Genomic DNA, 123,389 nt, shown 5'->3' with positions numbered 1-123,389 from the left:
TGAAAATCTTCAGATCCTCTTCTAACCAGAAAGAATTGTGTGTGACTGTAAAGTAACACAGTACTGCCATTTGTCACCGGTTTGGAAATCTTTCAGTACAGCAACGCAACTACAAACGGAAAACAGATAAACGAACCATGCACATTTTGCAGTTCCATGTGTATTTTTATGTAACTTCTGGCACTGAGCATCACACAAGCACTCCACTAAATCACATGTGCGTATCTAAACTCCAAACTGACCAGGCCTGGGAATTCAGAACCTGAGCACACTTGATAGCTTTCTGAAAACTTGAAATGCTGGTTGGTGAGATATGAACTTTTCCCAAAGAGCAGCTTTGATGACAACTCCTCCAAGGGCAAACATGGCGACGGATCACTCCCACTTGTTGAGGAAAGAAGATGCATTTCCCAGGAACAGCATGTGTTTATTCTGGAAGGACACACAATCTTATCAGCTTACCCTGAGACTGTTTTATAAGAGACAGGTCTGTTCGAGATGTAATTCATGTTGACATAATATTATTTAACTTCCAACACCTGTTATCGTTCAACAAACAAACCCAAATGACTGTCACCAAGGTGATTAAATAGTGTGCCAAAATGTAACACGGGCCTTTGTACAAAAGTCTTTTGAATTTCACCAATGGGGATCAATAAAGTACTATCTTATCTTATCTTATCTTATCTTATCTTATCTTATCTTATCTTATCTTATCTTATCTTATCTTATCTCATCCAGCCACATTTACAGACTAAATGGTTATATATACTGTGTATAATCTTATATGAATGTGTCCATAACACCTCAGTGAAACTAACTCAGCTATGTTAGGTGCCATATCTTGAAAACACAGGTCTTCACTCGGTGCTATTGTTACCGTCATTTTGCATTCAATGTTAAGCTATTCAAATAATACACAGGTTCAAATATTCCGTTTTATTTATTTATTTTTTATTTTATTTTTTTATTTCAGACGTGCAACAACTGTTGACGACCTATGCACTAAAAGTTGAAGTAGATCATTTGATTGCACAGACAACCACAGAAAATGTTAGCAGTCAAATACAAAGGTGTTAACACGGCATGGTGTTTGCTCGGGCAAAAGGTTTCTGTTTGCGTAGATGTTTCAAAAGACAACAGTAGATGTGCTGTTACATCCCACTAAATCTAGAGAATCAATTTTAACAAGCTTCTGGAAGCTGTCCACAAGCAAACCAAAGAAAAGGCAGATAAGCCAGATCTGCACATTTTGTAATCCTAAAATGTTTGAAAGGAAGTTTCACTCACAGGACAATGCCAGGGCGGAGTAAAAAGGTAGTAATTTTCACACTGCAGAGCTTTTAATTTAATTTGAGACATCAAAAATCAGACAGATTCTTGCACAAGGCCCAGTGACATCCGTGTCACATTATATCCAAAACGTCCTCCAGAAACGTTGTTGTAGCAAACAAGGACAGCAATGGCTACTGTACATGGAGTAATGTAAGAGGAGTTCATTTTGGATATAATGCTATAAGATAAGAAGAACTGTTGAGTCATGTCCTGTGTTCCCTCTGTAAAGCTCTTAGTGTTTGAGCTAATCCAAACAAGTGTGGTCTCAGTTTTCAAGAAACAGTGCTTTGTTTAACTGCCACCACTCCACTCTGATCCAGATCAGTGTTAAGTCACTATTAAATTCCAAGAAGGTGTAGGATAGAGCCCTGCTTGTAAACAGATTTAGGTCAGACATTTGTCTGAAGCCGACTGGAACATTTCTGGGCGGAGTTTGCATGTTCTCCCTGTGTCTGCGTGGGTTCTCTCCATGTCCAAAGACATATGCTCGTTAAGTCCATGATTCTAAAATGGTCATAGGTGGCCCTCCCTGCAACCCTCCAGGGGACCAGAGGACAAATGGTTACAGAAAATGAATGAAAGGATTTGGTCGAAGTCTGTACCTTCCTTTAAAATCTCTGTCCGATTAACTGAATCAATCATTAAGTGGATGTGGACGTCTTCATTCATCTCATCTCATATTCCTAAAAAAATGAAGAACACTGAAAACTTTACCCTAGAAATAATAAGGAACAACTAATAATTGAGCACACACTACTGGTCAAAAGTTTTAAAATAGTCAAATATTTCTTTCTTTTTTTTACTGATATGTGTACAGTTTAATGTCTCATTTTACTCTGAAGAAATTAAAGCATAAAAAATAAAAATAAAAAAATCATGGAGTGACCCAAAATATTTTCTAACTTTCAACTCATCGACGTAACAATCTTTGGCTGATTTAACATGTGAACACAGCGGCTTTCTTTCTTTCTAAAATGGAACTCAAATATTTTTCAGAGTTCTTCCCAAATGTGTGGCACTTGTAGGGTGCTTTGCTTTCAGTCTTCTGTCCTGTTCATCACAAACCAGCTCCATGGGGTTAAAGTCCATAGACTGGGCCGTCCACTTGTTTTTATCCTCAGGTTGTTCGGCTGTAGCTTGGACTAAAGTTTTGGGTCATTCCCTTGCTGTAGAATGAAGCCCTGACCAGCTATACCTGAGGACCAGAGGTGTATTAACAGGGCATTTTGCCTATTTATTTAGACGGTTAAACAGATTCACTATCAATAACATATTTGATGGTTTAATCCCTGGACCAGCACACTGTGTATGTGCTATCAGTGGGCGTATGAATGACAGGTATTGTGTGTTTTTTCTTGCTAGACTGATGTTTAAAAATTTCCTCTTAAGCACTGCGTCAACAGTAGTGTCACCGTCTTGACTAGGATGCGGGCTCGTGTGAAATTGCACACCGAGGACCAGTGGAGGGTGACGGTAATCAAGAACGCAGTATTACTTGCACATCCTGTTTCTCGCGTTTAAACCCACAGTAACTTGATACTAGATGGATAGATAGATACTTTATTTATCCCGAGGGATTGTTTATTTATCCCGTGGGATTTTGAGTTACTTTCCACCTCTACTGAGAGACACCGAGTTCAGCTCAATCAACTACTTTTGTTAATCTGAGCCACATATCAGGTACACATTAGAATTCATACGCCTTTTTTACTTTTTACCACATATGCATGTGGAATGTACTATACTATAACTACAGTATGATTTCTAATGTTCACAATCAGCTGTGTGCTACACTTTTATGAAGTGTGTAGGAGTTACGGAATAAGCGAGGAGGAGTTAATTCAATTCCATTGGTAATGTTTTTTCTTTTTCTTTTTTTTTTCCATTTTTGTTCCACACTTGACAACCATGTCAGGAGAAGATGTAGCACATGGGGTAGAGAGCATTTCCAGTCCTTTCACGGTTATAGAGGGTATGCATCAGGGCCGCCCGTGAAATGTATCAGTAAATACAGCGAGACCAGGAAAAATCTGGATTATCAAATCAAATTACGGACTACTGGACTCGACAATGATCCAAACGAACTAGTATGCATTTAGAAAAATGGACTAATCTCAGTTTCAGTTAGTTTAAGTAGCTGATTAAAAGATGCTAACGTTAAGAGCTTAACGTTAGCCATACAATATTGTAACCAGACGTTGAAAGGATGACGAGGAGTGATCGCAAATATTTCATTTATTGTTTTATTGTTACTTATTGTTGGAACTGTCGGCCATAACTACGCCAAAACAACATCCACAAACAGGCCTCCAGGACATAATATATTAAGAAGTAACTTAAGGTCTGACTTCATCAAAAAATACGGCACAAATGAATATTACCTGACACTAAATGTGAACGAAGGACAATGATCACACCTAACATTCAGCTGTGTGGTGGTCGCCATCCAGGGCCTCTCATTTCACCTCAACAGTCTGCTCACTTGGACAACCTTTGAAAACCCGTAGCCCGTGAAAGCAATTCTTACATTTGTGCGTTAACATTAAATGCTTTTTCTTTTCTTTTTGGCAGCGTCAGACCTACAGACAGGTCCCGGTACTAGTGGAAAAGAATGACCTTCACTCTTTACTCCATTACTGTCACATGGTGACAATGCAGTCATGTTAAAAACCAAACCACCAGGGCAGTATCATTTTGACTTATTTTCTAGGTTTGTTTTTTGTTTTTTTTGTTTGTTTGTTTTTTCTTGAATCAGATTCAAGAAAAGAACTCAAGAAATACAGTCATGGCTGTTACTCTTAGATTTGGTCACTATCATGGTCTGTTATGTGTTGTGCTAGCCCTTTATCTATTTCAATATGGGTATAAGCTGTGACTGTTTAAATAGTTTTTAAAGATAACCCTTTTCTGTGTGATTTAAGTGGAAACTGATCCTGAACATCGTGTTTGTGGACTTTGTTAAGACTTCACACTGGCAACAAACACAAAGTCCACCATCCAGACGATGACTGTGAGGGCCCCTAGGTAGAGAAAGAGGAAGAGACCGTAAATGTGCCAGAGCCGTGCAATGAGTTTGTTTCCAGCTAGCATTAGAAATGAATACAGCAATAACGTTGCCTCTCTTACCTACTCCTTTTATCAATTCAAGCAAACCATCTGTGATGAGACACTGGAGCTCCTGAACCAAAACTCAGTAACGCTTGGATGACTATGGATTTATTTAACATCAGTATATTTACCCAAGTCCTTAGAAGGAACGGAGACAAAGCTCAAAAAGATGTGGTTCAGTGAGAAAAGTACGCAATAGTTATTTGAGTAATGAACTCTTGTCTTGGCATTGTAAGCATTTCAGTTAATTTATTCTTTTTGGCTTCAGTGTTTGCTAAAGGTTAACATCAAAAGTAGAGCTATGTTGCCTGAGAGTGAGTGATGGGATGAGGTGTTTATCTAAGCAGCGTCTTCATGGGTGTGGACTTCATTGAAGTAAGAAACCACAAAGGTTCACTCCCAATGTAGATTTTGTCAATGTTAAATTAAAATGTTTTTCCTGATATAACATCATGTCCGCCTAGTACATTTGTTTTTGAACTTAATAACTTTACCATTCATATGTTGATGGTTTGAAAACATTATGTATGAAGTGTTTCTAACAATACTTATTGTTTATAGTGTTACTGAATCAATTACATCAGTTTAAATAATATAGCTTCAAAGACATCATTTCCTTTTATTCCCAACATTAAGATTAAAAGTTTTTTCATACGATGTTTCACGTTGTTGTTAAATTGTTTTTTAACCCATTCGATGTGGATGTGAACGTTTAAACAAGCCAGCTTAAATGTTTTTTCAAAGATTTGTCTTTGTCTGTTTCCGTCTTTCTCTGCTGGTCTGTATTCAACTCGGGAATAAGACCAGATACAAACGTGTGATCACTATCCAGACTTGTAATGTGGTCGGTGTCTGTGTTGCATGGAAAAATCCAAAGATCTGTTGTGGTTAAGCTATTTTAGTCTAGGTTAAAGTGGGGTTCAATGAAATGTCAAAGCCTAAAACTCAGACCAATAAAACTCCAAATAACTTAAATGAAAAAAATATATTTTATTATTGAGTACATTTACAGTATTTTCAGCATGCTGCCATCGCCTGTTGAAAATTAGCATACGACCAGGAAAACTCTGGGAGACTCTGACCATATCATTTGAATCCACAAGGAAATCGTATAATCTGTGTGCTCAAGCTAGGAGGTGGGAGGTTTGTTAATAGCATGGGCACGTACGGTCATCGACGATACCTTCGTAGATAGTATTTATATAGTATTTATCAGCTAAAAGATAAAAAGATTCAACTAATTTCATGTCCCACCTCTTACAGTGACTGGTATAAGCCACTTAAATATATATTAAATTGATTAGACACTGATTTATTGTTTTTTGTTGCTAATGTTAATTATGACTATCAATAATAGAAACATACGTTTTAAATAATGTGTAGCCTACACATTTTGGCGATCATTTAAAGAAAGCAAGCGGACAGTTCTTTTGTTGTTTCTCGACATGCAAAATTATTTGAGTGATCTCGAACCACATTTGGAAAGCTGGACCTGACATTTTTTGACCTTTGTTTGCATTGTTAATGTGTGCTCAGTTTGGTTTCCATTTGTCACCTGTGTACACATTTTGGGAAGTGTTACGCACGATACAAGGAAAAACTTTTATTTGCACTTGCCCACAGTAGCGCATCACGTAAAAACTGTGCCCTGGTGAACAAATAGAAACTGTAAGTTCATCTTAAACTTCCGCATCTTTCCTTCAAATGCGTTTTTTGTTTAACCAAATACATAAGGAAAACCAGACAAAAATATCATTAATTAATTAATGTAGTACAGAAAAGAGGGCAGAAGAGACACAGCTATGGTCTAGCTCTGGGAGGTTGTTCATGTTTATTAAAGTTTTGAGTTTACCTTAAGATTTACCATTCAACATTTTAGCTTAGTGTGACCGCATGCCATAATTTGATAGTGTACAGGGAACTAAGCGCAGAGGGTAATGTGAATGCCATTTTGCCAGATAATAATAAGACTCACTAAGGTCAGTAGGACGCATCCCATGGCGACTATGGAGGCCTGACCCAAATACTGCTTCTATCCATATATCTAGGGTATGGCTCAGTGATCACAAATTTTCCACTTTGGTGTAAGTTCATAAAGGCAGTAACAGTACATTAAAAAGAAAAACATAAAATGAGATCTGTATATTTTAAGAGATTGTGTGTATGAGTAGTGTTACCTGGCGAGTCAAATCAGACAAGCTAGACTGGGAAATGTTTAGACAATGTACAGATGGGTCCAGAGCATAAATGATATTTACTCAGGTCATTAATAGAGATGGAGCTAAAAATGCTGTGGTTCAATGACAAAACTGCGTGATAGTTGTTTGAGTAAGCGCACACACTTGTCTCCCTATCATAAAAACTAGGACCCAATACAATCACAGCTTAGTAAAAAATAACAGGATGCTTTATCACTCCACCACAGATGAAGATGAATTGTTGATCTAAGCAGCGTCTTCATGGGTGTGAACTTCACGGACACAGAAACCTCAAAGGTTCACACCCAACTTCTTCCGCCCCTCCTAATCTGCAAACACCTGACGATCTATATTAAATTACTGTGGCGCTAGTTAACATAACCAACCGTCCCAGGACACGGACTGCATCAGGACCATGAGAACAGCCAGGATGCTGCTAGAGTGGGTGATACCATGGCTCACCATTTGCCTCGGGTTATCTTCCGCCACTACTTGTACGTATTTTGTTTAGACTCAATGAGGCCTGGCCACATTACATTTGATCCAGTTACTTAAGTCTTGTTTTTGTCTTTTGCACATTGACATTACTGTGATGTTTTTAATCTTTCTCCTTTAAGTCATGTATCAGTCACCGACCAAAATGCCAGTAATTGCAGGTAATAATTTCTTTGATTTTTCATTGAAAAAAGCCACCAAACACAAAAGAAATCATCTACGTCATATGCCACAATGTATTATTTTTCTTTTCTCTCCACAAAGTAGGAAAACCTGACTCTCACAACAACCGGTTCTGCAGCACATGGGGAAACTACCATTTCAAGACCTTTGATGGAGATTTCTTTGATTTTCCATCCACTTGCAACTACCTCCTCGCATCCCACTGTAAGGCCAGTTACGAGACTTTCAACATTCACCTCCAGCGAGAAGAGATTGACGGGGTTGTCGCCATCAAGAAAGTCCTGATGAAACTGGATGGAGTCGTGGTGGAATTAAGCAACACTTCCATCAAAGTCAGCGACGAACAGTGAGTCTTTTATGATAATCATTTCCTGGCTGATGGACTGGTTATACTGGTTGCTAATGTTTTATTTGTCCACTCTAGTGTCAGTATACCATTCAAACGGCATGGTATATCAATTGAAAAGTCTGCGTCCTATGTTGAGATTAAAGCAATGCTGGGGGTGATCATCATGTGGAATCAAGAAGACTCCCTCTGGGTATGTGTATTCAGATTTGATTCGTCACATACGCTGTGTCTCCTGACTGAACTGACCCAGTTATTATTATTCAGATGAATCCATATTAAATCCATATTACATCCATATTAAAAAGGCAGTATTGACAGTATGAAAGATTTAATGGTGTATTCAAGAATGCTTCAAAAACCTTTTTTTTTTTTTACTGTTGATAATAGCACTGATTCTGATGCTAGATGGTCTACAAAGAAGATACTGCTAAAGTTAGCTGTATCTGTGTCCATTGTTTTAGAATTACATGTTACATTTAAATAATACATCTACAGTATTATTAAGTGTACACATTAACTCACAATCAGAGTGCCACACAAAACTACAAAAAGGCACAAACTAAACAAAAGACGATATTAATTATTGAAAGGAAAAAAAAGAAGGTAAAAACTTCATTTTAACATATATATATAATTTTTTTTTTTTGGTCTTAAGGTTGAGCTGGATGAAAAATTCAAGAACACAACATGTGGCCTGTGTGGTGACTTCAATGGAGTCCCGCTCTATGATGAGTTCATTGAGTTCGGTAAATGATAAATACTTTTTCTTTATGCAAACAGAAATTCTCAAATCAATGCTGTACATAATGAATTTTCCGCTATAAACAGGGCTTCAAATAAGTCCTAGAGAGTACGGGGAGATATGGAAACGCGATGGTCCCACAGATACTTGTGAAGCAATGCCATCTCCAGCCACAGAGAGCTGTGCCAACAAGGTATGTGAAAATAGATGTGAAATTTTTGTGTGTATGTGTGTCATCCAGGTACATTGTGAATACGTAATTTTCTTTGACCCACAGACAGACCTTTGCAAGGACATCCTGTCTGAGCCTGCATTCCATAGCTGTCGAAACCTGATTGACACTGATTCCTTTACTGAGGCTTGCGAGAGAGACTTGTGTTACTGCAACAGCAACAGCAGTACATGCTTGTGTCCAACCTTATCCGAGTACTCCCGTCAGTGTGCTCACGCAGGCGGCAATCCACAACGGTGGAAGACCAAGACACTATGCGGTAAGAAGAACGAGAAGAAGAATTGTGCATTTTTTTCAAGCTTTGATTTCGAGCCACCAAGTCTAAGTTTTAATTGTCGTTTTTGTGTGTTGAATAGCAAAAAAATGCCCATTCAACATGGAGTATAAGGAATGTGGGAGCCCCTGTATGGACACCTGCAGCAACAAACACAGAAGCCAAGTGTGTGATGAGCACTGCGTAGATGGGTGCTTCTGTCCATCCGGTAAGTTTCCAAGATTAGTAATTTGGGTTATTAAATATGGCATGCCGTTCACGAAATTAATCTTTAAGTATATTGAATGAACCCTGAATATATGGAATGAAACTTTGAATATATTGAAATTTACCCTGAATATATTAAATTAAACTTCGTATTTGTTTTTGACATGGTTGCGGCCAACAGTAACCGGTTCTGTTTCAACAAATAAAAGGGAATATTTCCGACCACTTGGCGTCATCCTTTAACGTGTGGTCGGACGTTGCAATATTAAATAAAACTTTGTCGTCTACCCCCGCTACCACAGCAACAGGTCCCAAGAAAAATTCAGATGTTCGCTTAGAGTATTTACTTGAGAAACACTATAAAGCTGGACAAACAAAATTTACAAAGTAGTTTTATATACCGAAACTTCGTTTTGCGTTAGCTTCCAGCTAACGTTAATGGCAAAATGAATATATATGCTAATGCTAACATTCGCCGCGATCAGCTAATCCACAACAATAGACTTAGACTTAGACAGACTTTAATGATCCACGAGGGAAATTACTTTGTCATCGCTGCTGCAGACAAATACAAGATGGCGGCAGTATCTTCATGGCGTCAGTCAAAGTTCATTCAATATATTCAAAGGTTCATTCCATATATCCAGGGTTCATTTAATACATTCAAAGATTAATTTCCAGAATGGCATACCATAATTAAATGACCTTCTGCTTCTGCTGCTGAAATTCTGCTTCATCAATATGAGTGTAAAATGAATATTGTTTTTACATTGGGTTACATGCTGGAATGTTTTTTTGTACTGGTACTGTTTATAGATTTACAAAGAGGTTTAAAAATTTCTTGCTGTGCCCTTGATTTGCTGCTCTGTTTTATAAAGCTATGACAGCACTTTGGCTGACTGTGTTTCTAAAGGGCTTTATTAATTGATTGATCCCTATGAGGTTGTTACTCTACATTCGATGATGTTTCTACTAGGCAGTCCGATCAAAGCACCTATAATCGGATTGGATTGGCCTGAGTGTGTAGCCATTTGTTTTTGTACACCTTAATGACTGTGTAGTTGGCTGAGTGTGTGAGAGTGAACACTGCAAAAAGCTAGCCACATGAAACCGACACTGCTTTCCGTAGACATGGTATGGTAAATTTGCACATTGTTTTATGTTGTTGTCGAGGAGCTTACCTATGGCTGTGTTGTGTTAATCTGCTGGCCTGTGAAGGAAAAGTTTATGAGGCATGGGGATTTTTTTTTTTTTTTTTTTTGAGGAAGCCAGGTGAGACAAAAACTTTAAGTTATATGCTTTTCAGGAGATGGGGGACAGAAAAGAGTATGTCGCAGCTTGTACGTTGCTATTTCATGTAACTTCAGCGGCCTCTGGCCAGCACAATAACCGCTGAAGTTTAGAGTTTAGCGCTACCAGCAGCCACTCAATGCGCGTGTAATTTTCCACCTGTCTTCCTCTCTGTACAAAGTTCTAGTTTAGGTGTTGGCCTGTCGTCAAATTTTATTTCAAGTTGTTGCTGTAGAGGTAGTTTTTTATTATGTATGTTTTTTACTAAATCCTCTGAATTTCCACCCTCTGTTATTGCACTTCCCAATTTTGCTAACTAAACTTGCTAACCTGGTGTTATTTCATTCAATGGCTTGATGATGGCTATACTAAGCCTAGCCTAAGCACAGGTGGGCAGTGTCATGACACCAGCCTCACCTGATTGGTTCATCATTCGTCATTTTTCGACTCCTCTTGGCCTCCTTGCAGACAACAGTGTTCAGTATCATATTTCACCACTGTTTTGCTACGTAACATTTAGAGAGGCGCTGTTTTACACAATGTAAAATGCTCAATAATTACAGAAGAGAAAGAAAGAGAGAAAGAAGAGATGACAGTGACACAACAGAGAAGAGTTGCTGACGCTGTTAAAATTAGTGTTTTTATTTAATAACAGCTATGGAGATGATAAGAGAGAGGAAGCATGACTTCTCATGACCTCGAGGCGAAAACACAACTGTTTCTGTGTGTCAGGCTGCATCCTGCTGGGGATGTCATTGCTATGGGGTGGGGGTGTTTGGTGTCTCGATGTCTGCCTATCGGTGGCTACATGAGATCATCAAATGGCTTCATACTAGTAGTCCCATGTGAGTATTTGCTGGATGATGGCTGTCCACTGCAGTTTGTTGGTAGATGATTTCTTTATGTCAGTTGCGTTATTTTTTGCCCAGAAACCATCAGCTGTATCTGGTAACACTGGTGTTTTGTGAGGTGGATACTCCTTTGGGTCTCACACAACTGTTTATAGCTGCAAGTAAAGCCACAAAGCTATTTATCAAGATATTTAAGTTTGTTATTCATTTTGTTAAAACCATGCAACAATACAAACATTAGCTATTTGTGGCGATAAACTTGCAGTTGTAAGTTTACCGTTGTAGACAAACTTGTTCTGTCTCTCACAATGTGCTTGGCAAAGCAGTGAGATGTACAGAATTTAAATAAGCCTCTGTTCGCGGTCACACCCCTGTCTGTTCTCCATTGACTGTAATGCAAAGATTTTGTGATAGAAGCAGAAGGGACCTCTGTGTCCAAAATATTTACTCTACGTAAACACGTCCTCCTCACCCACACACACGTACGCACACAAACATACACAAGCGCGCACTACTGTCTCACACACAGGCTAACTGTGCTACCTGTAAGCTAACTGTGCTAAATGTGGGTTGACTGTGCTAACTGTGCTACATGTGGGTTAACTGTGCTAGCTATGCTGGCTGTAGGCTAAGTGTGTTAAATGTAGGCTAACTGAGCTACATGTTGGTTAAGTGTGCTACATGTAGGCTAACTGTGCTAACCATAAGCTAACTGTGCTAAATGTGAGTTAAGTTTGCTAAGTGTGGGTTAACTTTGCTAACTATACGCTAACTGTGCTAACCGTAAGCTAACTGTGCTAAACGTGGGTTAAGTGTGCTAAATGTGGGTTAACTTTGCTAACTGTAAGCTAACTGTGCTAAATGTAGGCTAAGTCTGCTAGCTCTCATGTTGACCGAGACGGTACCTCCGGCAGTAGCTCCCCGTGGCCCTTGCAAAAAAAAGTGGATTTAATGCAGTTATATTTTTGGACAGTGGACATATTTAAGATGTTTCTGTTTGTCACTGCGGAAACTGTGGAATGACCTATCTTTGCATATCAGACAGGCCAGCTTCTCAAATTCCCTCTTAAAACGATATGTATATGTGTTCATATATATGTTCATATGTTGGCTTTTAACTCAGTTGGAGTTGTTGGTTCTAATTGTTTTTATTATTTAATTGTTTTGTGACTTTGATTTTGTTTCTTTATTTCTTTTATGCATTCTCATGTCTGTACAGCATTTTTGCTCACTGTGTTGTTTTTAAAGGACTTTATTAGATCGGCTTGAGCATGTAGCCATTTATTTTATGCCTGAGTGGCTGTGTAGTTGTGCAGCTGCGTGTGTGAGAGCAAAAAAGAAACTGTACATGAAAGTGACACTACTGTCTGTACACATGGTTACCGTTATGTGCCAGCATGTTGTGACATAGTTTTATGTTGTTGTCGAGGAGTTTACCAAAGACTTTTTGCTAATCTGCTGGTCTGTGAAGGAAAAGTTTAACAGTGTCTCTCTCCCTCCTTTTCTTTCATCACCGCAACGTTTTGTCCGAACCAAAAGCTAGTTACTTGTAACAAGCAAGATTACAGAAGCAAAGCTAGCTTGAGACTAGAGGTGCCCCTACCACGGTAGAGCCGTGAATCTGGGAGGGCCACAACTAGAAATGAAGCCATTTGTGAATCGTCTTTTAAAGCTATTTTCTTCTCTTTATTTTATTGTTTTTAATATTTAATTATTTTATGGTTTTAATTTTGTTTTGACTGAATCGACTGATTCTTTTTGACATCCCTCGCATTGGTTGTTGTTGTGTATTAAACACAATTAAAATGACCTGTTAAGTTTTGTGTTCCCTGCAGTACCCATAAATCTAATACAGGGTTATGTAGAGTAATTTGCTGGTGGGTTAGGACTAATTATGTCATTATGTTTCTCCCAAGGAACCATTTTTGATGATGTTTCAAAGAAGGGGTGTGTTCCAGCTGACCAGTGCCCCTGTTCCCACAATGGCAAACCATACCAATTCGGAGAGTCATATTCAAATTTGTGTAAAACTTGGTAATTTCTTGATTATCTTGTTACATTCACATCAAGTGTTTTTGGTAGGTAGGTCCATTTAAAGTGACTGACTTCTGCTGACAGCTACTGCACCAAGGGTGAATGGGACTGCGTGGAGAAGGGTTGTCCAGGTGTCTGTTCCATCCTGGGAGGCTCTCACATATCAACCTTTGATGACAAGATTTATAATTTCCACGGAGAATGCACTTACGTTCTCACCAAGGTGAGGCATTCAAACTGAAAATAATCAATTCATAATTATAAATGCAAATCAGAGTTTATAATTAATGCTTTTCTGGCTTTAGGACGCTAATGAGACTTTCAGTGTGATTGGCAAATTGGCCAAATGCGACAAATCCGAGAAATCAACTTGCCTGACTTCAGTCACTCTTGCTCTGCCAAAAGACACGGTAAAATATATATAACAATGCTTATTTATAGTAATCTTCATGTTATATTTACGGGAAAGGGTGCAGATATGTTTTCTGATTACTGAATTTGTTGTGCAGATAATTGAAATCACAGCCAACACGGAGCTTGTTGTCAACAAAATGACCTCTAAAATGCCTCTTTTCAGGGGTGAGTGTTTTTTTTATACTACTATGAAATTGCAACATATACAGTACGCTCATTTGTAAGTTCAAACTATTTCTGTCTCTTTGTCCAACATACCTTTTCCGTGCAGACGATATCTCAATCTTCCAACCATCTACATTCTATATTATGGTCGACACCGAATACGGCTTGAGTCTTGAGATTCAGCTCGTACCTATTATGCAGATCTACATCAAAGCCCATGTTTCCAATAAAGGAAAACTCAGAGGTGGTGTTTTAAGTCTCAAGTGTTTTGGTTGTTGTCATTTTTTCAAAGTGTAAAATGAGTGTTTTTACTGATTGTCTTTATGTAGGTCTTTGTGGAGATTTTAATGACGCTGAAGTTAATGACTTCCAAACCACAAACGGATTGATTGAGGGAATGGCCGTGTCATTCGCCAATACTTGGAAGACAGTGTTAGGTTGCGCTGATGTGAAAAACAGTCTTGACGACCCCTGCACTTTCAGCATCGAGAAGGGTAGGTCACTGACGTAACTGTCTATATTTAATATCACTCAATCACAATACTCCACCAGTAAATATGTTCGTTTCGTCTTGTAGAAAAATTTGCCAAACACTGGTGCACTCAGCTGTCCGACAAAGGAGGAGTTTTTGCAAAGTGCCATTCTGTAATAAACCCAGACATCTATCAATCAGTAAGCTCCAATAATTTCTTGTTGTGTGCAGTCTAGTCAGTGTAAACTATATATACTTGTGTGCTTGTTTTTTTGTGTGGTTGTATTTTAACTATTCATTTAGCCTCTTGCTTTCTCTCTCTACAGTCTTGTATTTATGACACCTGTGCCTGTGAAAACAGTGAGGATTGCATGTGCGCTGCCGTATCGTCCTATGTTCACGATTGCGCAGCTGAAGGTGTCTCACTGCATGGATGGAGGACAGACATGTGCAGTAAGTCTAATCCCAGTCGTCAAAAGTGGAATAAATGAATTCTCTATCAGTTTATGGTATTTAAATGGCTGTTTTTTTTCTCAACAGGTAAATACATGGAGACATGCCCTTCTACTTTTGTATATGACTACACAATGACAAGCTGCGGTCGCACATGCCGCTCTCTCAGTGAGTCAGACAGAACATGTGAGCATACGTCATCCCAGTTTGATGGCTGTGGCTGTCGTGAAGGACATTACCTAGATGACAATGGACAGTGTGTTCAGGCCTCACAGTGCCCCTGCCATGCAGAAGGCGCTGTGTTGCACAGCGGGGAGTTCATCACGGTCGAAGGACAAACTTGGTGAGCTCTTCAGTTGATTTATTTATCGTAGGACTTGTTGACTTCTTTTGTTTTATCCTAATTTTTAGGCCCGTTATGGCAGTAGATGAATCAGCAATGGATGACACCATGCGGAAAAAGTTCTCCATTGAGACATGGGTCAACTTTTTTTTGTGTATATCTGACACAGTGTTATTTTAAAGCACTGGCATTTAATGGCATGCAATATATTAAATTAGATAGAATAGACGGAATATTTTTCATGCAACACAGTAATCCTCATACTGGCCTTGCTTTAAGTCCAGTTTGTAAGTAGGCAATATTATTCGAGAGGGTGTGCTTTAACTTCATTTGAGCATGACGGTGATGCGGCCAGGACCAGGACCGCAAGCATCACCGAAGTCAAATTACGTTTAAGCACACCCTTGAGGGTAATATTGCAATTATACAACAATTACCAACAAAATAAAGCATATAATTAAATATATATTCATGTTGATGGACTTTGATGGACATTTTGCTCTCATAATTTTAAGTTTTTGGTGAGGGTGCTTCTCATTTCCAAGGAAATAAGTGGGGTCTGACTAATAACTGGAACACAATCAGTCACGTCAGTAGACTCCTGTGTGTGATGGAATCTAGTTCACCACTACAGCAAATAATCCAAACCTTAGTAACGACCTAGCAACATTAATGATTTTCTAGTCTCAGATGAGTGAACTCTGAGCTGACGTTCATGTTTTAACGCGGTCTTGTACTTTACCGAACTAAATCAATAATGCATAAATGAGCTAAAAATGCTTACTTTTATTGCGCAAGTTATAACAAAGATACAAACCAATCCATCTTGTAGCGTATTTTTCAGCCGTTTCCTGCTCCATTGATACAATGTTGCCACAGACTTGGCGGAGCAATATTTTTAGTGATGAGTCAGCCATGCTGCAATGCTGATTTGAGCATGTTCTAAATGTCTTATTGACCAATCAGATTGCTTGGTACTACTTAATGTAGTACCAAGTGTTATAATGCAGCAACATTGTAGCAATTGTTGTGAAACTGCATCCACCTGTCCTTGTGTCCCTAGGTTTGTGAATTTGTACAGGGATCTGTATAAATGCTTACAAATCTTTGAATGAAAATACGATCTGTACGTGTCAAAGTCTTTTAATATAGATTGAAATTTCGTTTAATGTAGGTTGGAATTTCACTGCGTGGCATTGTTACACGTCTTTTTATTGTTTCAGCTCCTGTCATGATGGAAAATTAAAGTGTACAGGAACACACATTAGTGAATGTAAGTAGCGAGTAATTACTTGGTCCATCATAGTATTGGCACCACTAAGCATACACAGTGTCCTTTGTAACACACTATCACTGTCATCAGCTTGCACCAGTCCAATGGTTTACTTCAACTGCTCAAGTGCCATGCCAGGTGAAAAAGGACATGAGTGTCAAAAGAGCTGCCAGACAGCAGACAAAAAATGCGTAAGACTGACACACTACTGTATGATCATTGTACACATGTACATCATAGAAACCAAATTCTGTGTTAAATAACTTGCTTTTACGCGGCATAGATGAGTACTCAATGTGTCTCGGGCTGTGTATGTCCTGATGGCCTGCTGGCAGACAATAATGGAGGATGTGTACCGGAGGAACGCTGTCCCTGCAGTTTTAATGGGGAATACTATAAACCTGGAAAAACCATCACTGTGGACTGCAACAAATGGTGAGCAGTCTACTGATGATATGACATAGTGCTGTGTCAGTTGTCATTTTGTTGTGACGTTTTGGAACGGATTTAAAAGAACTTCATTATTTCAAATCCTAGCGAATGCAAAGGCAGAACATGGAACTGCACTGACTATGATTGCGGTGCAACGTGTACCATATATGGAGAAGGGCATTACATCACTTTTGATGAAAAGAAATATGCCTTTAGTGGGCAATGTGGCTACATCTTCACTGAGGTATAGTCAGCACTTTTGTTTAGTTCTTGCAGCTCGTGGAAGTTGGTCTTGTGATACTGACATCAGAATCTTTCAGGATTACTGTGGCGATGAAACCCGTGGGACCTTCAGGGTCCTGACGGAGAGCATCCCCTGCGATACAACTGAAAGCATCTGCTCCACTGCTATCAAGCTCTATTTGGGGGTAAATGATTACGGAAGCACATTGCACTCTCAACACTTTTTTCTCTTTTTTGATGTAGAAATACAAAAAGGTTGATGCAAAGGAAGATGCAAAGCACAGAAAGAAACAGGATATAGTCAGTTGCCATGGTTACAGTCCGTTGCTCTGTGGGAAGCAGCTTCATTACTGTTTAGTATTTTTAAGTACACCAGATTGTCAGTCGACAGTTGTAATCACAAAACCCCTGTCTTGTGTCAATGACATAATCCTATTCATAACAACAAGATATGTTGTTTTTAGTATTTTGCAAGTGCACTTCCACACATAACACTATCATAAATATTCAAATAAAATCTCCTATAAAAGACTTTACAGGATCGCTAATGTGCACATTTTGTTGATTGTTTCAGAGTAATGAAATTGTTCTGTCAGAAGAAAATGTTAAAGTAAGAAACCAAAGCAAAGGAGCAGACATACCCTTTAAAATCCACACCGTGGGTATATATCTCGTCATCGAGGCAACGAATGGTCTAGTTCTCATTTGGAACAAGAAGACGACACTCCTAATCAAACTTGGCTCAACTTTCCAGGTGAGTGAGCAGATATTCGGGTTAAATAAAAGACTATGTGGTTGCCATTTTACAAATCATCACGTTCTCATTTGATCCCAGGGCAAAGTCTGTGGTCTCTGTGGGAATTATGACGGGAATATCAGGAACGAGTTCACCACCAGAAACAAAGAAGTTGTGGTTAATGAACTTGAATTTGGAAACAGCTGGAAAGTGTCACCTAACTGTCCAAATGTAAACACTCTCAAAAATCCCTGCAGTCTGTACTCTTACAGGCAGGCATGGGCATTAAAACACTGCAACATCATCAAGAGTGAAGTATTCAGTGCCTGCCATTCAAGGGTAAGAAAACTGCCTAGCATGACGGATTGCACCTAATCTCAAACTCATTGTAATGTGACTTTCTTTCTTTGCTTTCACAACCTCTTAATAGGTGGACCCTAAAAACTATCACGATAACTGTGTGACAGACACGTGTGCCTGCAATACAGGAGGAGATTGTGAGTGCTTCTGCTCAGCTGTAGCAGCCTACGCAGCAGCCTGTAATAAGGCCGGAGCCTGCATAAAATGGAGAACTCCTTCCATCTGCCGTGAGTGTTTTCTTTGATTAACGAAATAAATACGATGCATTATGATAATGAATATCTATCAGCATCATCACTGTATATAAAACCACCACCTGGCCAAAATAAAGTCGCAACCTGGATTTAACTAGGCAAAAAGGTACAGGCCTCCTATTAGATAATTACTGCATCTTAAACAACCATGTTGAAAGACACATCCCGTGTCCGTGGAAAATGTGTTACTCTGTTTGAGAAGGGTCAAATCATTGGCATGAATCAAGCAGAGACAACATCTAAGGAGACTGAGGCAGTAGCTACTTAAATTGTGTTAAGAAGGTGTTATTAAAAACTGGAAGAAAAGCGGGGAACCATCGTCTTAGAGGAAGAATTGTGGTTGGACAAAAATCCTGAATGTTTGGTGAAATCAAATCGAAGTAAAACACCTGGGCTATGCTTAATAAAGAAAGTGAGAGCCTTTCCACACATACAATGTGAGGGGAACTCAGTGGATTGGGACTGAACAGCTGTGGAGCGTTAAGAAAACCACTAATCAGTGAGGCTAACCGTGAAAAAAAAAAAGGGCTTCAATTTGCTAGGGAGCAAAAAGATTGGACTCTTGCGCAATGGAATAAGGTCATGTGGTCTGATGAGTCCAGATTTACCTTGTTCAGAGTGATGGGCATCAGGGTAAGAAGAGAGGCAGATGAAGTGATTCACCCATCATGCCTAGTGTCTACTGTACCAGCCAGTGGGAGCAGTACTATGATCTGGGGTTGCTGCATTTGGTCAGGTCTAGGTTCAACAAGCCACCCCAACTCTACCCTGATGGCAGGGGCATATTCCAAGATGACAATGCCAGGATTCATAGGGCTCAAATTGTGAAAGAATGGTTCAGGGAGCATGAGACAGTCTTTTATACACATGGATTGGTTTGCTTTGTGCAGTGGTCAGACGTTTATTGCGACAATGACACAACAAATGATGTCGTAATCAAAGCTAAAAGCGGTCGAACCAAAAATTAAGGTGTGTGAACTTATTTTTGGTGGCAATAAAAATGGACACAAATGTAACAGTGAAATATGTTTATATTGCATAAAGGGATTCTAACATGCATTCCTGATCGCTGTTGTACCAATCCACTAAGGATGAGTTAATGTGATTAACTGATGACTCACTCAGAGGTGATACCCGGTAGAAAGATTTTAAACATTTTCTGCCAACATATTGTGAAAATAATCATTTTAATTTATTTTGTTTAATCAGCTCTATTCTGTGACTATTACAACCCTGATGGCGAGTGTGAATGGCACTATGAGCCATGCGGAAGACCATGCATGAAGACGTGCAGGAATCCTTCGGGAATTTGCTACAATCACCTTCCAGCATTAGAAGGTACAAAAACCCCACTGAAGATATTATCCATGTGTATGCATTGCTAAGGTCCTGATTTGTTACCAAGAGCTCACTCTCCATTTATGCTCCTTTCATAGGCTTCATTTGTGCAGCAATTTTATTTGCCTAGTTTTACAATTTACAATGACCTTTAATTTTTCAAGGCTGTTATCCAACTTGTCCGCCTGAACGATCCTATTTGGAAGAAGCTACAATGAAGTGTGTGTCACCAGAGGAATGTGGCTGCTATCATGACGAGAAGTTTTATGAAGAAGGACAGATCATTAAAAAGGGAGGCTGTGAAATATGGTAGGCCATACTTATCTTTACCGACACACACACACACACACACACACACACACACACACACACACACACACACACACACACACACACACACACACACACACACACACACACACACACACACACACACACACACATATTCTTCATCACTGATCATAACGTTAAAACTTTCTCATTTACCTTTCAGTAAATGTAAATCAACAGAGATGAAGTGTGTCAATGATTCCAATTGTGAGTTCAACAGTTCTAATATGGATTTTACTCTTGGTGTGACAGCATTGTTGGAAGTCGAAACCCTTGTAACACAAATTTCTGAAATGCATTATTATTATTATTATTATTTTGCAGACTGCGAATGTTATTATGGTGGTAGGATATACAACCCTGGAGACATTATCTATGTAACAACCGATGGAGATGGAGCCTGTATCATAGCTACGTGTGGCATAAATGGAACGATTGTCAGAGAGATTGGGCCTTGTAGCACTACTACTCCATCAAGCACCACAACAGTGTTTAATTTTACCACAAGTGGTAGGAAATTTTTTTTTTTTTTTTTTTTTAACAAAACAGCGAATCATTTCTTTTTTGTGAATTTGACCCTTCTAAAACAAACTTCTTTTTACAGCAACAACCACTGGGTCTGTCACAACTACTCAAGTGACTCCTACCATCACAACGGAGGCAGTGACAACAATTTTGACCTTCTCTACAAGAGGGACTTCAACAAGGTCAAAAAGCACAACCTTCTCAACACACCCAACTACAGAAAAACCTACAACTACAACATACACACCCACCACAACAATCAGTACACCACCAACAACGACAACACCACCATCAACTACTACCCCCACAACACCTCACTGCATCGTTGTTTGTGAAACGACAGGCTGGATCAACAACCATTACCCAGACAGCGGTGTCACTGGTGGAGAATATGAAACCATTAAAAATATCACTCATCCAGTCGTGACTGATTGTGCACAAGAAAAAAATGATGAGCTACAAATAGAGTGTAGGTCTGTGGATTATCCAGAATTATCTTTGGAGGAACTTGGCCAAAAAGTCACATGTAACATAAGAGATGGACTGATCTGTAATCACGCAGACCAAAAACCTGTGCCCAGGTGTTTTAACTATGAAATAAGGCTCAACTGTTGTCGAAACTCATGTGACTTAAGCACTACACCAACACCATCAACTACTACTACCACCACAACAACAACGGCACCCACAACCACCACGGAATCCACAACAGTCACAGGTCAACCCACTACAACAACGGCACCCACAACCACCATCGAATCAACAACAGTTACAGTTGAATCCACTACAACAACAGCACCCACAACCACATCGGCATCAACAACAGTCACAGGTCAACCCACTACAACAACAGCACCCACAACCACCACTGAATCCACAACAGTCACAGGTCAACCCACTACAACAACAGCAGCAACACCGACCATATACATCACACAACACCCACAACCACCACGGAATCCACAACAGTTACAGTTGAATCCACTACAACAACAGCACCCACAACCACCACGGAATCCACAACAGTCACAGGTCAACCCACTACAACTACAGAAAAACCTACAACTACAACATACACACCCACCACAACAATCAGTACACCACCAACAACGACACCACCATCAACTACTACCCCCCACAACACCCACACAACACCTCAACATGCACGTGTTGTAAACGACAGGCTGGATCAACAACCATTACCCAGACAAGTGTCACTGGTGAGAATATGAAACCATTAAAAATCTCACTCATCCACAGTCGTGACTGATTGTGCATCAAAAAAAAATGATGACTACAACATAGAGTGCTAGGTCTGTGATACCAATTACTTAGAACTGGCCAAAAATCACATGTAACAAAGAGATGACTGATCTTAACACGCAGAACCAAAACAACCTGTACCCACGTTTCAACTATGAAAAAGGCTCACACTTGTCAAACATGTGCATCAACCACTACACAACAACACAACTACACTACCACCACACACAACAAACACGGCACCCACAACCACCACAGAATCCACAACAGTCACAGGTCAACCCACTACAACTACAGAAAAACCTACAACTACAACATACACACCCACCACAACAATCAGTACACCACCAACAACGACACCACCATCAACTACTACCCCCACAACACCCACTACAACACCTCACTGCATCGTTGTTTGTAAAACGACAGGCTGGATCAACAACCATTACCCAGACAATGGTGTCACTGGTGGAGAATATGAAACCATTAAAAATATCACTCATCCAGTCGTGACTGATTGTGCACAAGAAAAAAATGATGAGCTACAAATAGAGTGTAGGTCTGTGGATATCCAGAATTATCTTTGGAGGAACTTGGCCAAAAAGTCACATGTAACATAAGAGATGGACTGATCTGTAATCACGCAGACCAAAACCTGTACCCAGGTGTTTTAACTATGAAATAAGGCTCAACTGTTGTCAAATCTTTTGTGGCTCAACCACTACACCAACAACATCAACTACTACTACCACCACAACAACAACGGCACCCACAACCACCACAGAATCCACAACAGTCACAGGTCAACCCACTACAACTACAGAAAAACCTACAACTACAACATACACACCCACCACAACAATCAGTACACCACCAACAACGACAACACCACCATCAACTACTACCCCCACAACACCCACTACAACACCTCACTGCATCGTTGTTTGTAAAACGACAGGCTGGATCAACAACCATTACCCAGACAATGGTGTCACTGGTGGAGAATATGAAACCATTAAAAATATCACTCATCCAGTCGTGACTGATTGTGCACAAGAAAAAAATGATGAGCTACAAATAGAGTGTAGGTCTGTGGATTATCCAGAATTATCTTTGGAGGAACTTGGCCAAAAAGTCACATGTAACATAAGAGATGGACTGATCTGTAATCACGCAGACCAAAAACCTGTACCCAGGTGTTTTAACTATGAAATAAGGCTCAACTGTTGTCAAATCTTTTGTGGCTCAACCACTACACCAACAACATCAACTACTACTACCACCACAACAACAACGGCACCCACAACCACCACAGAATCCACAACAGTCACAGGTCAACCCACTACAACTACAGAAAAACCTACAACTACAACATACACACCCACCACAACAATCAGTACACCACCAACAACGACACCACCATCAACTACAACCCCACAACACCCACTACAAACACTCACTGACCACTGTTGTAAAACGACAGGCTGGATCAACAACCATTACCCAGACAATGGTGTCACTGGTGGAGAATATGAAACCATTAAAAAATCACTCATCCAGTCGTGACTGATTGTGCACAAGAAAAAAATGATGAGCTACAAATAGAGTGTAGGTCTATGGATATCACAGAATTATCTTTGAGAACTTGGCCAAAAAGTCACATGTAACATAAGAGATGGACTGATCTGTAATCACGCAGACCAAAAACCTGTACCCAGGTGTTTTAACTATGAAATAACGGCTCAACTGTGTCAAATCTTTTGTGGCTCAACCAACTACACCACAAACATCAAACTACTACAACCACCACACAACAACGGCACCCACAACCACCACAGAATCCACAACAGTCACAGGTCAACCCACTACAACAACGCACCCACAACCACCACAAATCAACAACAGTTACAGTTGAATCCACTACAACAACAGACCACCACAACACACCATCAATCAACACAGATCACACTACAACCCACTACAACAACACGCCACTACAACACCTCATGCATCGTTGTTGTAAACGACAGCTGGATCACAACCATACCCAGAAAATGGTGTCACTGTGGAGAATATGAAACCATTAAAAATATCACTCATCCAGTCTGACTGATTTGCACAAAACAAAATGATGAGCTACAATAGAGTGTAGGTCGGGATTCACAGAATACTTGAGGAACTTGGCCAAAATCACATGTACATAAGAGTGGACTATCTGTAATCACGAGACCAAAAACCTGTACCCAGTTTTTAACTACTGAATAAGGCTCAACTGTTGTCAATCTTTGTGGCTCAACCACTACACAACAACACAACTACTACACCACCAAACAACAACGCACCCACAACCACCACAGAATCCACACAGTACATACACACGAAACCCACTACAACAACACACCCACACATACCACCACCGACCAACAACTATCCCCACAACCCACTACAACAACACGCCAAACGACCATCAACAACCATCCGACAGGAAATCCAAAACATCACAGTCTACTTGACAAAAAATAGGCCAAAATCGCGATTATAATACAAGCCATCCACAACCAACGACGAATCCCCAACCAATTACAGTGTTAATGAATCCACTTTCAAACGTGCTAACAAACACCACTATCCACAAACCAGACACACCACCAATCCACAACAGTCACAGGTCAACCCACTCAACAAGACCCACACATCACCCCACACACGACACAAATCCACCAATCAATTACCGTGAAACCCCACTACAACAACACGCACGCAACAACCACCACGGAATCCACAACAGTTCACAGGTCAACCCACTACAACAACACAGGGCAAGCACAATACCAATACATCACCAACCACAACCGAATCCAAATCACAGTACCAGTTGCACAAACCCACTAACATAACAACAGCCCAACAACCACCACCGAATCCACAACAGTCACAGGTCAACCACTACAACAAAAAGCCCACACCACCACCATATACACACCACAAACCCACGAATCACAACAGCCACAACCACCACAATCAACAACAGACGCCAACAACAACGACCAACAACCACCACGAATCAACAACATCACGGAATCCACATACATACTACAGTTGAATCCACTTCAACAACAGCACCCACAACCACCACGGAATCCACAACAGTTACAGGTCAACCCACTACAACAACAGCACCCACAACCACCACGGAATCCACAACAGTTACCGTTGAACCCACTACAACAACAGCACCAACAACCACCACGGAATCCACAACAGTCACAGGTCAACCCCATACACACAAACACGCCACAACACACCAACCATAGTAACCACTACCCACAAACCACCACCGAATCCACAACAGTCACAGTTGAATCCACTTCAACAACAGCACCCACAACCACCACCGAATCCACAACAGTCACAGGTCAACCCACTACAACACAACCACACCACACGGAACCACACAACAGTTACGTGAACCACTACACACACACAACAACCACCACGGAATCCACAACAGTCACAGGTCAACCCACTACAACAACACGGCCAACACCAACCATATACACACCCACAACCACAACCGAATCCACAACAGTTACCGTTGAACCCACTACAACAACAGCCCCAACAACCACCACCGAATCCACAACAGTCACAGGTCAACCCACTACAACAACACCAAAAACGACAATACACACCACAACCACCACGAATCCACAACAGTCACAGGTCAACCCACTACAACAACAGCGCCAACACCGACCATATACACACCCACAACCACCACCGAATCCACAACAGTTACAGTTGAATCCCACTTCAACAACAGCACCCACAACACACCGAATCCACACAGTACGTAACCACTACAACAACGCCACAACCACGGATCCAACAGTCACGTACCCAACAACACCAACCCACCATATACACACCACAACCACCACCGAATCCACAACAGTCACAGGTCAACCCACTACAACAACAGCACCAACACCACCATATACACACACACCACAACCACACGAATCCACAACAGTTACCAGTTGAATCCACTTCACAACCAACACGAATCCACAACATCACAGGTAATCCCACAAACAACACAGCCCAACACCGACCTAACACACACCCACAACCACCACGGAATCCACAACAGTCACAGGTGAAACCATTACAACAACAGCGCCAACACCGACCATATACACACCCACAACCACCACGGAATCCACAACAGTTACAGTTGAATCCACTACAACAACAGCACCCACAACCACCACGGAATCCACAACAGTTACAGTTGAATCCACTACAACAACAGCACCAACAACCCACGGAATCACAACAGTACAGTAATCCACTACAACAACAGCACACACCACCAATCACACGACAACACACGAACCCACAACGTTACTGTTGAACCCACTACAACAACAGCACCCACAACCACCACCGAATCCACAACAGTCACAGTTCAACCTACTACAACAACAGCGCCAACACCGACCATATACACACCCACAACCACCACCAGATCCACAACTGTCACAGAAAACTCCACAACAACCACCACCAAATCAACAACAACTCCAGTAGTTGTTACAAATCCACCAGTTACAACTGTTAAACCAACAAATGAACAAAAACTTAACACAACAGTTACAACTGAAAACACAACAGTTACAGCACCCACAACCACCACCGAATCCACAACAGTTACAGTTGAATCCACTACAACAACAGCGCCAACACCGACTATATACACAGCCACAACCACCACGGAATCCACAACAGTTACAGTTGAACCCACTACAACAACAGCACCCACAACCACCACGGAATCCACAACAGTCACAGGTACCCACTACAACAACAGTACCCACAACCACCACCGAATCCACAACAGTCACAGGTGAACCCATTACAACAACAGCGCCAACACCGACCATATACACACCCACAACCACCACCGAATCCACAACAGTTACAGTTGAATCCACTACAACAACAGCACCCACAACCACCACCGAATCCACAACAGTTACCGTTGAACCCACTACAACAACATCACCAACAACCACCACCGAATCCACAACAGTCACAGGTCAACCCACTACAACAACAGCGCCAACACCAACCATATACACACCCACAACCACCACAGAATCCACAACCGTTACAGTTGAATCCACTACAACAACAGCACCCACAACAACCACAGAATCCACAACAGTTACAGTTGAACCCACTACAACAACAGCACCAACAACCACCACCGAATCCACAACAGTCACAGGTCAACCCACTACAACAACAGCGCCAACACCAACCATATACACACCCACAACCACCACGGAATCCACAACAGTTACAGTTGAATCCACTACAACAACATCACCCACAACCACCACGGAATCCACAACAGTTACAGTTGAACCCACTACAACAACAGCACCAACAACCACCACCGAATCCACAACAGTCACAGGTCAACCCACTACAACAACAGCGCCAACACCAACCATATACACACCCACAACCACCACGGAATCCACAACAGTTACAGTTGAACCCACTACAACAACAGCATCCACAACCACCACGGAATCCACAACAGTCACAGTTCAACCCACTACAACAACATCACCAACAACCACCACCGAATCCACAACAGTCACAGGTCAACCCACTACCACAACACCGCCAACACCAACCATATACACACCCACAACCACCACGGAATCCACAACAGTTACAGTTGAACCCACTACAACAACAGCACCCACAACCACCACCGAATCCACAACAGTTACAGTTGAACCCACTACAACAACAGCACCCACAACCACCACGGAATCCACAACAGTCACAGTTCAACCACCACTTACAACAAACAGCCCACACCACCGAACCATAATACATCACCCACAACCACACACGGAATCCACAACAGTTACAGTTGAACCCACTACAACAACAGCAACGCCATAACAACCACACACCACGGAATCCACAACAGTTACAGGTCAACCCACTACAACAACAGCACCAACAACCACCACCGAATCCACAACAGTCACAGGTCAACCCACTACAACAACACGGCCAACACCAACCATATACACACCCACAACCACCACGGAATCCACAACCGTTACAGTTGAATCCACTACAACAACAGCACCCACAACCCACCACGAATCCACAACAGTTACAGTTGAACCCACTACAACAACAGCACCAACAACCACCACCGAATCCACAACAGTCACAGGTCAACCCACTACAACAACAGCGCCAACACCGACCATATACACACCCACAACCACCACCGAATCCACAACAGTTACAGTTGATCCACTACAACAACACCCACAACCACCATCGAATCAACAACAGTTACAGTTGAATCCACTACAACAACAGCACCCACAACCACCACGGAATCCACAACAGTCACAGGTCAACCCACTACAACAACAGCGCCAACACCGACCATATACACACCCACAACCACCACGGAATCCACAACAGTTACAGTTGAACCCACTCCAACAACAGCACCCACAACCACCACGGAATCCACAACAGTCACAGTTCAACCCACTACAACAACATCACCAACAACCACCACCGAATCCACAACAGTCACAGGTCAACCCACTACCACAACACCGCCAACACCAACCATATACACACCCACAACCACCACGGAATCCACAACAGTTACAGTTGAACCCACTACAACAACAGCACCCACAACCACCACGGAATCCACAACAGTCACAGTTCAACCCACTACAACAACAGCGCCAACACCGACCATATACACACCCACAACCACCACGGAATCCACAACAGTTACAGTTGAACCCACTACAACAACAGCACCCACAACCACCACGGAATCCACAACAGTTACAGTTGAACCCACTACAACAACAGCACCCACAACCACCACGGAATCCACAACAGTCACAGTTCAACCCACTACAACAACAGCGCCAACACCGACCATATACACACCCACAACCACCACGGAATCCACAACAGTTACAGTTGAACCCACTACAACAACAGCACCAACAACCACCACCGAATCCACAACAGTCACAGGTCAACCCACTACAACAACAGCACCCACAACCACCACGGAATCCACAACAGTCACAGGTCAACCCACTACAACAACACGGCCAACACCAACCATATACACACCCACAACCACAACCGAATCCACAACAGTTACCGTTGAACCCACTACAACAACAGCCCCAACAACCACCACCGAATCCACAACAGTCACAGGTCAACCCACTACAACAACAGCGCCAACACCGACCATATACACACCCACAACCACCACAGAATCCACAACAGTTACAGTTGAACCCACTACAACAACAGCACCCACAACCACCACGGAATCCACAACAGTTACAGTTGAACCCACTACAACAACAGCACCCACAACCACCACGGAATCCACAACAGTCACAGTTCAACCCACTACAACAACAGCGCCAACACCGACCATAAACACCCACAACCACCACGGAATCCACAACAGTTACAGTTGAACCCACTACAACAACAGCACCCACAACCACCACGGAATCCACAACAGTTACAGTTGAACCCACTACAACAACAGCACCCACAACCACCACGGAATCCACAACAGTCACAGTTCAACCCACTACAACAACAGCGCCAACACCGACCATATACACACCCACACCACCACGGAATCCACAACAGTTACAGTTGAACCCACTACAACAACAGCACCAACAACCACCACCGAATCCACAACAGTCACAGGTCAACCCACTACAACAACAGCACCCACAACCACCACGGAATCCACAACAGTCACAGGTCAACCCACTACAACAACAGCGCCAACACCGACCATATACACACCCACAACCACCACGGAATCCACAACAGTTACCGTTGAACCCACTACAACAACAGCACCAACAACCACCACCGAATCCACAACAGTCACAGGTCAACCCACTACAACAACACGGCCAACACCAACCATATACACACCCACAACCACCACAGAATCCACAACAGTTACAGTTGAACCCACTACAACAACAGCACCCACAACCACCACGGAATCCACAACAGTTACAGTTGAACCCACTACAACAACAGCACCAATAACCACCACCGAATCCACAACAGTCACAGGTCAACCCACTACAACAACAGCGCCAACGACGACCATATACACACCCACAACCACCACCGAATCCACAACAGTCACAGGTCAACCCACTACAACAACAGCACCCACAACCACCACGGAATCCACAACAGTCACAGTTGAACCCACTACAACAACAGCACCAACACCGACCATATACACACCCACAACCACCACGGAATCCACAACAGTTACAGTTGAACCCACTACAACAACAGCACCAACAACCACCACCGAATCCACAACAGTCACAGGTCAACCCACTACAACAACAGCACCCACAACCACCACGGAATCCACAACAGTCACAGGTCAACCCACTACAACAACACGGCCAACACCGACCATATACACACCCACAACCACCACAGAATCCACAACAGTTACAGTTGAACCCACTACAACAACAGCACCCACAACCACCACGGAATCCACAACAGTTACAGTTGAACCCACTACAGACAACACACACACACGACGACCAATATACACACCCACACAACACACGTACCGAATTCCACAAACAGTCACAGGTCAACCCACTACAACAACAGCGCCAACACCGACCATATACACAGAAGAAACAACCACAGCTACAACTGTGACATCTACATCTACACAGTCTTCAACACCAGGCAGCACAACTATATGCTTCTGCAACTATGGGAATCAGATCTTCTCTCCTGGTAAGCAAATCATGAGTTATTGTTCTTATCATCATTACAACATTTTGCTCATTGATATGTTTTTCCTTACAGTGTAGACCAGGGCATCAGACAACAGATATGAGCACATTACCGTTAAAGAGTTGACTGGTTGTTGTTTGTAATGGGAAATCTAAAATTGCACTATAAATTTGCATGCACTTCTTTGTAGTTGAAAATGTAGTATGCTGACGCAAATGGATTTCAATTCACATATTTTCATATCCATGCAGTAGTGACAGGTTTTGTCAGTTGGATTGCACAATAGAGGAGTAAGATTAAATCAGATTGGATTAGATTCACCTTCACTGTCATTGCACATGACCAAGTACAAAGCAACAAAATGCAGTTATCATTTAACCAGAAGAGCAGAAGCAGTAAGTACACAGTATTTACAGATATATATCGATTTAAATTAAATTAAAATACACCGTGTTCTAGTGTACATAATGACTATTGGATCAGGATATTTGCAGTATGAAACTATGGTTAATCAAATCTATTGCAGTTACAGCAGAACTAAATAAGTGAAAAAGAGGAAGTGATTATCACATTCTACTGGCAATCCTAAATACAGGTGGTATATGTACTTATAAAATTGCAGTGGAGTAAATGACTGACAAATTTAACAAATGACTTGTGACAAATGTTACATTATGAAAACGTTAACATGCTTGTATTGTTTCTTTATGCTATTGCTCATTTTGATCTAATTGCTTTGGTTTTATTCTTATGTAGGCAGCCTTGTGTACAATCAGACTGATGGAGAAGGCTGGTGTTTCATTGCATATTGCAATGCGACATGCAAAGTTGAAAAGTATTCCATGCCTTGTATCACCACTACCACATCTCCTACATCAACCACTACAACATCTCCCCCATCAACTACTACAACAACATCTCCCCCATCAAGTACTACAACAACAATTGACTGCTCAAATCTCACCCCACCTAGAAAGGTAAATTAATTTAAATACAGCATAAAAGGAACAAATAAAAAGTGGTCTTGAGATATACTGTGTAAGATACTATGTATCATAGGATATACACTGTATCATAAGATTATATTACTATTTTGTCTTACATGGCATTGGATGCAGTGACAAAGCTTCTAAGGCATAATATCATGTCACTTGTGCAATTGTCAACTAATTTAAATCTATATTTTTCAACAGATTTGTGTTATTGCATTAGTTTGATCACTTCTTTGCAGTGTTGGCAACATTGCTTTCTCTCGCTTGCCTAACAGTCAAAATTACACATGGTTGATAACAGTACACAACTTCAAATATCTTGTGTCAAACAAGCTGTAACAAACAGTAAAGGTCTCATATTAATTATACAAAGTTTTATATTTATATACAGGGTGTGAATATAATATATTTTGGCTGATTTTATTTTAAAGAATGGTGAGTCCTGGACTACAAAAGACTGCTACACAGCAACGTGTGTCAATGGCAAAGTAAATCAAAAGTCTATAACATGTCCATCAGTATCTGTCCCTAAATGCGAAAATGGACGCGAACCACGCGAGGTTTATGATGAAGCTGGCTGCTGTTTCCACTACGAATGCAGATGTAAGTTCAAATAAGAGAAACTGCTCCGCCCTCTATATGGGCAAAACACAATACATTCATCTTTTTCTTTGATGCAGCAGTCTGTTTAATGTCGGTCTAATATTTGCAGGTGTGTGTAGCGGCTGGGGAGATCCTCATTATGTAACATTCGATGGAAAATACTACAGCTTCCAGGAAAACTGCACATATGTCCTGGTCAGAGAGATCCATACCCGATACAATTTTACGGTTCTTATTGACAACGTAAACTGTGATGCCTCTGGAACTGTGACCTGTGCCAAAGCCTTAAGAGTGTATTACAAACACTATGAGGTTATTCTGACACAGGAGAGAAATCCAAACACCGTGAACTTGGTAAATATTGTATTGTAAATATTTTTTCAGACAAAAAAAAAAAAGCTGAATATGTCTTCATTTGTTAATGTATTTGAACAATATGTAACGATGTTGTCAGATCCACTGACATAATTTTGCAATTCTTTAGATTTACATCAATGGCGATCGGATAATTCCAAACTACCAGAATAAAGACCTGACCATCACAACTACAAAAATTGAGATTGTTTTGAAAATCCCAGAAATTAATGCAGTCGTGACGTTCAAAGGACTTTTATTCAGTGTTGAGTTGCCATATTCACTTTTCCACGGTAACACAGAGGGACAATGCGGTAAGATGAAAATCTACAAGCTGTTAAAAAAAATCATGCTGAAAAGTATGTCGTGTTTATATATGTAAATGGCCAAACAGTGTGTAAATGATACATAACACACACGCATATACACATCTCTGTGTGTGTATTATATAGCTTCTCATCTACATGTTGTTTTGACCATTTAGAACCAGTATTCTCAGTATTATGTTGTAATATCTGTCTTGTAAATATTTTTTCTTTCGCAAGGCGTCTGTGACAATGACACGAGCAACGACTGCAGATTACGAAATGGCAAGATTACTCCGTCATGCCCTGAGATGGCACGTGACTGGCATGTATTCGATATAAACAAACCATACTGTGAGATCACACCCAAACCCCCGACCTCAACCATAGCTCCACCATCAACATTTTCACCAACAACATGCACTCCTAAAATTTGCGAAATTTTAATGAGCAAGTAAGAATTCAGGAAAAGAAAGCGAACACAATATGTCAATACAGTTTGCAGTATCATTGGAGTAACCTTCTTTCCTTTCATTCGTTTGTTCATTAAGGGTGTTTGAGGATTGCCGCAAAAAGATCCCAGCACAACCTATTTATGAGGCCTGCAAGTTTGATGTTTGCCACATGAAAAATGAGTCTATAGGTTGCTCCAGTCTGGAGGCGTACGCCATGATGTGTGCTGAATCATCTGTCTGTGTCTCCTGGAGGAACTCTACAAATGGACTGTGTGGTAGGACAACGACCTGCTGTTTTCACATAACATTTTCTAAGCATTTTGATGTTACCTCTGCTTTCTCTTTTTGTAGACTATAAATGTCCAGGAAATCAAATCTACAAGCCTTGTGGGCCGACTTTTGTGGCCACTTGTAATGCGAGGTAAACGCCCATAGACTAATTTAAAGTGTGTGTATTAAGTGAGAGTGTGTGTAGTAACTGAGAGGCTATACTTCAACATCCACCATTTTGAAACATTTCACTTAAAATTTTAAAGCTCATTGACACTAAGAAGTGAATGTGAACGACTGACGATCCATAAAGTAGTTCTTCAGATATTGCAGTGGAAGCAAAATGGTGGATGACGCTGGAATTAATTATACATTTTGTCTTCCCATTTAGATATAATGACAGGTTCTTGCAGCAGTGTGAGGGGAAAGGAAGAAATCGTGACGGGAATTGCACTGAACATGTGGAGGGGTGTTTCTGCCCAGAAGGAATGACTCTGTTCAGTTCATCCTCTAACACCTGTGTCTCCTCCTGTAAGAACGTTTTCTGTTGAAGAATAATCTCATGTGGATCCGCAAGTGTGTGAATAAACTGTATTTTTCTTATTATTTAAGGTTGCACTGGACCTGCGGGTGAACCCAAAGAAGTAAATGCTAAAACACATTGAGTAATATTACTCACAGTGTATCTGTTGCTTTTATGACATACCTTCTTTCCTACTTTCACTCATACAGTTTGGTGACAGATGGAAGAGTGGGTGTCAGGAGTGTGTTTGTGACAAGAACGTTATGGATGTTAGGTGTTATGATCTCACATGCCCCACTCCAGAACCAATTACCTGTAATGCTGATGGTGAAGTTTTGACAAACAGCACAGTGGACTGCTGCACGGAACTGAAATGTGGTGAGCGATTTTACGCATAATGTATATTGTGTATAATATTTCGCAGGTATGATAGGAAGGGGCAACGCTCATAAAATAATCATCCTCACCCTCAATCATTAAAGAGGCACAGAGATCAGTTTAGTCTTTATTTGTATTGACTGAGTGTGAGTGGAGCTAAGGCGGAGGAATGACACTTAACCAGACGGCTAGTGTCCGTAGACACCCGCCTGTCAGATTGGTAGAATTGCATCCTCAACTCTGTGTAGAGGAATCTACACAGAATAAAGCCAATTAAACTGTACCAAAGAAATATTTCAATTAAATGGTAATTTCCGGTAATCATGTTGTTAATGGTGGTCGTTTAAAACTGGTATGAGTTGAACATTTAGAAGTTTAGAGTGACTTCAGGTACTCCATCTAAGAAGTTTTAGTTGTTTTGATTTGATTTTATGTTCAACTCAGTGAAGCTAAAAAGTCTGATTTTACAACCAACAGAATGTCGTAAGGACACGTGTCCAATACTGGAGGATAAACCTGGATTTGATTGCAAGGTCAGGGCTTTAAACGAAAGTTGCTGCCCTTTTCAAGACTGTGGTAAGCTCAGCATGTGGGCATCATTCATTTACAGTATTCATATGTGACAGGCTTAAAAACTCAACTTTAATATGATCCCACTTGTTAACACTGTTTTATCTAGTGCCCAAGAATGTCTGTGTCTTCAACAAGACTGAGTACCAGGTAAGGAATAATATATACCGTTAATATACACCATGTTCTATTCAAAGTATACTTGCTTGGGAAATTCACACTTTTTATTTCATACAGCCCGGTACAACTTTCTTCAAAAGCCCGTGTGAACAGTGTAACTGTACTACGACTAAGGATCCAAAAACCAACCTGATCAACTATGAATGTCATAACATCAGCTGTCCCACTAATTGTAGTGAGGTAATGGTAACTGACCATACACATTCACACATGATGATATGAATAGCTGGAAAGACTATCAACTAAATACCAGTACACAAAATTTGTCTGTGTAGCGGCCACTTCAGAAATGGTCCGCTTTTCATGTGCTCCAACATTTGAAAAACAAATCCGCCAGCTCGATGTCACGTTTGACTGAATTTACTGATTATTTTCAAATAGGGCCATGTGTACAGAAACCCGGAACCCGGAAAATGCTGCGGAACATGTGAACAGACAAAATGTGTTGTGAAGGTCCCAGGATACTCGTCTCCCATAACTATTGAAGTAAGCGCAGTGTAACACCTTCAGAACCAGTGTCTGTTATGTAAACTGTGCTATTTATTTAGACCGTGTCTTCACTAATCAAACTCATCATCATTGCCTTTCTGACAGCCTTCTCACTCTTGGACACCACCAAATGACAGCTGTGTCAAGTATGACTGCCAAAAAAATAATGATAAATTTATGGTCTCTATAAATCACATTACATGTCCCGAATTTGATCCAGAAAACTGCGTTCCAGTGAGTATAATCCCTTCTTGAAAAGTTCTCTTTCATTTCTGACATCTACATATTTTACTCAACTCAACATTGCTTTTATTTAATACAAGTATATTTGGGGTGTTGGGAATGTTTTCTGCACATTTTACAGTTTATTATATCTGTTACAGGGAACGGAGCATACTGACGACGGGGGTTGCTGCAAAACTTGTAAGTTAACTTATTTATTAATTCAGTTAAATATGGACCTCTGTAATCCTTATTCACAATTTTAAAAGTATTCTTTTCTTTGTGTCTATAATGTGGAACTTGTATTGAAACAATGATAGACATTTCTTACATAAGGCTAATCCCGGTCAGGTTGTAACCATACTGATGGAGACAAAGGAGCCTACGGCACTTCATAGTACCAAATGACGAGAGTTACAAATGTAACTAAGGTTCTCTGCATTTTGGGTCAGGAAGACTGAGATATAACCAAGGAAGTGTTTGAGAAAAGTCTTGATTCTCCAGAATGAGACTCTGTGTTACGTAGTACAAGAAAGATTGGCCATACCGTTGGTGTGGCCTTTCCCCAGTCATCGTGGCCAGCTATATCATTAATTGTCATCACTTAAGTGTTGCTCCATCGCTCATTGGTGACATTAGCCATTTAAACTGGTGAAACAAATGGATATGACTGGTTGGCCATGGTTCACCATGTCACTGGAGAGACAAAAAAAGCTGACGCCAGCTCATCATCAATGTGTCGCAAATCTCACACATACCGAAGCAACAAGTGTCATGGGTCAGCACGTTGCTCCATGTCACCGGTTTCCAGTGGAAATGTATTGTACCTCATTGCCCTCTCACCACTTGTATGAACGTAGCATAACATGATTGTCAAGACTGTTTTTAATAAGAGATAAGATGGAGGCAAGCTTTACACAATGAAGCTTCAAGTGATGGATACTGTGTAGATTTCTTTGATGAAGACATCTTTTTCTATATTCTCTCCCTGGGAAAGTTCAAGAGTCTGAGACGATGACTTTTTTTTTTTTTTCCTTTTGTCAAACCACAGACAGTATCAACACCAAACCCATTCTGTGATAATAAACAATCTTAGACTTAATATGTGAGGGCTGATCTGGCAAACATCGAATGATGCTGTTTTGCATATGAATGTGAAAAACCGGTGGAAATTCAGCTGTGTAAAGATGTCGACATGTCATTCACAGGTACTCCTCGTTACACCTGTACAATGCACAAGAACACCACCCAACTGCAGACGGCGAATTGCATTTCAGTTGAGCCGGTGGTGCTCACATCCTGCGCCGGGTCCTGTGAAGCCTCTTCCACAATGTGAGATTAATGACAAAGCATATAAGAAATAAGTAGTGCAAACTAGTTACTCGGGACAAAATCCCTTGTGCAGTTTTAATGAGAAGAGTAATTTTCAAAAAAAAAAAAAAGGTTAGTTCACACATTAACAAAGGGTGTCTGACGTTGAGTCTTTCTGTACTTACAGGTACTCGGTAGAGAGCAACCGTCTGATCCATACATGTTCCTGCTGTCAAGAATTGGCCACCAGCGAGAAGAAGATAAAGATGACCTGTTTGGACGGCAGCACAATAACACACACTTACATATCAATTGACAAGTGTGGTTGCCATGTTGCCAAATGTAAAGAGTACTACTGAAGGGGAAGTTAAACCTTTTCCACAGCAGAAATAATCTGGACTTTTAGCATTGGTGGGTTTCTTTTCTTCCTTTTACTCTGAAACACAGAGAGATGTGACTTCATATATATTGTCCATCGCAGTAATACTCTCACTTTCTTCTGCTTTGAGAAAAATGTGACAAATTTAAAATATGGATTTGCATTTTCAGTTTTTGTTTCTGACAATATGATAATGCTGTAATTCATTGAACTGTCTTTGTCCATTATCTCATGTTTCAACCTTTTGCCTTTAGTGTCATTAAAATTCAGCTTTATTGATGAGCATCCATCCATGTTTCTCGGGTGAATTTATTTTGCACAACTCTGTGATCCAGTACTTTATGTATTATTTGATATAGATGTTAGATTATGTGATGAATAGATACAGTATATACAGTGCCAGTCTATCATATACTTTCTCCATTTCCAAAAAGGACATTAAACACTTATCCGTAGATGCAAAATCAAAACCTTCTTACTGACAAATTATTTGGAAGTCAACTTGTGCCTGCATTAAATAGCCTCTTACCTAACTGGTGACTGTATTTTGCAAAACATGTAGTTACAGAAACCAGCGACCATGGTTAGTTGTATTCCAGGGGCCAGAGCGGGCGAGAGCAGACTGTCTCACACCCAAAACCCTCCAAACTCCATAAATGTTCTGTCTGCTCCCAGATTCTTTAAATCAAAAAAACAATAAAAGAGGAGTTATTCATAGGAACCTTATACAAATCGATACAAATTCATTGGTACAACAGAAGAATGGGGAAATTAAATGTCAGATCTCTCTATTCAAAATCTCTTATATTGAATGACTTGATAACTGATCGTCAGATCGATCCATTTAGTTTGACTGTAACATGGCTGCAGGATGACGAATATGTCAGTTTAAATCTAGTCTGCGTCACCCAGTCATAGTAACTATCACAATCCTCGGAGCACAGGCTGAGGAGGAGGAGTGGCAGCAATCTTCCACTCTCATTTACAGTGGGGGAAATAAGTATTTGATCCCCTGCTGAATTTGTAAGTTTGCCCACTTCCATAGAAATGATCAGACTCTGGTTTTTATGGTTGTTTACTGGTTATGGGTATAGACAGAATATCAATCGAAAATGCATAAAAAACACACAATCTAAAAGTTATAAATTGTTATGTATTTTATTAAGGGAAATAAGTATTTGATCCCCAACAATTCACTTAGAATTCAGGCTCCTACAGATTGGCTGGTGCGCATGTGGCACACAGCTATGCTCAGTCAACTAATTACCAATACTCCTGATCTTAACTCGTCATGTATATAAAGCACACCTGCTCTAAGAATCAGTTTCTTACATTCCAACTTCTACAGCACCATGGGCAAGACCAAAGAGCTGTCAAAAGATGTCAGGGACAAGATTGTAGACCTGCACAAGGCTGGTATAGGTTACAAAACCATCAGCAAAAGGCTTGGTGAGAAGGTGACAACTATTGGTGCCATTATTCGCAAGTGGAAGACCCATAAAAGGACCATCAACTGTCCTCGGTCTGGAGCTCCCCGCAAAATCTCGCCTCATGGAGTGAGGATGATGATGAGAAAGGTGAGGGAGCAGCCTAAAACAACACGGCAGGAGCTTGTTAATGATCTGGAAGCAGTTGGGACCTCCGTCACCAAGAAAACAGTTGGCAACACACTGCGCCGTTATGGATTGAACTCTTGCAGTGCCCGCAAGGTCCCCCTGCTCAAGAAGGCACATGTACAGGCCCGCCTTAAGTTTGCCAGTGAACATCTAAATGACTCAGAGAAGGCTTGGGAGAAAGTGCTGTGGTCTGACGAAACCAAAGTTGAGCTATTTGGCATTAACTCGACCCGCCGTGTTTGGAGGATGAAAAAACGTGAGTATGACCCAAAGAACACCATACCCACGGTTAAGCATGGAGGTGGAAACATCATGTTTTGGGGCTGTTTTTCAGCAAAGGGTACAGGGCAACTTCACCGCATTATGGGGCCAATGAATGCAGCCATGTACTGTAACATCTTGGACAAAAACCTTCTTTCCTCAGCAAGAACACTGAAGATGCCTCGTGGGTGGGTTTTCCAACATGACAATGACCCAAAACATACTGCCAGGACAACAAAGGAGTGGCTCAAGAAGAAGCATATTAAGGTCATGGAGTGGCCTAGTCAGTCTCCCAGACCTTAACCCGATCGAAAACCTGTGGAGGGAGCTGAAGCTCCGAGTTTCCAAGAGGCAGCCAAGAAACTTGAAGGATTTAGAGACTGTCTGTAAAGATGAATGGGCCAAAATCCCCCCTGCGCTGTGTGCAAACCTGGTGACCAACTACAAGAAACGTCTCATCGTTGTGCTTGCCAACAAAGGTTTCTCTACAAAGTACTGTCTTGTGTTGTGCTTGGGGATCAAATACTTATTTCCCTTAATAAAATACATAACAATTTATAACTTTTAGATTGTGTGTTTTTTATGCATTTTCGACTGATATTCTGTCTATACCCATAACCAGTAAACAACCATAAAAACCAGAGTCTGATCATTTCTATGGAAGTGGGCAAACTTACAAATTCAGCAGGGGATCAAATACTTATTTCCCCCACTGTATCTGTTAATCCTAGATCTAAGCAAAGCTTTAATTCATTTGAAAGCCTTAGTCTTAGTCTTGATCGTCCAGGCTGGCAAACACAAAAAAAACTACTGTTGTGGCGTATCGCCCACCTGCCTCTTACTCTGAATTTTTAGATGAAGTCTCAGAGTTTTTATGTGATTTAGTGCTAAATAAATTTAGTGCAGATAAAGTCATTATAGTGGTATCTCAGGTCTCTAATTGTGCAAATTTCACTGACCAGGTCCAGATTGTTGACATCTAGTGTTTATTCTCCAGAATACTGTAACTCTCATGTGGCTGGGGAACCAAGGCTTTAACTACTAAATGGCCTGCCTGCTCTGTGAGGGCATGTGGGAGATTCAATTCTGTTTAATTCTATTTTTTAAAAAAAAGAAATTAAAATAAAATCACAGTGAACATTGGTGCAGCATAATCCTCACCTATCACAACTGCACTGAGAAGGATTTTTTTTCCAATGGCACCTTGCCATTCAGGCCACAGCATGAGATGGTCTCATTTTTGATGGTCTGCTTCAGAATGCCCTATACAGTGGCATTGACTGTTGCCCAACAAAATAAGGAAAGAGGAATTCAAAATAAGAGAGTCCCATTTTCCATTACCCATTCAGAAAAAAATAAATAAATAAAAAAATCCAAAGCAGCTCACCAGTTCCTTAGCAGGGCGTACAGGGCAGGCTTATCCTCCAAGTTGAAAGTAGGCCACATAGAGTAGGCCGTAGAGTAATATGAGTGGTGGGAATCCCTTCAACTCCATTGGTGGATCTTTGCATCGTTGGTTATCGAGAATATGTTGGTTAACAAACCTCTCTCAGAAGAGCTGAAAAGTACTGTTTAGTTTAAAAGGGAAGTTTTAAATGATCAAGTCATGGGTGTAAATATTGCTGCTCTGCTGCTGCCCTGACCCTGCCATGTCACCATAACTATGATCCGTTGACTGGCGGAGGGTTGACCCCAGGGTCATTACATGCTGATGGTGGATGTAAAAAAAAAAAAAAAAAGTATAGACAAATGCAAACTTATGAACTTGGTCATTAGTGAACAAAAATTTCTGTTGTCAATTAAGCCTAAAGCTGCCAGTGACTTCATGTCAAAAAGGTTGACGACCATCACTCATCTCTACTAAAAGCAGATTTTTATTTATAACTAAAGATTAAAATACACAATTCTACACCTGAAACTCCCCAGGCTTCCCAGTAGATGTAGGCGGCATCATAATGAAGCGCCCGGCGTTGGAGGGAGATCTAGGGAGAGCAGGGCCTTGGGAAGAGACAAAAGACAAAAGACATTAATATTGGCATCAGATACAAAGAGTGAACTGAAGTGCCAGGTGATAATACAGAAGGCATAAGAAAGGGACCACTGCTGGCATGGTGCATGAATTTTGTTTAACCCCGTTGGTAAACACAGAACATTAACATCAACTCTATCTTTCTGTGGACCAGTTTGTGTTATACACCATCATAATGAGGACGTTTGTGCAAAGTGCAGACGTTTTGGCTGGTCCTCACTTCTTTACGAGGCTGTTTTAGGTTTAAGATTACAATTACATTATGGTTAGGGTAAGGATGGAAATATTTATGTCAATGAATGTCTGCATACAGATCAATTTTAGGCTTATGTTTCGTGTTGACATTACTGATCTGTTCATTATGTAAGAGTACAAACCTGAAGAATAATATTCTGGCATCTTTGTGAACAGGCCATGTACTTTGGGCCTGCTCCAGCTGCTTAAAAGCCTGTTGAACTCCCTGGGTCTTGTGGGGAGGCCATCTACCAAGTCCCTCCACCTCCATGTCTTTATCACAAAACACACATTTCTTGCACATTTTAAAAGATAGCAATTGAGTGTTTTTCAAATCAAAGATCACTGTTGTACGGTTGGATACCAGGCTTTGAGGTGTGATATACTGACAAGCAGAAGGCAAGTTCTCCTCCACCTTGCCATTTATTGTTTTCATGGGACGCGGCATCTTGGTGGCTGCTTCTTCACTGGAGATTCACTTGACACTTGAAAACCTGTCCTACGAGGAGCTTTTATTTTTTTTTTTTCTGGCAACGTCATGCGATGGTTACTGTAAACATCTGACTGAGCACACTTATCACATCCTGTATATCCAGTGTGACTTTTGGCCACTTTAACGGAGGCTGGTGCAGGAGTATCACATACAGCTGAACTAACTTGCACAAAGAAAGTCTTTTGACCAACGAGAAAACAATCCTTCAACACCTTAAATTCATTCACAAGAGCCCCTAGGTAACCTGACAGACAGGTTGGCTTAGAATCACCAAAGAACATGGCAATGGACACAAATCTGTCAACTGATTTGCTGTCAGGGTTAGATCTTTTGCAAACATACAGCATAGAAACTGAAGGTTTGACAGCATTTACTCATAACCCTCCTTTGTCCGATCATTTCTTCCTAACATCTGAATTTACAATAATTTGAAAGACATTTCACATCAGTAGACACTTATTTGATGATATTGTAACTAGATAGAAGGAGTTATTTCCTTCATTGTTTACCTTAGTGCGAGTTGTCAATGGTGTGGACGACAGCAACCACAGTTCAACTGTAACACAAACAGATTATTTTGTTGGTAGCACTACAGTATTGCTTAGCGGGCGACAACTCTAAATTTAGTTCTGGAAAAGAGGGTCATAAATCAGAGGAGGCAAGCTGACCAGTCCGTGTATGTTTTGGTCATCGGATTTTCCTACTCTAAGGTATTTGATTTCATTTTAAAATTCACTAATTCAAATTGAAATTCGGGGTATTTTTCTTTATCAGGCATCAGAGAAATCGAGAAATCAGTATATTTTCATTTTTTAAATGAAAATAAAAATTAAAACCGTTAAAAAAAAAAACGCAAAACGTCGCTTTTTTGTTTCTGTCTTCATTTTTTGTTTTTAGAAACAGAAAATGAGTTTTGTTCATCCGCTCTCGACCCTAAAGAAAAATGCCTTGAATTTAAATTTAAATTTTTGAAAAATCAAAAACTGCTCATTTTTGTTTTTTTTAAATGTCCTTTTATGAACGGAAAATCCAATGACCTGCCTGGTACAACTCAGAGTTGCGCAGTTCGAAGCCTCAAAGACAGACAATACCAGCGACATCTAGTGGTCATATATAATTATAGCATCAAGTTAATGAAAAAAAAAGTCTTCATTCTGACGCCAAGTGGTAAACATTTTGAAATGTAAATTTACTAGTAAAACTGAATGTGTCGGCCCGTTACTACTTATTACTTGAAACATGGGTTAGAATGACAGATTTGTGCTGTGAAGTGAGATCAGTCACAGGTATTTCCACATCAGTGACTCCCATTGATGAATGAAGCATTCAAAGCAGCGTTTCGTTGTGATGTATGACACCTCACAGCTGTGTTGAGCCACCTAGTCCTTCAACCCTCAGTAGAAATGACTTCATGAGCTTCTTTACTGATTTGTTGGCATTAGAGAAAAAAAAATCAAAGCATTCTTCCATCAGCTGTCAAATATGTAAGTACATTGGATTCCTGCTCTTTCTGAGCCCACTTTAATAATTACAGAATCTAAACCATCAACTTGTTTTCTAGATCCCATCCCAAAACAAGGAGTTCAGTTTCAGGAAATGGATGAAATGGCTGTTCAGCGAGGCACAGTGACATGGGGAAATATTTGGACGCTTATGAGTGAGTTGAATAACATTTAAGCTTGAGAATACTGAGGACAGACTCTGAATAGAAACACCCCTAAACTACATTAGAGAATAAAATCATTAAAATTAATTAATTCAAAATTGTACCGACAGTTTTCATCTATAATAAATAAATAATAAATAAAATGCATAATTAACTAATATATAATTAAATAAATAATCAACAAATAGTAAAAAAAAAAAAAATATTTCATAACCACATATTAAAACCGATTAAAATGTTTTCATGTAATAAATTAAATTGCCCAATTTGCCACACAATTGTGTAAGATGTTCTATTGTGAAGAGGTTTTTTTTATTATCTTCATCACGTCACTACTGTTTGTGGATTTGCTTCTTTTGTCTCTCGGTGTTTGAAGAGCTCATCACGCCGAGTGGAACTCTTCCCCGTCCTGTTGTCTCACCCGGAACCTTTTCAGTGCGACACACCGCTAGACAGTCATGTCGGCGCCCAAGTCAGAGCGCTCAGTGTTGGAGTCCTCAAAATTCAGCTGAAAAATAACTAATTCCGCAGTTAATGTATTCACGGACACGTTGTCTAGAGATTATGCGTTGAGGGAAAGCGAAGTATTTGTCGCATTCCTGACTTATTTTGAGGTAAAGTAAGTTCACTGCCGACTTCTCCCTGAGGCTTTTTCTCCTCTTGACTGTAGCTAACGACGTCCTGGTTAGCTAAGTTGATTTGATAAAAGCGTCAATACACCAGGGTCTTCTACGTGTTCATTTTGTCAGCTATGTTATCCAGCAGGGGACGAGGGCGCTGTAGGAATGTGTGTGTTTGTTCGTGGCGCTGTGTAGTCACCTTAACTCATGTTGTTTGCTTGCACTTAACATCTCAGTGTGGTGTTTTATTCTTGCTGCCGTTGACGTTGCTGAGGGAGTTTATGAGCTAACACGGGTTTCCTGTTGATATTCAGTGGTTCATTGTATCTGCGGCGTTGTGGCGGGAGCATTATTGATGATGGAAGTGTCAAGGATAGTTAGTGAGTGTTTATGTGTTTTCTTAGTTTTCTAGTTGAGCCATGGCATCACTGTCAGAGGAGGTGCTGCTGGTGGTGAAAAAGGTCCGCCAGAGGAAGCAGGATGGGACACTATATCTGATGGCTGAACGAGTTGCCTGGGGTCCAGAGGGAAAAGACCGCTTCACCGTCAGCCACTTATACGCAGATATTCGCTGTGAGTATTCAGTTCCCTGAAATTACAACATCTGCAGGGTTATACACCGACCAGCCACGACATTGAGGCGTCCATGTGGATGTTACTTAGACATGTACCACCCACCTAGACCAGACATCCTCAGCAGGATTCAGCCTGACACGTACGCACAAAAAAAAGTTTCGAGGCAACTCAAAAAACATGAAAAAGCAGCACAAGGTGTTGACGTGGCCTCCGAATTCACTAGATCCCAAATTGATCAACAATCTGTGGGATGTACTGGAAAAAGCCTGACCCACAGAGGCCCCTCCTCTCAACCCATAGGATCCAAAGCCCCCCCCCCAACCATATCCTGTTACCAAACACCACAGGACACCCTCAGAAGACCCATGTCCATTCTCTGATCAGTCCCAATATTAGGACATGAGGTCATGATGTTATGACTGTTCTTGTATGTCATGCATTGGAGCTGAGGTTTATCTCTGCTCTCTACAGGTCAGAAGATCAGCCCGGACGGTAAAGCCAAAATTCAGCTCCAGCTCGTCCTTCACTCCGGCGAGAGTACCACATTCCACTTTGCCAACGAGAGCAGTGCGCTCAAGGATAGAGATGCCGCCAAGGAACTGCTGCAACAGCTACTGCCAAAGTTCAAGAAGAAAGCCAACAAGGAACTGGAGGAGAAAAACAGGTGAGACTGTGGACTGTGTTTATCACAGTTATCCCTGGTAATGTGTTACATTTCACCTATTGCCAACAAAATGCTTGAACATACTAAAAGCAGCATTGACTTTAGTCGTCAGGTATCTGTTGCCACAACGTGTAGACAAAGTTAGTGTAGAAGAACTCGGCGTGAGCCAGAGAGCGCCAGACAGGGTAACAGAGTTAGATAGCAATTTGTTGCTCACTGTTGTTCAACTGTGTCAACTGAAGTAGAATATAGAGTGTGTGTCGATTAATACGTCGGTTTTAGATGGTCACATCACTAGTTTCATCAGCTTGAAGTCGACCGCAGTAATGTGATTGTTAAATATTTTTATTAGAGCACATTGTCATAGTGTCACACAATTACAACAAACATACAAGTGAGCAATGTATATCCATACAGGAATGTGTGCAGCTAGGACAAAGCGCCCTCTTTTTGTTTTATGATATAACGAAGGAAAATGAAAGAACAGTCAAATATGTAGGATGCAAAATAGATCACAGTGATGTATGATGACAACAGCTCAGCAAATGCAAATGGTGGCCTTCTATGGAAATGGAAACACACATGCACACTACACCTCAACTCTTCACACGGCATAAAACAGGTTGGATACTGTCTCTACACTATTGGTCTATTTTTTTTATTTTTTTCCTGTATTTCCTCCTGTAGGATGCTCCAAGAAGATCCTGTGCTTTTCCAGTTATATAAAGACCTGGTTGTGAGCCAAGTGATCAGTGCTGAGGAATTCTGGGCCAACAGGTTAGCGGGCATGAACAACACAGACACCGCTGTGCCCAACAGCAAACAGGAAGTCGGGATATCTGGAGCATTTCTGGTGCGTACAAGTAGATCTCATGTTTCTTAAGCTCACTTTCACTTTCCCCATTAACAGCGTACAGCTAACATATCTGTTGTTTATTGTTTACAGGCAGACATTAGACCTCAGACAGACGGCTGCAACGGCTTGAGATATAATCTGACTGCTGATATTATTGAATCAATCTTCAGAACATACCCCGCAGGTGAGCGAATACAGGTCAACTTTAATGTCGGTCTCTTAGCTGGGACAGTATTAACAGACCAGCGGAGGGTTATTATTACCTCATTCAAAGCCTGCAGCAGTGATTTTGCTGATTAATTGTGAAATCTAATTTCTGGGTGAAATGCCTGCTTTGCCCATCTCATTAACTGTTATTAAATGTGCTGCTGGCGTTCCTCGCGGAGAATGTGAAAGATTGCGTAGTTATACTGTGTTAAAATAAACTTCCATTGTACTTGCAGTGAAGCAGAAGTACAGTGAAAATGTGCCTCATAACCTGACGGAAAAGGAGTTCTGGACCCGCTTCTTCCAGTCCCATTATTTTCACAGAGACCGCATCAACACAGGAACACAGGATATCTTCTCAGAATGTGCCAAGCAGGATGAGAAGGGTAGGAACACTTTGAACAATTACTTCTGTTGGTTGAATAATGCAGTGTTTTTTTCTGGCGAGTGTTTTACACTGTGTCTCGTGCAGGGTTGAAGTCTCTGGTGAATCAAGGAGTCAAGAATCCTTTGGTTGACCTCGTGTCGCTGGAGGACAAAACATTAGATGAGGTGAGATGATTAGCCACCCTCAGCTACATTTTAATAGTCCTTAAACATTCACTCGTGCAAACCTAAAACCTGATATCTTTGGCCACTCAGGGTTATGGAATTTGCACAACTTTGCCCTCAACTTCCACTGCAAACAAGACGGTGAAGGATAGCAGCAACTCTGCCATCATAAAGCGGTTCAACCATCACAGCGCCATGGTTCTTGCAGCAGGCTCACGCAAGGGGTGAAAAAAGATTATTTGTAAAAGCTAAAAATAAAAAAAACAAAGCCAGCTCTACGTGTTTATCTCATCCCACTAACTGTGTCTCCCTGTTTTTTAAAGGGAGGCCCCCACTGACCAAGCTAGTGAGACGAGCAGCACAGATGGAAACTCGAGAGATTCTGACTTCTTCCAACCTCCTGTGAAGAAGGTACGGTGGCTCTTTAGCTTTTTACCACATTGAAATTGTCGTGCTTTTGTTGTCTGAGTGACTTCATGGCTTCGGACGTCTGCTTTAGGTGAAGCTTCAAGAAGCCATAGAATACGAGGATCTGCAAAGGGAAAACAGGCCAAAAACAGTAGCGTTGAACCTGAAGAAGTCTGACAGGTACAGTTTGTCTACATTTTAGTTTAGGTTTGTCTTGTTTGATTCTTTCTTTTGATTCACCTAAGAGGTGTCAAAGTAACGCATTAACAAGTGGGTGATGTATTTCATTTTCTTGCCTTATCCATCATATTGTCACATAACACACCATTAGTTCTTACATCTGTTTAAATCAAACTTTGTTCAGTTTCTTTTCAGCAACTGACCTCAGACAGAACAATAAATTAGTTGTTCATTAGTCGCTTGAGAAACGGATTAGTTGTTGTTGAGTCTCACTTCCTCTGGACACAGCTTTCACTTTGCACTGTTTCATAATAGAAGGGAAGTAGAAGGTCATGTTTCTTTTTCTGTGTTTAAGATCTGGCTTATATTAGGCCGATTAAAGTGCCACCTTTGAGACATACACTAACATAATGTTTCTTCTCCTCTATGTTTATAAGGTATGCTCATGGCCCTGTGCCACTTCAGTCCCAACAGTATTCAACCAGCCAGGACATCATCAACTCTGTCAACTACATCCGGCACGAGATGGCCAATTACAAACCCAACCTCACTCAGGTTAGATCACACACTGTGTTTTTTGCAACAGCTCAGGTGTCTTAATTCATCCTGCATTTGAACTGTTAGCAGATCTGCTCGCACTAAAGAGCCAATCATTCACAGCTGTAACTTTCAAGGCCCTTCAGAACAAACCCTGACTGCGTAGACCCCTAAAAAGCTTTCAGACCTCATTCAGTGATACGTTTGCATCTACATATGTGAGAATCTATCCTCCATGAAATGTTTAAGGACAGAGAAAACACTGTATTTACAGGTGACAATCACCACCTTCCCCAGAGATAATAAAGTGCCGCACAGTGAGGACCGTCTCAGTCCACGAGTCCATTGTGCCTCAGCTGACTGGGATACATCTAAACTCAACTCTCTAAAAAAAGAAATGCTTGACCCTAATCACAAGACACAGGAATAACACAGATTTCAAATGAATGAGTCAGTGTTTGATTTAATTTGTTGTTTAGTCTAGTTAGACAAGGCTCTGGAGAACGGGGCGTACTTCTTCAAAATATTACTGATGTAGTAAATATAATCAAACGTCTCAGAGCTTAAAATGTGAGAAATATCCTGTTTGCTCAAATATTTTCAAGATATTCAGGAGTTTCCCACAAAGCCAGAAGTATGCACTGTATTCAGGCCTCTTCTAATGTTTGTCTTTTAATAATTGACTAATAATCCACAAGTTTGTAGCAGGTGTTCAGGTTGGATTGGTGTTTAACTGCAGTGCTGATGTTTGCAGGTGTTGTCCAGCTCCGCGGCTAGTTCTGCCATTACAGCTCTCTCTCCAGGTGGCGTCCTCATGCAGGCCGGAGCACAGCAAGCCATAAATCGTAAGGGTTTTGTACAAAGCTATTTACTGAAGCATTGTTGTCGGTCAAGCTGGAATGCTACAGAGCAGCACAATTACCTTAAAGTCGCTCTCGTACGACTGCTGTCTGAGCGTGACTGTTGACTGTGCGCGGCCTCTTTTCCATTTTTTGTTTTCCAGAGATGGTGCCCACTGAGGTTCAAGGAGAGTTGAAGCATCTTTACGTAGCTGCTGGAGAGTTATTGAGACACTTCTGGTCCTGTTTTCCCGTGAACACGCCGTTTTTGGAGGAGAAGGTGACTGATGTGACCAGATTTAATTCTTATCCGAATATGAATCTGGTAACACACCATTTAGTTGTAAACAAATTCAGCTCCACAGGGCTCAGATTTCGATGTCATCCAGTTTAAATTGCTCCGGCAGCAGAATAATTGTCTGGGAGCAATCAGTTCCCAGCGGAGCGACTCGAGATCACTAAAAGTTTGTTCGCAGTTGAAGTCAGACAGGCTCCCACACTGGGACTAATATTAGGTTTATTCAAAACCAACCAAATACCTTGGTGTATAATAAAAAGGATTGTTAGAATATCTTTGTGCTTTAAAAATATGATGCACATTTGTCCTTTAAAGTGGAGAAAAAAATTATATGTTTCCGATAAAAGAATAATGTTCGGTATATGATACTGATTAAAGGTATACATACCAGAATGGAAACAGAGAAGCTCAGTCTTTTCTCTCTGGTCAGTGATTAGAAAAATCTAATTTGCATCTGCTGTAAAACAAAACCTTCTGTCTATGTGCTGCAGCCCATAAAACATAATTAACTTTCCACTGTCCAATGCTTTTGTCGCCTCATATATTTCACATAGGTGATGAAGATGAAGACAAACCTGGAGAAATTTCAGATGACAAAGCTTCGTCCGTTTCAAGAGAAAATTCAGCGTCAGTACTTGAGTACAAATGTAAGTCTATGAGGTTTTCACAGTGATGCTTTCACCCGGTGGCACCTGTATTAAAATGTCTCTAATGTCGCCGCAGCTCACGGGGCATTTGGAGGAGATGCTGCAGAGTGCCTATAGCAAGTTCCACATCTGGCAAACGCGTCGGATGATGAGGAAAACCTGAGCTCTTCTGGATGATTTGTCAAAGAGAAGACAAAAAAAAAAAAAGACATTAGATGGACAAATGACTTGTGAATGTCCTCTAGACGGCTGCGAGGAGACCACAGTCTCATGGAACCTAGTTCACAAGGGCTTAGAGAGGAGGATATAGAGGGATGCTGCTACAACCCCAAATGTTCAGCAGAGACTTAACTGCATCTCAGTCACAAACATCTGTAATTAGTTTCTTTCTCTTTTCTTTGTGTTTTCTCGGCGGTTGAGAGATTGTTACCTGTGATCTTTAAAACAGGACTTTTAAAAAGGTGTTAACATGACCAAATTTCAGACGGAAGTAAGAAAAAAAAAAAGAAGAGACTCAGGACAAGAGGCCGAGGTGTGAGACTGCCAACGTGATCCATCAGAGCGGAGATGGAGCGCTTTGACTAAGGAGGAGCCCCCTCTGAATACAGAGTCCCAGGAAATCTGAACCAAGAGGGGAAGTGGATATAGCAATACTGTAAAGGCATTTCACACTCGAGTGCATTAGTGTGTGTGTGTGAGACTCGGAATCACACTGTCACTGGTTTGTAATGTCTGCACTATTTGTCTGCACTGAAGACAAAAAAAAAAAAAGAATTAAAGTGTTAAGCTTTTGTTCCTTTTGACTGTGGATGTGGTCGTTAATTCTTTAATCATTGGGCTCCTTACAAACTACAGTATCCAGAGGTGAGGATGCGTGTTGGCTCTCTGACTAGTTCCAGCTCTAGTTAATGAGAAACTAACACACCAGAGGCTGGTTTTGTGTGTGTGTGTGTGTGTGTGTGTGTGTGTGTGTGTGTGTGTGTGTGTGTGTGTGTGTGTGTGTGTGTGTGTGTGAGAGAGATTGGGGGGGAGCTGCCTCCAGGAAGTGTCTCCTCACTCGCATCAGATCAGCTGAGAGGAGCTGCCTCGGCTCCCGGTCGCCGACTTTCAGCGGAGCAACTCAGCAAAACCAGGGATGAAAGAAAGAAGTTTGCTGTGGTTTTAACAGGCGGTAAGGCTGGACTGTCCACCCGTCCCATCTGTCTGTCTGTCTGTCTGTCTGTCTGTCTGTCTGTCCCCCCTCCGGTGAGTGAAGCAGCGAAGTGAAAGCAAACGTCTGGGTCTGAGCTAGCATGTTTGCTAACTTGTTTCCACAGACAGAGTAAGCTGGCGGACGCCCGAACACACCCCTCGGGCTTATTTATTTATTTATCGTGACAAAATCTCGCCCGTGTGTGTTTAAGGTGGTGTAGTTGTGCTGTTAAACGCTTTAAAGTCGTTGGTTTTTGATAGAGACGTTAGCGTCGGTGTCATCGGACGGGTCTCGTGATGCGGGCTGAGGTCGTAGTAATCCGCCTTCAGTGAACAGTAGTAAAATAAATCAATTTAAATTTTTATTTAAAACACTCCTGGCCGTACAAACTCATAGTTATACATTAGTTTAAACTAAAGACTTTATTTAAATGTGTGCTGGCTACGAGACAACCATAGTACTGATGGGCTGGGTCTCTGTTTTGGACACAACATGTGAACAACTAATACTTTAACCGAGTATTATTATTATTATTATTATTATTATTATTATTATTATTATTATTATTATTATTATTTACTTCATTAAAACTACTCCACACCACCACAGCTGACTGTAATTGACGAAGTGAAATAACAGCGAATGTCCACCCGCCTGCCAAAACATTAGGTACACCAGTGAAAGCTGACACAGTCTAATATTTAATCAGTCCTTCACTAAATCATTATGTTCAAATTATGATGAAACTCTGTAAGAAAGGTGGCAATTCGACTGTATGATCATTTTTGGGTGGTTGTAGTAGGTGGGGGTGTTGAAATTGCATTTAGCAGAGCCCACTGACTAAAATGAGGTTGTCAAAAAATAATGTTGTTATTTAAACCCCAGCTTCTCAACAGCCTCATAGACCTGAATGTTTGGATGAGTGGGTTATGTCCTCACCTATGTTTTATTTTCCATCGACACAAACTATGACCTCATTTACTCAAAAACATAAAGCACAATACACTTCACAAGCGTACAAACACTAATACAAAACATAGAAGCAAATAAATAATGATGAAATTATGATAATAGCAAATAAAATAATTTAAATAAGGATTTTTATTATTATTATTATTATTATTTTTTAAGTGTGAAATAATATAGCAGACTTGCAAATCTCCTCAGGGTTAGTGAACCATATTCCCAGTTTCCTCTTGACCCTTCCATCAGACCAGGCACATAGACTTCATCAAAATAATGATAACAGTAGTAATAAATTCAATTCAATTCAATTCAATTCAATTCATAGCTTCATACTAATATGTGGGTAAGAAAAAAGCAACAAAAAACAAACAGGCAAAAAACTAGGGGGTGGTGGAGCCTCACTTTCTTAACCGTAAACAAAAATTCCAATCCCAGTTTGAAATGTCCAGTTGTCAGATTGATAATTTAAAATAATCGATTGCTGGCCTCTTCTCAAAAAAAGTTCAGATTTTAATTGTGTTTTGGCTGTTATTTTTGTTTATTGTTTTTTTTAGATATACTATGAACTACATGACTAAGAACCTTTACAGACAAAGTGGTAGAAACACAATACAATTCCATAAAGGGAGCTATAACACTGAACATCTTTAAGAAGATGCATAATTATGGTTTAAACTTGGAATTGGCCACAATTGTTCCTTCTCCTGAAGTGTGTGTGGGCCCCTACACCACGATCTGGTTTGGATCTGCCACCAGACATGACAGGGACACACTACAGAGAACAGTCCCAGGATCAGGAATCTCCACTGACCCCTCAGACCCTGGACACAATCTGTTCAGACTCAGATCTGTTACAGAGCTCTGTGCCACCCGCCACAAAAACAGTTTCTTCGACCTTTGACAAAATCTGAGCAGTCACAGAGAGAGTGACCATTATCACGAACAATAACTATAAATAAATCAATTAATCTATTGATTGTATATACTTATGTTGAAGTTTATTGAACAAATCTGCTCCTGGCCTTTATTTTTTTTCTATTTTTTTTTTTTTATTCTGAAATTTCTATTTTTTTAAGCTTTTATTTATTTAATTTAATCATTTTGTGGTGTACCAATTAGCAAAGAGAGTCACATTCGTTGTCTGTTCACACATACTTGGCCAATTAAGCTGATTCTGATTCTGAAAAGTCCAAAAGTGATAAATATTTAAGAAAATCATCAAATCTAAAGGTCTGATGATTTACTCGCAACATGTGATGCCTCTTGGCTCGTTTTTATGCTCAAAAATGCAAAGATCTAAGACAACAGTAGATAAGACCGTCTTCAGACGATACACATGTCCATAAATTAAACCAGGACAAGACACAAGGAAAATTAGTACAGATAAAAAAAAACTAAACAAACAAAAAAACGAACATCAGCAAAGTCTTGTAGGACGACTCATCATCAGTGGTTATGATTTTGGGGGAAAGACCAAGCAGACTCTTAAAAGTCCTTATTGACGTCAAATTAAATTGAGTTTGGTCGTGTGCAGATGTTGGAATGTCACAAGACCCACCGTTGGCGCACATCCTCAAACTGAAATACGTCCCTGTTACAGTAGAGTGCTAATGAGCAGATGGACTGAAGTCACAGCTGACTGCTTCTCCTCGCCTCCGTCTTAACCCGCTTGTGTCAACGCCGGTATCGCTGAGAGGCGTTTACTTTCCAACATTTAGTTTTTAAAGCGAGATGTTCCTTCTCACACTATTCCGGTCGCTGCAACGGTTTATGTTTTTAGTTTTACTTCTGCTTCCTCAAAATGCCACATAAAACCACAACAGATTGATCGAAGCCAGACTGTGCTGTCTCATTGTGTATTTTACACAGGAGTGGTCGTCTGACATCGACACCGAACACAAAAACCATTTCAACAGCACTGAGGCCACATTAGAGAAGGGGATATAAATACATGTAGACAAACAGGATTTATTGGATGTCTTATCTTTATTCATTTATTGAACGTGGTACCAACTACAAACAGCAGCGAACGGTTTCACACAGGTCTGATGGGGAGGCTCGTTCAGGCTGTAGTGTAAAGTGAAGTCACGTCTGGTCAATTTAAGAGACGATGCTCCTGAAAGTCACATGATGCTGCAGGACTCCCTCGTTTTACTGACTCGCTCTTTGTTCCCTCAGTTGTGCTGTCGGATCAACCGTGAAGATGCCCCTGATACCAGTCGTGCCGGAGACCCTCAGTCACGTCCTGGCAGAGTTCGACTGCCTCGATCCGCTTCTCTCTGCTCTGCGTTTAGACTCCGGGCGGCTCAAGGCAAGTGTCACTATCATATCACATCGTATCATATATCAGAGGCGTCTTCTGTTCTGAACTGAGGAGTTGCAATTTCTATGTATAAATATGTTTAAACTTACTGGAAAGTGATTACAGTAACGTAAAATGTTGGAAGACGAAGAAGAAAAATGAACCTGTCCTAACTGAGGCTGTGTTGTGTTGCAGTGTACCTGCTTGGCCGTGTCGAGGAAGTGGCTCGCATTAGGAACATCAACAGGAGGGCTGCATCTAATTCAGAGGGAGGGCTGGAAACAGAGACTCATTCTCACTCACAAAGTAATAATACACGGTGTGACTGAAGCCCTGCTTTGACTGGTGGACAATTTAGGGTTAATCTGATATTCTTAATGACTCGGCACCAAATCGTTTTGTTTTCAGGAGGGAGCCATCACTCAGGTGGCCTGTTGCCCTCACGACGAAGACTTTATCGCTTGTGCAACAAGGTTAGAATTTACTTGTCAAGTAGAGAAGTGTTGTGTACAGACTTATCTCTGTGTTGTGTTGTGTTGTGTTGCCTGCATTGTTCACGGTGGCCGGTGCTCTTGCAGTCAGGGTCTGGTGGTGGTGTGGGAGCTGCAGCTGGAGCGCCGCGGCCGTCCGGAGAGAGTCAGCGTGTCCTGGGAGCACAGAGGTCAGGCCATCACTGCGCTCTGCTGGGACACCAGCGCGCTGCGGGTTTTTGTCGGAGACTCCGGAGGCAAGGTGTCTTTTCTACGAGCGGGATCCTCTAAACTGGGCAAGGTAGCGACTGTTGGTTCATTTTAAACGTCTTTGAATTTGCCTTCAGTTGTTGTCGTTCAACAACTGAAGTATTTGTTATATCGTCAGGATTTGGGGCTATTTATTTAATCTCCTTTGGTGTCTCTAGGGGGCAGCATTCGTCATCTTTCCCGTCCAGTCTGTCACCACTGTCGACTCTAAAGTAGTACAGCTCGGGTACCAAGATGGCCGCCTGCTTGTGTCAACCCTGAGCCGCTGCTACCTCTGTGACACAGAGAGGTGAGGCCCGGTGCTTCTCAGTCTGTCTTGTGTCTTCAATCCTCTCTGCTTAAAGACCTTATTACACACAGCGAAGGGGTGAATTTATATCTTTATATCTTTCAGGGAGAAGTTCTGGCGTGTTGGAAATAAGGAGCGTGATGGAGAATACGGAGCTTGTTTTTTCTCTCAGAACAGGGGATTATTGGTGGGTCAGCCCCCCCTGCTGTACTGCGCCCGACCCGGGTCTCGGATATGGGAGGCCAGTTTTAACGGCGAGGTTTTGAGCACCCATCAGTTCAAACAACTACTGGCATGTCCTCCACTACCTCTCATCACTTACAGGTAAGTCCTCACCTGCTATAAACTGCTATGAAAAGGCCAGAGTTATTTCAGCTAATTTGTTGTTTTCGCCGTCTATCTGCAGGAACGAGCCAAATTATAATCCAATGCAGAAGAGTCCACAGTCCATCGCCTTCCCTAAGCTGCTTTATTTGGGGTAATATTATTTTAAAACATTTTATCTTATGTAATACATCTGTAATATCTGATTATAAGCGCTAGAGATCGACTGATATATCAGAAAGATAGTTGGGTTTTTAACTGCCCCACTAACAGAGCGCGTGCAGCTGGAAGGAGGAAAATGCTTGTGTTTATCCTTTTTTACCTGTTTATTTTGTTTGCATTAGAGCGTTAAATATTCTTTAATTTCAATAAATGTTGGTATTTATGGTTAAATTGAGACTTGTCACATTTGTTTTCATTTTTATCATGTAAATGGAGGCAGTATCGGTTCCAAATGCTGCCTCAGAAAAATCAGCACGTATCAGCCAAAGCTTAAAAGGCTAAAAAAACTGTATCGGTATCAGCACTAGAAAATCTGTATCGGTCAATGTCTAATAAGCGCATTATTTGCTGCTAATAGAATAGTTTAATTGCACTAAAGAGAATCGTAAACATTGCATTTTTGTAAAAAAAAATCACTGCTGTCTCTTCACTAACTGAGCCCTTCATCTGTTTGTGTAGAGACCAGAACCTGTTGACCTGGACCGATTCAGCCATTTATGTCTTCACACCTCAGAATGGACAATTGCTACTGTGGACTGAAGTTAAAGGTGCGTTCTCTACCCAGACAGCAGCAGCAGCTGCCGCTGAGGGATAACAGATTTGTCGGACAGTTTGATTTATAACTTTAGCGATCATCATGCAGAACACGTGTTCCTGTCAAATTTATCGTCTTCTAATCCTGACCTGCTTTTTCGTCCTTGTAGATTTGGTTGATGTTGCCGTCTACCGCAGCGAGCTATTCTGTCTCCACGGCAGCGGGCGTCTGTCGCACCTCTCCTTGTTGTCTGCAGAGCGCTGTGTCGAGCGTCTGCTGCGGAGGGAGTCCTGGCCTCTAGCTGCTGCCGTCTGCTGCATGTTCCAACATGCTATCACCACCGGCAGGGTACGGTGTCTCAGCCTTATCTTCTGGCCTGAACTGTTCATTTGAATCCTTGACTTTCACTTACCAAGGATAAGGAATATACCAGTTTTTCATAAAAAGAAACATGTACTCATGCTCACTTCAGTTTACAGTCCAGAGGTTAACTTCCTGAGACCCTGCGTCCTCATACGGGGACATTAAGTTTTAGGTTTTATCGCACCTTATTCTGCTTCATTTAAACCCGTTGTCCTCATTAGTGGGCGCTTTAGTCTGCCATCTAGTTTCAGCAAAGGGGCAATACAATATTTGATGTAAAAACATGATTCGTTCTACATACGATTACAGAACAGAAGTGGATGAGGAAGAAAACATCAATGAATTTTATGGTTGAAACTTATGTATTTATTCTTATTAATGTCTCTGGTTTGATATGACTTCAAATTTTAACAAATTTTATTGATAGCAACGAGCTATAATGTCGCTAATTAGCAAGTACTCGTTTGAGGACGTCGGGACTTCATTGTTCTGTCTTTCCTTAACAGTTTTATAGTTTGTCACACACTGGGTGACTTTATTATAATGAAATAATCCTGTGTCCACATATGAGGAAATTTATTTTATTTTTTTTCAAAAACTACCACTTCCCGTCCAAAGATGATGCTTAGTTTTTATACATCTTAGGTTCTACTAACCCCAAATACCTTGGAGGAATTAAAAACACAGACCAAATAAAAGCTCGGTCTCAGGAGGTTAAAAACAGATACATGAAAACGCAGGTTAAAGCTTAAGTGCATGAAACATCAGGCATCTGGACCAGACTCCTCTTGGTCTGTGTAATATTGAATCATTCCTGTTTAATTTCAGGCCAGGAAATCAATTCCCATCGACCGCCTTGAACACCTCAAGTCTCAGCTCAGCTCCAACACACACCTGGAGCTGATTGGTCAGCTGGAGGACGTCATCGCCAAGCTAGAGCCTCTGGACTCTGCATCCAGCAGCCGTAGGAGCAGCATCTCCTCGCATGTAAGAAGCTTTCAGTGTTTGGATGACTTTCAGTTTCTTTCAGCCGATGACGCACAAAGGTCTCTGTTCCATTACTTTAAATTTATGGTGTCGTAAATATCTCCACCTTGACCTGATTCTCTCTCACGACTGGTCATAAAAGGCCGGGAAGCTGCATGTAGAATATCTCTACATCACACAGATTGCATTACAGTTTGATTACAAAAGGCAGAGCTCTGTAATAAAAAGATCGCAGCTGAAGCACGCAGCATCAGTCAGTCATCCTGCACGCGTGACAAACGAGTGTAGTGATAACAGACGCTTCCTCTTCCAGGAGAGTTTCAACGTCCTGGACTGTGGAATCTACCGAGTGATCAGCCGCAGAGGAAGCCAGTCTGACGAGGAGACGGGCTCCCTCATCAATCACTCCACGTCGGAGGAGGAGCGGCTCAAAGAGTTCAGTTTTGTGCAGGAGGAAGATCAAGTGGATCATGGTAAGAGGCAGCATTTGTTCTGTAGCAGTTATTCATTAAGTGTAATGCTTATAATAATATCTAATAATCTAATAGTAATAAACTTAACACACAATATTTAGTTTTTAAGGAATAATTGACTCTTAATTCAATCTTTAAATTCATACAAATACAAATGAAAAACTCCCAGCGGGTTTTTGTGACGTGAGAAGTATTTTATCTTTTTTTTTTCCCTCATCACATTGTTTTTTTTAATAAATCAGTGTGTGACTGATTTAGTGTATTATAGTAACGTAAGTTAATTCTGCCACCAACACTCAATAAAACAGAGACCAGACCCGTGCAAACAAGTAACCCACACTCGTGCTTCTTCTCGTTCCTTTCTTCACTCGTTCTTTTTCTCTCTCTTTCTCTGTTCTGTCTTTAAATATATATATACATATATGTATGATTTGCAGAAACAAATTAATTTTCTGCCTCTCTTGATTCGAATCGAGAGTAAAGTTATTTTCAGTAACTAAAAAACTAAAGGAAAAAGGGACAAAGCCATGTATTTGTATCTGGAGCGTTTTTAACTGTTGGAGTATTCGACCACGTAAAAGTGACTGATAATAATTTCACTCTCTGTGTTGTATTTTTCAAATGTTCTTATTAAATCAAAAATGAAACACTAACTGTACGAGTTTAATCTTCACTCTGCCACACTTTTAATATCAAGTTTCTTTCCTGTTCCATTGTGCCACACATAAATCACCTTTCTGGTTCTGTTTTTATTTTACTCTTTGTGTTGTGCAGTGTTTGATTTGCGTTCCTTCTGTAGTGTTGTCTGGCACATTTGCTCCATCTGCTTGTGTCATGCCCACTGCCTCTCATCGTTGCCCTCCAGCACTCCATCCATCTCTGTTTTTCCTCCAACTCTTGCCCCCGACTTTATTCAGATCCACAGAGCGGCGAGCGCGTGGACACTGAGCGACCTGAGCAAGGCCTGCCCTTCCACCTCCCGCTCTCGTTCCGGCCCAAACCCCCCCGCATCGCGCTGCAGGCCGTCAAAGACAGGTGAATGAGCGTGGATGTGTGGGCTTGAGCTATAAATGTGTGATGAAAGTATTTGTGGTTTGTGCGTTTTCCTTTTTTCTTTGTGGACTGAAACTCCCACTTCCAGCTTTTAGATCAGCACTTCCCCTTTCCACTGAAGGCACACATCTGTGCTTTGTTACTCTCGTGTTAATCACACGTTGCATTTTCTAAGCATCACCTGTGCGAAACAGTCCAGTGTCGCCCGCTGTGCCCGTCGCATTGTAAAGCTTATTGGTAATCGGTTGTTCAATTTTCTTTGCGTCAGTGTTTCTAGTTTTGTTAAGAAGACAACGGAGAAGATCAACACCCTCCAGATGAACTCTGAGCTCTGGCAACGGCCTGAATTCAGAGAGGCCGCACAGGTTGAACTGTCACACAGCCCGGCTCCGTACTCCGAGGAGACGGACAGCGAGTAAGTACGGACGTTGTTTTTTTTAAGAATTTACACAGAGGACAAGAGGAAAAATCTACTGTTTTTTTTGTCCTGACAGGGTTTATGATGAAGTATCAAACACAGAAGCCGAGATGCAGGAACTTCGATCAGCAACAGAGCGAGCTATGTAAGTGCAACACTAGAAATATGTCAGGAGCTCATTTTTCTTTTTTAACTTGAACCGCATTCAGACGTTGTTTTCTCACCATCAGCTCCCAGATACAGGACCCGTTGGTGCTGCTAGATCCGGTCTGTCTGAGAGAAGCTTTGCTGGAGTGGCTGCCGGTGCTGGAACGAATACTTGGACCCGCGGACTTCGGGTCAGCTGCTGCAAACGACTCAAGCGTGGACGCGCCGGGAGAGGAGAGATGGGAGAGGGATGACCTGGAGGAGTCTACCTGCTCATCAGAAGAGCCAGCGGAGGAGAAGAGAGACTCCTCCGAGCTCACAGAAGAAGAGTGTGAGAAGCGACCGGCGTTAGACTCGACGGAGAACGCCGCTTCCAGTGAGATCCCTCCAGAGCCCGTTCGAGTCGCTTCCCCTAAACCTGTGCCGTCAGATCTGCTGGCCAACCTCACCGAGCTGGCCACGCTGTACACCGAGCTGAGCTGCTTCAGAAACCAGGAGGGACCGGAACTGGGGTGCGGAGCTTTCCTGCGCCGCTACTTCTTTCTGCTGGACCAGGAGCGAGTGAGAAGGATGTGTCTGCTGTGTCATCAGGAGCGGCCTGAGATGAAGAGCTCCTTCACCGAGGCCATGCTGGGTCAGACGCCCGTTTTTAAATGATTATACAAAACCCTATGGGATAATTTCACCTGTTTTCAGAGTTTATTGTCAGACCTCACATTTCAATCAAACCAAATATATATAATATATTTTATATATTAAAAAAAAAAAAGAAATAGGACCATATACGAACACGCAAAAGCAGGACTGGATTGATTTGAGATGAGATATATATATATAATTAAAAAACATGCTAAAAAATATTTGATATGAAATAAGTTTCCTGAAAGATAATTTACAATACATGATACAAAACATTTATCTGTGACATACAAGGTTTTTAAATCATGATTTTCAGTTACTATGGCTTTTATAGTATAAACTCCTACTCCTACTCCTAGTAGCCGAAGGTTTGTGAACGTAGATCTGACTGAAATAAATAAATAAACCTTTACACCAGACATAAAATAAATTCAGGTTTAGCCCTCACCTAGGAAACAGTTGTCACACAGTCATGCTCATTTTGACCCCGGTGAAAACCTGAAGCTCTGTTCGTTTGCAATAATTGGATCTTTAATGATTTGCAACTGTCCTGTTCGTCTCTAGAGCTCACCCAGTCCAGTAAGGTGGTGGAGGTCATTCAGAGAGGCGATTTGCTGAGGTCCCTGCGAAGTCTGAGAGAGCTGCAGCCCTGGAGTGCACCTCCTCTCCTCGCTCACTTTCACAGGTCAGCACCTACTCAGATATGGAGTGTTTTAAACTCTGACGTGAGCTCAAGGAAACAGTCCACTACCTGCAGACTCGATATGCAGAGAAAATACTTCCAGAGATGAAGGAACCTTCTATCAAGATTTAAAGTAACAGTAGGCCTTGTACAGTAAGCCATGTGTGCTGTTTTCCAGGCTGTATGAGAAGCACGGGGAGGCGGCAGTGCGCTCGTTTTCCCAGTTCTACCCCACAGTAACTCCGGCTGACGTCATGGCCGTGGCTCAGCGGAGCCATTTCCTGGCGTACCTGGATAATCTGGTGCAATCACGCGCTGAGGAGCACAGGTCCGTCTTCAGAGTCATCTCAGAGCTATACACTCGTCTGTCTGTGAGCTTCATTTCTAATTTTTTTGCGTCCTCTCTTAGGTTGTCCTTTCTGCAGTCCCTCCTCGAACCAGAATCCTTGAGACAGGATTGGCTGGAGCTGGCCCTTACCCATGACGCTCCTCAGCGCTGTGATACCATGACCCCTGAAGGACAGCCCAGGTCCGATACAGTCAATGTGTCAAAAATAAGCTACGTTTAATTAACACTAGATATCGGAAGTGAAAGAGGCTTTCAAGAATAGATGTAACTCTAAATCTGTGGGTCTCCTGCTGCAGGTGGCATTCACACTGTTTCAGTTGGGGTTACGGACGTCTTCTGTCTCTGCTGATCCGTCTTCCTGCGGACCTGTCCTCTAAGCAGAAGATGGCAGAGACTTGCCGCAGTCATGGGTACTTTATGCTTTCACTAGTCCGGGAAAAAAAAAGAGTCATTATGTGTTATATATGTATTGATGGTTGACAGTGAACCGTAAAGGTGTAATGTGTGTTTACAGGTACTGGACGGGCTTCCTCTACCTCTGCTGTGAGCTGCAGCGTCGCAGAGAAGCGTTCTCCACCATCTGTCAGCTGGATGACATCAGCCTGCTACAGGAACCTGATGGTAAATCAGAGTCAGACAGAAGGAGAACAAAATGAATTTAATCCCCACCGGCTTGAGAGGAGAGTCTCTCACACTAAGTGGGTCAGGTAGCAACATAATACTGAAATATGCTGTTGCTGACCTGTGTGCTGTATATAGCTGAGGAGAAATGGTTCACTTTTACCCCAAGAGTGAAAAATACATAAAGACTTTCTACCATGAGACTTTGACCTGTTCTCTTCTCGCCTTGTATTGTTTCACCACCACTTGCATAGAAGTCAGTGTATATCGGTCCCATTAGGCTTGGTCAATAGCATTTTATCAAATCCACTTAAACGATCTGAATCCTTTCAAATCCCTTATACAATCTCATTAAGTTCAGCTTTCATAAGTAGCTCAAGTTAGAAATAACTAAATAATCCATGATCAGCTGTAGTTGGGTGAGAAATACACAAGGTATCCTCATTGATGTTGTCAGACTCCAACCAGAAAATGATCTGTTCCTGAATTACAAGTTATTACATGTTCATTGCTGATTGTTGTAACAAACCGAAGCCAATTTCCTCCTGGTTGCGTCTTGAAAATGTTTGAGTTAACAATGTAATATCTGTACGTCAGAGAGCGGTTTCACTTCCAGTCCTGTAGCATCTTTATAAACGTGTCATGTGGTTACAAATGAGGAAATGTCCTGGTGATTAATGGTTTTCCTTGAAGATACTGTCTGCGCTCACAGATTCAGCCACGCCCTCTCATCATCGCTGGCTAATATCTGAACCGGCTCGTTTTTATTTCCCAGGTGTTGAGCCGCAGAGTTTGGACGAGTGGAAGCTCCTGATCCAGCTGTCCCAGCAGAGCGGCAGTGAGGCGGCCTCAGAGCAGGGCACAGGTGTGAATGGGAGCGGCTGGTCCAACGGCTCAGGGGACTGCGGAGGGAAGATCAACCCGGAGAATCTGACCCTGATGCTGGCCCGGACAGCCGGACCTGACCGAGCTCTTTCACTGCTGGAGGATTGTGGAGTGCAGCTGGTGCTTTCGCCTCAGTCCAAGCTGGTCTGTGAACTGCTGAGAGTCGCTGAGAAGAGGCAGAGGTGGGTCAGGTTGATAACTGTTTGTCATCGTCACGGAAAGCGGCACTGGAGTGAAAGGTGTTTTCCTTTTCAGGGCGATGATCCAGACGATGCTCGAGCGGTGCGATCGGTTCCTGTGGTCTCAGCACGCCTGACCCCGGACGTCTCCGCTCCGTGGACGGCCGACGCACTAGTAACTGACCATCATGTCAGTCCACCCACTAACTTCTGTTGAAGCTGTGACTTAATTTATACACTGTGATATTTGTCAAGGCTTCCCAGCTCTGATAAAAGTATTCTCGTGAGAACAGTATTACCCGTTTTTCTTTATTCCACTTATTCGGGTGTAAGCATGTGTTACAGTATTATTTTTTAAAATAATTCAGTTTGAAACATATCATGTCTTTTATCTTGCTGATTAAAAACTTAAAATCTAAATGTATTAATATATTCTGCAATAATTCAGCAGTGTCTTAATTGTATGTCCTGTTGTGTCAATAAAAGCTGCCTGTATGAACCTTCTGTTATTTCTGGGTTGTTTTTTTGTTTGTGAGGTAAAAATTTCAGTAAGTTAAGTTGATGCTCAAACCTTGTGACTGTATTTTCCCCATATATAAGTGTCAGAAACACGGGGACGTCCACTAAAGCAGCAGGCAAATACACAGAAGTGTCTCTATTCCAACCTGCAGTTTAATTTTAATCTGTTTTTTCCTTTATCTGCATCAGCATATTAGGTGTAGTAATCAACCAGAATAAAATCCAGTGTACCCTTACTGCTGATTTATGTGGACAGTTTTGGTTCATTTTGGGTTTTTAATAATAGAAACAGTCAAATAAAATATTGGTTCCCAGCCTGGGGTGGATGGGCCACAGATCACATGGTGCTGTGTGATGCTGCTGGATGTCATATGAATGCTGGTACGTCACTAGCCTCTGTATTTCTTCTTTATGCTGCAACATGTCACTTTATTTAGCGGTACTTGAAAGCCTGTGCATGTCCTGTCTGTTTAGATCCACCACTTTTATGCCAGGACACTCACATGCTGTGGTATGGTGCATTTTGAGCCATGGCACATGTGGTTGTTGTAGTTTCCCTCCCTCAGCTGAAACAACATGCGACATGGTCCATGCCGCTGTTGCTACGCAACTGACCAAACAACCACATCACCTTGGATACTGTTTTGCCAACTTCTTTTGTAAGTTTGTTCATAGTGCTGATTCTTTTTTAAAAAAAATGTTTGCACTGTTTATTTTATTTTTCTAGATAATAGTTTTTTTTTATTTTAATCTAATCTTATTTTATCTTTCTTGTTACTTGTGTTTTTTTAAGAATGTTTCTTTTGTGCTCTAAGCGGCTGTGACCAAGTCATTTCCCTCACGGATCATTAAAGTCTCGATAAGTCTAATGCTGCAAGAATGTTCCATCTCATTAAAATGGAAATCAATTAGTCATAAATCTGTTAATATCAAGTTGCTCAATTTTAATCAGTCTGTTGAACAAAACTGAAAGACATTTAGTTTCTCACTTCACATGCTTATACACATACTCACATACTTGAATGTCGTGGCACCTTTCAGTGTCAACATGTCACCTTTATGCTGTGTCACCTTTAGTAGGCTGTTTAATAGTCACACCTTTGTGCAGCAGTGATAAGCTCTAGTCATGTTCGACACCGATTTCCTTTCAGATCCTGAGTAAAATTCAGGCTGGTATTGGCGATACTGATTGGATACCGATTCTTTGTGTAAATAGACCCTAATGTGTGTGATAAACCTAAAAAAATACTGTATTTCCAATCACAGCTTTCATAAAGAATACTTTAAGAATATTTTAAAGAATATTTTAAATATTTTAAATTAGCCACACAAACACAAAAAAAAGAAAGACTAAACAGAGGACACAATCATACAAAATATGTGAAAATACTGGGTCATACACTGAAAACAAGAAATATGTAAAAATGATAAGACCATTAAAATAAATTATTGTCTAACTATTAATAACTACTATAAATTGAAAACTTGCATCTTAATTCTGACACTGTGCTCTCCTCTTCTGTTCACCTCATCATAAATGTCTCATGTTCTGTGTAGTAGATGTTTCAAAAGGTTTGTTTTGTTGCCACAAATCAATAGCTTAGTTCCTTTCCACAAATGACTGAAGTATCGAAAGGATCGATTATTTATAAAAGAGGTACGAAAAAAAAGTTTATTTCAACTTTTATAGAAAACAGCGTAATTAACAATTACTGTTTTTTTTGTTTTTTTTTTTGTTTTTTTTATGGCAAGTGGCGAAGACACAGCATTGTTTCAGTTCAGGGTCCGTTTGTCTGGTGACCCAATCAGTACTGGTTTAAGACTACAAATGTGTACAGACAATCCAAGTACTGTATCTGCACGAATCCTCATTTCATACATGCACTTGCACATACACATGAAGGCTCCTGAATGTTATGAGACACATGAACTTGACTACAAGTGGTTGAAGAATGTGTCTCGGCATTTCTGTAACTAGACCTGGGGAAACAGGTTTGGAGTCACCGACCTAAGCGAATCCCTATGAGCAGAAGTCAGTATTTATGAGGGGGAAATGTGGGTGAACTAACCCTTTATCTGCCTGAACGTCAGATAGTTGGTGAGACTTTTGAGAACAGACGATTTCTACAACATTGACTTGTTTTTCCAGGACATACAGCAGAAGATGAGCAATGTGGATAATATTAATAACAGCGTAATGAAATGGGACTGATGACCTGTTTGATGGTATCACACACCTGGACCATCAAAGAGGAGAGCAGAACAAACCGCCGTGCTTCACGTTTGACTTTTGTAGCCTCAGACTGGACACAACCCGTCTTTATGAGTCACAATAATCTAACTGAGACCTTTCTGATACTTTTTCTTTTCATCCCAATTCTTGTTTCATCATCATTTCCCAGAATTCCCTCATCTTCCAGTCTGCACACACCTGTCTGCGCCACTGGCACAGGGACGATCAGATTGAAACTTTTGGCATGTGGCACAAAAACACAGGCACAAAAAAATCCCCCAAAACTTACTTTGGTGACGTGAAATTCTCTTTGGCTCCTTAAAAATAATAAACCAGCCAGTCTCTTCTAATCTTCTACTAAAGTTACTTGGACATCTAATATTTGAACTGCCTCTTTGTTGGGTTGATCGGCCCCCCTCCCCGCAACAACAAAGTCATACATTCTCTGCCGCTTCGAGGGATGGGCAGAGTTTATTTGAAATGCTGAAGTGACAGAAGGTTTTCATCATGGCCAGAGAAGACAGAAGTAAATTTGATTTGAAAGGTTATTAGGCTGAGGCTGCAAATCCAGTGTTTGATGTTGCGTTGCTGTCACCAGAGGGACAGATAAGGGGATTCTGCACATACCTGATGGATTTGCTGCCAGTGTATACATAGCATCCTGGACACTTGGGACCAGAGACACACAACCTCACGTCTGCTGGCTCTCAGCATGACTCGCAGTGAGCCCAACAGTAAAATCCTGTGAGTGAGATATAGATGGACGCCGCACTCATGGTGAGTTTCTGATCTTTTTTTTCCCTGCATGTTGTTCCAAGTACCTTTAATTCAAACCTCTGTTTACACTCCCTCTGGTTTCAGCTGTCTGTGTCTCTGCTTGGACAGGCTCTGGTCCTGCTCTCCTTCCTGGAGCACGCTTCACCGAACGGCACCTCAGGTAGGATTTCTGTTCATAGCTAAGGGGCGAAGGGAGTGTGTGTGGCTCCTCTAACAGATCCTCTGTGGTAATCTCAGGAGCTACGTATCTGGGCTCTGTATATGTTGACGAGGCTCTTCAGAGGGCGATCGAGCTGACCGACGCTGCCTACGCCCGCACAAGTGAAAGGTACACGTCCTCTGTTTTGGTCTAAAAATGGGTCTGGGAGCAGACACTATCCACCAACTCTCCTTCTAAAGACAAAGCTGTCGGTGTTTCCAGGGTGAAGAAGTCTTTTTCGGAAGGCGCTCTGAGACCCAGTGACCTGCTGGCTCAGTTCAAACAGATTGAGGGCAGAACCAGGACTCAGATCCGAGCTGCTGAACTCCTCGACAACACAGTGGAGCTGATCAGAGAGATGGTCTACACTAACACCATGATGCAGCCCAACCCTTACGGTACTGAGCAGCAAAGTAACGCAACTTGTATCAGTGTGAATTATTTCATGAACCAAAGTTCTATAGCACATTTACGACATACTGTCAGTTTCTGGATGCAGTTTACTGCACTTAACTCACTTCTTCCTTTGCTTTAGTCTTAACTCCTTCAGCATCCACTCAGCATTTACAACTTTTTTTGTTATGGATGTGAAGTTTTAAGTCAGTCATGTTCATTAAACTTATAGAATTTCACACTGTTCTGGGATATTAAACTATACTCTGGTAGGGATGGACATCAATAAGTTTTCTTTGTTGATTTGTTTTATTGATACCGATGCCATTATCGATTCTACTTATCGATTTGATTCTTTACCGATTCCCTTATCAATTCCTCTTGCGCGTTTTTGGTCTAGAAAAAGTAGACGTTCGTGGTTTCGTGTAAACAGCACTTTATTGAGTTTCTAAACAAGAGATAAGAAGATTGTGTAAGAAAATAAATAGGATAAATTGGTCACTAGATCCTCACTACCATTGTTCTGCTGAGACTAAGTAATAGCCATACTCATTACAGTACACGTGGTATTTAATGCTGTGCGATGTCGACAATTGCTAAATCATGTTGGTGGTGTTGCCGCCCTTTGTTGAAATAACGGTGCTGCATAAATTGCACGTTGCGCTGAATATTACATAGTCCTCTTCTGGAAAATTGAAGCGCCACTTTACACCATTTCAGTCTCTCTCTGCCATTGCCTCTTTCTTGACATCTTCTTCTTCTTTCATTTTATGGCAGTTGGCTCTTGTAGGTGTATAACCGCCGCCATCTGGACTAGGGTGTAAAGATTCGACCGGGAAATTATCGATAAAGGGAATCGATAAGCAGGGAGGCTAATGATATCGATGAATTGAACCGGTTATCGATGCTCATCCCTACACACTGGGACTAATATATATAAGGACTAATGGAAGCCCCAGAATTAGGACCCTGTATAGTTTCAGTCAAAATCCATAACCAGACTTTCATGAGTGCGCTGTAAAAATATACATTTACTTTTATGACAAACGATGAGATCATATCTTTTTATTCCCGCAGAGCTGCTGAGTAAAGGAGATGTGGAGAATCTGCTGCAGGTGACCGGCTGCTCCGCTGTGCTCCAGACACCCAGCTGTCAGACAGACTGCCTCTCTGAGCGCTACAGATCCATCACAGGCGAGTGCAACAACAGGTCAGAGCCGACATGAGACGCATGCAGTAACAGAGTAATGTTGTACTCAGTAGACTTAGCTAGCCGTCTGTTATGTGGGTGCTCTGTTCAGACAACATCCAAAAAGGGGCGCTGCAAACATCCCGTACTCCCGCTGGTTGCCCCCGGAGTACGAGGACGTGTGGGGGACGCCCAGAGGCTGGGATCCAAAGCAGACCTACCACAACGTCAGCCTGCCTCCGGTAAGAGCCACGCAGCAGCTCTCAGTCGCCCTCTGCTCCCTCATCACTCCTCACCTTGTTTGTTGTGCAGGTGCGACTCGTGTCTCAGGAAGTGCTGTTCACCCACAATCACAACATCTCGGTGGACTCCACTCTGTCCCACCTGCTGGTGGACTGGGGTCAGTGGATAGACCATGACTTGGTGCTGACGCCTCAGAGCCCCAGTACGGCCGCCTTCAGGACCGGAGCTGATTGTTCCCACACCTGCAGCAGAGACACACCCTGCTTCCCCATACAGGTGCACTTGAACATCTGCTGCCTCAGGACGCTTTGGTTTTCAGGCTGGTTTCATCTTCCGTGACATAAACCACTGCGTTATTTAATTTTTTATTATGGAATATGTGCACATTATAATATAATTACACTACAATACACGGTGAAGGAAAACTATGATCGTTAATTGATTAAATTGTGTGTTTATTACAATCATAGGCAGTGAGAGCAAGGCCTTCTGGTTGACACTGAGTCTTAACACGGGGTAAATCTTTACTCCCTTTTTTTCCAGATACCCTCAAATTCTTTGGGATTCAAATTTATTTTGCAACCTGTCAGTGGTTAGGAAACACACAAAGAGAGACTAATCATATTTACTGCCACACATACAAGAAATTTCTCCAGGTGTAAATAATGTAAAATATACAAAGGATATAGAAAAAGTTTGATACATTATGTAAGTAGGTGTTAACCAGGGAGAAATATTATGTAAGAATTACATTCTCGTGATGGTAGTAAGTATTTTGAAATAGAAAAATTACTCTGAAATTACTTCTATTCCCTTGCAGCATCATTATGTTTTACTATATAAACAATATCAATGAGATACTTATTTTTCTTTTTACCACCATCAGCAGTGACAAACATTTTTTTCGTCTTTCTCAGATCCCCCTCTCTGACCCCCGTTATGGTGCCCAGAGCTGTATGCCTTTCTTCCGCTCTGCTCCCAGCTGTGGTGCAGGTGTTTTGCCTCAGCGCCACCGGGAGCAGCTCAACGCCATCACCTCCTTCGTAGACGCCAGTATGGTGTACGGCAGCTCCACCGGCCTGGCCTCCGCTCTCAGGAATCTCTCTTCTCCCGTGGGCTCGATGGCCCTCAACCCCCAGCACTCGGACCAGGATCTGGCCTTCATGCCCTTCCTGCCGCGTCTGCAGGCTCACCTGGACCCCTGCGGCCCTCGCAACTCCACCGCCTCGGGGGCACCGGAGGAAGCAGCGCACCATGTGAACGCCACGTCCTGCTTTCAAGCCGGTGAGTGAGTGGACAAACTGAATCGTCCGCCCTCTGCTGGATCCAGTGCAGCTGCTCTTCACGATTCGTGTTTCACAGGCGATTCCAGAGTCAACGAACATCTCGGTTTGATTGCGCTCCACACGCTCTTCCTGAGGGAGCACAACCGGCTGGTCAAAGAGCTGCACCTGCTCAACCTTCACTGGAGCCCTGACACCCTCTACCAGGAGGCCCGCAAGATCATAGGAGCCATTCACCAGGTGTGAGCAGCACAATGAATCCCGTCTACCTCTCTCTGAAGCGTTTTCATCACCCTGACCCGCGCTCTTTATCTTCTAAGATCCTAACGTGGGAGCACTACCTGCCCCGGGTCCTCGGTGAGAGTGCCATGTCTCATCTGATGCCTCCCTACCAGGGTTACGACCCAGATGTGGATCCCAGCATCGCTAATGTATTCGCAACCGCTGCGTTTCGATTCGCCCATGTCACCGTGCAGCCGGTGGTGAACAGGCTGGGTCCAGGGTACACCGCCAACTCAGAGTATCCCCCGCTGCCGCTGCACCACTCACTGTTTGCCTCTTGGAGGGTCGTGCAGGAAGGTGAAGAGGGATGCAGTGACTCTTTATGCCTCAGTCTGATTTAATGAGCTCTTCTGTTTCTTCGGTTCACGTTCTCCTGGTGTTTCAGGTGGTATAGACCCAGTGCTGCGTGGCCTGTTGTTGTCTCCGGCTAAGTTGCAGACTCCGGGTCAGATGATGGTGGAGGAGTTGACGGAGAGGTTGTTTCAGGCTCAGGGAGGCCTGCCTCTGGACCTCGGGGCCCTTAATCTCCAGAGGGGCCGGGACCACGGTCTACCTGGTAAACACACGGACGTAGTCACGGTATCACTTTACTCTGCTGACTGTCAACAAGGACGGTGAAAAAAAAACTTTTTCATAATTGTTGTTTTAACTGAAAAACATCTGGTTTTCTACTGGGAACTGACAACTGGGCTGATATGAGTTCTCTTGAAGATTTATTTATTTATTTATTTTTTACGTGTCATCCAAGGAACTACTTCAGGTCTAAATGACTGGTGACGAGTTTAGGTTTTCATTCGGTTTAACAACCAGATACTCACCTGTAATTCGGGATATATTAATCGAATTAACCAGGATGGTGTTTTCCTCTGATGGTTCACCGCCGACCAAGAAACTCTCAGGTTGTGACTAAGACTGAAGCAGAGGCTCACTAGTAAATTAACAGCTGTTTGAACAAGTGCCGCCGGTTAGTTGAAAGTAAAAATGTGGACTGACTGATGCTAGAGTCACGGTCATCTGTGTAGAAATAATCTCTGGAACAGCCTCACACAAAAATCTGAGAAACTGTATTTATTTGAAAGAATGACATGTTGGGTTGTAGTTATTTCACACTGTTATTTGTTATTGTTTTAGTGGATAGTCAGTCAGGATGACATGACTCAGGTTTGTGAGGCATCTGTTCAGCTCGGTGGAGTAAAGGAGTGCCAACCCTAGTAAAACAGAACAGAGCTACTTAATGTTTTATCTCACAGCAGACAAGGTGATGCACCATAAACCACGACAGGAAACTCCCGACCTTTAACCTCCTGCTCTCTGGCTCCTCTCACCCATCAGGATACGGCTCGTGGCGAAGGTTCTGCGGCCTCTCCGTTCCCAGCAATACGTCCGAACTGGCAGAAATTCTGGGTAACTTCTCTTTGGCTCACAAGTTCCAGCGCCTGTACGGGACGCCGCACAACATCGACGTGTGGGTGGGGGCCATATCGGAGCCCGCTCCTCCCGGAGGCCGGGTCGGACCCCTCCTGTCCTGCCTGCTCGCCAAACAGTTCAGAGCTCTGAGAGACGGGGACAGGTACAGCTAAAGTTCAAAGGAAATTCAAATGCCGCCTTGGGTGAAATCTAAATCTCTACATCGCTGTGGGACAAGGTTCTGGTGGGAGAGGGAAGGAGTGTTCACCAGCTCCCAGAGGAGACACCTGCACGCTGCCTCTCTGTCCCGCATCATTTGTGACAACAGCCACATCAGCCACGTCCCCGCCGACCCGTTCTCACGCACCGAGAGCCCGGAGGACATGCTGCCCTGTTCCCATCCGCTCGTCCCCCACCTCGACCTCAGCCCCTGGAGAGAACCGGACACAGGTGAGGTAGAAGACACAGCACACGAGTGTGAAGTCTTCTGTGCGTTGTTTTATCATCGACCTCTCTCCCAGATCCCAGCTGCGGACCGATACCCAGGATTCAGTCGGGCTACTCCCTGCTCTGTAACTCTGTGATTCTCTATCGGTGTCAGTCTGGCTTCGAGCTGCTGGGCTCTTCATCCATCAGCTGCGACCAAAGCAGCCAGCAGTGGAGCTCCGCGCCCCCAACATGTCAAGGTACGGAAAACAAAACCGAGATCTGGTGACATGATTAGAGTCCTGCAGGCCGTAAGCCTACCTCTCTAGATGCATTTACCTCTTCTTGACCTCTTTGTTATTGCTCATAACAGATATTGATGAATGTGAAGAACTCCTCTCTCCTTGTCCTCAACACCTACAGTGCCTCAACATACCAGGTTCATTTATTTGCTCAGGTTGGTTCAGATAATTTTAAAATTCACACGGTTTCAACAGCTGTTGGGTAAAATCTTTTACTTCACATTCATCGGTTTTGATCATTAACTCCTCCCCCTGTGATCCAGAGCCCTCCTCTCTGCCTGCGGTGTCTATCGTCACTGCAGTGATAGTGGTGGTTGGGGGCGTGGCCGTGCTGCTGATGATCATGGTGTGTTATCGAAGGTGAGTCTCTGGAGGCAGAAGTCGGTACAAATGAGGAAACTATTTGGTTCATCTCTGAACGTCATTGATTTGAAATCTGAATAACTGAATTTGTTCCTTGCAGATATTTCCCAAAGAAAGAAGAGTTGGTCACGGCTCGGTGTTGTCAGAGGAAAAGTTAATGCACATTTTCACAGTTTGGTTGATTTCTTTGTGATATTCCTGTGTAGCATGAAAACTGACCACTGTATCATTTTTGTTTCCACTGATATGAAGACAGCTTCCACCTACAAAACACGGCCTGCTCGTATTTTTGTCCTCCAGTCCGAGGGCGTAGCTATTTATTAAGGTCTACTGTAATCTGTACAGCCGGGCCTTGAAAACAGGAGCTTACAGAAGTCCTTTCAATCCGGAAACTAAAATCTTACTGGAATGTCTGCTCCAAAAACAGATTTTCAGGCCGCAAAGCCCCTCTGAGCGGGATGTCGTCTCTGAGTTTTCTCCACTGAGCCCGGTTCCTGCTTACAAACCCGTTGGGCAACTCTGTTTGTGTGTGTCAGAACCTTTTGTGTTGCAGCAGTGACCTTATTGTAAAAAAAAACAAATCAGTGACGTGCCCTGGCTCAAACATCTGACTGTACAGGGCTCAGATCAATCACAGCGATGACTCATCATCAAACCAAACCTCATCCATTGAGAACAAAGAGATTTTACTCGGCCTACGAAAGAAACACAGAACAAAGCTGACAGCCAGGATATAATGCTGTGTGTTTAATGGGAGTGTTTATACATTTGATTATCAGTAAACTGAGGTCAAGGAACCTCTAAGCCCTTAATGAGGCTAACAAGCAGTTATTGCACTTTCTGATACAATATTCTTCATTTTTACCTTCACAGGACTTTTCTGGAAAAAAAAGGCCATGAATAATAATTCATCTATACTATGAGGTACAACCAGTATACACTGTGTAATATGGCTATGGTCTGCATTCATGCAAAGTCACTTATGGCTTTTACTGTATGTACATACTGTTTACGTGCAAAACTATAGCTGAAACATATGACAATCACTCATATTAAAGCTTGTTTTCTTCTTTTCTGTGTTGTAAATCTCCCTCTATTGAGTGTGTTGGCGTGATAATAAATTATTAACGATACATCTGATTATTACGTTCAGGCCTAATGTGAAGCTTTTTTTATTGCAACATCCAGACCAGGAAGTGCGAGAGTGGATCAACAAAATAAAAGCCGTGCACAAAGATTTGTCTGTGGTGTTTTTGAGCTAAAAGCAGCTAAGAGATGCTAGTAAGCACTGTGTTCATGTAAAAACAAAGACACCAGTCCCAATCATTGCTCCGTGGAAACAGTTGAAGTATTACATGACGTGGCTGTAATACTCTGAGGTAAGAGACTAAACTCTCTGGACTGTTTCCGTTTTGTGTTGTGATCATCATCAACACATCAATGAAACATCAACATGAGAAGCTGTGATTTCTCCACCGGGGAGATTTAGAGTAATGGTATTAAAAAATATTCTCCAGATTACTGGAGACTATTAGTGGAGGACAGTAGTTAGTTTCCTGTCATGTGGTACAACAGTACAATAGATCTGACATGTCTGGGAATAACATTAACATCATGTCATTTGATGTCTTCTCCGCAGCGTTGGCTTGTGTTTGTTTGTTTTTTTTTTCTTTGACTTATTGCATATCCAAAAGTGGCACATGAGCATTTTCTTCTTCCCTTGTTGGTTGATCTCTGCTGCAGAACTAAAGCCGATCAACAACTGCTCTAAGACTGCTCTGAGTAATGGAGGTCCTGCTCGGTGTTTCAGTGGTCTGTCCTCTAACCCTGGTCAGTGAGGTAGAAGCCCAACTTGGCCACAGTCATCTCTCTGCGAAGACGCATCACCTCCCAGAACATCTGCTCCGCTGGACAAAGACGTGCAAACAACAGATACAACATGACATCTCCCGGCAACACACACACCCCACACTATGTAAAACACAATGAATATGATGTATGACGTCAACAAATGTCCGTGTTAACTTACCATCATGCCTCACCAGGCCCTGCTGGATGTACCGGATGTAAGTGAAAAAGTTGCAGACGGCTGTGATCTAGAAAAGTGAAGAAGGACAGCGTCACATTTAGCAGCTCTCAGCGGCGCAAAGAGAAATGTGCTGAAGGTTAGAGAGGAAGAGCGGCACTCACCCGCGCTCTGCTCGAAGGAGAGATGTAATAGTAGCTCCCCTTGTCGCCGAGCTTAATGCGATGTCGGCAGAGCCGCGACAGGCCACTTAATGCACATTTTCTACAAGTGGAGATCAGCTGTCAAATGTTACGGCTACATCACGTGGACACACACACACAGTCATTGTTTCATGGCACTGAACATGAGGTGCAGCTCTTCATGAATGAAACCTACATGTTAACTCTGACTAAAACTACGTGAGAAAAACAGAGACGGAGCAAAAACAGAGGAGCACAGTAAGAGAAGGTTAGTCACAGAGAGACCAGGAAACAGGAAATGGTTCGCGGCTGCATTAATGTAAACCCAGACACATGCCGGTCCACATCTGGGTCGTTATTTACAGCTTTGTTTATGACTTTCAACACATCTGGATAGGATAACTGCGTTTCATGCTGCAGTGATGTGAGTTAGTGAAAAGTTGAAGGGGTGATTTGCTCCTGAGAGGACTTACGTCTCTACTGCAGCTCTAAAGCCACTGAAAAAAAAAGATTTTTAGAATCAGACAGTGATTAGAAATGTGCTGTGATTATAAACCACTCCCAAATACAAGGTGAGACAGTTAAAAAAGGCTTCAGCTACGATCACAGAGCATCAGTGCAGGAACCAACACCAAATAAGAGCGGACGTCCAGTGTTGACGTAGCCGTTGTTTAGCGGCGAGTGGTGAAACGGAGGGCGGTCATTACTGACGCGGTAACTCACTTAGGACCTCCACACTCTATAGCCGAGGCCTTAACCATCGGTAACGCTGACATGGCCACAGGCTCGATAGTCAGGGAGTTGTTTTCCACGGCGCTCTGTATCAGCTGGGACAGCTGCGAAGAACAGTTACCAATATTATTAACACGCCACACATTCAGATATATAACGTGGCGGCGCGAACCCAGACGCAGCCTGAGAGTCTGACCTCCGATCTTGTGAACGAAAGGCAGGGTCCGATGTCTTCTCTGTAGATACGGCTCAGGAAGGCGGAGGAACGGTCCAGACAGGGATGCTCCTTCCACATCAGGAACTCGGCGTACAGAACGGAGTCCATCTGCAAAGAGAAAACACATCACATGCTCTGTACGTTGCCTCTTACTGGGAGCTAACCATTAACCACTTTAAATTAAAGCAGCCTATAAGGGAGGTGACATATTGACAATACTAAGAATGCAGCAGCCGAGCTTGGCTGTTGGTCTATGGTGGATATTTAAACCCTGATGGACGTTTACTTTATAATCTGACCTCCCAGCTGCTGGATAAGTGTTAATTAAATCACTGCTATTGAATAATAAACCCACAAACATCTGATTGCACAATGCTCTCTAGGTACTTTATTGTCCACCGGATTCTGAACATAAAGAACCTGTAACAATAGGAAGACTCCCTCATCTAAACACGATGAGATCTACTTAGAAAGGAAATAAACCAACCCTCACTGCAGCCTGGCTGACTGAATTTAAATTAAGTTACATAAGCAGAACTCTCTCAAACCAAACAGATCACTTTGAGCTCTGGCAAACTAATCGACAGTTGTGCGTTCATAAAAACAGGTGACTACAGCAGCCAACTATAAAACGTTTACGAGGGTACGAAAGTTACCTGTCTGCCGTCAGAGTCTAGACTCTCACCCTGCTCCTGCCAGCGAGGGTCATAGTTCAAATTGACAAAGTGGCCAGGAACCAGGCAGAGAATCAGAGAGAGGAGAGTAGCAGGCTGAGAGGGGAAGCGACGCCACAGATAGACAGGAAGAACAAGTCAGGGAGAGGTTAGTAGTGAGAGGGACAAAAAGGAACGAAGACACTGGAAAAAGGAGGATTACAGACAGGAAAAGAGTAAAAGTTACAGAAACATACTTGATGGAGAAGAGGGACTAAAGTAGCGCAGGCTCCTTTCAGGTTACCTCTCGGTCCTCTTTCGCCGCCGGCTGAACAGAAGCGGAGGGGTCGTTTTTTTCCGACGGCGGGAAGGCGCCGCTGGCGCTCTTGTTGCGGATGTGGCCCCCGACGCGCTTGTACGCCCCCCTGGTGGCCGACGACTGCAGCTGTGGGTGCAGCTGGCGGTTCGGCGAAGAAGGTGTGGACGTCAACACCAGGGTCTTGAGCGCCGTCACCTCCGCTTGCAGAACGTCAATCTGAGAGGCAGATCATTGTTACGACGTTTAGAGCTCGGACACGAGCACACACACTCACTGAAAGAGCTCGCAGTGAAACATCTTCACCCACCTTTCCCTGCGCCTCCTTCAGCTGTTTCTCTGCTGTGGCTTGTTTCACATTTGCTTCCCGCACCATCTTGTGAGCTTCCTGATGATGAGTAGATTCAAAAATTAAACACGCAAACAGCTCAAACAAAGGTAGGACAAAGGTAACGACTAGCTGATGAACAACGGTTAAAAAGAGACACGCTTAACTAAACTAAAATCAGAGTGAACATTAAAACGAAAACTGATCAAACGAACAGAGAATCTCACATGTAAAAGGGACATTTGTTTGCTAACAGGGAGATATGAAATCTAACAATGTTGGTCTTTTTGTTGTGCATACGTGATGCAAGTTTAAAATGCACAGTAGAAAATTTACTGTAAATGCAAACTGTGAGTTTTAGGACTTAAGCACACTTGAATTATCATGAGCTGTCAAAATGACAGTGCCCTCGGCACAGAGCAGTGATTACGGCTGACCTCAAACAGACTCGCAGTCAGCTCCTCCAGCTCTTGCTCCAGCTGGTTCCTGACTTGCGACAGACGCTCGCACTCCTTGTCTTTTAGTTTCAGTTCCTGAGATGTGCAGGAGAAAAACGTTGAGGCCACATTTTACAATGGAACAACACTTGCACCGTCAACAGTTTTTTTTTTTTTTTTTTTACACGGGTTACACCATCTTTTGGTTCGTGAGAGAATTGAGGAGGATACGACACCTTCTTTGCAGCGTCCAGCTGCTCCCTGAGGATCTCTGACCCCTTTTCTCGTATTTCTTTTTCTCTGATCTCCAGCGACGAGCTGCGGAGCCGGGCGAGCGAGCCATGGCCTCTGCCTGAGGTCGGCCCGGCCGGGCCTCCTCCCTCCAGTCTGGACTCCGGGTCTGGATCCAGATCTACCAACCTTCACGAGACCACACGCAAAAATATAATCAACACAAAAAAAACAACATACATTTTTGTCCAGGGTGTAACAGCAAAATGTCACCATTAGCTGAATTCACAAGTCAGTGCTTGTGTTGATTTAAACGGGATTGTATTGTTGATGGCTGTGTGTAATTAAACAAAGCTGAAAGGAGGATATCATAATGGGAGTAAGTCAACGGGATTCACAGAAACATTGCTTGTGTTCCTGGAGCGTATTTGCATAGTGAGGCTTTTCAGTAACACAGCTCCTATTTCAGAGCCCTTGATGTTGGCATGAGTCTGACTGACTTTACTGGTATTTATAATCTTTTTTTTCCACGCAATACATTTGTCTAGTTAGAGTACACAAAATACGAGTTAGGCTACATTAGATTCAAGTGTCCCAGTAGAAGTGTGAAAGTCCACCGGGGAGCCTGAATCTGAAGCAGTCAGCATATTTGCATCTGTGCTTTTCCTGCTGTGACACGTCTTCCACCCAAGGTTCAAAACTTCATATTTGTGTAGTTTACAGCCCCAGTGAATCTGACAAAACCAAATCATCCTCTCTCTACTCTAATGTATCACATGTTCCTATCAGACTCTATAGTCCCTCCAGTCAGAGACCCTGGGGGGGACCCCGAACCTCAGTTTGGGACCCTCTGATACAACATTAGCATTCCTAACATTTCATTTGGTTAAAGCTTTAGAGTCCACGCAGCTTGAGCCCGAGTTATTTTATCTCCAGCTCCTATATAAGCCCACGCTCCAAACAGACTCAGAGCTAACTAGCTGGTTAGCTTTTGGACACGGAGAAGTGTCCCGTCCCGTCCCGTCAGTGTCCGCCCTCACCCTGTCTGTCTCTCTGTCTGCGTCCGGGACAGATACAGAGCAGCCTCCCGCTCCGTCTCTGCGTCCGTCAGCTTGTCCCCTCCAGGTCCCGTCGGCCGGTGTTGTGGTTAAATTAAAAAAAAAAAGTAGTCCCCAAACTGCGCTCACGTTAGCTGGTTTCACTGAAACTAACCCAGCCGCTTTAAATCACGGCGCAGGAATGCGGACGCTGACGTAGACAAACAACAACAACAACACCGGGACTCTCTCTCACACAAACACACAAAATAAAACACAAAATAAAAAACTAAATAAGGAGCGAAGAAGATCCGGATTTGCGTCGGCTTGGTTTACACTCTCCAGAAATATCCTCTCATTATTTTCCAGTTCAGAAACCAGCGCCTCGTCTGTTTCTGCCGTCGTTTCTCTCGGGTCACATGACAGAGCGTCCGTCCACTCCCACCCACCGGACCGGCCTCCACATGGATCCCCCTCAGAGACACGTAAAAAAACCCTTACAAAATAGTAAAAACCTAAAAGTCACTGGTCCTCTCTCACCAGTTCCCAAACTCCAAATCACCAACAGCGTCTTGACTTCATTGACCTGATTTGCAGGGGCGGAGCTAGGACTTCTACACCAGGGGTGGCCACAGGGTGGACAAGGCTTTATCAGGGGGTCCATAAATCACTGTCTCTGTCTACTCTAGAAACTGAATTACCGCTACTTCTCCATCTCAGCGATTTTTGACTATACATACAGTCAAATTACAACAGCAATAAAATAACATCAAAACACAAAATCATGACTGAATCAACAGAATCAGGCGTATTCTCTCAAAATCTCCACATATTCCAGTGTGAGGTTACACTTTTCAGTATCTGAACTTGGCAATTTACTGTCTCTGTCTCTGTTGGTGTTATGCCTTATTTATGCTTCTGCGCTAGTGTTGCAGAGACTGTGTCACGTGGTGACCGTGCGTCAAGTCCTTGTGTGGCCGTGCTCAGAAGCATAATTACGACTTTAGACTGGATTCTTGTGTCTGACCACACTGACTTGCCTGGCTGGCTTCACGTTGGGAGCTCCCAGGGCTGCTGATACCGCGGCTGGGGTTCATCTGGACTTGATCTGCACCTGATTTGTACGTCTTTAAAAAATAAAAGTTTGAAATATCCCCCTTTTCTCTTCAAGTATGAAGAAAAAAACCTGAACGAATTCGACATTTGAGTGGAAATAAAGAAATTAAGCATAATAGAGACACGCAAATCCAAATGAAAACAAAAGTAGATCCTTCTACTTTTCTAAATGAGATAAAATTATTTGAAATAATGTCTTCTTTTGTGGCTCGTTTTATACTCTACAAAGCGGGAAAATCATGCGATCGCACGTGAATTCTTTCCCTACCGGGACACCTTGTTTTCAGCAGCGAAACATGACCTACTCTGTCTGATCCTGTTCATTCAGCCCCAGATGTGCTCTGTGGTAACCTAATGTAATTATTAATCAAACACACATCATGAAATACAATATTAAAACAACCAGGGATCTAATAATAAAGCAAGGCTAACTGAAATAAACCTATAGCTGTAATAAATCACATAGCACAAACCACTTGACATACTGTGCATTAAGTCTGGAGGCTTTTAGGGCAGAAAACAGCTATTTTGGATACACAGGACAAACATTTCAAAGTCACTCATCAATTATAAATGAACATGAATAAAGTAGAGCACAGATTCAGTGAATTATCCAGTGACGTAAAATGCATCGTCACTTGGGTCAGTGTTGGAGCTCCATCTCTTACCCTGGAGAGTTTTTAATTGGCATCGTCATGTTTGTGTTGGTGTAAGAATGTCTCTTGGTGGACATGCATTATCAGACAAAAATGAAACAGCGGGCAGGCTGGTGACTGAGGCATTTAATAAGAGACTCCACATCTGCAGTAATCTCTGCATTCCTTATCTGAGTTCACTTTCTTGATTCCATCCTTTTTCCCTCATTTCCTGACACAGCTCTACTGTATCCTCTAATTCTAAGTCCTGATCTGATCCTGCTAGAGGCCTAAAGCTGCACTGGACATTTTTTACTTACTTCATGATGGCTGTACAACACAAGGAGAGTTTTCATTCACAACATGGGTAAAATAATTCAGTGTTGGAGTTACACTAGTAAATATACAGCACACAGATGTTTTGTTGCTAGTTTACATATTATATTGAATAATTTGACCACCTCACTCTCTCCATTACGTGAAGGGGAAAGATTCAACAATCAACAATAGCTCAAATAGCTTAAATTTGACATGAGACTTATTTTTTTTAATTTCTTACCATTTATAGACAAATAATGTGCAAATTGTCCTCCACTGGATTTATTTGAAGAGCTGGTGCTTTGTAGTGCTTAATATAACTCACTTCAAAACATCAAACCCTATCAAACTGGTTCTTTAAACAACAGAGCTTCATGTTTGCTCCACACAGGAAAGATCAGACTCCTCTTTTGTGCCTCAGGATTTGACACTCACCGTCCAACAACACATCCTTCGTCCTCAGTCACCTTCCTGGTCTTGTGTCTGACTGCAGGCACATTGGGCGTCCCAAAGAAGACTGCGGAGGAGTACACTGCTATTCCAGATCTCCCCGACTTGAGGACCTCGTACCCCGGGCTCGAAGAAGTTGGAGACGTTGGAGAGGAGGAAATCTGGACACTGTGAATTCCCTCGAACGCATCCATGTGTCTCTCTCAGAAGCTCTTCGGTATCTCCAGTGGTCTAAGAGGGTCCTGATGTCTGTGGGCACACAAGTTTCAACATGTAACTCTGTTTGTTGTATCTTAAGATTCCGGGTTAAACTAAATGACCCATAAAAGTCCTGCAAAAGACAATAGCCACTTAAACCTCTCAGAAGGAGAGCTAAAGAAAGCTCCTTTCTTTGAAGGTAGTCATGCTTAAGGAATTTCTTTCTGTGAGATATCCAGTGCAAATATTAAGTTAGAAAACAGCATGTGCATGTATCGCACACACACAGGGTGTAATGAGCTCTTCTAGGATGATGTAAAGACAAAGAATATACTCACCGAAATGGAACAAATTCTCATTGGCAACAAAAATCTGCAAATACAGCAGAAATTCTGCTCAATAAAGTCTCCGCACTTCGCCCTGCTGTTGGTCGCCTGGTTAAACCGGAAGGGTTAATCACTAAACACCTTCTGACCAGTAACAAGCCAGCTCTGCACATATTTTCCAGCAGAGGGGGGTCATTCACAGTCTCACCTGACCACAAGTTTGCCACAACCAAATACAGAGAAACTGTTCCACATAGAAATAATGAAAGCAGCTGCAATCCAGAGATGAGATTACATTCAGAAATGTGTGTTCCACACAGCAAGAGTTAGGGAGAAACGCTAAAGCCTGTGTGTTAAGCTTTAAAATAATAAATCAGACTTTGCTGAAATCTGGTTCATAGAGTCACATTTCTAATCTCAACACATCCACTCAGTGTTCGCGCCTTAAATCAACCTGTTTGTGGCAGTGCGGCCGCTGTGCTGTCCTCAGATTTGTTCAGATTAACGGGACCTGGCCTCACAATGCAGCTTTGTTGCAGAAACAGATTAACACATCAAGTGACCGGAGGTGTAGGAGTCCCTCGCTCTCTTTTTCTTTCCTGCTTTCCCTTCTCCAACATTCCCCCCCGGACGCCGACGCCACACATCTAGAGCCACAGCGACCACGATGGCCAGACGCCTCCATTCTCAGTGGTAAGTGGGTGAATTTGAGCCGCTGTGACTCTCACACATTTTATTTTGTTTTGCTTTAATAAGTTCAAGTCGGAGGTAGAGGATTATTTTGATAGAAACTAAGAAATATATAAATTTAAGTGTAAGTGGACATAGATTACAAACTACATAATAAATATAACTGTTGTATAACTGTTATCCTTTAGATCTGTGAGCATGTTGGCCTTATGAGATCCAGGTTGACTGCAGAGGCGGAGCTCAGACGAATCGCAGAGAACTACACCACACTGGTTTCCTTCATGTCTGGCCACAGCCAGCCAGCAAGTTGGCCAGCAAGCAGCAATGACAGTGACGTACTCCCGCAGAGTTGCTGATGCAGGTCTGGGGACCTTCTTTCACCTGCTCCTGAGATGGAAGGGCAGCATCTATAAACTAGTCTACAGAGAACTCGTCATCTTCAGCCTACTCTACTCCTTCTTCAGTATTGTTTATAGGTAATGTTTCAGAGAAAGATCTTTGAACTTTATCATTCGGGACCAGTGATCGGTGCAATGTCACTCTTTTCTTTCTTTTAGTCTGTTTACTGATTCGTTTCCAAGGTGTGGTCCCCAAAGTGGGATCAGGGGATTTAAAGATGTCTGTGAATCAGCTTCAGAGGATCATAAATGGAATAACACAATGTTGCTTTCATTACCAATGCTTTAAAGCATGACAGTCTGCTTTGTGATCTACCAGGGTCTTAAAAGTGGATTCTTATGGGATAGAGATTCTCTAATACAGGCCACTATACGGTTGTATATCTGTTACCTTTGTATTTAATCAACAGATACACACTCCCTGCACACATTCCAGTTATAAACTAGTTTCTCTCATATGAGAAACACTGACAATAGATTAGACAAGTTAACGTAGCACAAGGTCTTGGTCACAGATCTCCTCAGAGTGATTTTGAACTGGTGAATTTGAGGACTCACCGGATGTTTTTTTCAACAGGTTTGTGTTGAACGAGGACCAGAGGAAGCTGTTTGAGAAGCTCTCCATATACTGCGACCGCTACGCAGAGCTCATCCCTGTGTCGTTTGTGTTGGGTGAGTTTGGGCCGACAGTTTCCCGTCTCCTGTTGCTGATCGTTGCCATGATCCAAATCTGCCACATTGTTCTTCATTTTCAGGTTTCTACGTGACCTTGGTCGTGTCCCGCTGGTGGGGCCAGTATGAGAACGTACCCTGGCCAGACCGCCTGGCGGCTTTAGTAGGAGGTCATGTTCGCGGGGCAGATGAGTCCGCCCGGCTGACTCGTAGGACTCTGATGAGGTACGCCAACCTGTCTGGAGTTCTCATCTACCGCTCCGTCAGCACGGCCGTCTACAAGAGGTTCCCCACCATGGAGCATCTGGTGCAGGCAGGTACGATGTGGAAACACCCAAACTCCCCCCGTTGTTGTTCTTGGTCCTTCCAAACACATCAAGAGGTGCCAGCTAAACCTTGAAGAATCCGTGAACTCCAACTACACGTTACTACATAATTACTGAGATTATGAGCCGAGCTCCGGGTGAGTTGTTCTCGTATTTGTGCCTCTCAGGTTTGATGACGTCAGAAGAGCTGAGGCACCTGGAAGATTTGCCGTCGCCTCATAACAAGTTCTGGGTGCCCTGCATGTGGTTCGTCAGCCTGGCTCTGAGAGCACGGACCGAGGGTCGCATCAACAACGACGTGGCCCTCACAGCCATTCTCACGGTGCGTGTTCATGGACACGTGTCTCAAGGCGTCTTCATTTGTGGTTGGCAAATAATTTCTGGTTTTTCATGAACCTGTTTTTTTTCCCCCTCTGTTCAGGAGTTGAATAGTTTACGGGCAAAGTGTATGAAGCTGTACGGTTATGACTGGATCAGCCTGCCTCTTGTCTATACTCAGGTTTCGTTGATACCGTATTGACTGAAATAGACAGTGATAGTGATCTAGTACTAATGAATTAATAACATCTAATGATTAGGTCTCAAATGATTCACTTGACTTAATCAAAATGCATTTGATCGACAAAAATGTGACCAATGAAACAACTCAAGTAGAGACTTGGTAAATAAATCTCTTGCTGTGAATCTCTGCCAGACTTGACGAATGTCTTTTGATCAGGTGGTTACCGTGGCAGTCTACAGCTTCTTCCTGGCTTGTCTCATCGGTCGTCAGTTCTTGGATCCAGCTCAGGGGTACCCTGGTCACGATCTGGACTTCTACCTGCCTGTTTTTACCCTGCTGCAGTTTTTCTTCTATGTCGGTTGGCTGAAGGTGAGGGACAGCTGAGACACGGACACAGGCATTTTATTGATCTGTCCATGTGTGGACTTTACTGAGGGGGTTGTTTGTTTTCATGTCCTAAGGTGGCTGAGCAACTCATAAATCCTTTTGGCGAAGACGACGATGACTTTGAAACCAACTGGCTTGTTGATCGTAATTTGCAGGTGTGGATCTATCCTAGTCTCTGTAAACTGTATCACTGAAGGTGGGAAGTGTCTGCCCTGTTTGACCTGGTTTTCATTGTGTCTCAGGTGTCCTTGTTGTCTGTGGATGAGATGTACGACAGCCTGCCGCTGGTTGAGAAGGACATGTACTGGAATGAGTCTGAACCGCGGCCTCCATATACAGCTGCCAGTGCTGAACACCGCAAACCCTCCTTCATGGGCTCAGCGCTGGATATCAGGTTCACCAATGTTCTTATTTTCTGGCAGATGGTTCTTGAATATCCTACTTCATACCAGGTTAACCTTCTTCTTGACCCAACCCAGTGTTCCTAAGGAGGAGATGGAGTTTCAGTCCAATCTGGAGCAGATCAAAGAGCACGAGGAAGCCAACTACTCCACCCCGCTGCTTGGAGGTCTGGGTCGTCTTCTCGGTGTCCACTCCCCCAGCTTCCCTCGCTCCTCCCGCGTCTCTCTGCTGCGCCGCCGCCCTGGAGCTCCACTGAGCCGCTTCCCTCTTTACCTGCACCAGGAGGCTCCGCTGACTCAAAACCGCCAGCCTCTGAACCAGGAGCGAGACCCCGACTACGCTTTCTCCACCACGCCCTTGTATGAGAGACCGGGCTTCTACAGCTGCCCACAAACCCCCATCCACTGCGTGCCCCCTGCACTGCCCCGACCCCGACCTGCCCGGAGAACCCAAAACGAGTGGGATCGCAGCTGCAGCTCCCTCGCTCATCCAATGGCGGGCTCGCAGGTGCTACCTCCCGATACCCCTAACCACATCCCCCCACCACCGTCCTCTGCTTTCCCCTGGCTGAGTGAGGACGGCGAGATGCAGAGCGCCCCCACCTTCTCCTTCCCCGAGCCTCTACCTGAACTTTCCCCAATATCTAAGCTCAGACCGGGACAAGGCCTGCTGTCGAGGCGGCCCCCGCCTCCTCGCCTCACTCTAGACACCCTCCCGCCGGCTGAGAGCCAGGCTGGACCCCCAAGCGCTCGGGCCGCAGGGAGTGGAGGAGAAAGGGTATTCTCGTTCACTCCTCCATCTCGCGCAGCGGCAGCAAATCCCAGTAATCCCAACAGCAGCTCTAGCAGCATTAATGCAACAAGCGCCAACGGTGCCGGCACGACGGGAAGTCTCTGCAACGGTACAAGTCAGAGTAATTTTAGTAACCATGGGAATTTCAGCAGCAACATGAGGGCGAGCAATGGGGGCACCAACGGCGGGCTCAGCAATAACATGAACACAGTTTCCACTTCAGCGCCTTCGCAGCAAGAAACCAATCAGCAGAATTCACCCAATGATTCAGGAATCTCATTGGCTGAAGGGGACCTGTTGGGCGTCCTGGTGGACGGAGGGGCGAGCAAGACAGCGGGAGGGAGCGAGCACGACTGAGAAAAGAAACAGCATTTAAAACATTTCTCAACAGCAAGGGCCATGTTGCTTCTGAGATTTTTTCCATCTGGAGACAGCCTGCCCATACGTGAAAATTATTCGTTCCAAGCACCGAGTATTAAACTACTTGTAATGCTAAAAGCACCTTATGAGATTTAATGGTCAAGATGTAAAGGAAAAAATCAAAGAAAATTTTTCCTCTACAGTGACAAGAGGCCAAAATGTGTATATCCGTAACCTACGGTAGTCTTAACATCGTTGCTCATTTGATGTTACTCATCAAATGTTATGGCTTCTTTTGTCATAGTCAAGTTATTTTTTAATAAAAACTAAAACCTGAATTTATTTGTATACTTTATTTTCTTATTTTACAATGATACTTGACCACATTTATACAAATGTAGGCCTATACAAAGCACTTGCAAACCAATCTGTCCAATGAAGAAACAGCCTAGGAGACAATTTCCACATTTAAGTGTGTACTGGTTGTGATAGATAAGATATACTAATGAATAGTGGAGTCTTTAAGTTTTGATTATGTGGGCGAATAAATTCAATATAATTATGTGTTCTTAAAATATGTATATGTCAAGTGTGTCTTATTTTTTATGTGCTAAATTTAAATTAAAATGTCCAACACAGAGAAAAGTAACAGCAGCTAGCCTGAAAACACACAACAAAAAAAAAAATAGTACAATTATTAATGACAATTAGCGAAGTAAGTAAATAATAAATGTATTTTTCAATGCAATGTAATCTTGTGCATTATAAAGTAACACCGTCCAGGTCCAGGATCTGTAGATATATCACTCTGACAGAAGGAACAATGTAGTTATCATAATCATACAATAATACAACAATATATGAAAACATAAAATAAATGTTAGGTTTGCTCGGACTTTATTTCTATAAAACATCTTGTACAGCCTGAAATGTAATGTGAAGTGATGTCTGTGGTTGTCTAGTTTAACAGCTTATTATACACATCATATACAGTACTTGTCGGGATTCAGGAGTGAGAAGGACGATCGTTAGCTTGGTTTAACTTCCTTCTTCAGCCATGGTGTGCTTGTCAAAGAGGTACTCGGCCATGCCACTCTGAGGGGCTCCCATGTGGCGCAGGTTTGAGATCCAGTCAGCGAGCTGTTTTATGGATTTCACCTGCTCATCCAGAAAATGCGTTTCTATGAAGTCACACATCTGCAGAGGGAGAAATAACAACATGTTAGGCTGTCATTTTAAAAATCAAAGTCGTTTCTCATGGTTTGCTCCTTACATGAGGATCATTGTGTTCAGTGGCCATTTTCTGCAGGTCCAGCAGGGATTGGTTTACGCTTTTCTCCAGCTGCAGGGCACACTCCAAAGCCTCCAGGCTGCTCCCCCAATCGTCCCTATCAGGTTTCTAGCACATAAATTATTTATTACAATTCATGATCGATTTCAAATGATTTTCAATAGCAGGTTAAAAAAAACTCATATAAGAGCTTGAAGAACATACTTGGTATTCTATTCGTATAATGAAAAGCATTACTTCCAGCTTTATGTTGCACTACACATATATTTTTCTATCTGTGAAAGCATCCTTACCCTGATGTCCTGCAGAAAAATTGTGCCTCCGCGCTTGTTTTGCAGACTCATGAACTTCTCTGCATGCTCACGTTCCTCTTTGGACTGTGTGTGAAAGAACTTTGCTAAATTGGGAAGGGCTTTGTCATCCCTCTCAAAGTAGTGCGCCTAAAAACCGAGGAGGAAATCATTATATAACCACTTCTCATCTCTAAAATAACACTGAACTGGGATACGTGACACTTGAAAGCATTTCTTACCATGGAGAGATAAACATAAGAGGCGTAGAGCTCCAGGTTTATCTGTCTGTTAATGGCAGCCTCGCAGTCTTGGTGGAAGTTTTGTCGGATTTGAGAAGTCATGTCTATTACAGTAAATAAGTTAATGAGCAACTGCAAGGCTGTACATTACATGTTATGTTATGTAAGTGTGTCAAGACCTTGGAGGGTCAGCTGAAGCAGTACGTGCCGCATAAACAATAACCTAGACGCAGATAATATACAACCGTACCCCATACATTATTCACACTAAACAGCAGCATGTGTTGCTGCAGCTACACGGAATTATTCCCTAGGAGAAAAATATTTCAGTACACAATGAAGTGAATAGTAACCCTTTCGATCACTCAATTGTAGCCATTCATCCATACGAGACACGCGTGAGACAGACCGGCTCCGAGATTCCTGCCATTAACCTAATAAATGGAGGTCGGGGGGAATAAGTACAACTATTTAGGTGGCTAATCCAGTCTATAGAAGACCTACTTTGTAACAAAAGCTCTGTAAGACTGTGCTCCAAACTCAAAACACTCATTAAGATTAAGTGTCATCAATAAAGCAAACATGCTATCTTAAGGCAGTCACTACTAGCAACAACATCTGCATCACTTCATCCGATAGACATACCACCACAGACAGATCGTCTAGGAGGCTGAACCTACCTGGTTCGACAAATTCTCGCCCTTGACGAAATTAAATAAAGCTTAATTGAATTAACTAAATAGAGTCAGTTGTGTTGTGGTTGTGGATTAGGTAGCTAACGGTCAGCTAACGCGCATGCTCTGTAAGAGAGCGCACAGACGTTAACAGTTACATGTGCGTAAGAAGGCATAAATTAAAGTCCATACTTTAACCTAAAGTGAAGAGTAAACGCTTTTACCTTTCGGCGGCTTCTAAATCACATGTTAATTGTCCATGTATAGTGTTTTTTTTCCTTTTATTAATCAAACAGGACCAAATGCAGTTTCATCAAACTTACCATCGAACCTACCGTCCAGATGTAACGTTCACTGTTGCCCTTGGAAACCGTGGGAGAAAAAAAAAAAAGCACCACAGCCGCCTCTGAGCAAATAAGGTGATTACGATGATCCAACTTCAGTATTTACAGTTTCATTTATTTTGTAAGGAAGAATCAAAGTCATATTTATGAGCAGCTGGGTGACAAATTAACTTCAAACCTTTAATATGGCAGAGGCTTGACATGTAATTACTCAAAGTACATCCATAAATTTGAGAAGCAGCCACATTCCTGATGTGCGCTGCCTGCTGTCATGGTTGTTTACTGGTACAACAAACCGAACCACCGCTCACCTTAGTGGTTTCATTGCATTCACACAACGAAAATCAAAAAACTGTAACACCACCTAAAAACTAAAACTTGCATGCCATGAAAACAAATGTAAAAACCCTAATCACAAAATGTAAAAAATATCATTCACAAAAAAAACAAAACATTACTTTATTTAAGATCTTAAAAATGTAACTTTTTACAGCAGTGTAAATATATATATATACACACGCACACACACACAAGTCAGTGCCAGTGTACGGACATTACTTGGCTCCAGATGGAGGCGAGTACCACACTGCAGAGCTGGTACGTTTGAAGTATCGGGGCTTGCTCTTGCAAAATATGTCTTCCAGTCTCGGTGGCTCGATTATGCCAAAGAAAGAGTCCAAGTCAGGAGGGTTGTAGTACTGCTTTATGATCACTTGCTGCAGACTGGCACCTGGAAGGGAGAACATAAATCATAAATGTCTGCTTAAACGCAGCCAACAGGGAAGTAACATTCACAATCACACAGAGGATGACTCAGTCTGGATCAACACTGCTTTCAAAGGGGGGCATTTGTGTTGTGACATGTTTGTTGAGGTGGAGCGGTGGAGCTAAATGACAAGCTATTATACTATGTATTATAATTTAATACTTTTAATTTAAGTCTGAGGAAAATGTTCCTACCTCAAACTACTGTTTGATTGCCAAACATTTTGTGTACACAACCATGTTCCATTTAAACGCAGCATCCGTTACATTACGAGAAACTAAAACGCTAGGAGACGGCTGCACCGGCTCATACAGACCTTCTGCCCAGGACGGAACAGGTTTTCTCGGGGCGGACTCATCGTCAGTGGAGTCGTCGCTGTTTTGGTCCATTCCATAATCCTCCGCACTTTTGGACACAGACAAGGGTTTGTTCCCCCCCTTTGGAGTGATGTCGTAGGACTGTAACGTGGATTGCTGCAGGAGGAGAATAAAATGTTTTTATGAAGCTTTTATGATGAGAAACTATCGTGTGTGGTTCAAATATGAGTCACTGAATTTTACCTCCAAATCCACGGTTACATTGAGGCCAGCACCTTTTTTCACGGGCGTGGTCATGGCCGAACGCTGAAATGATATAATGCAAAGTGTCATCACCACTGCTGAACAACAATTACAGATGCCAGGCTGTGACTTTATCTTACACACAAAGCTGAGGAAACACTTTAACCTCATTGTGTCCGTTTATCCAAGATGTCATAATCTTACCTCCATATCCACAGACACATTCAGGGCAGCAGAAGCCTTTAGTCCAGACAGAAAAAGGACAAAAAAGGTGATTACATAACCAACATATCCTCATTCCAGTTTTCATTTAATCCTGCTACTGTACAATGCACCAAGTCTGTTCATCAAAAATATTGTGGATAATCCAAATGACACTATTAAACACTATAAAGTCTATTTGAAAGTGCTGAAGAGAAAAAGTTTCATTAAGGCAACACTGCCCCTCATAAATAAATAATAAGTAACCTGTAATCAATCTTTGAATTAATGTCTAACTGTGCGAGTGGACCGACAGGTTAAGTATTATCTGGCTGTGTACCTGTGTCTTAGCAGCCTGTTTAGCAGCAGCCTCTCTCTGCTTAGCAGCCTCCAACTCTTTAACCGCTTTCTCCTTTGCAGCCAGTCTCTGCTGCTCCTCCTGGTGGAGCAAAAATCACATTGATTAGGAAAGTGAGCAGCGGAAGAAACAAAGATTTTCAATGGTTGATAATTTTATGAGAGGTTACCAGAGTTCTTAATGCAAGAAAAAAAAGGGTTCAGTCCTAAATCTATCAACAACCAGTTATTATTGTTTTATTGTTTTTTTTATTTTTATTTTCTGGTACAGTGCCACTAAGCAGTGTGACCTCTGGTCTTTCTGTCAACAGGTTTTATGAATATCGTTTTATTGACGTTATAAACCGATGCTCATCTCCACCTGTCAAACATACAATGTATGAATAAAGTTGAGACAGACTGTGCTGCAGAATAAATCACTGGTACCTGGCAACAAATTAAAGATAAGTGACAGACTTCAGATGTCACATCTTATTTCAGTGCCGGTGTATAAATCTGTTCGGTGGTGCCGCCCTCGCACTATAAAACTAATTTTATGTTGCACTGCTAAAACCTTAGACACTTAAAGCTTCTTACCAGTTTTCTTTTTTCCTCAAGTGCCTTCCTTTTCTCTTCCAGTTCTCTCATCTCCTTCTCCCTCGCTGCTCTCTCCACTTCACGTTGCAGAGCCAGAGCCTTTTCTTTTTCCACTCGCTCCCTGGAAAAATAATCATCAAGTCAGTTCAGTAACATTGGGATTTTATCAATACAAGTACTGTTATTGGTATTCTTCTTCATGAATATGTGCATTATCCATACAATTAATAAAACAATTGTTGAATGCTGACAAAATGAGTATTTGTTTTTACTTCAGCTGTCGATGCAGCTTGATACAGTTAACTGGAGTATTTTATCAAATGCTTTTTATGTGGCCGGTGGAGTAGTTTTCCAACAATTGCAGAGCTGGTGGAGAAGATAAAATGGGAGTTTCTGTTATTAGTTTGAAGGCTTCAACGTAAGCTGTGGGAAAATTGCCTTCGCTTTTTCCATTTGTCCAGTGTAACTACAGTGCAGAGAGAGAAAGCACGATACAGTTGTGTGAAACCAATTATGTCGTTATCATCTTTAGTGGATGATCATTAGTAGATACTGGGTAAACACAGAATCGTTCAGCTTCTCAGTGCTGAATGATCTTGGTTTATCTGGAACCGGTTTGATGCAGATCTTCTGCTCTAATCCCTCCTGTAGGAGGATTAAAAACAACAGCTAACCTTTCAATAGCAGCGAGTCGTTCTTTCTCACGGGCCTGTTCCCTCTTCAGCTCCAGCGCTTTGCGAGCTTCAGCCTGCTTACGAGCTCGCTGCTCCTCCTCCTCGGCCTTCTTCTTCGCCAGCAACTCCTGCTGCCGCTTCTCTTCCTCCTTTAGGTTTAAAACCACGCAACAAAAAGTTATTTGCAATGGCCAGCGCGTCTGGCTTTACACTTACAAAGTGTGCAAAATTAATAAGTTTCACAAAAATAGGCCATAAAAAAAACTTACAGCTTGCTGAAGCTTTTTCTTTTTCGCCTCTTCTTCCAACTTCTTCTTTTGCTCCAGCTCTTCTTGGCGTTTTATGGCCACTTTCTTCTTGGCCTTCTCATCTGCCAAACGCTGCGTTGAGAGGTACAATGTCAAATATCTGACACAAAGGTTTGGTTTTTAAATTGAGGCAAATATAAAAACAGAGGAACCAGATGTTACATACCTTGTCATTTTTCTCTCCAATCTGAGCCATTTTTTGCTCAATCTTCTTTTTCTTTTCCTCCTCCTTCTGCTCTTCTTTTACTTTGGCGTCCAACACTCTCTTTATCCTTTCATCCCTCTTCCTGGAATAAAAACATAATTACATTAATTTAAAGTGTACACACAAGCAAAACACTCCATTGTTTCAGTCAGTGTGTGTTAACTGCGAAAAGTTTTCAGTGTTTACTTCTTCAACTCCTCCTGTTTCTTTTTCCTCTCTTCCTCCATTTTCTTCATCCTTTCTTCCTCTTGCTCCTGTTTCTTTTTAAGTGCTTCCAGTTTGCGACGCTCTTTCGCCTGAAAATAAGAAGAACATACGGTTGGTATTGTGTGTTTTTTAACAATTATGATTCTTGATCGTCCTCTCCGATTCTTTACAAGGCTGTGACACTTAAATCTGGGAACTATTAGCAATTTTCTGATGATTTCAATCAGATAAATCAAATAGTTTTGCATCAGTTATACAGCGGGGCTCTCTGCATCCCTGTGTTGTAGCCTGACATCCACCTCCAAAGTCCAATAGTAATTGCTGGAAGTACAAAGACACTCAATATAGTTGAATATCTGTTGACTATGTTGGCTTAGCTAGTTTAGCTAACAGCTTTGTTCAATATATTTGCTTGTCAAATGTTATTGTTTGCTGAACAGATAAAAATGCCAACTAAAATTTCTCAACGATTACTTAGGAAAGTTGAGAATAAGGTAAAAGATATTGATGAAACATGCTGCGAGAATGGTCATTTAAAGGTAATGAACATCAAAATAATCCAAAGCAGAGTGCATTAATGAGGAAAACCCACTGTAAACAGAAATAAGAATCCATCATATATTTTTTTAAAACCTTTCAGAGTTCAGTCATGTGTTTAAAAACTGTTTTAAACTACTTTTTAAATGTATTAACTACATCTGTGTTTACCTGTCCAGGAACCGCTTATGGAATTTAGTTAACATGTGTTACAAGAAATCTCGCCGGAGATGAATGAACCTCCATATCATCTCCTCACCCGGTTCATCATAATCAAGTGACACAGAAATCACCAACAAGCACCCGTTACTATTGGGCCCAGGCCCATAGTGAGTAAAGCCTGGTTCACAGCAAATGTGAGCGACGCAGCGAAGCATGTAATACAATCCATCACCGTGGGAGGCACTAATCATGTATTACACACATCACTGTGTCACGCGAGTTGCCTATGAACCGGGCATAGGTTCGGATACACCATTAGTTTTCATTCTAGCTGCTCAGCCCGAGGTACTTTTTCAGTGAAAGCTTATCAGCCAATCAGCAGCTTGTGCCCACTCACAGGCTGCATCATCACCAGGAAGTGATCCATTGAAATGAATGGCGCAAGCATTTCAAGCAAAAAAGCTTGGGACAGAAACAGGTGGCAGCTATTAGCTAATAAAAACTAAAATTAACATAGCAAAGTCAAGCAGCTCATTTTTTTTTTCATTTAAATTCACAAAAAATAAAAGAAAAGCTCTGAGATGAAGGAAACTCCTGCTGTTTTAAGCAAGATGAGTGACGAGTTACCGTCCAGCTTGGGAAAAGGAACTGACTGATTCACTGGAATATCAGAAAACTCTTTCTGCGTTCATCACTAAGCCCCACTGTCTCCTGCTGTAACAAGCCCCAAGTCCCACCAGTAAATTCAAATTGAATTTTGTGCATATGTGATTATTAATCAGCTGACTTGATTTGTTATCGTTTATACAAGTCATGCTGATACAGTTCTGATTTTCTGAAATGATTTCTGGCGGATTCCCTGCAAGCTGGACAGTGATACAAGAGCCACACAGGGAAGCTACTTGTGTCGCTGTCCTCAGCTCAGAGCTGCAGAAAAGCGCTGAAATGCAGATGAAGGGGAAACCATTTTTCCCCCCCTTACTATTTTAATTGGCCCATCCATTTTACTTGGAAGTCCACCCACGATTAAAATCCTGGTGTCACTAGTGCCAACAACACTACTTAGTGATCTGAAAGCTTCAGGTTAAGATGGATTTTTATTTTAATTTTTTTTTTCTGACCAAATACTGAAAGTCAACCGAGAGTGAGGTCACCCGAGCAATTTTACATGCGTTGAAGGCTTGTTAGATTATGACAGCCAGCCAAGAATGACCATTAGTGACCTATGTGATCAGAAACAACCAAGTACCAAATGCAGCTTGAAATGATGGTGAAGATAACACATATATTGTAGCCCCTTCCACACATGGACCCTGTACAACTGTTCAGATACTGGGATGTGCTTTCAGGTCTGGGTCCCATCTATAACATGTAGTATAAAGTCTTACAGACTTTGAATACTTTGAGAATTTTATCCTGGTGTGTTGCTTCTTCACTTTTCATTTAAGCCAAATTCAGGATATGTTCCTAAAAGATGATGATGTAGATTTATGTTTTTAAAACGTGGGAGTGGGAAAGGGGCTTCACTAGAGGATGTGCTACATGAGGAGACATCTAATCAAACGCAGGGTGGTTTTATTAGACACCAGCAAATGCCCACAAACAACACACAGCGGTTCGACATTACACTTACCACTATACCAGCATCAAACTGAGGAGGGGAGAAGAGATATCCAAATAAGAGGACCACATCATTTGATACTCAACAAAAATGCTATCCAAAATAAAAACTATTTGAAATGTAAAAACGTTCTTGTCAAATTGGTAATTTTGATTATCTTCAAAGAATATTTTGGAGCTTGCAACAACACATAATCAAGACGATTTTAAAGGAAATATATTAAAAAAATCCCCCAAAAAATCCAGTGAGAATTATTCAGCTGCCATAATAATAAAAAAGAAGAAAGTTTTGGGGATGTAAAGTGTATTTGGTCAATATTTAATTTTATTTATCAAATTAAATTCAAAAGAGTCATGAATCGGTTCGGTTTTGTCATGAAGCCAGTTTTGGAAATGTACAACTATGTTGTTACGTTGCGCCATGAGAAGTGTGTGGTTTACCTTAGCATCCGCCTTCATAGGAGTGGTGTGCTTGATGAAGGACCTGATCACAGCCGTCCGGCCAAGAGAATTTGGAGTCATCATTAGCAACTGATTCTTCTGCACAGTGTGGAGGAAAGTCTTCATGTGGGGCCTGATCGCCTGTTAACAGAGGTTCAGTGTTTGTTTAGAAAACCACCTAGTTTTCAATTTCTTTAACACAACGTTTGAAGGCGGTTGCATCTTACACTTTGGCTTTTCTTGGGGGGAGGAGACCTCTTCAGAGGACTTCCCTCTACAGTTTCTGATGCCTTGCGTTTAGTACTGCGCCGTAGCCTAAAGACATGAGGAAAAAAAACAAAAAACAAGACAGAATTCATTTAGATTAGTGTATGTTTTGTCGTTTAACATCACTGCAGACTAACTAATCTATCATTTAGGACAACAACCAAACCATAAGAGCACTCACTTCTGGGAACTTTGTTGAGTCTCAGCGACAACTGAAACACAAACATGCAAATATGCATTTAACACACATTCATATTGAGAAGATTTTCAAAACATAATGAACAGGATTTTTCAGTGTTAGAGTGAAGTTTCCCACATAAAAGATTGTCACTTCATAATTTTATCCTGTTACACTCTTATGTCAAATTTCATAACAATGTGATGTAGAGAACCTAGAAACAACAAATAAAATACCTTTTCTGTTGTCAGGAGTGCTCACTTTGGACACAGTGAGTGACAGTGAGGGAGGAGCCAGCGTGGGAGAGTTTGCAGCCACAGAACGAGTAATACGACCAACAGATGGATGTACAAACTGTTTAGAACAAAACAAAACGTATATATATCACCTGAAGTCAATTAGAAATCACAAATCTTTTAATAAATAAAAGTCTGCGTTTTTACCTCTTGAGATTTTTCTGGTGTCGCATCATCCACCGTGTCTGCAGGCACAGCTTCTGACATCCTACAGCAACACAGAGACACATGAACATGCGTAAGAAACACTTAAAGATCAATTAGGTAACTTCACCAGTAAGTGAATGGTTCTACAGTGCAGGTAAAAAAATGAACAAATGTGAAAAATGATGTAAGACAATTAAGTCTCAACAGTGGACGATTTACAGTGTATGTGTCCTAGAAGATGTTGGGACCATGGTTTATTCATCACGGGCTGATAAAACCTGTACAACATGCTTCAGCTGCTGTAATAGAATGAATAAGCCCAACCCCACTTTTCAAAGCCTAAAAACAAACTTTTTTTTAAAGGATGCACTACTGTTTTTTGTTTTGCTTTCTTTACTTACATTTCTCCATTGTCCTCATTTAGAGAATCCATGCAAGAGTCATCTACAATATAGAGAGAGGGGGGAAAAACCCACAGGTCAACAAGACACAAAGTGCGTGATAATTGTCAACATTTCACATTTCTGTGATTAATAGATAATAAACTACAGATTCTATCTCACCACCCGTGTTGCTGCTGCAGGTTGAGTTGCCCATGCGAGCGGCCTTCCTCTTCATCATAGAGCGTTGCGTGGAACGGCGAACGGCCTCCTGCGTCATGCTGTGGCGCAGACCTGCCAGTGAGTGACGGAGCTTGAGGGAGCAGCGAACAGAGCTACGCCTTGAACTTTGAGAAGATCCAGCTATTGCAATCTTAGCAGCCGTACGACCAGGAGACGGCTCTGGCTTCTGGGCGAGCTCGGCAGTCGAGCGTTCTTCGGGAGAAATGTTGACAACAAGCTCAGGCAGGGGCATCTTAGGTGGGGACTGGCCTTTAGCATCACTTTCATCCACTGCTTCTTCCTCCACCAGCTCTGGTTTTTTGTTCTTTACCTCACCCGGTTCACTGCTGGCTTGAGGTGGCTGGCTCACATCCTCTACCACCTCAGGCTTTGTCTGTTTGTTCTTGCGAGTGGAGCGTTTGGGCTGGGAGGAATTGCTTGCCTCAGAGGTGGATGCCTCAGGAACGGCTTCCTCTTCAGTGATGAAGTTCAATGACTTGACAGAGGAGCCACGGAGGTTACTGCGCTTTCCCTTGGAAAATCTAGAAGGGAAAGGAAAACTTATGTAGAGCTTCAAAGGCACGACATGTCAAATTTCTACGGTGTCATGGAACTGAATTGAAATTTTAGACTTTAAGACTAACCTTCGCCTCGACTGATTTTCTTCCTGACGCCCCAAAGATACACGTTTCCTGCGAGTATTCTTTTTCTGTGATGGGGTTTTTGGCATCAATTCGGGTTCAGTATTAAAATCTCTGAAATAAAAAAAAAAAAAAAACTGCTTCATTAGGAAAATGTGAAAGACAAATGCAGAAAAGAACTGTACATAAAAAATGTGGCTTTTAAAGGTGATAAGAACTAAACACGAAAAATTTCAACAGACCGTTGACATTACTTCAAACATACCTCGAGAACATGTTACTGGCTTCCTGCTCAATCTCTTCAAGCCATACCATGTGGACATTGTCAATCTCCTTGTTGAAATCTTGGGTTTTGCCATCAAAGATTTGCATGAGGGAACGCACGGTTGATAACACAGTTTTCATGGTGGCGGCCTGAAGAGAAAAATTGAGAAATTAAATCAGGACAGGCTGGGACAGGCATGACGTGACAGTTAGGGCGTTTTGATTTCTGTCCTAACCTGAGAGGTCAGCAAAACCCAATGTTTACTGTATCAATCCTTTACATATATGATGTTATTACAAATGTAATATCACATAGTTTAGTCTAGTGGGTTGACACAGACCTTACAGGTTCCTTTAGTTGACAAGAACAGACAAGTTTATCTATTGATTAAACTGTAATTTCAAGTGAATGCCAGTTCTAGACTAATGCTACATGAAAGCTATTTATAAGACTTTTAACACTATTAACACTTGGAGTCAAATTTCATTTTTTGTAGTACCCACGCGCATGCGCGTTTTCGTGGACAGTTTATTTCACAGCAACAATAAAGTAAAGTTGTTGTTGTCATGTTACAGCAGCGCTGACAGATCGAGATGCCATAAAACAGACTATTTACATCAGCCTAATATTTACTTTCCTGGTGCACCATTCATGACGGAGCAGGAAAGACCTAACGTCTCCAGAATAACGTGCTAGCTTAGTTTAACATTTACCACTTAAGAGATCGACGAACACAACATTAAACTGTCAAGTATTACTAGAAACTGTACTAACAGTTATTCTAAGACACTATCGATCAATTTAAATGCCGATAACGTTTTTATTCATGTCTGTTCTTCGGTGTCTTTAAGGGCTAACGGGACAATGCTAGGCAGCTAACGTTAAACAGCTAAGCAAAAAATAACTTCAACGTTAAATATTTACCTTTGTTTTCCCAAGTGTCTGAAACGGAAATGCGATGCTCGTTCCTCTGATAACTTTAAACGCTAAATCAATCGCATAACTGCGTGAAAATAAATGTGCTAAAACGAGGGTATTTCCTCTCTCATGTCTCGGGTCTTCTAAATGACAACAGCAGTCCGGTGAGAGTTGGCCCGCTGAAACCGTTTATAACTCGTTCAAACCTCGCCAGCCAATCCGAGAGCTCGGTGACGGCAGGAGCTGTTCGATTTGCAAACTGCAGTATCCGGGAAGGCGGAGTCTTCCTTCGAAACAATAGCGATGGTCGGTGCGGGTGTGAAACCTGGCGACTGCTGAATACAAATCGTGCAACCCCAACGGAAGCAAGGGGCGGGGTTACGGCGCGGCACAGATTTAAATGGGCCAATCACGTTGGGCTGACTTTTCCGCCCCGCCCACGAGACTTAAACACATGCACGTTTGATGCGTCAAAATATATTTTAAGAAACCTCTAAGTTTAACCACTGGAGGCCATTTTAGAAGGCGTGCACTGCATTATGTATTTTTTTCAACCAATGTGTTTTGTCTTATGTTTCACCAACTTTAACATTATTGCTGCTACCTCCCAGAAAACGAAGCTACAAGATTGGGGCTCCAGCTCATCAAGGTGAAGTGACTCATAACTTCTGCTGGTTTATGGTTTTGTATGGCATGTTGTTGTTTTATTATAAATATTCCAAATAATGAAAATGAATTGCAAACCATGCTTATATGTGTGTTGCTAAATGTTATAATAGTCAAGCTGAAATGCATTAAGTCTTATTCCAATCTCTAAACAATATGTCAACAAAAGAATCAGGAACTGTTTGTTTCTTAGTGCATTTTTGCTTTTATTAAACCAAAACAAACATTTTCTAAATCCATATTTGTGACCTACAGACAGCTACAGTCAAAAATGAATAATGCCATTTTAAAGGAACTACACGCATACTGTATCTATTCAAGGGAATGGTAACACATAATGTAAGAGTAGCATTGATATAAAGCATTGATATAAAATAACTTGTTTAACATGTCGACATTTCTCCGCAGGTGGATCTTGTAGGATAATGGATGCTCCTGTTTCAAAAAGGCCAGCAGGCAGGTATATAATCCAGTTTGCAAATGCACCCGGGTTCTCGAGGAAAAGTCACAGGCTGCCCTGAAAATATAGATGGAGAGGTTTGGACACATGTGGACAGGAGTATATTAGTTCAAATCACATTTCAGGTTGACTTGCACACGTATTCTCTACAGTAGTGGTCTCTGACGACCCCTGCAGGCTCAGGTTTTCTGATCTTTCAGGGAGACATTATGTAAGCTAGCCCTGTAATGAAAGCCTGCCACATCTGCTCTTATTAAATGGAGACTGGAAGTGCTATCTATTATTTTTAAGACTAATTTTGCTCATTATGGCCTAATTTCTTACCTTATATCTTTAAAATATAATGAGAAACCTTGTTCTGAACAGAAATTGACAGCTATAACTGCATGTCTTAACCTTTGTGTTACCTGGTGTCAGAGGGATTTTAGTTCCTGATGCCTTCAGAACAACTTGTAGATTATAAGACGAAGTGTTGCCAGCGCTTCCCGTCTGTTCCCTCAGTATGATATGAACTTCTTCTTTCCTCAGCAGCCAGTCCATCTGTCTGCCCAGGTAGTTCACGCCACGAATACAAAGCTCACCAATGTCATTAGGAAGAAGTGGGGAAAAGGCCAGGCAATCCTTTTGAACTCTAGAAAGAAAAATACACATTAGGCGAAGCCTTGTCTTGTGTATATATTTTGTGCGCTTTACCGAGCATGGTGGCAGCGTTGACGACTGACCTGAATCCAGTGTAACCAAACAGCACAGCCTGCAGGAATCCACCCATGCCTGTCAGGAAGTTGACCGCACCAGAGCCGTCCGATGATTCACTCCACACCTGTAAGGAGAGAGAATCCCTCATTCACTGTAAAAACATTTTAACATGATGTGGGTGTTGCACTGATACCTGGAACGGTCCCTGGATGTTCTTGAAGCATTTTTCAAGCAGAGTTTGAGCTTTCTCAGCTTCCCCGAGCTCCAGCCAGCCGATGGCAAACATACCCTGACGATGGAAAAGAAAAGCATTAGTACGATGACACGCAGGTCTTTATTGCTCATGTTAATTTAAATATAGACGTCTGTATCTGACATCTGGTGGACGGCATACATTTACTCACACATTACTCTACACAAAACAATTCTGAGCTACTTGAAGTTACTTAATACTTTATTTTCTAAATAAATATTGTACATTTACTTGATAAATGTAGTTGTTAGACTTTACATATAAAAGCGATGAGCACGTTCAAATACAATGCTTGTTAGCAACTAAAACCACACAGCCACACTGTGTAGAAAAGGAGTGGAAAAGTTTTCTACAAAGTTGGAAAAACAAATAATCCAACAACATTACTACACTGTCAGGAACTACTTTTAAGTGCACTACAAATTAAAGTTTAGTGCTTCATTTGTTTTGTTTTAGTAGTACAAGTGGAAAAAAATCTGACCTGTACTGTACATTTAAGAGGAAAGAAAACCTATGACACTGTTGCGTTAGCATCAGGAAGCAAAAGAAAGTCCCTCTTTAAGTGCATTTATTTAGCACATCTGAGCTACATGCTTTTCTTCAGACTCTCTGAAGATTTGATTTTTGTTCCAGCGCCTGTTTACCTTGGATGCGCACGACTGCTCTGCTATTTAGTCTTTTGTTAGCACCAACTTTGTGTTGATAATCCAACTCTGTGTCTTTCTTTCTTACCCATGTCATGGCTGGACCATTAGGGTCTGTTACTGGCTCGTATGCTTCGAGGTCATTCCTCCTAACCTCTGGGGACATTGGCAACCCAAGAGGGTATCCCAACATCACCGTGTCGGCCTGCTTCACTGGATGACCTGGGTGACACACACACAAAAGATGTTATGGATGCTTGATTTTCTTATGCGGGTCAGTGTCAGAAAAAGTGTGAACATAACCTTTAATATAGCCATCAAACTCAGGATGATACTGGGACTCTTGTTCGAATGGTATCTTGATGCGTTCGGCCACTTGGCCCCATTCCTTTGGTGCAGGGTGCTGGAGGCGATCAGCCAACTCTACTGCAAACTGGAGACTAACAAAAAAACATTTTGGTATTACTGGTATATCATAAGTGAAAACTTGACGTAGTAACGTGTTTAAACACTAATACTAGTACCTGAATTTGGCCACTGTGTTTGTGAACACAGAGTTGTTGACATTGTAGTAATACTCATCAGGAGGCATGACACCTGAATGCAACAAAAGTGAAGTGTTTCCTAATGAAATGCTACGAGTAATACTACCTCCTACTACAACTACTACTACTGATAATACTGAATATTCTTTATGTATTATTTAAGGAATTTCAAATTTCAAATGCAGCTTAAAAAAAATCAATAATTAATAAAAAAACAGCAAAAAGAGCAGGTTTAGAAAGATACTTTCATTTTAGACTAAATAAATTCAGTGGATGCTAAGTACCATGTTTCTAATAATGCTCTTTACCTAGGAAGTGGTATTTCTGTTCGTCAGGGTGCCACGTTGCCCTGGAAACCCAATAATCAGCCACGCCATAGATCACCTCACTGCCCTGTCCCTCTCTGAACATGGACAGATCCTGCAACAAAGGGCTCAGTGAAAACCATCAGTGTAAATCAGGTCATGTGACGGTGAGGGGAGGATAAACAAGCGTACCTCTGTGAGGTAGAGGTAGTGTTGGAAGGCCAGCGTGACGTCTCCATTGATGTGAATCTCTTGTTGTCCATAAATATCCTGTGGACACACCTCTCTCCCTGACACAGCACTCTCCCATGGGAACTTTACACCCTGTAAAGATAGAATCTTTTCTTTAGAAGACTCAGACGGTGCTTTGTTGTCAATTTAACAAACATCCAACCACACGGTGTCAGACTATAGTTTATAGCTGCTATTTCAGTTCTGACTTTACTAACCATTGCAGGTGCATTTGGTTCAACACTCGGTGATCAGTTTGGAGCTAATCAAGCTGGCATTTATCTGAGCATGACCATTAGCATGACTCCAAGGCTACAACACACGGCTACAACATTCAGACAAACTAGAACACATGAAGAAAACCAGGCGCTGTGAATGCACCAGGACGAGCAAAACATTAATTAAGATTATGATCGCTTTCCAAGTAAGTGAGGAACAGATAGCAGGTTTCAGTCCTCCTGATTATCTTTCACAGCATATCAGATTATTCCAGATGTGTTGGTCATTCATTTCAGTTAAGTTAAATGGTCAAACTCTAGGATGCACCTATAGTAGGATCCCATTGATCATCATACCTTGTAGCCTTGCTTCTGGGCGTTGTCTTTAGCACCATCTAAAGTCCCCACCCTGTACTCCAGCACAGCTCGGGCCAGCTTTGGGTAGAAAAGGGCTATCCCAGGAAACATCCAAATGTCCTGTCACAGGAAGGCAGGGTCATTACACAGCGCAAACACTCAACACAACAGCTGCCACTAGCCTCACCTGGTCCCAGAAAACATGGCCCCAGTAGTCCTGACCCGCCCCGCCATTAGAGAGCCCGCCTGGACTGACTCCACCGAAGGAGTTGGAGGTGTCGTGTATGGACGGGAAGGCGCTGAGGAGGTAGAACATGCAACCGATCACAGCCCTGCTGAGGCTGTCCAAGCCGACCACCTCCACCTTGCTCTGCAGCCACAGCTCTTTCCAGGCCTTCTCATGAGACGGACGCAGGTCGCCGGTCGCCATCAGATTCAGGCCATTATCATATCCGGCCTTAGCAGAGTCTAAGCTGTTGGCCGCAACCAGGATGAAGCCCCAACGAGCCTGGCTCTGCTCTGGTAGCAGCGTCAGAGTGGGGAGGACATGGGTCCAGATGAGGTGCACCTCTGGACAGGAACCTCCAGGGAACTCGGCTGTGTTGGTCCGTCCTTGGATGTGGCTGTGGGAGACGCGAGTGCAGACTGTGTTATAGTCTGTACTTGTAGTGTAAACTAAAAGACCATATTAATCTTTACCTTCCTCCCTTGTAATCAGGACCAGACTCGAAAACAATGTCTTTGCTCTGAGGTGTGAATGAGCTGACCAGCTTGATGGTGATTGGCTCCTGAGACGTCACCTGACGCACCAGCAGAATCTCCATCACCATGAGGTTGGAGTGGTACCGGTGGGAATACAAAACCTGTGAGGCTGTTACGCTGGCTGAGCTCAGAGTGTGGGTAAAAATGCCTGGAGGAGAAGAGGAGATAGTTTGTAAGTGATGATTCTCCACAACGTGAAACAAGGCCAGCGACAAGACGAGCACAGATCACCTGTGCCTGTGTCCAAGCTGTAGGTGTGCTGGGCAGGCTCATCTGTCTCAATCTTAACAGCCAGAGGACAGGGGACGTCTGCTCTGTGGCAACGTCCACCCTCTCCATTATAAACACCACCCATGTGCATGATGTTGTTGTACACCCTCCAGCCCAGGAGCCCATTTGCCAGTGGAGGCAGGAAGCGGAGGTCAGTGGGTAGAGTGTCGGTGGTGAAGATGTAAGGGTCCGTGTCACAGGACATGGCGAGGAGGTGGTCTTCACTTAAAACAGGTCTTCAGCTGAATGAATGAAGCGCGTGAAAACTTCAATATTTTGTCAAGAGTGTGATACATTTTTTACTCTGAATCTGCACACGCTAATTCTCACAGGTTCATGCCAGTGAAGTGTATTTGTGGGCTGTGAACTTTGACACTTTTGTGTCACAAGACGAGCCCAAGTGTAACCTGAATGTGTCGTGCAGACAGCTGGAAATATATGAAATGAAAAATCAAACACAAAAATCAGTAAAATGTTGAACAAATCCTCATTAAATTTAACGGTTTAACTTTACATCAACCTGCTGAGGGACTACAGATGGAAACTAGCCTCTGGCTGCAGTCTGGCATATTTACATGTGTATGTTCATTAATATGAATAAAGAAATGAATAAAATTAGAATTAAAATAAATGTAGGGATTAGACTGAAGACATTCAATGGCAACACACACAAATACACACAACTAACTTCAGGTCCCACTGTCAGCGGCCTGCACAAACTTCCTGCATGATCCCCTTAAACCCACTACAACAGTGAGAATGTTTCAGTCTCACGTGAACAGGAAGAAGCATCTGTTTCTGCAACAGGAAGGAATGCGGGAAAAACCAAAGTGGAAGAAAAACCCGGAGAAGTTCCCAAACTGCTTGTTCTTTGCAGCTTAACTTGACGAAAACAGTTAACAATCTCTCATTTCAGATCTAGAGACTGTGAAGAGCTCAAAAGTTGTTGTTTAAGCTCATCTAAGTTGTGGTAAATTCCTCATTTGTAGGAGGAGGGAGACTTGGTGCTCTTTGTGCTGCACAGAAAACCTGGACTCGTTTCTGGTCTGCTGAAAAACACGGCATGGATTTAATGCGGAGGATGAGGTCTGTGTAAACCTGGTGGCACAGTCCATCAACAGATGAGGCACCATAGATGTGACTGAAACGTCATGTGAACTTTTTGTACCGTGCATAGCGACATCAATAGCCAGCCTTGTCACGGGCCTGAAAGGCTGCCATCTCATGCTTACATATTCAGTATGAAAAAAGCAGCAGCACTTGGCCGAGGCAGTAAAAATTCTCTACAGGTCACAGCGAGAGTGTTTACATTTGCATCCCGTCTTCCACCAGAGGTATCACGTCACTCTCTCCAAACTAAATCACGCCGGCTCTCCTCGGCAAACCAGTTGCTCCTGAAGCCTCCTTTCGTTTTTACCTTCTGACTCTTGACTGTGACATTCGCTTTATGCAGTCACGCTTTTAAACAGCTAGTCTGAAGAAATGAGACCGATCTCATTCATGTTATTCAGATGAACTTGATTTCACCTACGTTGTCTTTCTGATCCCTTTCTCTTTAAGGTGTTTTACTCATATATTTTTAATTGGAGCACTGTATTGTTTTTGTATTATTCTGATCAAATGAGTGTTTCAGCGCTGGTAGCAGCTTGATTCACACCCTGCCATTCATAACATTTTAATCCACAAAAATAAGACTCCAAAGCAGTAAAGATAAACGTCGTTCATAAGTGAATGTGGGAATTAAACAGGATTATAACTGCTTTGAGATTATTTGGCTTTGCAACTATTTTATGAACAAGGAAATTAATTCATTTTTGTTAAGCCTCGTGGCTTCATTGTGTGTTTTAACGATAAACACAAGTATGAACAGAATTCAGTTCAAGTTTCAGTTGTATTTATAGTGTCAATAACAAACTGTCTGTCTCACGCTGAGTTCTCTGGTAGCTTTAGAAAATATGCCAGGCTTTGTATTTCTGTCTATAACAGACACAGAAGGTTCAATGAGAGACTTTTATTAGATAAATAAGTCACATCAGCTCCTTCAATTTTGACCAAATATGTCTCTTAAGTACCTTCGTAGCAACTTGACCCTGAAGAAACACAATGTATTTTTCCATATACTGGCAGTAATGTGAACCTACCGTCCACTATCTGTTATACGCTCATGCAACCAAGTCCAAGCTCACAGAGAGAGATTACATCTAACAAAAAACAAAAACAAAAAAAGAAGTACGCCATAAAATAAAAGCCACCTTTAAGGCTGTTTCAGTTTCAGTAATGGCTCCATTATAACACCGCTAAGTGAATGTCACGCAAATAACCAGCAGCCTCATGGGAGGTCTTGAGGGGATCTTCATCATAGCTGTAGTCTCCCGATTTTAAAGAGTGTTGCCTCTGCTTTATTTTAATTCTAAGTGTCTCAGAAACTAATACCTTTCCAGTCTGTTTTCTTCGCCCGCAGCTCAACTGTAGCAACACATTAGTCGTCCCTCTTGGTGGCGCCAAGGAGCCGCTAATGCGGCGTCTGGCATCATGCCGGGGTTAGAGCCACAAACCCTGGGAAAAGCAGTGCTTTGTCCATATAAGGCTGCAATCCATCCGCTTCCCTCTTCCTCCCCAGCTCCCTTCCTCTGTCTTTCTCAGACCTGAGGGATATTTACAGAGAGAGCGCCTCAGCCAGCCTGCCCTTCCTTATTAGGAGCTCAGCTTGTTGTCAGTGCTTCTACCCTGCAGGACAGTGGTCCATCTCTTTGCCCTCAGATGAGACAAACAGACGGACGAGTCTTGTTAACTAGGCTTCAGAGCAAAACGCACAGGAGCTCAAAAAACACACGCAGCTTCACCCAGATGTCTGAACGCTCCAGCATATGTAACGACACCGATGTCAGTGAAGCCACACATGATGTACGGTCCGCCTGGGAGCAGTAGTAGATTAATGTAACAGCGCAAACACACTGTAAATACATCTGCGTTGCCCCGTTTCCTCGGTTAGGCTTATGGTGAGCATTTCAGTGTTGCAGCTGCTCTGCTATTTTTTTTTTTTGATTTTTTTCCCCTCCAGCTCCCCAGTGATGGAGGACATCTGGCTACCAGCAAACAGAAAAACTGACACTGTTCACGCTGATGATACGAGGCTAGTGTGTGTGAAACGGAAAACAAACAGGTGACCACAAAAAAAAAAAGAAAAAGGAAGAAGCAGCTTGAGTGGGGCACGTTACAAAGACAAAGAAAAATTCCTAGCTGTAATAAGGGTGGAGGGTAGTAGATAATAACGAAAACATCCGTTACAAACACACTTTTTTTTTTATTAGGGTGCAAACATCCACTTAATATATTAGAAAACCAACATGTGAAGGAAAGACTACATGGAATTTGAGGGTATTATTCAAGACTAACATTTATACACATATACATAACCATGCTCCTTTATAAGAAAGGAATCGACGATGACAAACTATGAAAATAATATCTTTGTCAATGTTAACACTTCCATTCATAGCATAACAGGCTTCGAAGGAACAGCAAATTCTGTATCTGTGCAATGACCTTTGACCTTCAGCTGCTGGCAACTTCTCCCTCTACTTTTCAAAAACAAGTAGCGATGAGAAGCTCTGAACTAAGGTGGTGTGTAAAGAGGACGGGTAAGACCTCGCAGATCTTTTATTGCTTTGCAGAGTAAAGTGCTGTGGTCGACTGACCTGGTTCGACGGTTGTTTTCTTTTTAAGAGCATGGAGGAGTGTGTCTGTGGTCACAAAAATAACAAAGATGTGGGGAAGTGCATAGGTGGAGAGGTAGGTGGGTTCAAACACTTGCATGTGGAAACAAAACAACCCAACAGAGCGTCACGGACTTCCCCCTGGCGTCAGGATGTGTTTTAGAGTTGGAGTTTTTCAAAAGAATACACCAACAAAAAAAAAAAAAAAAAAAAAAAAAAAAAAAAAATTAAAACACATTAGGTTTGGACTTGGACCGTGAGAGTGGGGGAAAAAAAAATGTGTCAATGTGTGACGTGAACGTGTTCACAAGAAAAATAAATACTAAGTGGGAGCTTTAAGGCCCAAGCGGTCTTGTGCGCTCGGTGGAATGTGCATCAAGGAAGTTATGGACGCACGCATAGGGCTGTGTGTGCATGTCAGCATTCCCCAGACGCACAGTCGAAGTACATGGTGTTTTTTTTTTTTTTTTTTTTTGTGAGCCGTCAACCCTCTGGCTGCTGTCAGGTCTCAGGTTGCTACTGTGGGAGCCTCTGACCGTGGCCACAGGTCGGTCCTGTGACCGGCGGACATTAAGGCACGTAGAAGACACTCCAGCTGCTCGTAGACAGGCATCACAAGCCGAGCTGTAGTGTTCATGTGTGTGGGACATTCTGCTGCTTCTCTCCCCCCTCTCTGTCGCTCTTTGGCACTGTGAGGAATGTATGTAAGGGACGGGTGGATGGATGAATGATGGATGGATGGATGGATGATTGATTGATGGATGGATGGATGGGGGTTCCCTGCGGTTCGTGTCTTTCTCTCAATCTATTTGGAAAGTTTGCTGATGACACGGATCAGTGCTCCATTTTCATCTTTAAGACGCTGGTTGTCCGCTTTCAAGTCAACCAGGACCTGGTGGAGAAAAAAATAATTAATCGTTTTTCTCACTGAGCGCGCTGTCATATTATATGATGGCATTTCTTGTGTTCACATTAATGGGTTAATGAGATATTGGATGTTAATCGATTATATATTATAGACAACAGCTCTCACAGGAGAAAGCAGATCGTCTGAGTTCAGCTTACCTGTTAGCTGCTTAGTACAAAGCATGGTTAAGTACTCTTCTAGGCATCTTCATGAAGCTAAGATTTAGCGCAGGACTGTTACACTGCAATTAATTTGTTGTCACAAGTTTACAGAACGAACTGGCAAAGAACTGTTGCTCCTTCTACGCAGCGTCAGCTCATTTAATTTAATATTAGAAGCTGAACCGGTTCTCATTTACTATTTAACTGTGAGCTGGTGGCAGAGAAACAGAAATAACAGCAATTGAGCTATTTTCGCCAACATTTAAAAATATGGTACTTTATAGTAAAAAAAAAAAAGTAAAAATGTAATGCCTCTTTTGTCAGTATATTATAGTTAGCAGACAAAACTCAAGTAGTTTGGTAAGAAGGAAGGAAAGGGTACAGTAAATATGGATCTACATCTAGCTCGTTAGCTTAGCTTAGCATAAAGACTGGAAACAAACAAACGAGCAGCCTTTCTATTGGGTAGAAACATTGGCTAAACTTGAACAAAAACTAAAATTAACCATTTGTTTCTGTTTTAGAGGTGGTGATGTGAATTTAACCACATTCTGTTTCCACTCTAACTAAAATAAGCCAAGATAAGCTAAGCTAAGCTAATCTCCAAGCTTGTACTGGATATTTACTATACAAAAAAGGCATGTTTCAAAAACATGTCAAACTGTTCTGCTAAGATAATGACTCCTGAAATCGATCATGTTGCATAACTTAGAAAATGACTCAGGTTTGTTATTTCACATTAACACCAGATGCCTCTCGAGTAAAATTCGAGGTAGTTTCTTGGCAGGCAAAAGAAATCATCTGTTAACAAACACCAACCCTCTCACACCACCTGAACACAGAGGAGGAAAAAAAAAGAAGAAAAAAAAAATCAACTCTCTGCAGTGTGCTTTCACACCGCTGCACAAGCTAAAGCCAGGCTAATCAAGCAGAGGCATGCAAAGTGTCTGTGGCCCCACGATGACATTCGTTCCGAGCGTCTCCTCACCTTCAGCTCCTCCTCCAGCTCCGCCATTCGCCGCTCCAGCATCCTCCGGTCCTGGCGCCGGGGCAAATGTGAGGGAGGGTGGGAGGATGGGGGACAGAAAGGAAGTGGTGTAAAGAAGAAGGAGCACGAAGAAGTGAAAACAAGTGAGGAAGTGGTTCGAGTGGGGGAGAGACGAGAAGCGTCAACAAACAGCAGGGGTGGCAGTTGTGAGGCAGATGAAGCTACAACAACAACAACAACAACGTGTCAAGTAGCCGGCAGGGATGAGTTACCTTTCTCTCCAGGTCCAGCAGGGCTGAACAGTCAGTGAAGCGCTCCTGTCTCTGTTGGATACAACGCACCAAGGTTAACATCACCACAACAGCAGCGTTGTATGATCACTAGAGCGCTTGTGTGTGAAAAGACTCAACGCATGTCAAAGATGAATCATCATTGTATGGGTGAAATTAGTCCACATGTTAAACATGGAGTTCTGCTTTAGGAGCAAAAGGCTTCATCTGGCAGTTGTGTACATTTTCCTTTGCCTGGGAAAAGCATTATGGCAGCTCGCTCAGTTATGGTTTGTACACAGGTTTTTTTTTTTTTTTTCTTCTCATGAAGCCCCTGTGGAGTCATTTAGTGCACACAGTACATTTATAGTGACTGATTTCCATGAGCGATGACTCCTGCTGAGATACAATATATTTGCTCCTGGTTTTACCATTTACGTGGCGTGCTTCTCTTGAATAATTAAACTAAGATCCGAACGTTGAAGGTCTTTAGACATGGTCCGATGGAAAATGATGTTTCCCAGATGTTTTCCCAGAAACCCCAGATGCTTTGCATAGGGAAGATTACGAACGTTCGCGTTCAACTTATTGCGCGCCTGTGCCGTCACCTGCGTGGCCTTTTCCAGGTCCACTCTGGTCTGACTGATGACCCTCTGGGTGTCCTGCAGCTGAGACTGAAGCTGGCTGTTTTCTCTGGACACCTCCTCAAACAACTGACACACACACACAGAAAACATCGATGAGAAACTAGGACGAACATAGAAAAAAAAAAAGAAAAAAAAGAAGGACACTGCATGGCCTCATTTTTTTTTAGTTCCGTCTGCTGACCTTCTTAAAATCCTTGGATCCTCCTCCCTGGGTGCGATCGTTACAGGATGTGTCCAACCTGATAGGACGAGGAGAGCAGAGGTCAGAGGGACGCTATCATGTGGACTGTGCTGACTGGATGAGGAAAGAGGTGAGAGGTCAAAGGCTGGATTCATACCTGGAGCTCAAGTGTTGATCTGTCTGTAAACAGAGAAGAAAGCAATTAATGCCGCTGTCTTGGGTTACGGCCCCGTGGGGCCACTAATACACGAACACACAAAAAACACACCTGTGGATCCAGCCCACTGCTTGAGAACTCTTCCTCTCCACTGGGATCATTGTCATCGCCCTGCAGAGGACACGCAGCACAACATGTTCTTATGACACTCCGGCATTATTAGCTTGATTTACTAGTCCTGCTGATCCTTTTATCTTCTCTATCTTGTTAGCGTGGCTTGTTATCCGTTCCTGCATAGGTTTTCCAAATAAAGAGCGTTTGCGGTGTTTACCTCCCCGGTCCTTTGCGCCTTCCTCCTGGAGCGAGCTTGCCTCCTCTCCTTGCGCTCCCTCTCCCATCGCTCTGTCTCGCTCTCCCCTGTACCGGCCTCAGCATCTGGAAAAAAGCCAGACAGCAGTCTTTTAAGAAAGAATTATATATATATTTCGCCCAAAAACCACAGTCTGATAGGCCGTCATTCTTCTCAGAAAAGGCAGTAGCTGCTGGTGGTGGTGGTGGAGTACCTTTCCTGTCAGAGGTCTGAGGCCGGGGGGTGCCAGCAGGCTGAGTGAGGCCCAGAAGGTCCGACTTCTGCAGACTGGCAATACGAGACCTCCAGCTCACTTCCTGTAAACACAGCATCCCCAGCTATGTAACGTCACATGACATTATATAAGAGCAGCAGCTAAGACGCCTGTAACTCGGAGACACGGCTCTCACCCCCTCCTCTCCCTTCTTCTGCTTGGCTTCCTTCTCCTTCTCCTTTTCCTTCTCCTTCTCCTCTTCCTCCTTATTTTCCCTCCCTTTGTTGTCTGACTTGATGGTCTTCTCCGCCTCCTGCACATCCGTCAGCGTCACCCCCTTCGCGAAAAAGAAAGCACAGTCACGCACCAAACTGACCGACTCCTTCTGAGCTCCGTGGACGTGCAGGTGAGGCCCGTACCTGAGTGGAGCGGCGGGACTGCCGCGCGTGCCGGGAGCGAGCTTTCCTCTGCGCCTCCGCCTCCTCATCCCGCACGGGCGTCAGATAGGACCTGCACAAGTTTCCAGTCACATATTTTAGCAACATAGAGAGAGGCAAAAGCCATTAGCTCTTCGACATCCGCAGTTTAAGCAGTTCAGGCTCACTTGCGTCTCTGCTTGGTCTCCTGTTCGCTCATGGTTGTGCTCTGAGAGTTGGTGGTGGGGACAGGGACGGGGGCGGGGGCGGGGGCGGGGACTGGGGCGGCGACGGCTGGCGGATCCTTCTTTACTGTCTGTTCCTGAGGAGTTCTATGGCGGAAAGAGAGATGAAATGTCACCTTGACCGATCTTTGGGGAGAGTGACATGACACATAAAGATGAAATACCTCTGAGCTAAGGCACTATTAAGGCGGCTGAGACCAGCAGAGCTTGTCCCTGTGCTGGCTGAGGTCACAGGAGGATTGTCCAGTCTCTTTCCATAAGATGAGCTAGAAATAAGACGCATTAGAAACACAACAGCATCTCTCACAGACACGCACGTTAGTGGTCACCACTGGGGTGTTTTTGGGAGGGACGAGGGAGGGATTGGGAGAGGTCAGTATTAAGCAGTGGCAGCGCAAAAAAAACCAAAACAATCACACACAAACTGCAGAGCACAAAACGCGGGCGGGCGAGGCAGCGTGACTGACCTGTGAAGCAAAGACGGCGTGGAACTAGTGAGATCATTCCCTGACTGACTATGAAGGCCCCGGGTGTAAGAGGAGCTACGGCTTAGCCAACTAAAAGAGACACAGGGTGACAAGGACACATATGCAGTGACTCTGATTCCAGTTTCACAGGAGCAGAAGGGGTCGGCGACCTCAGGCGCACCTGTTGGAGTTGTCAGGGCTGCTATCGGGGATACTGAAGAGCCTCCGGGTTGGAATGGGGTGGACGCGAGCGAGCCTCGGCTCCTGAGGACGAAAGCGGGAGTAAGAGACGATTTTAAAATTTGGCTCGTTGTGTTTGATTTATGAAATTATGACCGCTCGAGGGCCGGCGTACCTTGGTGTCGGCCTCAGAGCTCAGGCGGGGACTGGAGGCAGAGCGAGTCATACCCAGGACAGACTCTGGCGGTCTGCTGGGGTCTTGGTTGGGGTCAGAGCCCAGAGTTACAGAGCTACCGGCTTTTCTCAGAGACGTCCTCCATGAGCCTGGGGCTTCAGTGGCTGGAGGCTTGCTTGGTTCATGCTACACAACATTTACATAATTATTATTGTCGTCATGCATTCTCACAATAAGTCTCATTACGTGTATATACTACTGCTCAAGTTCACTGTATGTATCTGCTTTTATTCTGAAAGTCTAATTTATGCTTTTACTTTCATGCTTATTTAAGTGATTTTTCTTGTACCACTGAGCTGGAGTCAAATTCCTTGTATGTGGACACATAAAGCTGATTCTGATGCAGCTGAACACACATGTAATGTCCTCTGTGATTTACCTTTTTAACTTGGCTTGTGGCCGTACTCGTTGACATGGAGGTAGGAAGCACGCTGGTGGCGTTTCGCTTGTTGTTCAAGTTGTTTATGATTTCTCGATTTTTTGCTTTCTCTGCAACGTGTAAAAGGTCGACAATGAGTTTAAAATTTTAAAACTCTGACCTGATGGAACGTGTTATAAAAGAAAATAAAAGTAAACCACGACCGCTCTCACCTGACTCGGCGTCGCTCTCGGACTCGCTCTCCTCCTCCGAGCTGGAGCTGCTGGAGGCTTTGGTCTGGCCCTGAGGCTGGCTCTGCCCCGTCTGACCTTCCTCCTCCTCGTCCTCCGCCGGGCTGCTCTGCAGGGCGGGGGGCGGGTGTTTCTCCCGCTCGTGGAGGCCAATCTTCTCCTTACTGCTCATGCGACAGATAGACCTCCTGCGGAGGCGGGGGGCCAAGGTGGGGTGGAACAACAGGTGGCATGCAGGAAGCTGATCAGTGAGGGGCAATCATCCCATGTGCAGCCAATTAGAGCGAGCATGCACCAATCAACACAGAGGCGGGTGGACCAGCGCTTCACTTCCTGTGATGTCCAGTGGGGAATCTCTCTTTTTTTTTTATCTTAACAACCAATCAAATCAAAATGCTGTTTTGTTTTTGTTTTTTTAATTTTGATGCATGAACAGAGTTTGACACTCGGAGGCTGTTTACAAGCCACTTTTGGTTCAACAGGAAACATACACAAAGTGTGGTGTGGTTGTTTTTAGCATTTTAGCTGCAATAACAATAACCGTGCACTTAAAACTCAAGAATCAAGGTCTGAGTGTGCACACATAATTTGAAAATAGCCTCAGTGTTGCTTCGGTATCTCTGGTTGTAATTCATTGTAGCTAATGCTGATTTATGAAAATGAGTTCATTGAACTGAAAAAATGTTGTATTTAATTTTCATCTCATTATTTTTAAAAGTGCATCTGATTTCACTTTCAGTATTTTATTATCTCCCAATATGGTTCTCATTTATAAAAAAATTAATTAATTAAAAAACATATATTATGAATTTTAAAAAAAAATTATAATAAAAAATTGGATAATAAAAAAATTATCCAAAAATGTCCAATAATAGTGAATAGTGAACATTTCTGTTCCCTCCGACGTGACCACACTTTGCGCTAAAAACGATTCCCGTCAATAATATTTAGCGTGAAACTGAGACGCCACCGACCGACTACATGTGTCCATAGAAAGAAACACAGCTCGAAGGAACGCTGGCACCGCTACCGTCACACCTGCATGCACACGACTGGTTCAGGGATTACTGGCAAAAAATGCGCACGCACACACAAACGCACACACGCAGACACACGCACACAGACACACTGGCACTGACCTGCGTGCGCGAACTGGTACCATGGAGATTTGCGGACTGGTCTCAATAACAGGCGTCTGTTTCTCTATCTCGCTGCGTAGCTGAAGAGAAATATAAACAGACATAAACACAGAGAACATTCGCTGCCGTAACGCCATCAATCATATCAGGTTTATCTAACTGAGTGAGATAGTCGCGGAGCCTGCGTTGGAGGCGGACTCACAGCGTTCTGTTTCTTCTGTAGCTCCTCCAGTTTGTCCACGAGGTTCTCATCCGCAACATCTAGAGGCGTTTGTCCCTACAAGGGCATTCACAGAGCGCGATCAGTCACGGCACGGGACGGGGGAGATCCGACCACGGGCTTAAACGCAGAGCTGAGGTTTTCGCGGAGGTAGCCTCGCACTCACCACGTTGTTGACGGCGCCCATGTCGCACATGTGTTCGGAGAGCAGGGTGCACACCTCCTCCTGGCCCCAGTGAGCGGCGGCGTGCAAGGGCGTCCAGCCGTCGATGTCCCTGCCGTCCACGTCCACCCTGCACTTTAACAGTACCCTGACCAGAGGCGAGGAGGAGGTTGAGGGAAACGAGCGGGGAGGGGGAGAATGTGGGAGATCCGGGAGGAGAGCTATGAATAAGAGCTGTTTGACTTGGTGGAATACCAAAATAAGACAAAAGCAATCACGGCTCACTTCAGGACTTCGATGTAGCCTTTGGCAGCGGCGACGTGCAGAGCCGTTGCCTTGGTGTTTGGGTGAGGTGTGAGAGTGCCACCTCCTGCCAGCAGCGCGTTGGCGTCCTGGAGCATGATCCTCTCCTCCTCCTTTCGGGCCTTGTCCACGTCTACTCCTGTGACACGCGGGCGAACAACACGTCAAAAGTGCTGCGGGCTAAAAGAGTGAAGCCTTTGATATATAGCCTACTGTAACCGGGAAGACAGACTGTGTGTATAGACATCGACGTCTAAATATTTATGTTACGCATATATATACACTCACCTACCAGTTCATCAGGTACACGGGCGAAAAGGAATAAATTCTAATATAACAGTCCCGTTGTGGTGTTGAGGATTTGTTACAAATAGCTGTTGTTTCAACTGGGTTTTCGCTTCGGAGGCTGCGGTTTGTGGCGCGATCGAATTTTTAACGTGTTTCTGTCATTTCGACAACTCGGGCCCCAGTCGGCGGGGCCCGCTCCGAATAACAGACGCGCTTTTGTTTTTAATTCAGGACAGCTTAACAGCGACTCAAACGACATCCTCCTAAGTGATCGTACAGATGAATCACCTCCTCTCCTCCTCGTGCTGCTTCAACATAAACCGAGCATTACGACAGCGGTGAAGGGGGACATAGTGCAGGGCCGCGCGCGGCTTCACTCGCAGCCGGGTCCTCGGTTCCTTTCAGCGCAATGAAGGTTCTCGGAAGATCTGGCACAAAGTGACCCTGTCCCAGTTCCTTTTACCTTGTTTTCAGAGTTGCTGTAAAACCAGGATTACACAGCTGTGTGAACGCAGCCTGAACTCCGTATGATCTCCTAATTGATTTTGCCTTTTTTTGTTTTTAAAAACCTCAAATGAACCCTGCCAAAGTTGCAGTGAATGCGTCACTCACTACGCAGCAAATGCAAAATGTACCTGGATTAATCCCAACATCCTCGGCCCCTGTTGAGATGCTAATTATAACTTGACGCGCGCACACACACACACACAAGTTTGTTTCTTCTCACATCCAAAAGATTACCGGCCGTGTGTAAAAGGCCTCCTTTTAATCTGACATAATTACCCGTCGTTTTGAAATGAATCGAGGTCGGTCTGATTAAATCACCGACAAACAAGCGACGCACCGTGTCTGATGTGAAACGATTTGTTGAGATGTTGGCTGGGAGTGTCAGAGTGCAGTAAAATATTACTGATTCATGAAAAGCTGATAAGAAACATTCAACCAATCAGATTGCAGGACTCGTTTTTATATGGAAACTAGTGATAGTATGAACGTTTCCTGCTTTCTATAAGTCGGTAAATAGCGAGGAATGTACGTGTAGTCGATGAATTCACATTTATTGAAATGATCTGAGAACAGACAGTCAAGTCGGAGCCAGATGTTTTGCTTGAAACGTTAACGATGAGTCGATGATTTGCTTTAATACTTACTAACGGAGGAGTTCACGCAGGAATAACTCGACAAATCCTCACAGTCTGATAACAGACTCATATTGCAATTAAACTTAAACTGAATTAAACTTTAAAGATCACACGCACGCCCACGTCTCAACAAGACACGACGGGACAGCCGTGAGCGTGGGCGTTACCAAAGAAGCGACTCCTCACCTTGTTTTTTGATTTCGCCTTTGAGCAGCCTTTCCATGGCGTCCTCGGTGGCGACGTCCAGAGGAAGTTCTCCTTCACTGTTCACCACCCCGACGCGAGCACCGTGCTCTATCAGGTATCTTCACAAACAGAGACGCAGCGCAGGTTACATCGGGTCAACGGGTCCTACCTGACCTGAATCGGCGTCGCCCAGCGGCCAGTACTCACTTAGCTATCTGGATGAAGCCACAGGAGGCTGCAGCGTGCAGAGGAGTCCAGCCCTCGTTGTCCCCTCTGTTGACATCGCTCCCGTTCTCCACCAGGAACTGCACCATCTCGGCGTTCTCGTCGATGCAGGCCTGCCGGAGGACACACCGTGAGGGTTGTTTGTTTGCTGCGCGTCGGGAGGACCCCGACTGCGCGCGCTAATCTAAGAGACGTCACTTTGATTCCACGTGTCACCGCAGGAGATGCGGCCTTCGCCTTTGGCCCGCTTCGGCCGTGGTTTGTTGAGAAATGCAAAACTGCAAACACTTCCAAAAACCATTAAACTCGACTAACACACTTGGACTAAAACAATGACTACTGTGTCTACTTGGGAGTAATGACTTTCTGCTAAGTGGGCTACTAAAAGCCCTCAAGTACTTTCCAAAACAGTCACTTTGTGGCGTGAAGGAAACAGTGAATTCATTTAGCCGAGTTTCCCGAGGCGAGGATTTAGCAAAGATCTCTGCGTGATCCCACGCAAGTCCCAAGATAAATCCCATGAGGACCTCATGGGATAATGATATGACAGGTTGCTTTAATGTCTGCTAATATAGACCGGAGAAAAGTCCCGTTTTCACTTTACAGTTGGTGTTTGTTTATTCTGCAAAACAATAAGGAAACATGCCATTTTTTTTTACAAGAGAGGTTAAAAAAAAGTGATAAAATGATTTCTACATGACTTTAATGCATCAAGTGCACGTCACTGTCAACAATGAACTGAAACCGACTTATTTTGCAGTGTACACACGCACCATATAAAGGCTGGATTCACCATTAATGTCTGTAATGCTGCAAATACCAGACAGAAACTAACAATTTATAATGATGCTCATTTCCATTATCCATTAATGTGTAGACGGTGATGTGAACATAACCATAACAATTTCCCAGACTCTTACGTAATCTTGTCGCATTACTTGTTTTACCTGGAAAAATCCAGAGACGCTCAATGTAAATCACGCAAGAGCAGAAAGCAGAAAACCATCATGTATGCGCTCAACACACAGGAAGGTCCTGGGTTTGTTTAAAGATCAAACATGTCTCTACTCTGCAGGAGTGAGTTAAAGTCTAGAGGAACGTCAGCCGGTCTAGGAGGAAGAGAAACCACTGTGATGGGTCTCTACAGCTAGTTTCCTCATTCATAAAAGCCGTGAACGCTTCTGTTTTAAAAAGAATTAGGGCTTAAAGTTAAACCCAATTAAGGCTTTGAGTGACAGGTGGGTCGCTGGCTGTTGGCGCAGGCACCAAAGCTCCACCTCTTTGCCCATTTTTGGATTAGCTGGGAGTCGGGCAGAGTCGGGATCTGGTGAGATGGAGCCGGCCTACAGTAAACTTCAAATCAGGAATCATGTGCGTTGCATTACAAAGGATTCATCCATCCTTATGTCAGGGCCGTGGGACAGATTTTAACAAATTAGATGAACAATCAGGAGATTGCTTATTATTGTCACTATATCTTATAATTACAATGAATCTGTTTAGGGACATTTATGCCCGTATCAAATACAGGCGTCATGTTGGTGCCATTAGAGCATCCGGGGCAACCAAGACGTTATCATGACTCATCCTCTCAGGGCCATGCATGTTTGTGTATAAATCACATATCACATTGCTTTACACAGAGTAGCTACAAGATATTTAATAAAGACAGAGTTTTTTTTTTATGTGCACCAGTATAAAACCTGCACAAAATTTTAATAATACACTTGTTGGTAAATGCTTATACCATGTGTGGATCAATTGGTCAGTAATGTGTTTCGAGGCATTCGCCGTCTTCATAGTCACTCGGCAGGATGTTGCAGACCAGAAGTGTCTGTAACCTCCACAGAACCGTGTGTCTCACGCCTGACTTAAGCCACTTAAGAGGCTTTAGCTTTTGGGCTAAATCAACTAATCACAAAGCTGCTACAAGCTTCCTCGCCCGCTCCATAATATGAGACAATTAGTCGGGTAGTGGGGCGGGAAAACACACCAAAAAAAAAAAAAAGTGTTCATTGTGGTACGCTCCAGAGCAGGTCGAAAGCAGCGCTCGGTCACAGGAGAGGGGGGACAAGTGGGTGAATGAATGGACAGAGGGGGCACTTCTCGCACCCCTGCCCGCTCCGAGGGTGCACACACAACCTCCACCATCAAGTGACTCATTGTGAAAATCGCCTTTGACAACAGCAGCTTGTGCCATTTGAGGAATGTTTTCCATTTCTTCATCTGAAATCCCTGAAGTCCCCTCCATGGGGAACTGGAACTGGGAAGGAGAAGGAGAAAAATACAGAGAGCGAGAGAGAGAAAGAAGAAGAAGGAGGAGGAGGAGGACGGGGAGGAGAAGAGGGGGGGTTGCAGCGGAGAAGACAGAAAGGCTTTGGATGGAGAGGACGGAAAGTTTGGAGAGTGTGGGCCTATATTTAATTCGAGTTGCCAGGCAACCGGCGAGCAACAGGGGAGAAAAGGGATGGAGGGCAGCAGAGAGACCACACCGGGAGACGGTCTGACATGTGCATCGTCCAAAAGAAGAGGGGAGCATTCAACTCATCTGAACCGTGGAGGCAGCTTCTTCACAGAAGTGCTCCCAAAACCAAAAAACCGTGCCACATCTGTGGGGGGGGGACCACGTCTCAGGCCGGAGACGGGCCCGGGGGGGGGGGACAAAAACACATGCGTCCACAGATGTCCACAGTTAAATCTGACTTTTGTGTGCGTTTTCATGTGATGGGGCAGCAATGTGTTTATGACACGGTGTTATCATAAAAGTGGAGGAAATGCTGCATCACAGAGGGCTTGTGTGACAGTGATGTTGTCCAGACTGCACCTCTGTGTTATGACTGAAGTCAAGCGGAGGGAGGGACATAGAGGCCGGGGCATGCCCAGAAGAAGTGCACCCTCTTCGGGGCTTATTCAATGCGACAATCGCCTCTTATAAACTCACTAAACCATAATTTTTATTAATTTTTTTAACATACAAAACCCCCCAACTCATTAATAAAAAAAAATCAGACCTGTTGATCAGCTGATGAAAATATCCCTGAATATAATAGTAGGTTTGAGACTCCTCCAGGGAGTCTCTTGTCTAGAAACGATCCCACCATGAGCTGCTTTTACTTTCTGCTGCCTCCAAGCTACAGAAAAAGAAGCCAGTAATAAAGAATAAGCTCCCCCCCACCCCACCCCCCCGAACTCCCGGTCCACACGGGCCAGAGACGCCGCCTGGACCCCTCAAAACAAATCTACACATAGACTGGGTGATGTGTTCAGGAGCAGCCGGGTTAAAGACAAAAAGTTTGGCTGGTTGGGTTGGGGGAACTTTTTACCTGTAACTCCTCAAGAAGTTACCGCCTCTCGGCTCCGGGGGTAATTACCGGATCAACGCTGAACCGCTAACTCCGCGTTCAACCTCGGAAACAAACTACTCGACTTTGTTGAGAACGGTACCGGAGCGGAGGCGTCCTTCCTACCTGGTGCAGGGCTGTCAGTCCGTCTATGTTGGCGTGGTTGATATCGGCTCCCTGTCGGACCAGCGCCGCCACCTCCTCCCGGTCTCCGGCGGAGCAGGCGGCCATAAACACGGCTCCTTGGGCGAACCGGACTTTGCCCCGCCGCGTCCCGAAGGTGCTCGAGCTTCCCCGGATCTCCGATTCTGTGAGGTCGGTCTCTGAGCCCAGCCACCGCTGCAGCTGGTCCTGGCGTCGCTGCTTGGCTGCTGCGGACCGGGAATGGTCAGTGGCCGCCATCTTCCCTGGTCTGTCCCGGACAGATTCAGCTCATGGTACGAGGAGAGGAGAGGAGAGGAGCGGAGCGGTGAGGAGAGGAGTGCGGTGTTTGGATTGAGCCCCCCCTCCCCGGTCTGCGCCTCCTGGTGGACAGACCGTGAACGCCACACTGCGAACTTTTCTGACTGAGTGGCAGTCCGGCGCTGCCTTCAAGTGCTGCTCGGAAATGTTTATGCTCAACGAAAGAGAATATGTGGTCTCTACAGTACTACGTGGACATTTTTCTTTTCTTTTCTTTTCTTTTCTTTTCTTTTCTTTTCTTTTCTTTTCTTTTCTTTTCTTTTCTTTTCTTTTCTTTTCTTTTCTTTTCAGATTTACATTAAGATTTACACATAAACATTGTCACTTTCTCCTGTGCCAACCTACTCATGCCATAGACAACACATTTACTCTTCACTACTTCTACAACATTTTACTTTTAGCTTGAGATTTCCTGTTTGAAACTGTAAATAATTTGAGATTTTATATTTTTAGATATAATTGCATATTGTTTTTAATTGTTTTAACATGTGTTTACTGGGTGTTGTTTGTTTACAGCTGGTAAAAAGGGTCCACAGCAGACCACAGCTGGTTGGACTGTGTGATTTTGCAATGATTTGTGAGCATGTTGATCACATTGCTAAAGGGGATCTCCAAGAAGTTCTCCAAACTATGCAAAAAAGTTATATAAAATAATATATATATATAAAATCATATATATATTGTTTTATTATATGTTATTAATAAGTTAATAGTGTAGAAAAACAAAACTTTGTCATGTTTTAAAGTAAGACAAAATGTATGCAAAAATT

At 42.7% G+C, this 123,389-nt stretch overlaps 10 protein-coding genes across 21 annotated transcripts; 5 read left to right on the top strand and 5 right to left on the bottom strand.

Annotated features, from left to right (window-relative positions):
• The first annotated feature begins 7,026 nt into the window (after nucleotides 1-7,026).
• Nucleotides 7,027-38,126, top strand: LOC125014623 (mucin-2-like). The gene is given in 53 exon segments (XM_047595868.1): nucleotides 7,027-7,135; nucleotides 7,259-7,297; nucleotides 7,401-7,665; nucleotides 7,744-7,858; nucleotides 8,324-8,414; nucleotides 8,497-8,603; nucleotides 8,688-8,901; nucleotides 8,999-9,124; nucleotides 13,181-13,298; nucleotides 13,383-13,521; nucleotides 13,604-13,708; nucleotides 13,808-13,877; nucleotides 13,984-14,121; nucleotides 14,207-14,371; nucleotides 14,455-14,549; nucleotides 14,676-14,802; nucleotides 14,890-15,145; nucleotides 16,369-16,418; nucleotides 16,509-16,609; nucleotides 16,702-16,853; nucleotides 16,956-17,094; nucleotides 17,171-17,278; nucleotides 17,668-17,847; nucleotides 17,929-18,168; nucleotides 18,260-18,416; nucleotides 19,653-19,781; nucleotides 19,946-20,090; nucleotides 20,275-20,621; nucleotides 20,716-21,308; nucleotides 21,366-21,803; nucleotides 22,145-22,460; nucleotides 22,463-22,554; nucleotides 22,557-23,414; nucleotides 29,708-29,912; nucleotides 30,654-30,806; nucleotides 31,563-31,783; nucleotides 32,230-32,401; nucleotides 32,511-32,755; nucleotides 32,886-33,069; nucleotides 33,301-33,514; nucleotides 33,612-33,790; nucleotides 33,867-33,936; nucleotides 34,177-34,316; nucleotides 34,398-34,429; nucleotides 34,518-34,686; nucleotides 35,164-35,262; nucleotides 35,366-35,406; nucleotides 35,494-35,616; nucleotides 35,818-35,922; nucleotides 36,031-36,159; nucleotides 36,309-36,348; nucleotides 37,356-37,479; nucleotides 37,646-38,126. Coding segments are annotated over 53 exon segments (9,111 nt in total). The 5' UTR covers nucleotides 7,027-7,056; the 3' UTR covers nucleotides 37,818-38,126.
• Nucleotides 38,127-44,559: 6,433 nt separating this feature from the next.
• Nucleotides 44,560-51,328, top strand: gtf2h1 (general transcription factor IIH, polypeptide 1). The gene is made up of 15 exons (XM_047596045.1): nucleotides 44,560-44,750; nucleotides 45,161-45,329; nucleotides 45,804-45,996; nucleotides 46,684-46,849; nucleotides 46,943-47,036; nucleotides 47,296-47,445; nucleotides 47,532-47,611; nucleotides 47,702-47,835; nucleotides 47,935-48,022; nucleotides 48,111-48,199; nucleotides 48,637-48,754; nucleotides 49,491-49,581; nucleotides 49,740-49,855; nucleotides 50,428-50,520; nucleotides 50,597-51,328. The coding sequence occupies exons 2-15, from the start codon at nucleotides 45,176-45,178 to the stop codon at nucleotides 50,681-50,683; spliced, it is 1,653 nt and encodes a 550-aa protein (XP_047452001.1). The 5' UTR covers nucleotides 44,560-44,750; nucleotides 45,161-45,175; the 3' UTR covers nucleotides 50,684-51,328.
• A 198-nt stretch (nucleotides 51,329-51,526) lies between these two features.
• On the top strand, nucleotides 51,527-64,390 carry hps5 (HPS5 biogenesis of lysosomal organelles complex 2 subunit 2). Its single transcript, XM_047596008.1, has 23 exons — nucleotides 51,527-51,691; nucleotides 54,857-54,989; nucleotides 55,176-55,286; nucleotides 55,389-55,453; nucleotides 55,559-55,751; nucleotides 55,879-56,009; nucleotides 56,115-56,333; nucleotides 56,416-56,487; nucleotides 57,015-57,103; nucleotides 57,260-57,438; nucleotides 58,282-58,440; nucleotides 58,754-58,913; nucleotides 59,831-59,948; nucleotides 60,235-60,381; nucleotides 60,461-60,529; nucleotides 60,615-61,165; nucleotides 61,735-61,855; nucleotides 62,031-62,180; nucleotides 62,262-62,381; nucleotides 62,498-62,611; nucleotides 62,716-62,822; nucleotides 63,598-63,889; nucleotides 63,963-64,390. The coding sequence occupies exons 2-23, from the start codon at nucleotides 54,882-54,884 to the stop codon at nucleotides 64,021-64,023; spliced, it is 3,336 nt and encodes a 1,111-aa protein (XP_047451964.1). The 5' UTR covers nucleotides 51,527-51,691; nucleotides 54,857-54,881; the 3' UTR covers nucleotides 64,024-64,390.
• Nucleotides 64,391-67,844: 3,454 nt separating this feature from the next.
• Nucleotides 67,845-75,171, top strand: epx (eosinophil peroxidase). The gene is made up of 14 exons (XM_047596034.1): nucleotides 67,845-68,012; nucleotides 69,085-69,217; nucleotides 69,309-69,438; nucleotides 69,509-69,715; nucleotides 70,357-70,723; nucleotides 70,802-70,962; nucleotides 71,043-71,301; nucleotides 71,390-71,560; nucleotides 72,337-72,574; nucleotides 72,650-72,861; nucleotides 72,933-73,097; nucleotides 73,211-73,294; nucleotides 73,403-73,499; nucleotides 73,603-75,171. Exons 1-14 carry the CDS (start codon nucleotides 67,973-67,975, stop codon nucleotides 73,658-73,660), a joined length of 2,322 nt encoding a protein of 773 aa, XP_047451990.1. The 5' UTR covers nucleotides 67,845-67,972; the 3' UTR covers nucleotides 73,661-75,171.
• rab3il1 (RAB3A interacting protein (rabin3)-like 1) lies at nucleotides 74,230-82,862 on the bottom strand. Of its 4 annotated transcripts, XM_047596050.1 has the most exons (13): nucleotides 82,717-82,862; nucleotides 82,166-82,429; nucleotides 78,630-78,813; nucleotides 78,394-78,489; nucleotides 77,939-78,016; nucleotides 77,617-77,847; nucleotides 77,316-77,429; nucleotides 76,639-76,767; nucleotides 76,434-76,546; nucleotides 76,184-76,207; nucleotides 75,693-75,792; nucleotides 75,532-75,598; nucleotides 74,230-75,409 (listed from the first exon to the last, which is right to left on the bottom strand). In XM_047596050.1, the coding sequence occupies exons 2-13, from the start codon at nucleotides 82,372-82,374 to the stop codon at nucleotides 75,324-75,326; spliced, it is 1,431 nt and encodes a 476-aa protein (XP_047452006.1). In that variant the 5' UTR covers nucleotides 82,375-82,429; nucleotides 82,717-82,862; the 3' UTR covers nucleotides 74,230-75,323. The 4 variants fall into 4 exon arrangements, with proteins under 4 accessions (XP_047452006.1, XP_047452007.1, XP_047452008.1 ...); XM_047596051.1 differs by lacking the exon at nucleotides 76,184-76,207; XM_047596052.1 differs by lacking the exon at nucleotides 77,316-77,429.
• Nucleotides 82,863-83,260: 398 nt separating this feature from the next.
• On the top strand, nucleotides 83,261-87,484 carry best1 (bestrophin 1). Its single transcript, XM_047596762.1, has 10 exons — nucleotides 83,261-83,397; nucleotides 83,583-83,870; nucleotides 84,370-84,464; nucleotides 84,548-84,781; nucleotides 84,958-85,112; nucleotides 85,212-85,289; nucleotides 85,509-85,661; nucleotides 85,754-85,834; nucleotides 85,922-86,073; nucleotides 86,159-87,484. Exons 2-10 carry the CDS (start codon nucleotides 83,719-83,721, stop codon nucleotides 87,228-87,230), a joined length of 2,172 nt encoding a protein of 723 aa, XP_047452718.1. The 5' UTR covers nucleotides 83,261-83,397; nucleotides 83,583-83,718; the 3' UTR covers nucleotides 87,231-87,484.
• Nucleotides 87,485-87,949: 465 nt separating this feature from the next.
• On the bottom strand, nucleotides 87,950-90,096 carry fth1b (ferritin, heavy polypeptide 1b). Of its 2 annotated transcripts, none has more exons than XM_047596954.1 (5): nucleotides 90,054-90,096; nucleotides 89,057-89,160; nucleotides 88,818-88,964; nucleotides 88,507-88,632; nucleotides 87,950-88,430 (listed from the first exon to the last, which is right to left on the bottom strand). In XM_047596954.1, the coding sequence occupies exons 2-5, from the start codon at nucleotides 89,156-89,158 to the stop codon at nucleotides 88,272-88,274; spliced, it is 534 nt and encodes a 177-aa protein (XP_047452910.1). In that variant the 5' UTR covers nucleotides 89,159-89,160; nucleotides 90,054-90,096; the 3' UTR covers nucleotides 87,950-88,271. The 2 variants fall into 2 exon arrangements, with proteins under 2 accessions (XP_047452910.1, XP_047452909.1); XM_047596953.1 differs by lacking the exon at nucleotides 90,054-90,096 and adding an exon at nucleotides 89,737-89,883.
• A 409-nt stretch (nucleotides 90,097-90,505) lies between these two features.
• On the bottom strand, nucleotides 90,506-100,196 carry LOC125015243 (inner centromere protein). Of its 2 annotated transcripts, XM_047596951.1 has the most exons (21): nucleotides 100,009-100,196; nucleotides 99,085-99,233; nucleotides 98,823-98,933; nucleotides 98,140-98,720; nucleotides 97,978-98,020; nucleotides 97,577-97,637; nucleotides 97,370-97,487; nucleotides 97,137-97,167; nucleotides 96,916-97,003; nucleotides 96,689-96,829; nucleotides 96,261-96,278; nucleotides 93,908-94,017; nucleotides 93,683-93,803; nucleotides 93,478-93,588; nucleotides 93,209-93,357; nucleotides 92,535-92,655; nucleotides 91,942-92,040; nucleotides 91,605-91,640; nucleotides 91,401-91,463; nucleotides 91,157-91,313; nucleotides 90,506-90,804 (listed from the first exon to the last, which is right to left on the bottom strand). In XM_047596951.1, exons 2-21 carry the CDS (start codon nucleotides 99,222-99,224, stop codon nucleotides 90,629-90,631), a joined length of 2,475 nt encoding a protein of 824 aa, XP_047452907.1. In that variant the 5' UTR covers nucleotides 99,225-99,233; nucleotides 100,009-100,196; the 3' UTR covers nucleotides 90,506-90,628. The 2 variants fall into 2 exon arrangements, with proteins under 2 accessions (XP_047452907.1, XP_047452908.1); XM_047596952.1 differs by lacking the exon at nucleotides 96,261-96,278.
• A 653-nt stretch (nucleotides 100,197-100,849) lies between these two features.
• Nucleotides 100,850-108,540, bottom strand: pgghg (protein-glucosylgalactosylhydroxylysine glucosidase). 3 transcript variants are annotated; one of them, XM_047595947.1, is made up of 14 exons: nucleotides 107,843-108,540; nucleotides 105,371-105,651; nucleotides 105,077-105,287; nucleotides 104,565-105,000; nucleotides 104,378-104,497; nucleotides 103,764-103,895; nucleotides 103,575-103,686; nucleotides 103,246-103,318; nucleotides 103,025-103,161; nucleotides 102,810-102,943; nucleotides 102,018-102,113; nucleotides 101,851-101,948; nucleotides 101,536-101,759; nucleotides 100,850-101,185 (listed from the first exon to the last, which is right to left on the bottom strand). In XM_047595947.1, the coding sequence occupies exons 2-14, from the start codon at nucleotides 105,612-105,614 to the stop codon at nucleotides 101,109-101,111; spliced, it is 2,094 nt and encodes a 697-aa protein (XP_047451903.1). In that variant the 5' UTR covers nucleotides 105,615-105,651; nucleotides 107,843-108,540; the 3' UTR covers nucleotides 100,850-101,108. The 3 variants fall into 3 exon arrangements, with proteins under 3 accessions (XP_047451903.1, XP_047451902.1, XP_047451901.1); XM_047595946.1 differs by lacking the exon at nucleotides 107,843-108,540 and adding an exon at nucleotides 106,098-106,436; XM_047595945.1 differs by lacking the exon at nucleotides 107,843-108,540 and adding an exon at nucleotides 106,184-106,436.
• A 762-nt stretch (nucleotides 108,541-109,302) lies between these two features.
• On the bottom strand, nucleotides 109,303-122,825 carry zmp:0000001167 (protein phosphatase 1 regulatory subunit 12A). 5 transcript variants are annotated; one of them, XM_047595940.1, is made up of 25 exons: nucleotides 122,284-122,823; nucleotides 118,799-118,929; nucleotides 118,592-118,710; nucleotides 116,958-117,114; nucleotides 116,676-116,820; nucleotides 116,492-116,566; nucleotides 116,290-116,369; nucleotides 115,133-115,338; nucleotides 114,921-115,030; nucleotides 114,482-114,667; nucleotides 114,308-114,390; nucleotides 114,127-114,216; nucleotides 113,824-113,925; nucleotides 113,603-113,746; nucleotides 113,418-113,508; nucleotides 113,195-113,335; nucleotides 112,999-113,101; nucleotides 112,767-112,870; nucleotides 112,547-112,606; nucleotides 112,436-112,458; nucleotides 112,279-112,336; nucleotides 112,059-112,163; nucleotides 111,454-111,504; nucleotides 111,182-111,232; nucleotides 109,303-110,017 (listed from the first exon to the last, which is right to left on the bottom strand). In XM_047595940.1, the coding sequence occupies exons 1-25, from the start codon at nucleotides 122,557-122,559 to the stop codon at nucleotides 109,931-109,933; spliced, it is 2,778 nt and encodes a 925-aa protein (XP_047451896.1). In that variant the 5' UTR covers nucleotides 122,560-122,823; the 3' UTR covers nucleotides 109,303-109,930. The 5 variants fall into 5 exon arrangements, with proteins under 5 accessions (XP_047451896.1, XP_047451897.1, XP_047451899.1 ...); XM_047595941.1 differs by lacking the exon at nucleotides 111,182-111,232 and having other exon boundaries at nucleotides 122,284-122,824; XM_047595943.1 differs by lacking the exon at nucleotides 113,824-113,925.
• Between the last annotated feature and the right edge of the window lie 564 nt (nucleotides 122,826-123,389).

This window comes from Mugil cephalus, chromosome 10 (assembly GCF_022458985.1).
Source record: "Mugil cephalus isolate CIBA_MC_2020 chromosome 10, CIBA_Mcephalus_1.1, whole genome shotgun sequence".
In the NCBI taxonomy this organism is placed as follows: domain Eukaryota; kingdom Metazoa; phylum Chordata; class Actinopteri; order Mugiliformes; family Mugilidae; genus Mugil; species Mugil cephalus.
Note: the sequence above shows the minus strand (reverse complement) of the source record. Positions and strands in the feature narration are given on the sequence as shown.

Bases quoted from the DNA above. Each gene is read 5' to 3' on its own strand.
- gtf2h1 (XM_047596045.1), top strand. From the start codon at position 45,176: ATGGCATCACTGTCAGAGGAGGTGCTGCTGGTGGTGAAAAAGGTCCGC. The intron at 47,446-47,531 runs GTAGGAACACTT...TGTCTCGTGCAG, and splicing joins TGCCAAGCAGGATGAGAAGG to GGTTGAAGTCTCTGGTGAAT. The intron at 49,582-49,739 runs GTAAGGGTTTTG...TTTGTTTTCCAG, and splicing joins AGCACAGCAAGCCATAAATC to AGATGGTGCCCACTGAGGTT.
- hps5 (XM_047596008.1), top strand. From the start codon at position 54,882: ATGCCCCTGATACCAGTCGTGCCGGAGACCCTCAGTCACGTCCTGGCA. The intron at 55,454-55,558 runs GTTAGAATTTAC...GTGCTCTTGCAG, and splicing joins TTTATCGCTTGTGCAACAAG to TCAGGGTCTGGTGGTGGTGT. The intron at 56,488-57,014 runs GTAATATTATTT...CTGTTTGTGTAG, and splicing joins CCTAAGCTGCTTTATTTGGG to AGACCAGAACCTGTTGACCT.
- epx (XM_047596034.1), top strand. From the start codon at position 67,973: ATGGTCTACACTAACACCATGATGCAGCCCAACCCTTACG. The intron at 68,013-69,084 runs GTACTGAGCAGC...TTATTCCCGCAG, and splicing joins GATGCAGCCCAACCCTTACG to AGCTGCTGAGTAAAGGAGAT. The intron at 71,561-72,336 runs GTAAACACACGG...CTCACCCATCAG, and splicing joins CCGGGACCACGGTCTACCTG to GATACGGCTCGTGGCGAAGG.
- rab3il1 (XM_047596050.1), bottom strand. From the start codon at position 82,374: ATGGATGCGTTCGAGGGAATTCACAGTGTCCAGATTTCCTCCTCTCCA. The intron at 77,430-77,616 runs GTAACCTGAAAG...TTCCCCTCTCAG, and splicing joins CGGCGAAAGAGGACCGAGAG to CCTGCTACTCTCCTCTCTCT. The intron at 75,410-75,531 runs GTAAGTTAACAC...GTCTTTGTCCAG, and splicing joins GGGCCTGGTGAGGCATGATG to CGGAGCAGATGTTCTGGGAG.
- best1 (XM_047596762.1), top strand. From the start codon at position 83,719: ATGACAGTGACGTACTCCCGCAGAGTTGCTGATGCAGGTCTGGGGACC. The intron at 83,871-84,369 runs GTAATGTTTCAG...TTTTTTCAACAG, and splicing joins TTCTTCAGTATTGTTTATAG to GTTTGTGTTGAACGAGGACC. The intron at 84,782-84,957 runs GTACGATGTGGA...TGTGCCTCTCAG, and splicing joins GGAGCATCTGGTGCAGGCAG to GTTTGATGACGTCAGAAGAG.
- fth1b (XM_047596954.1), bottom strand. From the start codon at position 89,158: ATGACTTCTCAAATCCGACAAAACTTCCACCAAGACTGCGAGGCTGCC. The intron at 88,965-89,056 runs GTAAGAAATGCT...CTCGGTTTTTAG, and splicing joins CTTATGTTTATCTCTCCATG to GCGCACTACTTTGAGAGGGA. The intron at 88,431-88,506 runs GTAAGGAGCAAA...CTCCCTCTGCAG, and splicing joins CTGAACACAATGATCCTCAT to ATGTGTGACTTCATAGAAAC.
- LOC125015243 (XM_047596951.1), bottom strand. From the start codon at position 99,224: ATGAAAACTGTGTTATCAACCGTGCGTTCCCTCATGCAAATCTTTGAT. The intron at 93,589-93,682 runs GTATGTAACATC...CTCTCAACGCAG, and splicing joins TTGGAGAGAAAAATGACAAG to CGTTTGGCAGATGAGAAGGC. The intron at 90,805-91,156 runs GTCTGTATGAGC...TCTCCCTTCCAG, and splicing joins TGTTCCGTCCTGGGCAGAAG to GTGCCAGTCTGCAGCAAGTG.
- pgghg (XM_047595947.1), bottom strand. From the start codon at position 105,614: ATGTCCTGTGACACGGACCCTTACATCTTCACCACCGACACTCTACCC. The intron at 104,498-104,564 runs GTGAGGCTAGTG...TTCCTGTGACAG, and splicing joins GCCATGTTTTCTGGGACCAG to GACATTTGGATGTTTCCTGG. The intron at 101,760-101,850 runs GTCAGTCGTCAA...TTTTCTTTCTAG, and splicing joins TTTGGTTACACTGGATTCAG to AGTTCAAAAGGATTGCCTGG.
- zmp:0000001167 (XM_047595940.1), bottom strand. From the start codon at position 122,559: ATGGCGGCCACTGACCATTCCCGGTCCGCAGCAGCCAAGCAGCGACGC. The intron at 118,930-122,283 runs GTAGGAAGGACG...GTCCTCCGGCAG, and splicing joins GACTGACAGCCCTGCACCAG to GCCTGCATCGACGAGAACGC. The intron at 115,339-116,289 runs GTCAGTGCCAGT...CCGCCTCCGCAG, and splicing joins GTACCAGTTCGCGCACGCAG to GAGGTCTATCTGTCGCATGA.